General features: G+C 46.2%; 1 protein-coding gene across 2 annotated transcripts; it reads right to left on the minus strand.

Annotated features, from left to right (window-relative positions):
- Positions 1-608: 608 nt before the first annotated feature.
- Positions 609-90285, minus strand: ROBO4 (roundabout guidance receptor 4). Of its 2 annotated transcripts, none has more exons than XM_035139647.2 (20): positions 89843-90285; positions 83089-83412; positions 75140-75297; positions 73342-73462; positions 71562-71700; positions 70360-70487; positions 68487-68617; positions 67223-67442; positions 66075-66196; positions 64007-64178; positions 61691-61885; positions 60010-60052; positions 59410-59549; positions 57018-57353; positions 49656-49772; positions 37961-38105; positions 28165-28404; positions 17794-18197; positions 9778-10047; positions 609-4048 (listed from the first exon to the last, which is right to left on the minus strand). In XM_035139647.2, exons 1-20 carry the CDS (start codon positions 89907-89909, stop codon positions 3882-3884), a joined length of 3639 nt encoding a protein of 1212 aa, XP_034995538.2. In that variant the 5' UTR covers positions 89910-90285; the 3' UTR covers positions 609-3881. The 2 variants fall into 2 exon arrangements, with proteins under 2 accessions (XP_034995538.2, XP_034995537.2); XM_035139646.2 differs by having other exon boundaries at positions 57018-57356; positions 89843-90284.
- Positions 90286-116328: the final 26043 nt, after the last annotated feature.

Consider the following 116328-nt stretch of genomic DNA (forward strand, 5'->3'; position numbering starts at 1 on the left):
CGCGCTGCACCCGCAGCAGCTGCACTGTGCCCGCCAGACAGCCCAGTCGTCCTCCCGCTCGCCCTGCTCCTTGCCTCCCTCCCGCCGCGGGTTCGAGTCCCAGCCTCAGCCTGGCGGGCCGGGTTGGGGGCATGAGGAGGACAAGAGGCCTGGCACTGCACAGCACCGCCCGCCCCCCAGCAGAGGCCTCTGCGTAGGAGGAGGCAGTGCCAGCGCCCCGGAGGACAACCAGGCAGCCCGGCCCACCCTCAGCACCTGGCCCGCCCATGCCATGTCCCTCCTCTGCGTCCGTGGTGAGTTGGGGGGGGCGGCGGTGGAGGGGCCTTTGCGCCACGGCGCTCGATGTGGTTAAGATGGGCCTGAGAAGATAAATAGGTACTGCTGCAGCGGGAAGGTAAATGGTGTTTCTGTGTGCTCTGCTTTCCGTCACAGTGTTCCATTGCGCCAGAAGCGGTTTAGTCATGCTTGCCACATGACCCTGAAAGCTGTCTGTGAACAAACGCTGGCTCCCTTGGCCTGAAAGTGAGATGATCGCTGCAACTCCATAGTCGCCCTTGACTGGACTTAAATGTCCAGGGGTCTTTTACCTTTACCTTTTACCTATTATTATTATTATTATTATTATTATTATTATTATTATTATTCATATACTGCCCTATACCCAGAGGTCTCAGGGCAGTTCACAGAAGAAAATCAAAATATAAAACGACAAAATAAAAAATAAAAAAACAACAACCCAAAAACACCCCCCCCAAAAAACCACACGTTTTAACTTAGGATGTCAATCAAAACAACCAAAGCCTGGTTAAAAAGAAATGTTTTTGCCTGGCGTCTACAGGTGTATAATGAAGGCACCTGGCAAACTTTCCTGGGGAGAGCATTCCACAGAGGGGGAGCCACTGCAGAGAAGACCTGTTCTAGTGTTGCCACCCTCTTGACCTCTCAAGGAGGAGGCACACGAAGAAGGGCCTCAGAAGATGATCTCAGGGTCTGGGTAGGTTCATATGGAAAGAGGCGGTCCTTGAGGTATTACGGTCCTGAGCCAATTAAGGCTTTATAGGTCAAAACCAGCATCTTCAATTGGGCCCAGAATCTAATTGGTAGCCAGTGCAGTCGCACCAGGATTGTTTTAATATGCTCAACCTGCCCTGCCCCAGTGAGCAACCTGGCTGCTGAATTCTGCACTAGCCGAAGTTTCCAAATCATCTTCAGCTTTTGAATGTTCCTCTTCCACCAGGCCTTTGACTGACTAATATTATACAGCCTTTTAAATAAATGTGTTTGTGGGAAGTGAGGGTTATTGTTTTGCTGATTTGTTTTTATTTATTTTCATGTTTTTATCCTGTATTTTATTCTGAGATCTTATGATGAAGGGCGGTAAAATAGTAAAATAAAAGAAAATGTGCATATCCATTTAGTGACATACTAGGTGATATATTTGGTCTCTCTCTTTCTGTGTGTCCACACACACACACACACGCACACATGCATGCATGCAAGAGGCAGAGTTGAAGGACACTTTCTAGTCTGGCAAAGTAGGACTGGGGAGAAGTGTGGCCTGGGGGGAAGTCTAAGGACCAGACAGAAAGCTGCATTTGGCCTCTGTACCTGGGGCATCCAGCCCCTCTACGTAGCTACCATGTCTTCAGGTACACTCCTTGCCGAATTCTATCAGTTGGATGGTCTGGGAAATGGACACCCACATCCTCTGGGGATGACTTGCCCTGAACCAGCTTCTCCCCACCTTTCCCTCACCCCCAACCTGGTCAGTTGTAAATACCTCTTAGGTAAAGGATGTACAGAAGGAAACAACTGGCACATATTATGGCCTCTTTGAAACACTGTGACGCTTCGAAATGGATTGCACCTTTTGGAAACGTTTCAGTTTATTTACACAGTAAGGCCACACACACATGAAAAAGTTAGTAGATGCGCCACATCAAGCACAATTAGTAGACATTCAAAAGGAAGAAAATGTTTGCAGCGACGTAAAAAGTTCTCCTGCAAAAAGGTAAAAACAGAGAAAGCAACAAAGGGCTGCCCAAGTTGAAAATGATTACCAAGTTGCTATTTTCTCCACTTTGAAGATCCTTCCTTCCTTCCTTCCTTCCTTCCTTCCTTCCTTCCTTCCTTCCTTCCTTCCTTTCTTTCTTTCTTTCTTTCTCTCTCTCTCTCTCTAAGAAACCACCACAGGCTGCATGGGGACGATGGTGTTGGGGACCTCAGTCCAAACTTTAAAAATCCACAGCATTGGCGATCAATAGTTAAGTAGGAGATTAGAAAAAGTGCCCCCCTCCCCCGTAGAAATGTCCTTGCAAGTCAGCAACCCAGATGGTGGCAGAGGCTGATGGATCCTGGGAGAGAAGCCAATGATGAAAAGGCCCAGAGGGTTTTTCTTCATTATCCTGACACTGATCTCCACCTCAGAGGCTCCTGCGATGATCAGACTTCTGAAGAGTTGCCAATATGGCCAGGAGAAGAAGGAGAAGAAGAAAACACTGGTCTGGCTTTGCTCTTCTCCCTTTATAGTCCATTTAATATGCAAGAATCAGCAGGTGAAGGTTTTCCTGTTGCAAAGCTAAATACATTCAGCTCAGTGGTGCCATCCAGGTAGGACTTTGGGGGCAGATGTCCAGGGATCCATTCAGCTGCAGGAGCAGGAAGGCTCCTAAGCATAGCTGCCAAGTTTTCCCTTTTCTCGCGAGGAAGCCTATTCAGCATAAGGGAAAATCCCTTTAAAAAAGGGATAACTTGGCAGCTATGCTCCTAAGTGCATCAATCCTACATGCTGGCTTACCACATTTTTAAGTTAAGTAATATATATTGCTGTCTAAAGAGGGGAGGGGTGTTAAGAACACAGTCTAAAATTATGCAATTGCACCACTTTACTCAGAAGGAAGTCTCGCTGTTTTCCATGAGGCTTACTCCCACTTAAGTTTGCACAGGGCTGCATGATGCTCAATAGTCCAAACTAGTCTCAAAGCTAAAAAATTGCGAACACGATATGGGCAGGTTCCTGCTTCCACATATACAGTATTACAAACAATGCTATGGCGGAGGTGGGAAGAGGAGGTTACACAGAATCAGGCCATTGATCCCTCGAACTCAGTGCTGTCATCAGTCCAGGGTTTCAGACAGGGGTTTGTCTCCCCCTGTGAGATGCTGGAATGAGAAGAGACTTTCTGAAATTTTGCAAAGGTGGACAGCATGCAGGCAGAACTGGCTCAAGGACTCTCAAGGAACTTCCATGGAAATCCTCCTTCCCAGGAGAGCTTACAAATAGATATAAGCTTGGACTTGTTGACAAAAGCCAAGATTGGTGAAATCTACTGGCCAAGAAGAGATGTTGATCGGAGCTAGGGAATGAAGGAGCTGTCAATTTTGGTTCCCTCGGTTCCTCATTTCTTCCGGTCTTAAATTCTGTTCTCCACATTTCTCCAGCGATTTGCAAATCCTCGTGAAAATTCACCAACATATGAATTTCTCCTAATAAACACTTTTCGAAATGGCAGTTTTAACTAACGTACATATTTTTTTGCAAGCAATTTCCCCTAATATAATTCTTTTTTGGGGGGTATGTTATTTTCGCTAATGTATTCCTTTTTATGCACCCCCTCCCATAATCTGGCCGTGTTTTGTAAACATTGATTGGAGAAGTGCATTGCAAAATCTGGACAAGGTCAGATTTCAAAGGATGTCTGTCTATCATTTTGAAAAGTGTGAATTTGATTGATCCGCCTCTCAATGCAAACTGAATTGAACGTCTTCCCCATCCTTCTCTGATCCTGGCAGACCCTTTTCCAAAGAAGTGAAGGAGGGGCCTGCCTTGATCTGTTTCAAGGCACCTTTGTCCCCACACTCAGATGTGCTCTCTGGGTGTCTCAGCGACCCCCTTTGTTTGGCATGGCGAGCTTTTCCACAAGCGGTTCCTCTCCTCTCTTGGGAATGGCAAAGGATCCTGACCCAGAGTCCTGGGTGGCTGTCAGAGGAGCCTTGATGGCCCCAGCTTCTCTGTCTGGATAGCTGCTTGAGTCAGACATGCAGGCACCTGAAAAGAAACAGTCTGTTGCTATTACTGTCCTTTGGGGAAGAGGCAGGAGGGGTTGCAGCCCAAGCACAAAAAAGGATATTGTTCCAGGCAATACTGACACACCAGGCAGGGGCACAGAAGATTTGGGCAAAGTCAGAAGCCGTTGCTTTGACAACCAAGGGAAAAATCCTGTGTGCACATACTGGAGCCGGTCAAAAGCGTGTGCCCGACAGGCCTCCCTCTGGCGCAAACAAAGGCACTTTTCCTACGGCAGGGCTTTTGCTCAGCATAGCCTAGGCGAACCATCTCTTTCCCCCCCACATCCCTGAAAAGAAGCAAATATATATATATCCAAACAATGGAACAAACAGACATTGTCCAGATAAAGAGCTTGCTGCCTTTTGACTGGTATAAGCATTTGGGGGGGGGGGGCTTGCATCTTTGCATTTAACAACAACTTATGAAGTTTTTTTCTCCGTGTCAGATAAAAAAACAAATCTAAACTGCAGTATGGCCTGTGAGTTGTTAAAAGCATAGGAGCAGGAGCAGCAAAACAGAAAAAGTTGACAACTCAAGGGCTAACTCCACGGAAATAGCTCATTATTCAAACAACTTCTACTGAGAAGTCTCTGTTTCATTCCTCCTCTGTCTTCTGTGAACCCCAACAAATTTCTGAATAATCTCAGTAAGAGCCTATTAGCTTAGGAAACTGACAGGCAGAATTGGTTCACCTAGCACCATATTGTCTACATCAGGCATCCCCAAACTGCGGCCCTCCAGATGTTTTGGCCTACAACTCCCATGATCCCTAGCTAACAGGACCAGTGGTTGGGGAAGATGGGAATTGTAGTCCAAAACATCTGGAGGGCCTAAGTTTGGGGATGCCTGGTCTACATTGACTGGCAGGGCACTCCAGAGGGGGATCTGTCCCAGTCCTAACTGCAGTGGCAGAGGAAGGAGGGGTGCGGTGGGGGCGGTCTGCCCCAGGTGTCATCCCTGAGGGGGGTGACATTGCCATGCTGCCTCCGGGGTGCTCACCACTTGCTGAGGGTGGCACCCCCCTGGGGCGCTTGCCACTCACTGCGGGCGGCTAGCCCCACCCCCGGGTGCACAGCATGTGCGTCGTTCCGGGTGCCAGAGCAGCTAGCTCCGCCTCTGCCTAACTGGAGATGCCAGAGATTGAACTGGGACCATCTACATCAGGCACGTCCAACAGGTAGATCGTGATCTACCGGTAGATCACTGGACGTCTGTGGTAGATCACTGCCCCCCCAAAGAAGCTCAACAACTTTGGCTCCCCTAAAACATGCTCAACATTTTAGCCTTTCACCCCCCCAAAAAGAGGGCTTTCCTCCCACCTCAGGAAAGCTCAACAGCTCTGACCTGAACCCCTAAAATGGGCCTTCCTCCTTCCTAAAAAATCTCAACAACTTTGACCTGAACCCCTAAAAAACGGGGCTTTCCTCCTCCCTAAAAAAGCTTAACAACTTTGAGCTGAACCCCCCCCCCCAAAGGGGGTAGATCACTGCCAGTTTTTAACTCTATGAGTAGATTGCAGTCTCTTTGGAGTTGGCCACCCCTGATCTACATGAAGAGCAGATGCTCTTCAACCAAGCTATGGCCCCTCAACAGAACTCCTTCCCCCATGCAAAATGTCTGTTTCTGCACCTAAGGGGACACTATTTCATCTGGTCCTCTTGGCAGTGGTGCAGCTGGGTATGGAACTCAGGACTGAACTGCAGGGCCTGAAGGCTTGCAGGGAGTGGGGTAAGGACAACCCAGAGAGTGGCAGTTAATGAGGGCAGCTACAAACATGTGTCAACATCTGTTTAAGCATGTGCATGCCAGAGCCCATGGGCACTAATACTGATTGCATTGTCCAGAGTTTTTCAACATTTTGAGCCCGCAACTCCCTTGACCAACTACATTTTTTTCTGTGGCACCCCTGCGGTGTTTCAAACACCCTCCCTGGGGGAGTGTTCCCTCAGCCTCCTCTCCTCTCCCTCTCCTTGGGTCTCTGGGCAGCCGCTGCTGCTGCCCCCAGTCTCTGAGCTGTCCCCTTTGCCCCAAGGAGAGCTGCCTCCTCACACTGCCCCACAGGGGAAGCTCCCAGCCATAGTGGCGCAACTGAGACTGGCCCAAGATGAACATGAGGCCAGCAGGCGCTGCCGGGCCTGCATGTTGGAGCACTGGGCACTCAGCTCCCAGGCAGGCCTTGCACACAGCAAGCACAAGAAAGGCCAGCATGGTGCCTGCCTGCCTGTCTGCCCAACTTCCCACTAGTATTTCCATTCCCAACAGCAAGGGCTGGTGTACTGGCTGGCTTGACTCCCTCACCCACTTGCTTGCTTACTCCAAGGCAGCCTCAGCTCCTGGCAACCAGCACCCCCTGGCCAGCCCCAGAAGCACCATTCTCTGGGGGAGCTTATCACCAGGGCTGCTGCAACAAACAGCTGTACAATCCATCAGAGGAAAGGAAAGAGGGACAGAGGCCAGGCCCATGGCACCCCTGTCCATCATTCAAGGCACCCCAGGGTGCCACAGCACACTAGCTGAAAAACCACTGGCATTGTCCCTCCAGATGTTGCTGGAGAGCCAGAGGTTGTCCAACCTGGCCTTAATTGGCAGCTGCCTCTGATGAGTGGCTGATCTCCTGCGGTGGTATAGACTGCCAAGAACAAAGGCGGAACAATATAGCACCTGCACTGTCATTACGTATCACTGCAGGTCTCGGCCTTCTTGCCAGAGTACATAGATCACGGTCTGTGACTTAGTTTGTAATATGACACGTGCTCTCTATTGATGATCCAACTATTCTCTGTTCGCCTTCAAGGATGCAAGAGAGGCTCAGTGAACTCTGAATATCAATGGTCTGCTGGAAACAAACAAACAAAAACGAGGACAGGACTCCTGCCATTTTAAAAGTTATGCAGAAGAGGGAGTTTCTGCAGATGTAGCTTGTCATCTGCTCAACTCCCCTATTTGGCTTGATTATTAAAGGTGCAGGAGTTTCCAACAGGCCATGCTAATTAAAGGTACAGCAGATTCCTATCATAGGAATATGGGAAGCTGCCTTAGATTGAGGCAGACCAATTGCCCTCTCTTGCTCAATGTTGTCTATCCTGGCTGGTTTCAGGCAGGCCTCTCTCCCAGCCCTACCTGGAGATGCCAGGGATTAAATCTGGGACCTTCGGCATGCAAGGCAGGTGCTGCAGGACTGAGCTATGAGCCTCATCCGCCTTCCCTCTACAACACAACTCTTGAAGATGCAGGAGCAGCCCTGCCCTGCCCTCTTTTGCATCTGCCTTCCGACCCCTGAATGCCTTTGATGGATGCTTGCTATGATCCACAAGAGGCATTGCTCAGACCTATCTTGGGGAGTGAGGCTGCAGAGTGCCAGAATGTGATCATCTTTTTCTCCCGTGTGAGGCTCTGATCCAAAGTGGATATGGCAGGGGGGGCAAGGTGCATGGGATACTTCCATCACTAATTGAATCTCTCTTCTTTGCTCGCTGAGGCGCAAAGGTGTGGGAGGCCATCAGTCAGTCAGAGCATTGGAAATCAATAGGTCTTCTCTGTGCCCCCCCCCCACCATGGAGCAGTCGTGGGCTGCAGACGCTGGCCCCAATTCACTGCACCTCCGGCAATTTATAAGACACACCTACCCAAAAAGAGAGAAGCCACATAGGCAGCTGAATGGGGGAGGGTCACCCTATTCCTTCAAAAGCAAGTGACTTTCAGCAAAACAAGCAACAAATTTGCTGAAGTACAGGAGTTGCAATGGCCCAAATCGCCATGTGTGATGCTCTTATGTTGGCCCGCAGAGCAACATCTCAGATCTGGGTCAGGCAGGGTGAGCTCTTGCAATTAACACAGACTGTGTATCTTGAGTAGCTGAGGAAGGCAAGGACATTTTGGCAGGTGTGGCGATTTACCAAGTCACAGCGCTGCCAGGGGTTGAAAAGCTCCCTGCTATCCTGGCTGTTTAATCTACCCAACTCGTAAGTGCAAAGGAATCTCTTGTGTCCAAAGGCTAGCCAACCCCGGGCAAGAGAGTTACGTATGTCCTGTTTGCAACGTACAGACAAGGCTGCTGCAAATCAGGAGAACCATTCATTTTTCTTGCTGTTTATTGTCCCCAGCAAACCAGATGACAATGCCCTCCCTATTTAGCTTGAATTTCTTGCCGCATGACTTCCATCAGCTCAGTTCCAGAAGGTCAGGACTTTTAGGGTGCAAATAACATTATTGAGGGTCCAGAGGGCAAAGTCCACCTCCCCACCCTGTCAGCTTGACTTGATGGATTGGGATCTCCTTAGATGAACAATTCCCAGTTGGGAGTCAAGCCTCTGGCACAACCAAGCAGAACACAGAAAATTTATGAACTGTGGTGGCAGCAGTGCTCCGAATGCTCTCAATGTAAGATCGCTCTAAGAAGGGATGGAGACCGGGGGGGGGGCAGGTTTTGCCCTCCAGATGTTGTCAGCCTCCAAATCTCTTCAGCTCCAACCAGCACAGCCAGTGGTCAGGGGTGATGGGAGTAGGTTACCGGGACCCTGCAGCTGCCCAACAATTCCACATCTGGATGCTGGGCCTGTTCCCAGGCTAGCCAGATGCAAAAGGGGAAAGGACATCTGTAGCTTTAGTAGAGGGGTGGGGAGCAATTTTGGCCCAGTGGGCCAGATCTTTATCTCCTGTCATCCCAAAGGCCCAACAGGTGTGGGGGACAGCCCACCTGTCACTCATCCAATGTCATAACGATGTCAGGTGATTTACAGGTGGGTTGATCCACCCACCTGTTAAAATTGGCCTGTGTGGGTGGGGGGAAGATAGTGACCAAGGAGGATTAATCTCCCTGCGCATCAGCTGGTGTATAAGCTGGCTTTTTGCAGGGTAAAGGTAAAAGTAAAGGACCCCTGACAGTTAAGTCCAGTCGCAGATGATTCTGGGGTTGTGGCACTCATCTCGCTTTACTGGCTAAGGGAGCCGACGTTTGTCCGCAGTTTTTCCAGGTCATGTGGCCATTATGACTAAGCCGCTTCTGGCGAAACCAGAGCAACACACGGAAATGCCGTTTACCCTCCCGCCAGAGTGGTACCTATTTATCTACTTGCACTGGCGTGCTTTCGAACTGCTAGGTTGGCAGGAGCTGGGACCGAGCAACGGGAGCTCATCCCGTCGTGGTGCTGACCTTCTGATTGGCAAGCCCAAGAGGCTCAGTGGTTTAGACCACAGTGCAGGGATCACCCCCCCCCATTCATTGTAGTTGTTGGCATCTGTCTTGATAGACAATGGAGGGGATGAAGCCAAACCGCTGTATTAGCAAGACTGAAGTGACCTCCCTGGGGAGCAAGCATGCACAGAGAGTATGGAGGTCCTGGGCTGCCCAGATGATGAGACACACACACACCCCAGCCTCACTGATGTGGTCCAAAGGAAAGCAGAGCATTACATTGGGCACCAGCTTGGCTTCAGGCGTTGCTGGAATTTATTTGATCCAGCTGCATTTCTACCTTGGGTTCTGGAAAACATCCCTTGCAGGAGGACAGACGTCCCTCAGCCTGCTTTGGTACCTGTGTACGAGAGGGTCACCTTGGGAGGTGCAGCTTGTCATGCAAGCAGCATCTAGTGAAATATATTCTTCCATGCAACTGTTAAAGGTGCAGAGAGCCCAGTCCTCTTTTGCCCCTGGACCCCACATCTGATCCACATGCAGGTATTAAGAACATGCAAAAAAACCCACTTGCCCTTTATCCCCTGCAAGGCAGAAGTGTGTGGCTGGGTTTCTCCCAGTGCCGCTACTGCCGCCGCCTTTCCCTTTCCCAACTCCGGGATGGCGTTCCAGTTCTCAGCCTGCTGCGGATACTTGGCTTCCATCTCATCCACCCAATCTGTGCTCCACTCCCACGCAGGAAGGAGCTGCGATCCGGGAGGCTTCTGCTGAGTTTCCTCTGAGCTCTCCAAGGAAGCGTGCGGTTGCAGGAGTCCATTGAGAGGGGGTGCTGAAGGCAAAATGTCTGCAAGGGGAGAAGAGCAGGCAGGTCACCACCCACTCAGGGGAAGCAGTGATTTCATATAAAGACCAACCACAATCTCAGAGCAGGAAGGGACCTCCAAGGGTCAACTAAGTACAACCCCTTTGCTAAAGATTCCCTGGCAGATGGCCCTCCAACCTCTGGTTGGAAACCTCCAATGAAGGAGAGTCCACCACCTTCTGATTTATTGCAGCGCTTACAGCACGGGTGTCAAACACAAGGCCCGGGGGCCAAATCCGGCCCGCCAGACCTCGTCATGTGGCCCGCCGAGCGCCCCAGCCATCGGGACCCAGCAGTGGGACCTTGCTGCTGAAGCGCCGCGCCAACAAAGCGCCGACAAACAGCTGGGGCCGGGGAAATGCTTTTTGCCCCTGGGTCCCTTCGCGCTCTTTTCTGGCGCTGAATCAAGGCGGCGACCCCCCCTTCCCTTTCTTTCTTCCTCTCTCTCATTCTTATTTTTTCTTTCCCTCTCCTTCCTTCCTTCTTTATCTCTGTCTTCTCTCCCTCTTTCTTTTTCTTTCCTTCTTTATTCCTTCTTTCCTACTCTTCTTTCTCTCACCTCTTTCCTTCCTCTCTCCCTCCTGCTCCCTCTTTTCTTTCTTTCTCCCTTCCTTCCTTCCTTCCTTCCTTTCTTCCTTCCTTCCGTCCTTCCCAACTTTCTTCCTCTCCCTCATTCTTATTCTTTCTTTCCCTCTACTTCCTTCCTTCTTTCTCCCTTTCTGTCTTCTCTCCCTCTTTCTTTTTCTTTCCTTCTTTATTCTCTTCCTTATTTCCTACTCTTCTTTCTCTCCCCTCTTTCCTTCCTTCCTTCCTTCCTCTCTCCCTCCCACTCCCTTCTTCCTTCCTTCCTTCCTTCCTTCCTTCCTTCCTTCCTTCCTTCCTTCCTCCCCTCCTCTCCCTCTCCCTCTCCCTCTCCCTCTCCCTCTCCCTCTCCTCAGAAACATAGGATGCTGCTTTATACTTCTGGCCCTTAAACCCTGGAACCAGGAGAGCAGCTTCAGTGAGTCAACCTCAGCTAGTCCCTTTGGTGAAGGGTGGTGGCTCACTGGCAGAACATTTGTCCTGCATGCAGAAGGACCCCAGCTTCTCCAGGTACTAGTAGCTCTGCAAAGGTCCTGCATGAAACCCTAGCGAGCCTCCACCACCCAGTGCAGTTACCAAAAATCATTTTTCAATAAATTGTACAATAATTGTACATTTGAATATCTACTTGCCATTATTCTGACTATGTTTCTGCTTTCAGAGCTAGTTATTACTTACATTATTACAAAAAACAGTAATAATTGAATGCAGTGACAATAATTTATGATAATAAAGAGTGGACACATAGTCCTACAGATACAACCGGCCCTTTGAGGGTGACCAAACTGCTGATGCGGCCCCCGATGAATTTGAGTTTGACACCCCTGGCTTACAGTGTCTGTCCAGGATGTCAGGCAGGGCTCTCACCCAGTCGTACCTGGAAATGTCAGTGACTGAATCTGGAACCACCTACATGCAAAGCAAATGCTCTATCCCTGCCCTATGTCCAGAACCACTTCCAGGGGATCCCATTGAACTGCGAAAATAATGACATGATAGCAACCAGATTCAGTTGCCCTGTCCCTTAGTATCGCTCAGACAAGTCCACAGCAGGTTGTTGGGAGTGCAGAGAAGGGAAAACACCAGAGGTGTTACAGAAAGTGTGTGTGGGGGGAGGCGTGTTAATGCTACAGGCAAAAGCAACGACACCACATTTCAGGGTTTTGCATTAATAAAATTGGGAATAACTCTCCACATTCTCTTGGAATCCCTAATGCAATTTCCAATCCCCTCTTTTGCACCTACAAATATGTGATGAAATGGTGGGGCAATAAATCATTTTATTCCCCCTGACTGTGCCTTTGACAAGGCGGTTTAGGAGCGTTCAAGGGTTTGCAACCTGTGCAAGATTGTTGAATATGTTCCTTTAGAAGTTTGCTCCCCCCCTTTTTTTCCTTGTAGGGTATGTGTGTTATGATGAAGCCAGGTCTAAGCAGGAAAAGGGAAATTAAAATGATCCAGGGTCTGGACCATGAGAATGACTTACAGATTTCTTTTTTAGATTAAGCTGTATATAATTTGTATAAACAAATGAGTAATAAAACAAACAGGCTTTTGGGTGGCTCCTAAGATTAAAAAAAAGACAAGCAATGGAATCCTAGGCATATCTACTCAGAAGTCGATTCTATAGGGGTCCTCTGGAAATTATTCCCATGTAAATGTGTATAGGATTCCAGCCTACAGTGAGTCGGGGCAAAGGGTACGATAGAGGTTTACAAAATTATACCTGCTGTAAAGAAAGAGAGAACTTTCTTTCCCTCTCAGACATGAAGCTGTTCAGGGGCATTACAAAGACACAGGTATACAAATCTGCATAAAACAGGCATATGCTGATTTATATGCATTGGTGCAAATTTTGGCTGAATTTTGCAGGGGTGAAAACAAACTCTGGATCTTGCTGAAAGGGCTTACTCTGAGCTATGGGCCGCTGATAGGATTATCTGAATGCCTTGTATGCAGATGGGGCCCATAATCTATTGGCACAACTTGCTGTGCATGTGCATTTTACAACGAAAACAAGTCCAACATCCAACATTCACGCACAGACATGCACATGCAAATACACACTTATTTTTTTCCTTCTTTGCCCAGCAACTGCATGTACCGGTACTTACAAGGCTCCAGCTACCACTCAATAGCCGAAGAAACTCCCAGCAGTGGACAGCAATGCTCACCTGTCCTCCCAACATCTGAGTCACTGCTGCTTATAAGAGAGGAAATGGGGAGAGGCAAGGCAGTAGAGAAGTCAGTGCAGTGCAAAAGCACTGGGAGAGCTAATTTAGTAAGAGCATTTGCCCCCATGCTGACCTTCTCCCTCCCAGTAAGCAGAAGGGACTCAGCTGTTGGAAGCGCAGACAGCCTATCTTTGGACAGATCTGCACTGAACATTTAAAGCATATCCAGTGCACATTTAAAGCATAGAACTTCTCCCAAAGAATCCCAGTAGTTTGTTAAGGGTGCTGGGAATTTGCATCTCTGTGAGAGGGGAAAACCACAGTTCCCTGAATTCTTTGGGTGAAGCCATGAGCTTTAAATGTGCACTTTTTAATTTTGAATTTTTATACTGTTGTGTCACTGTCCTGGGATCTTATGGAGATGGAGGAGTAAGAAATGTTACTGATGATGGTGGTGGTGATGATGATATCACTACCTTATGATACACAATATCCAGGAAGCCTAAATCCACAGAATCTGTGGCTGGGGTCTCATATTGGCCCTGCACTTTGCCGTTCATTGTAAGCAAAAGTTTTGTTTTTATGTCTTAATCACATATATATTTAACAATTTTAATTTAATTTTTAAATTATATTTTTTAAATATGGGTTGAGGGAGAAGGGGGCGGGAGAACCGAGGCTTGCCAGGAAATACTTGGGGTTTGCTCCCCGCCCCACCCTGGGTCAACCCCCTAACAACTCCCCTGCTGTTGCCAGTCTCCCAACTGGCTTGGAATGGATTGTGCTGCGATGCCAAATGCAGACGTGCCAAAAGGCACGTATGGGGTGGAATCTACACACATATTATTTTTAAAAAATGCTGTGAGATTGCTTTATTTCAAAACGTTTTGAAAAATCCATTGAATTTTGCATAGCTCACTGTCGCCATCTAGTGCCACATTTGCATATTGCATTTTGCAGCACATTTAAAACATTTTAGTTGCAGCTGTGTAGCTGAGTCCAAGGTCAAGCACACTAAGCCTTACCTGACCTCACAATTGAGGCCTGCATGGGGTGGGGGTGGGGACAAAGGCAGGAAGAGTTTCAAAGGCATCAGTTAGGAAGGAGCGAAACCAATCCTCCCTCTGCCTTTGAGGGGAAGGTGAATGGGAGCTGCCTCCTGGCCAGTCGCTCAGGGATTTTCAGCATATTTGTGCCCGGAAGCTCTTTCTCCCTTCTGCCTTCCCTGGCCTCCCTTCTTTTTCGCATGCTCCATCAATCTTGTCATTTACGGCCCTCAAAGTTTGCAATACAGGGAGAAGAACTTGAAACAAAAGCCTCGTTCTAATGGCAAGGGAGAATTACTGCCGCAATAAATCAACCCGCACTTCCCTGGCCGTCTGCCTTATTATGAGGAACAGAGATTGAATGGAAGGGCCCACAACCTGAGCAGGAGATACCGAATAAATCAATGGGGCTGTCAGCTGCACCGGAAAGGCTGGATCACACCCTGCGTGCAACTGAACTCCACGGTCCCAGAGGGTGTCTCCAGGGAGGGCGTGGCTCTGCTCACTCACACTTGTAGAGCTGGCTGTCAGCTGGCTGGGCAAAGCCGGGGGGGGGCTCTCTAGGTTGGTTGCAACACCCCAAAAGAGGGAATGCATCTCAGAAGCAAAGAGCAGACCCCCCAAGTGTCCCTATTTTCCAGGGACAGTCCCGCATTTACAGAAGCCCTCTCAGTTTGTGATATGATCCCAGAATGTCCCACTTTCCCTTAGGACGCCCCCATTTTCACCAGATAAATGTTGGAAGGTATGATGTGATCTCTGAGCCAAGGAGAAAAGTAACTATACAACATTTAGAAGACATCTGAAGGCATCCCTGTACAGGAATGTTTTTAAAAACTGTTTAATGTTTTATTATGTAACAACCCAGTCAGATGGGTGGGGTATAAATATTATTATTACTATAGTTGTACCTTGGTTCTCGAACGCCTTGGTACTTGTACGTTTTGGCTCCTGAATGCCGAAAACCCAGAAATGTTCTGGTTTTCGAATGTTCTTTGGAACCCGAACATCCGGTGCAGCTTCCGCGGCTTCCGATTGAGTGCAGGAAGCTCCTGCAGGCAATCAGAAGCTGCACCTTGGTTTGAACAGACTTCTGGAACGGATTACGTTTGAGAACCAAGGTACAACTGTATTATTATTATTATTATTATTATTATTACTACTACTACTACAGTGGTACGTCGCAAGATGAATGTCCTGCAAGACGAATTTTTCGCAAGACGAATGCATCTTGCGATCTGATGGTGACTCGCAAAACGAATTCATTTTGTGAAAAATTCATCTTGCGAATCACGGTTTCCCATAGGAATGCATTGAAATTTAATTAATGGGTTCCTATGGGCAAAAAAAGAAATTTCATTGCATTCCTATGGGAAACTGTGATTCGCAAGATGAATTTTTCGCAAAGCAAATTGACTCACGGAACGAATTAAATTTGTCTTGCGAGGCACCACTGTATTATTATTGAATAAGATGTCCCTGTTTTCATCAGAGAAATGTTGGAGGGTATGAAAGAGGGCAAAAGAAAACGGTGTTAAATAAATATTCATATGCATACAATGCAAATTTAGCAAAGATATAAAAATAGGTGTAAAAGGGGAACCTGCGCAAACTGTTTCCAGCAAATGATGCAGTCCTGGTTGCTCATTCAGCTAAATTTTACTCAGAGTAAACCTACAGAAATGAATCTGTGGGTTAAACCACTGAGCCTAGGGCTTGCCGATCAGAAGGTTGGCAGTTCGAATCCCTGCGACGGGGTGAGCTCCCGTTACTCGGTCCCAGCTCCTGCCAACCTAGCAGTTCGAAAGCACATCAAAGTGCAAGTAGATAAATAGGTACCGCTCCAGCGGGAAGGTAAACGGCGTTTCCATGCGCTGCTCTGGTTCTCCAGAAGCAGCTTTGTCATGCTGGCCACATGACCTGGAAACTGTACGCCGGCTCCCTCGGCCAATAACGCAAGATGAGCGCCGCAACCCCAGAGTCTAACTTAGTAGTGTTATTTAATTCCCAGGAATCTGCTCTAAGTAAAACTTAGTTGAATACCACCCTTGGTGTTCTTTGTCCTGCCCTTATTTTGATTGGTACTCTCCATTTCTGTGACATTAAACACCTGATAAGAGCAGGATTCAGAAGAAAGCGAGGGGGGGGGGGTATTTCAGAAACCTCTGAACACCAGAGAGAACACACACACACACCCAAAAAATTAGGAGGGGTGGAAGCATACTTGTTTTCCCCCATAATGAGGCACAATTAATATCCTTTTTAAAAGCATTTGTCCTCCACCAAAGATCCGTTTTGCTCTGTGTTTCAATCTGTATCCCTAAACTACAGCACAATCCTATGCATATCTACTCAGAAGTAAGTCCCACTGAGTTCAGTGAGATTTACTTATAGGACGGTAGATGCAGGATTGCAGCCTTTGCTGTGTGTTCCCCTCTCACACACACACCCCTCCAAAACCACACAATTCTCTTTATGTACAGATAAATAAAGAATCAAATAAGACTGAATACATATAATCAGTAGAACTAATACATAATTATACTCCATAAAATGGATGCTATCCAACAAATATTTTATGGCCTCTAGCCCTCATATTTTGCTTTAGCTTTATATTCACATCAGAGCAGCTGGAGAAGGAGGAAGCTGGAACATTTTGCTATCAAAAATTAATTTGTTTTCTTAGTCCTTGGAATAAATATATGTTTTTAGTGATTAACTGCACCCTACCAGGATCCAGAGCTAACTTGTCTAAAATGCCATACAGAGCGTTAAAAAATAGTTTCTCCCTCTGTGTGTGTGAGTGTTCACATGTGTGGATATATATATATATATATATATATATATATATATATATATATATATATATATATATATATATATATATGAGAGAGAGAGACACTCACACCTATTCCTATCTTGTCATAACCTCACTTTCTGTTTTACAGTGACCCCAATAATTCCTATCTTGCTTATTACTCCAAAATGCAATAAAAATGGACCACTCTTCAATAAAGCTTTCTCTCCCCATCTGCCTTAATTATATATTTTTAACAAGCTGCCATTTTGTTAAAATCTGCTTTCCTCCGGTTTGATTCCTATATTGCTTATCCGTTTGTGAATTCATTTTTATTTTTATTCTGTTGATGGACTCCGCTGGTGCCGGATGCATTGGGCACCTTTTATGGAAAGGCAGTGCCTGAAAATTACAAGCAAATAAATAAGCAGAAGGGCGCCAGTTATTTGCTGCAAGGTCTGCTCAAGGAAGGGAAGCAGTGGTATGCAGTCAGTGGATTAGGGGGACTAGGCTAGTCTCCTAAATGTTCCCGGTAAATTAGAGTATTAAAATATTAAAGCGTGCCGCCTCCTTCCCTAAGTCTGGGAAGTTTCTGCCTGGCTTAGGGAGGGAGGCACAGCCCCACATCGCCCTTGCAAGCCTCTGGCCCTAACTTACCTTCCAAGTCCTGGACTGCAGAATCCGGGACCGGCAGCCGTGTGACACCGGAAGTTGCGTCGACGTAACTTCCGGTGTCGCTTTGCCCTTCTATGGGCACCAAAAATGGCCGCCGCCGGCTTCAAAAGTCACTTGTACACATGTCAGGAAGTGTGTCGACGCAACTTCTGGTGTCGCTCCGCCCATCTATGGGCACCAAAAATGGCCGCCGCCGACACCAGAAGTCGCTTCTATGCACTTCCAGACATGCGTAGATGCGACTTTTGAAGCCGGCGGTGGCCATTTTTGGTGCCCATAGAACGGCAAATTGGAAAGAAAAAAAATGGCAGGAGAAAATAATGGAGAAAAAAGATGAAGTGATACCGGGGAGCACCGGGAAAAGGTAAGTAAAAACGGGGGTTTCCCGGGGAAAACGGGGTACTTGGCAGCTATGGGCCCTAACTGTTCCCCTATGAACATTTTCACCTCTTACCTGTCAACGCCTTGTCAATGTCCCTCTGGGTCAGCCCAAAGCAGAAGCTGTCCACCGCCACGGCCAGAGCTTGGGCAAAACTGGCGTCAACAAGGAAGGAGCCATCGGTGGAGCTGACCAGACTGCAGCGCGTGCTGGTGCCGTTGTCCTCCGAAACAGATCCCCACCCGTTGAGCAGGGAGCCTCCCAGCGAGGCATCGTCCTCACTCAGGCTGGACGAGGGGGTCCAGCAGAAACTGCGGAAGAACTTTGTGGAACGGCAGCCACCTTCCTCCTCCATGTTGGGGTCGTCGTCCACGACACTGTTCTCTAGCAGCTCAGAGGCCAGCGGACCACAGATGTAGCCATAGGTATGAGGTGGAGAGAAGACCCGCGGAGGAGCAGAAACGCTGTCGCTCTGTTGCCTTAGGAGAAAAACAATAAAAGTAGGCAATTAAAACCATGTCCAGCAAGGAGAAATGTGCAACATTGGTTCAGCAACATCAGTAGATGTTAAATACACATTAGCATTTCTTAAACAGTACAAGAACTGGAACACAAGAGTCCTTTGAAATTAACACTTCTCCAAATTTTGCTGTGCAGACCTCCAGTCAAGTAATGTCTATAAAAATGCATACGCTGAAATACCGTGAGCCTAAAAATTCACACGTCGGTGAAAATGGCTCCCCGCCTATGGAATGCTCTCCCCATTATACACCTTTAGGCACCAGGCAAAAACATTCCTTTTTAACCAGGCCTTTGTTTATTGACATCCAACACCCTTTTATAATGTTGGTCTTTTTTTGGGGGGGGGTTATGAGTTATTGGTTTTGGTTTGATTTTATATGTTGTGGTCTTGTTTGTGACCGCCCTGAGACCTCCAGGTAGAGGGCGGTGTATAAATTGAATAAATAAAAATAAAAATAAAATAACACCAAAAAATGCACTGCATTAGGGGAAACTTATTTGCACAAAATGCATATATTAGGCAAAGTTGCAAGCAAATATGCCAAATTACAGAAATCACCCCAAATAGTGGTGCATTTGCATCAGGAAATGTGGAGAACTAAACTGAAGATTGGAAAAAATGAGAAATGTAGAGAAGCAAAAGGTGACAGATTTGCCCATCCCTGCTAAGAGGGCTGGTGGTCTCTCCCTCCCTGGAGGACTTCAAGCTGAGGTCAGATAGCCATTGCTTGGGGATGCTCTAGCTCTGGACTGACTTGAGGGAGGTTGGACTGGACCTTTCCACCTGTTTGGTTCAAGGATGCTATGAGCCATCTCTGATATAGACTTTTAAAAAGCCCCAAATGCTTTAGGTTCTGGGAACTGGCGATCCACTGTGGCCTTAGGTCTCATTTCATGCAGTCTCATTTCAGCAAAAGGCTGGTGGTACAGAGAGAAAGAGAGAGGAAAACAAAGAGGGAGAGGGGAGCTATACAGTCCTGTAATGCTGCAAACTCTGCCACTTTTGGTTCTGGTTCTGCCCTCCACCACTCACCATCAGTTGCGACCCCAAATGGACATCTCCCATGCATACCTGCCAAGTCTCAGCCTGAGAAACAAGGGACCGGACCGGAAGTAGCAGGCCGGAAGTAGCGCTGCCGCCATTTTGGAACTGGGTGGAGCATGCTCAGAAGTGACTTTTGATGCTGCTGTGGCCAGTTCCAAAATGGCCGCCACACCAGAAGTCGCGCTGCAGCCATTTTGGAACTGGGCAGAGCAGCATCAAAAGTCGCTTCTGAGCATGCTCCACCCAGTTCCAAAATGGCCGCCGCGCCAGAATAAACCAGGGATAAACAAAAAAATCCGTTTTTTCGGCTGGGGACATCTGGAAAAACGGGGATTTCCCAGGGAATATGGGAGACTTGGCAGCTATGCTCCCATGGCCCAACACCCCCTTCCTAACCTTTTCAGGATGCTCCAACCCCTTCATCATTTCCTTGGCATGTTTCTGTGGGGCATCCAGTCCTGCCAGCAGCCTCCCACCCAAGAAATGACCAAACTGAGGTCTTCTTAAGCTTTGGCAGTGCCACAACATCCAGAATTCTCCAAGTATTACCCGTGTCCATCTGCCTACATTATTCGTTTAAGTGCCCTTCCTTTATTTTTTTTGCTAAACCCGCACAAAATCCCTGACAGAGGCAAATTGCCCATGCTGGAGCTCTGCCAAGGATCTCTTTGGTATTTGGGATGAAGTGGAATGATGCTGCTCATCTTTTAAAGAGCTTTTGGGGGGGGTGGCAGCTGAAACTGCCATCTCTGCCTGAGACAGCCAGAAAAGGAAACCAGCAATCCAGAGGTTTTGATTTAATTAGCAACTTGTTCATGCGACTTCATTTCAGGGATACAGTTAAATTACAAGGTAAATCTCAGCAAAGAACTCTTTAAGAAGGCGAATGCTATTCCAGGCATGGGCTTGTTTCTGTCAACTCCAACCCAACCACTGGCTCAGCTTTTCTGTTCTTCGGTCTATTACAGGGGTGGCCAACTCCCAAGAGACTCTGATCTACTCACAGAGTTAAAAACTGGGAGTGATCTACCCCCTTGGGGAGGGGGGTTCAGGTCAAAGCTGTTGAAATTTTTTTTTTAAGGAAGGGAAGCCCTGTGTTTTTGGGTTTAGGTCAAACTTGTTGAGCTTCTTTTAGGAGGGAGGGAGGCCCATTTTTGTTTAGGGCTTCAGGTCATAGTTCAGCTTTTTTTAGGGAGGAGGAAAATTTTGGGTGAGCTTTTTTTAGAGGTGTCGGTGATCTCGCAGTGATCTACCACAGACATCCAGTGATCTACTGGTAGATCACAATCTACCTGTTGGACGTGCCTGGTCTATTACATTCCGCAGTTGCCCTGTTTACCCTTGCGATGAATTCTTCTGCATTTGGGATGGGCAAATCAGTCGTTTTTGGTTTCTGGCTGGTTCCAATCTAAAAGTTCAGTTCTCAACCTTTCCACATCAGTTTGTGATTTATTTATTTTTAAGTCTTCATGAAAATTCATCAGCAATTTCGCCTCATATAGGCAGTTTTGCAAAGCAGTCCCCACCACCACATAGAATACATTTCTATAGCTAGCTTGTTCCGGTCCATGCATTTCTGTACACATTACCTATGATTTAAGTTACTCCCATTACCTGTGAATCAAGTTACTGGCCTTGGCCCAGTATACCTGAAGGGGTGTCTCCACCCCCATTGTTCAGCCCAGACACTGAGATCCAGTGCCGAGGGCCTTCTGGCGGTTCCCTCCCTGCGAGAAGTGAGGTTACAGGGAACCAGGCAGAGGGCCTTCTCGGTGGTGGCGCTCGCCCTGTTGGACGCCCTCCCATCAGATGTTAAGGAAACAAGCAACTATCTGGTTTTTAGAAGACATTTGAAGGCAGCTCTGTTTAGGGAAGTTTTTAATGCTTGATGATTTATTATGTTTTTAATATTCTGTTGGGAGGTGTCCAGAGTGGTTCGGGAGGCCTGCCCAAAGGGTTGGGGTATAAGTAATAAAATTATTATTATTATTATTATTATTATTATTATTATTATTATTATTATTATCTTTAAATGTGAACTGAATGCCCATTCCTATATGACACACACACCAAGCCCCAGCAGGGCACTTACTCTGCCCTTAAATAGTGTTATTGGGAGGGGAGGGCTCTTTAGGGGAGGACCTCCTCCCCACAGGCTTAATGAAGCCCACAAGGACACCTCCTGTGGCCTCCAAGACCATTTTGGCCTTTACTGTGTGGGTGGTCATGTGAACAACTTTGCTCACTTCAAAATGTGGAAAGCCAGTCTTGGCTGCTCTCAAGGGACTGCCCTACTCATTCCGCTGAGTGGAGCCATGGACATCTGCCCCAAAGTCCTGCCCTGAAGGGACAACTGCACAGCCCTGAAAGCTGCCAACAGTCAACTTCCAGCTGGGATTTTTGAGAGGCATTAGTAGAGCTGATGCCTCTCAAAAATCCCAGCTGAAAGCGGATTTGTCAGCTGTTGATGGAGGGTTTTATTGCCAGCTTGCCGGTGGATCCTTGTGACATTCCAGAGGAACATTCATGTGGCTATGGTGCTCAACCCTTTAGATATCGTTTGTATATAGATGTATGTGTGTGTTTAACTGCAGATTTCTTGTCCCTGCTCCATAACCACAGTGCCATTCTGAGCCTTTCCCGGGGGGCTGGAAAACATTTTGCAGTCAGCCCTGAATGCAACTGACTTGGCATGAAAAGCTGTGGTCAGGCCACATCCTGCCCTAAGGCCCAGAGGCCTCGGAGACGGCAGCCTAGCATGAAAAGGAGGGAGAGGCAAATTGCTCTGTGAAACCCACCACATATTAAGGCATGCTGGGTTGGGGCTCCTCTTCAGAATGAAGGGGATCTCAGCAGGATAGGGCAGAGGGACCCAAAGGCAGCTGGTCCTGCCTACACCAGTTCTTGGAGCCCTGAAATGAACTGCACAAAAAGCCCCTCCAGATTGGGGAGTTATCACGCAGAGAGCCTAACTGCAAGTTAGGAATCCTCTCGTGGGTTTCCCGCCTCAGAATAAATATCAGGTGCTGTGTTAGAGAAGAGGGAGGAGTATCTCATTGGCAGCAACGGGATATTATTTCTGAATGCTAATTTCCATGGCAAGGGGGGTTTTTTACCAAGATGTCAACCAGGGAGGGAAGCCATGAGCTAGTGCTGTGCTGATTCCCACACACCCCATTAAAAAAAATGTGAATCAAGGGGAGAATGGAATGTCTCCATTTCTCTTTCCCCCTTCCACTCACTGTTTTCCCTCCTTCCTTAGAGTTCTCACATTATCACAATAAAGCAGTGCAACCCCTTATTTCCTTCCCTGCCCTCTCCCCTGGCTCCCTTCCCTCCCTCTGTTCTCATTCCCTGTTTGTTGTTGTCGCTGCTGCATTTTCATTTCTGATGTTCAGTCGTTAGCATGTTCTGGAGTGCCCAGGCTCACATGCTCAGATAAAGGACAAATGAGTGTCAATGTGTCGCTTAGCTCTGAGATTAACAACTGTTACGGTGCAGAGGTTTCAGTCTCTGCATTGTGCCTCTCACTTCTTCCGGTTGTGGTGTTATCCAACCAAGCAAAAATATCCAGGAAGGGGCAGAGCAGGACTAGGAAAAGGGGTGTGTGGCCTGTGTGTGGGGGGGAGGAGTCCCGAGGGTCAGATAGAGAGGTCAGGATAGGGAGGTCTGGGCTTCAGACCTGAGGTTCTCCACCATAGTTCAACAGCAGAAAATATGTTGTGCACATAGACAGTCTCAGGTTCAACACCCTGCTTGAAAATCTCAGACAGATGACTGGGCAAGACTGGGCAAGACTCTGGAGATGTGCTCCCAGTTAGAGAAGCCAGGCAATGGAGATGGGGCCAGAGATTTGACCATGTATATAAGGCAACCTCCGTATAGTTGAAGCTATGGTTTTCCCAGTAGTGATGTATGGAAGTGAGAGCTGGACCATAAAGAAGGCTGATCGCCGAAGAATTGATGCTTTTGAATTATGGTGCTGGAGGAGACTCTTGAGAGTCCCATGGACTGCAAGAAGATCAAACCTGTGAGGGACAAGGGGTATCGCGAAGCCCCTCCCCTCCTGAGTTCCAGCCCAGCCCCGAGCGAGGCTGAAAAGAGGGAAAGCTCCAGCTCAAGTGGGGAAACAGGAAGTGGTGTCCAAGGCTCTGGCAGGGTAGAAGAGCCATCGTCCCAGGTGGGACAGGAAGGGGGAAGGAAGGGGGCAGACCCGTCCCCCCAACTCCGGAATTGCGCAGAAAACGTCGGGGGAAGAGGATGGGTCTCCCCAAGTTGTTATGCTGGCGCAAGATGCGCCAAAAGCCACTTGGAGGTTCTGATTCAAGCTGAGCAGATGTGTCTTTGTAAATAGCACTGCCATTAGCACTGTAAATACTCAGCACCAAAAAAAGATAAAATGCAGAGCTGTGTAGAGTCGTTACTCTGAAGTAGCCCACTCCGGCCACCGTGACAAAACCTATCCATTCTGAAGGAAATCAGCCCTGAGTGCACACTGGAAGGAGAGATCGTGAAGCTGAGGCTCCAATACTTTGGCCACCTCATGAGAAGAGAAGAATCCTTGGAAAAGACTCTGATGCTGGGAAAGATGGAGGGCACAAGGAGAAGGGGACGACAGAGGATGAGATGGTTGGACAGTGTTCTCGAAGCCACCAATGAGTTTGACCAAACTGCGGGAGGAAGTGGAAGACAGGAGTGCCTGGCGTGCTCTGGTCCATGGGGTCACGAAGAGTCGGACACGACTGAACGACTAAACAACAACAAATAAGGCAACTTCTTATGCTTTGCACTGCAACAACACCAGACTCTCTGTCATACAAGGGAAGCAGAGTGTATACCCGATTCCCCACCCCTGAAGAGGAGATGTGGCTTGCAGCAGGGAGACCAGGCAGCTGGCAAGCAAGACCGGCTGAGGCTTGTTAAACACGTCTTAAGCTGGCAGGCAGTCGTCCCGCCTAGGCTCCAAATGGAGCTGTAATTATCTGAGTGGGATCAATGAGCTTCCCGTAAAATCAGCAACTCCATGTCCCAGCCCCAATTACAAAAGTGTAAGGAGTCGGTCTTGCGGGGCGAGCCGTCCCCAAACTGCAGAGGCAGCAGTTACAGCGCATTAGCTAATTGCAGCCAGCGAGGCTTTGGCTGGCAGAAGGATGGGGCTGAAGGCTTCCTGTTAAGTGCAATTCCCACAAGGCCAGGGTGGGGAAAGGGGCCGCGTGCCCAGGAGGTCTTCAACCTACCCCGAGGCAAGGGGGAGAGCAGAGCCAGCTTGGGCTGCGTGACACAGACCTTCACGTTGTGAAACAAAGGCATCAAAGCAAATCAGGGAGCATCCATCATATCGGGATGTTGTGCCAAGCAGTGCAATGGGGTAGTAACCCTGCGCAGGGCCAGCCCACCTCTGTAGAACTTGGAGGGGAAATCTCTGAGGGGGCAGTACCAAGTGCAGGAGCCAGTGTGGGCAGGCAAAGTTACTTCCTGTGAATGCTGAATACCCAGGTATTTGGTTAAATTGCAAACTTCAATTATTTGGCTTGTCTTGTAGTGGAACTATTGATTTGCTGTTATTTCCTGGACCTGTTTTTTTTTTAAAAAAAGGATTTTGTATTTTTGTCTACTCCCATATAACCTTATTGCTTTGCTCCATTGTTGCCCACTCTGGGATAAAAAATACTCAATGAAGAGTGGGTTTAAAATACTTCATATCATGGGCCTAGGCAGGGGGCAGGAGGGGGCAGTTGCCCCCCCCTTAGAGGCAGGGCCGCTGGCCAGCCTGCCCTGCTGCCCGCCCGGTGCCGTCTCCCTTCTCCCTGGCTGGCTGTGGAGCGGGTGGAGGGAAAGCCCCAGAGCCGTGCAAAGCGTTTGGCTGGCTTTCCCTCCGCCCACCCCACAGCCAGCAAGGGAGAAGGGAGACGTCCCTTCTCCCTGGCTGGCTGTGGGGCGGGCGGAGGGAAAGCCAGGCAACCGCTTTGCGCGGTTCTGGGGCTTTCCCTCCACCCAGCCCGGCGATCGCAGAGGGGGAGGAGGGGATCGGAGCAGCCCAATTTCAGGCTGATCCTGGCGCCCCCTCGCCCCTGCCAATTGCGGAGGGGGAGGAGGGAGTCGGAGCAGCCCGAATCCCCTCCTCCCCCTCCGCGATCGCCGGGGCGGGTGGAGGGAAAGCTGGCAAGGGAGAAGGGAGCTTTCCTTGCCCCACTGTGGCCCCTCCCCCCGCCCCTTGCCCCCCTAATTTTCATCCTGGCTACACCCCTGCTTCATATGAATAACAACAAATAAAAATACAGTTTTGTGTTTTTGGTCTCCCATCATCAAAGGATGGATGGAAATAGGCAATGGATTTTGCACTAAGAAAGCATTTATTTGCCCAAGTCATTTATGGCAAAGTTCTTTTTTAAGGCTCTGCCATGAATTGGATATTCAAATTACTCCCCCACCTCCTCCAGATACTGTTCCAAAGAACAGAGAGATGCACAAGTCTCTTCCATGTCAGAAGAACATCCGTGCATTGTGGAACTGAGATTTTCTCCTTTGCAGAAAAGCACATGTAGCATACATGAACCACTCATGCAACATCTTTACGCTTTTTCAGGGAATATGCAGGGGGCCACCTCCCTGGGGCTATGAGGCTTGGCTGGAAGACAGAACAGAAACCAACACAGAAGCTGGTTGAAACAAATCAGGATGCAGAGCTAAAGCAGCATATCTGTGCAATAATCCAAGCACTGTGGTTTGAATTGGGGTTTCAGAGACACTGTGCTTTCTTTGAAGGGAGGAGGAGGGAGGGAGAGAAAGAAGAAAAGCAGCAAACCCACCCCTGAACTTTTCTTCCAATTTTGCTGCTCTTCTAAAATCACCCCCCTAGTTTCAGGTTCCATTTTTGCCCTCCATGCCACTCTAAAAGTTCAGGATTTCAAATTTTCAGGCCCTAGAGCAGTTCTCAAACTTTTTTCTCTGGGCCACACTTCCAGAATAAAAGTGTGCTCATGCCACACCAATTTTTAATATATATAAGAAATACATTTGAAAACAAAAATAAACAACTAGCAATGCCTGATTCATAACATAGAACAGAAGCACTTTATAATCTGATCATGGGAACTCTAGAAAGTAAAGCAATGCAGCTACATAAGAACACAAATCATTCCCATACACTTGATGCTGTTGCTCTCATTTTGAAAAGGTATCTATCCATATTCTGCAATATATACTGAAATGTTTAAATGTTTCTTTGAATTTCCTTGAGCCTTCCCATCACAATTGCCATCCTCTCCCGCCACAACAATGTTGCATGCCACAAATTTTGAGAACCAACTTAAGGTGTCTGTATAATTTCTGCCTTGCTTAAAATATGCAAACGAATTGTAAGTGGAGACAAAGAGCAGGCACTGCTACAAGGCAGAAGATTGGCAAGCAATTGGACCAACTCCTCATGATTGCACCCCTCGTTTCAGCTGCCTCTGGGTAACACTCTCATCTCTTTCTCTTTCACATTCCAGTTGCGAACTGCAGCTTCTTACGTACATAACACATCCACCCTCTTCCATTAGCTGCAGGTGTGTCACCTCATTCAAAAACAGAGAGCTATCCCAAACTATCAGGGACCATCTCCAAACCATTAGCTCCCATTCTGGTCTATTAATGCTGGTTAATCCACATAACCAGTGATAGCTAAAGTCACCACTGCACCATCATTGCCATCCTCCTTGTGCTCTGTTTGTGTCCTTCCCAAAGACTTCTGGCTGAGAACTGTGGGAGACAGACTGCTGGATTAGACTGGCCTTTGCTCTGATCCAGAACAGAAAAACTGGCTTAATTGGACATTAGAGCAGGCAAGTTATGCATCCCGAAATCTGATTATGGACATACTATTTCAAAGTGGAGCAGAGAGGTCAACTCTTTAACAGCTCAAACAGCTAATGTAAGTAAAGGAATCAGCCTTTCAAAGTTATTAGCACACAGAGGACCAACAAACAAGAACTATTAACCTTAAAAGTGCACCACTAGGCAGTAACGTATAGTAATAACATAGCTTTCCTTTTGTTTCCAGTGTTTAGGCTCTGAGTGTCATTGCTCGGTGCTCAGTTTAGCTTCTTGAAAACCACAAGATAATGCACAAGATTGTAATAAGAAACAATGTTCCTCATAACATGCCTACCATGTTCTCGCCATGCTCTCTATTTCTGATGTTCAGGGTGTGCGTGCCATTGCTTAGGTAGCCAAACTGGCAGTACCCACACATGGGAGAAAGGGGTCAGTAGTCAGAGGAATCATGAGGTTTGTCGAAGTACAAAAAGTATTTTGAAGAGGAGGGTCTTGGGTGGGGTCTCTCGAAAACAGCCCAATGAGGAGGCCACTGAACATTAACAGGATATTGGAGCAGGAGATGGAAAACCAGATGGAAAAATGGAGTTTCTTGCAACATGGCTATAGTTCTTTCTGAGAATTCACAGTGCTTCCTGGAGATCAACTCCATCACATTCACAATAGCTTGGCAGAGTAGCCCGAAGGAAGAGACCAAGAATTAAGAGACAATGACTTACCAAAGGTCAGTGGATTCATCATGCCTGTGGGGGGATTGACACCTTAGTCAAAACATTACATTACACTGCATTGGTCAGGGACAATGAGGTCAAGGGAAGGAGCCAACGCTTCCTGTCATCAACCGGCAGACTTGGAAAAAAAATCCCACCAAAAGCAAGCGTTTGAGTATGTGTGATGAGGCTGTTAATTTACCTCTTTGGGGTATCCAGAGGGATGCTTGTGTCTCTTGTAACAGCTAATGTCAGGGTAGGAGGAGAGAGGAGAGAACGACGGACTAGGAGCAGAGCCACCATCTACACTGTCCTTGAGACGCTACATTGTGTGGACTGCGTTGCTCTTACCTTTGATGCTCTGCATCCTCGCTAAGCTCTAGGTATTCGGCCACCTCCTCAGGGGTCAGAACCGTCTCCCCATCATCATTGAGAGATACAGAGATCGAGGCTGCAGAAAGACGGCTGTAAGGCAGTGTGGGGAAGGTATGGCTTTCTCCCAGGGACTCGCTGGTTGCCGGCAGGGAATCTTTGTCTTGTTTCGGAAGGACCAAGTCCATGGGAGGATCCCGGTAGCAAGTGCAGGTACACCTGTTCAAGTACAGAAATAATAGCCGGTGTGCTATGAGTGTCTCCAACCAAGAACTTTTCTTTCTCTTGTTTTTAGCCTGGTATAAAAGCTATGGAAAATATCAGAAAACAGCCATCCCTTGACTGCATTCCCATCATGCCCCAGATGCAGGCTTTGGTGCAAATATATGATTATCTGAAGCTATACAATAGTTCATCTTCATCATTGGTCTGACTGCAATATAAGCACACTCTGAGGCAAGAAGCTGGAGGAAAAAGTTATTCGGTTGTGCTGCTTAGAAGAATGGTTCCTGGTTGACCCGCTAAAAAAACCAGAAGTGTCGTCCTTATCCTCCATTCCTGATCCTATTCTAAATCAAGCAGGAGATCACCCTTTCCTGCCCATCACAACATGTGGAGGGACAGAGTTGAAGCAACCTTTTGCAGGTGGATTCAAATTTCTTCTAGCTCTGGTGTTGCACCAAAGGGATATTTGGTGAGGCCCTTTGGCAAATGAGGAGAGAATGGCAAGACTATGAGAGGGACCCAGGTGGCGCTGTGGTTAAACCACTGAGCCTAGGGCTTGCTGATCAGAAGGTCGGCGGTTCGAATCCCTGTGACGGGGTGAGCTCCCGTTGCTTGGTCCCAGCTCCTGCCAACCTAGCAGTTCGAAAGCATGTCAAAATGCAAGTAGATAAATAGGAACCGCTACAGTGGGAAGGTAAATGGCGTTTCCATGTGCTGCTCTGGTTTGCCAGAAGTGGCTTTGTCATGCTGGCCACATGACCTGGAAGCTGTACGCCGGCTCCCTCGGCCAATAATGCGAGATGAGCGCGCAACCCCAGAGTCGGTCACGACTGGACCTAATGGTCAGGGGTCCCTTTACCTTTTACCTTTTGGCAAAGGAGGAGGAGAGAATGGCAAGACTATGTACAGGCAGCATGTTCTGAAACCTGAGAAGTTCGGAAAATATCTTTGAGTTATTTCCCAGGGGAAATCATTGTTTCTCTGGGTTCTTTCCAATCTGCCCTGTCCCACAACCCCAACTTTTACCACTTTATTTGGGCAGAGGTTCTAGACCTGCCTGTCTTCAGCAAGGTCACTGCATTATATGCCCTCTTCAGACTATGCCCCCACACAAAATATGCTGGGTTTTCATGACAATTCCAACATCAGGAACTAGAAGCAAAATCTTAAATGGCCAGTCAATGTGCCACAATGACATCTCCCTTGGAGCAGATGGCTTCTCAACTGCAAGCATGCCTGGCAAAACCAATGGGTTGGGGAAACATCAGGGGTGGGGAGGACAGTTCAGCCAAGCTATGCCAACCTGCCCTGCAACTACGACATCAGGTGTCAGGAGCTGGAATCAGGCATAGGTCAGCAATAAAACAGTAAAGCATCTGATGTCAGTAAAGTTAACTCTTTATTCAAAGAAACAAAAAGGTCTAGAGGTTTAGCTTAGGTATAGAGGTTTAGCAACCCTTCCCAGTAGGTCTTGCCCAACGAGGCAGTTGCAAGGACTGAAGGTCCCCATCTTCCCACTGCTCTCTAAGGCTCCTCCCCAGCAGCCTAAAGCCCTGTTGTCTCTCATTGCTCTACTCTCTTTACCAGGGAGGAGGGAAGCTGGTTTCAGCAGGAGCGGGGGACTCCCTGGCTTCTTCAGCAGCCTGTCTCACCTCTGTCTCCTGCCCCCCCTCCTCTCCTGCCTCTGATTCTGGACTGCTCTCTGCCACAGCCTCTTCCTGCTCACTGAACCCTGTTGCCTCTTCAACATCCAACACCTCCTCCTTCCAGTCTGCTCCCTCTTCTCCCTCTGACCACTCATCCTCCTCCTACCACCAACCACCTGGCTCTGAGCCTTCTTCCCCTGGGGGTTCCCTTGGAGGTTCCCCAGCTGGTGCCTCCCACCACTCCTCTACATCCAGCCAGTCCATGAGATCAGATGTGGGGCAGGTAAAGGTCTGGGTCCATCAAAGGGGGAGTTGCAAGCACTGCTGCCCCATGCAGAGGGATTCGGCTGATCACTGGGTCTTGCCAAGTCCCTTGCAAAGAGCTCCACATGATAGTCGGGTGTCATGGAACATGTTGCAATGGGCTTTGCAGAGCCCAGCGACCAGCTGATTGCCAGGTGTTGTGAAGGTCTTTGCAAAGCATTTTGCAAGAGTATGTGGGCACTTGACATCATTGTGATGTCAGACAACTGGCAGGTGGGCAGCTTGACCCCTGAGGTGTGTAGAGGATAACAGTTTGACCCACTGGTCAGATCCAGGTCCTACCCCTGGGCAATACTGATGGAAACCCGAAACGTTTGCAGGCAAGTGCTGCCCACCTCTGCCCGCATCCCAGTACAGCAGTCTAGATTATGGCTGTTTGCAGTTTGCCCAGCATGCAAAGGCAGGCTATGACTGGGGAGCTTACTCCTCCTTGGTACAGCTCCAGGTTTCTAAGCGACTCTCCGGGTCGTGTCCATCTCTCACACCTCTGCCGCCAGGATGTTGGAGTGGTTTCAGTAAATGAACTGAGCCCATTTCCGTGCAGAGTGCTCCTCCATCACTTACAGAACAATTCCTCAGCCACCCCCGCCTCTGCTCAGCTAGTGACAGCACTCACGTCTTGCATGTAAATGGATGGAGTCTGCCACCTGCCACCTGTGTTTTGGATCCACTTTCTCCTACTTTGACAAGGTGTGAGACAGGAGGAGGCAGTGAAAAGGGGGAGGCAGGAGGAAATTGCTCAGCCTCTGTACGATGTTCCGAGCTACCGCTTGCAAAGGGGTGAACTTGCACACATCTGTATGCCTCTACCACAAATAGGGATGCTGGGGGCGTGGGGGGATCTGTCATCCCCTCCCCCAGTTTTTCTTGGATTCTCCTTTTTCAAATATTAAATTCAGTTTTCCACATTTTTACACCAGTTTGCTTTTTTTATATAAAAAAAAGTCCTCGTGAAAATTCATCAGCATTTTGACATTGAGGGGGCTGAAGACACCTCAGCCCTATAGAGTTGGCGCCTATAGATTGGCCACTGTGGGAATAGGATGCTGGACTAGATGGGCCTTTGGCCTGATCCAGCAACCTGGCTGATACATTGTGAGACATAGTTTATTTAAACATATACAGTGGTACCTCTACTTACGAATTTAATGTGTTCCGAACGCACATTCGTAAGTAGAAAAAAATTGTAAGTCGAATCCCATAGAAATGCATTGGGATAAAAAAATTGTAAGTCAAACAACCCTATCTAAAAATTCGTAAGTAGAAAAAATCCTATCTAAACCACATCCAAGATGGCGGACGGAGCTCCATTCGTAAGTAGAAACATTCGTAAGTAGAGGTACCACTGTATACAGCTTGAGCAACATGTACTGTTTTCCCATCTTATATTTAGGTCAACAGCAGCAGAAGATTCCTGCAGAAGGCAACTCAGCTGTATCTATGTCTTTGCCATTCCTCTCAAAACTGCTGGCTTTCTATCTTTGATTTCTGCTTCTACACACATCTGGTTCCACCCCTTCCCTGTCTAGTGAGAAGGAAAAAGATTGAGAAAGATTGAGTCATCTCTATCCTTCATTACACCTTCTTGAGCCACCTTTGCTCCCACTGTCACATCACCTGAATATTCCAGGCTTTCAACAGTCTTTCGGTGAGTTTTATGGATTCAGGGCAACCCACATTGACAGCTAGGGGTGAGGGAGAAATTTAACCCAATGGTGAATCTATCAACTTCACATTTTCCAAAACATTTTCACAAACCAAAACGCAGCCATCCTCCAAAATTCACACCTATGTGAATTTTGCAATGCAATTGCCCAAACAGTGTTTACAAAAATGCATATACTAGAGGAAAGCATGCATAACAATGCATAGCTTAGTGAAAATGACGTGCATAAGTGCCTTATATCGGAGGAAAATACGTACACATTAGTCAAAACTGCATACAAAAAAAAGTGTTTATCAGGACAAATTCACACTAAAATGCAGGTGGATTTCCATGATAATTTTTTTTAAAATTGCTGCAGAAATGTGGAGAACTGAATTTGAGACTTAGAAAATGAGAACCTGAGAGAAGCAAAATTTACAGCTCCTTCCATCCCCACTGACAGTTCTACTTACAGAATTCTCATTGAAAACCCATAATATCAACATATGTCTCTAACACTCCACTCTAGAGGTTGCTGGACTCCCATTAACCCTGACTGCAGTGAAAGCTGGCCCATTAAGACAGATGGGGCATGCCTCCACCAACCTTGGACTTGATTCCTCCAATGCCCCCTCCCCAACCCCCCTCCCCAACTTCTTACTTACAACTGGCCCTGGCTGTCAGCCTCCTCCGTCTCAATGTGTCCCTTGCAGAACTCAGCAGGGAGCCGGATGGAGACCCGAATGTGTGAGCTCTGCCTGTGGTTGCCTTGACCTTCTGTTGGCTACTGTACCAGTCCTAAAAGGGAACTGGCCACCACTGCCTAGCCTGCTTAGTCAATGATCATGGGTGAAGGGAGCTGGAATTCAACCACACATGGAAGACACCATGTTGCATGGGCGTACCCAGGGGGGCAGGGGGGCAGCTGCCCCCCAGAAGCTAAAAAGGAAGGGGGGGAATATATAAATTTTTCAGTGCAAAAAGTGGCCGGCGGGGAAAAGTGGTTGCGGAGAACCGCGTGACCGCTGCCTCCCCTCCGGGGGGGCATGGACATCATAGGCAGCCAATCGTGCGAGGAGGAGGCACGCATTCCCGCCTCTTTCCCCTCCCACCCGGCTCCTGAGCTGCTTTGGCGGGGAGGGGTGTGTGTGTGCGCGCGCTTCGCCACGGTTGCCTCCACCACAGGATCGGGCTCCGGAGCGACCGCTCCGCGCTGAGGAAGAAGAGGCTAGCTAGAGGAGCCTGCTGCAGCCGCTCCTCTCGCCCTCTTCGCCCTTGTACTTGCGGGCAAGTTCGGCGGCAATCGGTGGTCGCAACTTGGCGTTCGCAGCAGGAGCGGAGTGGAGTGAGTCTGAGGAGCGGTGGCAAGGGCGGGAGAGAAAGCGCTTGAGTTGTGTTGTGTGCGAGGGAGAGAGTGCGCACACGTTTCCTCCTCTCCGCCTCTCTCTCTCGGGGTGACATGGACGTTGACCACGCCTCCTGGGGGGATCCCGGCCACATCATCGCCAGACAGCCAATTGGGTGGCTGGGGGGCGTGGCCGGGCCCCGTGGCTTGCCTGCCCCCCCCAGTTTTGATCCTGGGTATGCCCATGCCATGTTGGCTACCCTTTGGAATAGATACTCAAGCATTTTGGACTAGATAAACCAATGGTCTGATTTAACGTAAGTTGGCTTAATATGCTACTAAGAGTACATTCTGAGAAAGGCAAGAAACATGAAGGAGGACTATCCATGAGGGTATTTCAAACCTCAGTGCCTCTTTGTCAAGGTCAAAGGCACTCTGGCAAGAGGTGCCTCCCTCTCATTGACCAGTCATTGGCTCTTTGTTCAATTCAGCATCTATCTGTTCATTCATTCATACTCATTTTCTCTTCCCTCAGAGCCAGTTACAAGACTTTCAGCTCTGGAAGTCAGAGCACAAAGCTTTGGGGGGATGCAAGAGGCTGTGGCCTGTTTTAAATGCTTAAAAAGGGGAAGAAGATTAACCAATGCTGAATCTGCTTTGGTAGTACTTGCTCCTACGTTAAGTAGTGCATTTGTATGCTATTGGCATGCCAACAGTTCTTTGCAGAAGTTCTTAATCTCCCCACAACTCCCAGAAGCAGAACTCTGGCCAACTGTGTTTCCCCTTTGTACAACAAAGGCTGTCCTCTTAGGAGCCATTTAAGGACTCCTATAAAGCCATTAAGTTGCTCTTTGTTTCATTACGAGAACATCTGAATTAACTGAGCAGCAAGGGAAATGTGGTTACATGCATACATTTCCAACAGGTAGGTTAAAAAACAAACTTGACTCTGCTGTAAGGTGAAATTCGCTTCGAGCAAAGGGTGGATAGCCTTAGGCTGGGATGTGGGGAGCTGAATGAGGCCCCCCAGGCTGCACTGTCTGACCACCAGGGCTCTCATCAGGTCACAGCCCTTGGCCAGGTCTGCTTTGAATCCTCCTTGAGTGCTTTTGCCTGGCTGGCTTGAACTAGACTAATGTCTCCTGCTTGCCTGCTGAGGGTATGGGGTATCTGGATATGGATGCCTCTGAATGTTCACGTGCTTGAGAAGGTAGCCAATCGTACCAAGGTAAGACTTCCATCTGCTGCTCCACCCACTTTTCTCTCTGGCTGTGCCCACCACTGTCATGTGGAGACTAGGAGGTTGTCCACAAAGGAATGTAGTCCGTAGGCTGAACAAAATAGGATGGCCTCATTTTCATTGGGAAAATGTTGGAGGATATGAAATAGGATGTCCCTATTTTCATTGGAGAAACATTGGAGGGTATGGAATAGGATGTCCCTGTTTTCATTGAGGAAATATTGGAGGGCATGGGACAGGATGTCCCTCTTTCATTGGAGAAATAAAGGGTATGGCATAGGACGTCCTTATTTTCATTGGGGAAATGTTGGAGGATATGGAATAGGAGGGCCCTATTTTTATTGGCGAAACGTTGGGGGGTATGGAACAGGATGCCCTCATTTCATTGGAGAAATACTGGAGGATATAGAATAGGATGTCCCTATTTCATTGGGGAAATGTTGGGAGGGTATGGAATAGGATGCCCATATTTTCATTTCAGAAACGTTGGAGGGTATCAAAAATGTTCCCCACCCTGAGTTAAATAAAGGACCAATGCTGATGCCAACCATGAACACTAGCATCTCGTTCTTAACCAGCTACAGAAAACATGGCCTAGAAGCATAAATATCTTCCTCAGCCCCTGATGGCTACTAAATAGTCAAGGATCACCACTAAGAAACCTAGGAAGCTACAGACCATTGGTCCCTCAACCTCAGTATTACATACACTGACTGGCAGCTACTTTCCATGGTTTCAGGAAATGGGGAAATGGGCAAGGTTTCCCAGCCCTGTCCGAAGGCTGCCATTATGGCCCTCCCATCACTAGGAGGAAAAGCATCTATCCGACTTGAGCATGTGGCACATGCCAGTAGTGATATGAGGCAGCGCGGGAAACATATTTGCAGCCTCTTCTCCCTTGCAAAACCTGCCCCGATCTCCTCTGCAACCAAATGTATTTCCAATAGAGCGGCCAATTATGGTGTAATTGCCCATAAATTTAGAATGACACCGATATTAGTTCATGCACAGATCCAAGGACAACGTTTTCTCTTCATAAATGTGGGATTCAGCGGGCAGCGAAAAGGACAGAGTCAGCTGATATTGCCCTAATGGATTGATTTACGTTCCTGGAATGATAATTGTCCATTTACTTAAATAGCTGGGCACTTGTTCAGAGAGGCCCGCTCTGTTAAGTGGGAAACTCTCTCTTCCAGCAAAGCAAGGATTCTCGGCATGATTTGTAGCTTTTTAAGTGCCAAGTAGGTAGAAAGTATGGTTGGAATTCATTCCCACCAGAACCACCAGTAAAGATTATCCATCATATCAGTGCCTGAGGACAGTATGCAAAAGCAGGTAGGCTCCCCTTCTCAGTGCCGGGGGGGGGGGGCACTGGGAAATTTATCTGAAGCACCTCGTGGCACTGGAAGATGAGTCAGCATGGAGCAGATCTTGATACAGCTGAAATGCACTACCCATCAAAAGGTGCGCAGATACAGGAAGGAATTCCTGGAGCCAGGCAGAGCCTGCCCAGGCTCCATCACTACAGTAAGTTGTGAGTCACAGTCTTGTGAGCTCAGGGCATAACTGTACTTGATGCTAATTGCACAGCTTGCTAACATATATTTGACTTTTCTTTATTCAGTTACAGGTAGTGATAACCCCCCCCCTTTTATCAGGACCTTAGTGCACAAGTTTAGGCTCCTCCCCCTTATGCTACAGAGTAGGGTGGGGAGAAGCTCCCATGGGTGCCAATGGGAGCTTTGTCTTTTTTTTTCTAGATTGAACTGCAGCACAGGGGGTCTCTATGGGGGCTGCTACAAGGAAGGATTAAAAGTCCCCTCTTTGCTTTCTGTGGACTTGATAAAATCAACTCCCTCCCCGCACCTGCAATTACAGAAAGAGAAAAGCACTGATGGGATTGCAAGCAATGCAAATGTTACCGTGTGAATTTAGGATCTCAAATAGCAAGTTCTGGACCCCAACAAAACATTATGCAAGTAGCCAGGGCTGCACAGACACCCCCCTCTCTTGTGTATCAGGGAAATAGCAGTCTCCTAACATTTCCATGTTTCCATGTGCTGCTCTGGTTCGCCAGAAGCGGCTTAGTCATGCTGGGCACATGACCCAGAAGCTGTCTGCAGACAAACGCCAGCTCCCTCGGCCTATAGAGCGAGATGAGCGCCGCAACCCCAGAGTCGTCCACGACTGGACCTAATGGGCAGGGGCAGGGGCGTACCCAGGATCAAAACGGGGGGGGCAAGAGAGGGGAAGAGGGAGGGAGGGAGGGAGGGAGGGAGGGAGGGAGGGAGGGAGGGAGGGAAGAGAAGGAAGGAAGGAAGGAAGGAAGGAAGGAAGGAAGGAAGGAAGGAAGGAAGGAAGGAAGGAAGGAAGGAAGGAAGGAGGGAGGGAGGGAGGGAGGGAGGGAGGGAGGGAGGGAGGGAGGGAAGAGAAGGAAGGAAGGAAGGAAGGAAGGAAGGAAGGAAGGAAGGAAGGAAGGAAGGAAGGAAGGAAGGAAGGAAGGAAGGAAGGAAGGAAGGGGTAAGAGAGAGAGAGAGAAGGGAGGGAGAGAGAAAAAGGAAGAAAGAAAGAGGGGGGAAGGAAGGATGGATGGAAGGAAGAATGGAGCTCCCATCCGCGCCCCCCCCCAGCTCAGGCTGCTACTCCCCCCCTCCCACGTTCCTGTCGCTGGCTGCTGCCGTGGAGGGGGTGGAAACAGCCCGATTTCCATAACCCGCAGTGACTTTTCCCCTTCAGTTTTTGGAGGGGAAAAGTGTGGGTTATGGTCTGTAAAATACGGTTTAAAAAATTTGCTTCTGGGGGGGGGGGCAGCTCCTGGCCCTCTCTGGGTACGCCCATGGTCAGGGGTACCTTTACCTTTTTAACAACACCCAGCATCCTTAACATACTACAGTTCCCAGAATTCTTTGGGGGAAGCCACGCGTATTTAATGTATAATGCAGATGGGGGCATGATACTGCTCTAAATGTATAATGCAGATGGGGGCCTTAGCAGTGGGTTTATTCTGCTTTAGGTTGTTCTACTATGCTTCTCCAATGCTAACACGTTGTTGCTGCCAGGGGCAATTAAATAATAATAATAATAATAATAATAATAATAATAATAATAATAACCAGAGCATTTGTGGTACAAAACAGTGCTTCAGCAAGAAGTTACCGGATCTGCACGGATTGGAAGCAAAGCCATGTGGCCTCCTCAAAACCTCTGCAGGCACCATCAGTATCAAAAGCAGAATCACACGCGGCTACCCCAAGAGCACCAAGAGAGCAAACAACCATGTATGCAAAATGAAAAGGGTGTCTGGAGGGACTCTATGATAATTCACAAAGGCATTTCGGACCCGCTCTTACACTGGCTGGGTGCTGTGATCTTGGGGAGCTTGAAAACCCGGAGGGATGGGAGGAGGAGGAGGCAACAAACCGGCACTGTTCTGCGAGGTGCCGCATTTTGAGAACTTTGAGGAGCTGTATGTTTTCAGCACCTTCTTCATCTCCCCTGTGGAGGAACACGAGGAAAAAGAAACAGTTAGTCATTTCTGACTCAGCCCACCACAACCCCCACAACAGTGGAAACCATGATATTGTCACTTCTTCAGCTGAAGTGCCCACCAACCTGCAAATTAAAATCCACTCCCCCCCTGGACAGAGGGTGAAGAAAGAGCTGTAAGTGGAGGGACCCCCCCCCCTCTCCCTATCCCTCAGACCCTCTGGGAAGCCTGCTGAACCTGGAACTGGATATGGAAATTGCAGCTGTGAGGGAGTAACATTCTCCTTGGGCCCGCCCATAAAAAGCAAGTTTAGAGTGAATGACTAGGGCAGAAGTTTTCAACCTTTTTGAGTCCTTGACCAACTACTGTACTGTACATTCTTTCTGCAGCTCCCCTGTGGGGAAACGTGCTTTGAGCCTCAGAAGCCCAGTTGTGCCACCCCTTGCCTGCAGAACTGGCAGTCCCTCACCCCTTTTCGAACACCCTCCTTGTGGAGTGTTCCCTCAGCCTCCTCTCCTCTCCCCTCTCCTTGAGAGTCCTCTGGGCAGCTGCTGCCACTGCCCCTGATCTCTGAGCTGCCCCCCACCCCAAAGACCCCACAGGGGCTTGGGAAGAGGAGTCCCCCAGCCTTAGAGGCCCAATGCAGACTGCCCAAAGGTGAACATGAGGCCAGCATCTTACTCACCTTGGGAGGCAGCAGTGGCGGCTGCGTGAGCTGGAAGCCCCTGCATGGCAGAAAGGCTCCCCTTCAGTGCCAGACACTCAGCTCCCAGGCAGGCATTGCACACAGCAAATACAAGAAAAGCCAAAATGCCCAATATCTCACTTGTCTGTCCATTCCCAACAGCAAGGGCTGGTAGGCTGGCTGACTGGCCTCCCTCACACATTTGCTTGCTTACTTTCAAGCTGCCTCAGCTCCTGGCAACCAGCACCCCCTGGCCAGCACCCGAGGCACCATTCACCTGGGGAGCTTGTAGCCAGGGCTGCTGCAACTTACAGTTGGGAGGCAGAGACATGAGAGAACATCAAAGGAGGGAGGGAAGGAAAGGGGGATAGAGGCCAGTGTTGCCCGCAGCACACCTGACCATCATTCAAAGCACCCCAGGGTGCCACAGCACACTGTTTGAAAACCACTGGACATGGGTGATGTCTGCTTTTTCCAGAACTCTTATTATGGGACTTTTGTGGGGAAGCGGAGAGTTTGTTTGGACCCTGAGGCTGAGAGGGAAAGGGTGTCAGAAGGAAAATGAATTGATATTGATTTGTATACATTGGTAACTTTGCATGAATGCAACATTTCTATATACAACTGTGTGCTTTTGTAATGTATTTTATTACATTGGCTGCCGTTGCTTCAGTTTTCTGTACACTGCGTAGATATATTTTAAATACATTAAGCAGTGTAGAAATTAAATCATCAATCAATAATCAATCACCCACTGGGAAAATAACCTTCTCGGTGGCTAAATTCCTCTTCCTGGCGCTCAAGTGTCGGAAACATATAATCGAATGTCTTGATGTGGGTTACCTGTAGGAGGTTTAGTAGCGCGGTCATACCCCATTTATGTATCCCTCTGATGCCTTCAGTTTTATATTTTTATATTTTTATGTATCCCTCTGATGCCTTCAGTTTTATATGTTTATCTTTGTATTCAGAAATGTTTTTTGTTTCTGACTATCGGTCGAATAAAGTATATTGATTGATTGATTGATAATCAATCACGGGGCACATTCCAAAGCCCATGAGTTGACTGGTCCACTACCACTCCTTGGAGCCAACTGGCCTGCTGCTTCTCTGCCTTTCTTCTGCTGCTAGTTTACCAGATCTCTTCAGGTGAGCAAGCGGCTGGAGGAGCGAGGACACAGAAATCTCTGTCTTCTCTCTCTCATCCACAGGAGAGGGTGCAAACTGGGTTCAGATGGCGACATAGGAAATGGGCGGTAGCAATAGTGGATGAGATGGCTGCACTCAATGGGAGGGGCTTCAACTGAGACCACCTTGCCTAAGAGCCAACCTGGGACTGGCACTGCTGAGGTCCTCTTGCGTAGCCCAGGGCAGGCCAAGCTTTGGCATACTGATGCAAACTGCTGACATCAACAACCCATGTCAGCACACCAGATCAGGGCTTCAAGTATGGCATCTGCTTGGCATCTGCAGAATTGGGAGAGGGTGGGGTTCCCAGACACTTTCCACAGTCTGGTAATTCTCCCCACTCCCTGCCCACCCCTGCTGCCTAAGATCCATGGAGGTAGACTCCTCAATTAGCCAAAACCATGTTTCATCCAGGGGGTTATTAGGTTGTTTTTGTTTTGATTATGTCTTTTGTGTTTTTACATTGTGATTATATCTTGTGAACCACCCTGAGATCCGTTGGTATACGGCAGTATACAAATTTGATAAAATTATTATTATTATTATTATTACTACTACTACTACTACTACAGTGGTGCCTCGCTTAAAAAATGCCCTGCTTAACTAAATTTCTGCTTAACGAAAGGTTTTTTCTAGTGGAGGTTGCCTCGCTAGATGAATTCGTTTTACGAAAAATTCGTCCAGCGAATCGCGGTTTCCCATAAGAATGCATTGAAATTCAATTAATGCGTTCGTATGGGCAAAAAAAAAAATTCAAAAAAAATTCAATGCATTCCTATGGGATTCACTAGATGAATTTTTCGTTATAAGAAAAGACCCGTGGAACAAATTAAATTCGTCTAGCGAGGCACCACTGTACTACTATTATTATTATTTCACCAGCACACCTAATATGAACCATGACAATTCCTCATTTCATGTTTTAAATTAGCACAATTCTCATGGGTTAGGGCAGGGGTGGGTAGTTTTCAGGCTTTGGGGATCTACTTAGCGTTTTACTAGAACCTCAAGATTTACCAACCAAAACCAAGCTCAAAAGACATACTATTAGAATAAAAGAACTGGGTTCCTCTGCACCTAGGAACTGGCTCTTGTCTGGCAATAAATCTAGATCGACCAGATTGATTGCAAACTGGTACCAATGGAGCCGTCCCAGCCCTAATTTGAGCAGAAGTGTGCATTTCGCATTAAGTCATCTTAAAGGTAACGGTAAAGGGACCCCTGACCGTTAAGTCCAGGTGCGGACGGCTCTGGAGTTGTGGCGCTCATCTCACTTTACTGGCTGAGGGAGCTGGCATACAGCTTCCGGGTCATGTGGCCAGCATGACTAAGCCGCTTCTGGCGAACCAGAGCAGTGCACGGAAACGCTGTTTCCCTTCCCGCCAGAGCGGTATCTATTTATCTACTTGCACTTGGACATGCTTTCGAACTGCTAGGTTGGCAGGAGCAGGGACCGAACGACAGGAGCTCACCCTGTCGCAGGGATTTGAACCGCCAACCTTCCGATCGGCAAGCCCTAGACTCTGTGGTATAAGATAGGAGCTATATTATGCCTATATAGGCTCTATGGTACTTGCATTCAATACGGTAAAGAAAAGAGCAATTCCGCCCCCCTCTTTCTCTGGCAGAAGCAAAGCCATCAGCAGAATTGCATCATTGGCCCTCTTATAGGAAACTAGAAATAATGTTCTCCTTGAATGTCTCATTAGGCAGCACCCACCAAACCTTGCATATGACAGCCAGATCCAATTCAGATTAGGGAAAACTTAATGTGTCCATCAGGGGGAAAGGGAAAGGGAAAAAAGACCAAGATAAACATTAACTGCCTGACAGGATCTCTATGGACAAATTGATTTGGCACTTAGTTTCCTGAGCTGCAGGGATGTGGAAAGGAGATTAAAGCAATAATGCTACCCAACGTCTATCACAACCAACAGGAACGTTCCCTCAAATTTCACTGTTTTTTCCCGCAGGTCACAGCAGCAAAGAGGGTGTCCAGGTCGAGATTCGTTTGTGAGTTCTGCTAATGTTATTCATAGACGCATGAGTAGGGCAGGAGAGAGAGAGAGAGAGAGAGAGAGAGAGAGAGAGAGAGAGAGAGAGAGAGAGAGAGAGAGAGAGAGAGAGAGAGAGACCCTGCTACAATTTATTATCCATCACTATTTTCTTGCTTCTCTCTCTCTCTCTCTCTCTCTCTCTCTCTCTCACACACACACACACACACACACACACACACACACACACACACTCCTCAGTCACATCAGTTTCCCACACTACTGACCTCACCTCCAAGACATATCGTGTCAAGAATAAACATTTGCGTTCTGTACAGCACCTAGCACCTAGCTAACTCTAAAAGAAAGGAATCAATGGAGTTTATGGAACTGGCTGAGATGACCGGAAGAATCTGCAACCGGGGAGAGGAAGCGACAGAAGAAGAATGGAAAGATTTTAAGTTATATTTTAAAAAAATATGCAAAAGTGATATATTAAGATCAGAATTAGGTTGTAAATAAACTGTGGAATCTATGAATATGTTAAATGAAAGGAGTAAAATAAGAATATACAAGGTGATTATAATGGTATAGAATTTGCTAAATTATAAATGTGCTAAAGAACCACAGGGGAAGGGATTCCGGAGGGAGTCCCTTTATACAATGTTAACAAACAAAGGAATAAGAATCTTTAATTGTGTGTTTCTCTTCTTTTATTCTTGTCTGTTTTTCATTTTCTTTATTGTATTGTTTCATACCTATTTTTGTATTTTGGAAAATTCTAATAAAAAATATTATAAAAAAAGAGAAAGGAATCAGGTTCCAATTGCTGGGAATCACACACGGGGAAAGTGCTGTTGCAGTCTGGTCCTTCTTATGAGCTTCCCACAGGCATCTGGAACTAGATGGGCCTTTGGTCTCCTCCAGCAGAGCTCATATTATGCTCTTCTCATCTCACGTGTAGTGACTTATGGCCTTTTAGGCCCCAAGCACAGGTGCATTTTAAACACTTTAATTATTGCTCAGAAATAATCTTGGATCAATGTGTTGCCACCACCCACAAGTTGTGCTACCGGTATTCCTCCTTGAATTTCCACAGCACCGCCCTACTCTGGGCAGAAGAGATTCTGCCTCTCCCCTACCTCAGAGGCGGACTCACAGTGTCCTGCAATTCCACAAGAAGCCTCCAGGCTTAACCTGTTATCATTGTCTTTGCTGCCTCCTCACCTGCTCTTCCCAAGGCCTTATCAATTCCACCCGACAGGAGAGGCACTGGATAGCGAAGGAAAACTGCATGGGTTAAACTGACGAGGCTTTCCCACCACATCTCAAGTTGGACAAGAACATAGGAAGTCGCCTTATATTGAATCAAGTCCAAAGCCGGCTCAAGACATTTTCTTGCCTGATGCAAAGGGACAAGAAGATGGTGCCACCTGTTCTATATATGGAAGTCAAACAGATGTTAAATGTTACTTGCACTAGGATGGCATCCTCTGTGGCACCCAAGGGCAGCAGGCTAGTTTAGGAGGTGGTGCAGGTCAATCAGTGGGGCACAAAGAGCTCCGTTCTCCCAGAATCTGCCACCAGAGGAGATTGGCTCACTCTGCCTAATGGTAGAGCCAACTCTATTCAGACCATTTGTCCATCTCTCTCAGCATTGTCAACAATGACTAGCACCAGCTTCAAAGGCGACTGTTTTTTACCCCAACTGGCAGATCCCAGAGATTAAGCTCGGGACCTTTTGCATGCAAAGCAAGGACCCTACTACTGAGTTCAAATTAAACTGTGAAAAAGCTATTTCCAAATCTGTACAACTCTATGGGGAAGAACAGCAGCAGGAGCCGAAAGATGCACATCAGAACAAATTAGTTTACAGGTGACTAACCCTCCCCGCCACCACAAAAAAAAAAAACACCCAAGGAGGTTGAAATGTAATTGAAATAGCCCCATGCCATTAAGCGATCTGAACACTGAAAAGAAACACATTTAAAACCACATTCTTGTCTTTCACACTTGCTCACCAACAGCAGAAGGCAAGCTTTTAAAACCAGGCTTTAAGTGGCATGTATGAACTCATCCTCTTCTCCAGGGGTAGGCAAGCTAAGGCCCGTGGGCCGGATGCGGCCCAATTGTCTTCTCAATCTGGCCTACGAATGGTCTGGGAATCAGTGTGTTTTTACATGAGTAGAATGTGTCATTTTATTTAAAATGCATCTCTGGGTTATTTGTGGGGTCTGCCTGGTGTTTTTACATGAGTAGACTGCGTGCTTTTATTTAAAATGCATCTCTAGGTTATTTGTTGGCCCACATAGGAATTCGTTCATTTTTTTCCCTTCAAAATATAGTCCAGCCCACCACATGGTCTGAGGGATAGTGGAACGGCCCACGGCTGAAAAGGGTTGCTGACCCCTGCTCTTCTCTATGCTGCTAGCAATCAGAGAACTAACTTTTGGCATCTTGCTACATTTCTGTTCTCCCTGGACTGTAATGTTTGGAGGTGCTGCTGGCCGTGATTTGTAGAGTCCAGTGGGGAGATGGGCTTGGGGCAAATTGCATGAATCATATACTTCCTCCACGTAATGTAAAATATTGATCTTGAAAATGGGCGCACTGGGGACAAGGATTCGGTTTAGCTTTCATTCCCAACTTACTACTTTTCTGTGTGTGGGCATCTCTGCCCGCCCCCCACCACTTAGGGAGGGATCTTCAAAACAAGCAAGCTCCCACCTGTAACCTGAAAACTGGTATAATCTATGAGAGGCTTCATCACTGGCAAATTCTAGGGTCCCCAACTACACATACATTTTAAACAGTACCTTACCACTTTAAACAGTCAAGCCACCCCTCCCCCAGGAATCCTGGGAACTGTGGTTTCGTAAGGGAGCTGACAGTTGTTAGGAGAACCCTATTCCCCTTACACAACTACAATTCCCACAGTTCCCCAGGTAAGGAAAAAAAAGGGTAAAGGACTCCAGTCAAAGGCAACTATGGGGCTGTCTGTTTACCTTCCTGCTGCAGTGATGCCTATTGATCTACTTGTGCTGGTATGCTTCAAACTGCTAGGTAGGCAGAAGCTGGGACAGAGCAACGGGAACTCAACCCATTGCAGGGATTGGAACCACCGACCTTCCGATCGGCAAGCCCAAGAGGCTCAGTAGTTTAGACCACAGCGCCACCCACATCCCTAGTTCCCAAGGAAGACTGTTAAACCACTATGACAACTGTAGCTCTCTGAGTGGAATAGGGGTCTTCCAAACAACTCTTGGTGCTCATATCAAACTACAGTACCCAGTATCCTTTGGGGGGAACCCACGACGGTTTAAAGTGGTATGGTACTGCTTTGAATGTATAATGCAGCAGGGCCTGAGCTGAAGATATAGGTTGGCCGTACACAGTTCAGGACCTCAATACCTCCAGGATCGCATCTCCCCATACGAACCAACCTGGACCCTGCGCTTGTCATGTGAGGCCCTTCTTTATGTCCCCCATCCCAGACAGGTTTGGAGGGTGGCAACCAGAGAACAGGCCTTTTCTGTGGTGGCCCCTCAATTGTGGAATGCCCTTCCAATAATCTATGGCCTGTGAAAGTGGGGGGGTGGAGAGGACTGTTTTTAATAATAATAATAATAATAATAATAATAATAATAATAATAATAATAATTTTATTATTTATACTCCACCTATCTGGCTGGGTTTCCCCAGCCACTCTGGGCGGCTTGTAGTGATGATTTTATCATTAGGCTGTCAGTATACTTATTATTATGTTTTTATCATTGATGTCCTGTACAATAATGTGTTTTTAATGTTGTATGCTGCCCTGGGATCTTTTGATAAAGGGTGGTATATAAAGTGAAATAATAATAATAATAATAATAATAATAATAATAATAATAATAATAATAATAATGGCTTCCAGGCCAGGCAACTGTTCATGCAACAAAAAAAACCCTGTCATAATCCATACTTAGACAGAAACCCTCCAATTCCTCTCTTGTCCCCCCCCCCTCCACAATGTCCAATTTACCCACATAACCTCTTCCTTGCAGACCCTGCCTCATGAATAACTGAGAAGGATTTATGGGCATGGGGCACCAGGGAGAGGGTGCGGTGGAGGCCGAGCGCACAGTTTGCAAAGAGAGGCATCCTCAGCAGTCCCGCTGCCTCATTAAGCCTTTGAAAGGGGCTTCAAAGAAGAAGTCTCTGTCCTCGAGAGCCAGCTTGCCGGCTGGAGGCTCATCTGGCAACGAGGCTCCCTTAATAAAAACAATGCAAGCAAAGCTCAGGCGCACATCCGGGAGAGAGCAGAGATTTACCACCAGAGCCGGCCATAAACACACAGTTCAGGCTCAGACTAATAGTCTTATCTCTAGCTCTGGGAGCCCTCGAAAACCAAACATCTTGGAACGGGCGAGCATCCCCTAAGGAGGTGCGGGCAATTGCTAGGCGATGTGTTCAAGCTCAGTCCCTCATGCTTCCCGCTCCTGACTTTATTTATTTAGACGATTTCAAGGCCACTGTTCAGCGAGGATCAAAGGAGAGAGAAACTGTGGCTCAGAGCTCCTCGTACATGCTTGGCGCATGGAGCTGGCCCAGCAGAGGGCACCATGGCAGGGGGCGAGGGAGGAGTAGATGACTGGTGCCCAAATGGTGCAACAAGGCTTTTTAAAGGGTTAGGAACATGGGAAGCTGCCTTTATAGCAAGTCAGAGTATCGCTCAGATCTTGCTCAGTATAATAAGTGGCTCTCCAGGGTTTCAGACAGGGAATGTTTCGAGCCCTACCTGAAGATACTCGGGATTGAACCAGGGACCTTCAGAATGCAAGGCAGAAGCTATGCCACTGGGTTGTGGCTCTCCCCGTATGTGTTGGTTCCTAGCAGACCCAGGTCCCTAACAGACCCTCCGTCAGGTCTGGGTCCATGGGCCAGGACTTTTTCTAAGCTGGAACTCAGTTCTGGCACCTTTTAGGTGGGTCCCATTGCCGTTATAAAGAGAACAGGGGAGGTGTTCATGGGGAGTTCCATAACCTCTTCTTCTAGAAAAAATATCACTGTATGGAACATAGGGGACACCCCTCTTTTGAATGCCCCCTCCCCCAGGGCCAAACTACATGCAGTGCGAAATGCGTCATAGCAGGCATGGGTCCTTTTCATTCATAAGGGATGGTCCTTTTCATTCATAAGGGAGGAGAGGCTTAACCATTTCCATTCTGAGCTGTGGTGCCATTAAAAACCACACACAAACACACGCTTATTAGCGTTAAAGGAAAATCTCCCATTGGCACAAGCAACCAGGGTCATGCAATGACGCATCTGTTCAAAACTATAGCACTGCCCTTTGAAATTAGCCTGCCCAAAGGTCCCAGGATGGCAGAATATGAGCATCACGTTATAAAGGATGCAAGGTTCTACAGGCCGAAGCACAAGGAGACCTCAGGCCTGAAATGAGAGCTGGGCACCAGAATGCAAAAGCATTAGCAATACCAACTGTTCTCCAAAGGAAAGCTCCATAACTCCAGAGCTAACATGAAGCTCTGCTGCCCTCTCCTGGGATGTTAAGAGAGATGCTATGCAATCTGAAGTAGAGGCTTAAACAGGAACGTCCATGGTATTGCCCACCTCTGCCAGGAAGAGCCTTATGCTCATGAGGGATTTCTCAGCGCGTAGTTAAACTATGAAATTCCCCTCTGCAAGGTGTGGTGATGGCTTTAAAGGGAGAATAGGCCAATTCAGGGAGGATATGTTTTATCAATGACTTATGGGTCGTGGGTACCATGCCACTGAATTGCAGCTGCTGGGGAACAGGAGTGGGAGAGGGCTTCTCGGAGGCCCATAGGTTGCCGCTGTGAGAAACAGGATGATGGTGGGTCTTTGGTTTCACCCAGCAGTGTTCATCTGGGCAATCTTTTGAGGGTCACGTGCGAGAGGCAAAACTATATGTGTCAGTCTGTCTTTGTACATTAAGCTGGTTTTTACACTCACACACAAACTATCCTCCAACCAAACAAGCAAAAGTTCACAGACACATTCCAGCTGGCAAAATCACCAAAGATGTGAGAAGTAGGGCCCCTGAAGGATTTGGCCAGGAAGGGCCAGATAGAAAGCCCTGGAGGGGCACCTTTACCCTAGCCCTGAGGCTGGGCCTGAGATTCCCCGCCTCCTCCCAGTCTTCCATAGTCTTCCATTTCCATTACACCCACTCATGAGATCCCACTACATGGGAAATTGATGTAGATTAACCCATCCAGGCACAGTTACTGTGGACAGCTTTCAGGAAATGGGAGCTTTGAACTGGAGCAATATTGACTTTGTGGTGTTCCACCTTTCAGGACTGCATCCTGAAAAACTACATCCTTAAAAACCAAGGGCTATTCCAAACTCAAAACTATGTTTTTAAAGTGCAGTTGTTTTCTAAATAACTTTCCCATATTTTCGACAGAACTACATCTCGAGGTCAGGTGGACAGATTTCGAGTGTGTCGGATCTGCTATAACCCCGAGATCTATCAACCAGAACCAGAACCAACCAGAACCAAAGACAAAAAGCATCCTGTTAGAATTAAGGAAGTGAGCACATTCCGAACCTAGGAATTTATTTTTCAGTTCCAGAACTGAACTGAGCTTACAGTCCAGTTCACTACCGATTTTAGCTTTCTTCATTTCAACAGCCCAATTTTGGTTGGAAAAGTCATTTTGTTGTTACTATTGTTAAGGGAGTCAGAAACCACTGCCAATCTACAGCAAATCACCCTGGGATCTGCCAGTAGATTCTGATCTACTTTCTATGCAACTGTTCCCAAAGTAATAGGTGCATCATGGGAGAAGGGTTTTCAGCTACCTCGTCCCCTGGCTTTGGAACCCTTTTAAGAAGCTGCTTCAGAAGAGGGACTGTAAGCAACACTATGGGAGGGTGTTTCTAGGACCAAGGGAAACCTGCTAAGCTCCTTTGTTATTTTTGTCACTACCAGGAAGTGCAAAGTTGTTATTATAATCTTGTTATATTTATAGAACTGAAAAGTTGTTTCTTTATACATTGTTATATTTGCTATTATGTTGTCATTTTGTTATGTTATTAAGAAATGGTCTTCCAATGGTTGGTGTTGAGATGTCTCCATGTTTCGTTTGTCGTAAGCCATATTGAACATGGTTCTTTTTATAAATGTATAAGATGTTGATAAACTAGAAGTTGAGGAATGAGGAAATTAAAGGTGTTATGAGAAAATGGAACCAAGACCTAGGTTATATGATTGAATTTAAGTATCTGTTTGTAAAATATTAGTCTAACAATGAGTGATTTGCTGTTATCCTACACACACACACACATTCTTTTTTTCTCCTTTTCTTCTCTTTCACACTTATCCTTTCTTTTTACTTCTATATTATAATTTTACTTTTCCTTATTAATTTTTGATTTTTTTAATTTACTTAATCTGTTTTACAGCTGTAAGTTTTGTTCTAATTGTTTGTGTATGCAACATAATTCAATAAAAAAGAAAGAAAGAACATGGTTCTTTTTGTATGAAAATGAAAGAATGAAGGAAGGGTAGCAGCCTAAGCTCATCCTACTGAACTCACTAAGTGAGCATGCAAAAGGACTGCACTGTTAGTCTGGATCCAACCCTAGGTTTCTAAGAACATTGCCTGTATTTGAGTTTCTTCCTGATGCTCTGTTTTGCCCCTTGCTGCTTCTCCTACCATGAGTTCTCCGGTGCTTCCCAGAGCTGATACGAGAGCTTGTCTGGCTGCCCTGGCTGCTCCAGTCTGCCGAAAAGCTAGATGGCTGCGTGGGCGTGCTGTGTGCTTGTTGTAGCTCTGGAAGAGATAAAGACATTGACATGTGCAAGTCAGATCAGCCTTGATTCTCATTACAACTAACAAAGGAGATAATTGTGACACACTATATAGTCTTCTTTCCCAATAAGAAATGCCACTTTCATATTTTTAAAATTGTTTTAGGAAACTGAGCCTGTAGTATTTCCCATCCAACATTTTCTTTCAATCCTTTTGTTAGTGCATTTGTATTGTTGCAATGACTGGACAACCATCTTTCACTATGAAGATTGCATGTTAATGGATCAAAATGGCTGGTTGATTATTTATCGTGGGGGCTAATAGTTGGGAGATCTTTGTGTGTGGGAAAAACTGCATTTTTACTGAAGACTTGAGGTGGTTTCAGAAGTGTGGTGTGTGTGTTTTTAACTTATTACCAGTGCTTTTTGAAAGGAAGGAAGGAAGGAAGGAAGGAAGGTGCAGGTACCTTGAAGTTGCTACAGTAAGTGTCACACTTTTACCCCCCAGAAGAAGAAGAAACACTGCTTATTACAAAAAAGAGGATATGTGTTTGCATAAAATTGGCATATGCCAATTTAATATGTATAGAAGCAAATTTAGAAATAGCAACTGTCAGTCGCCTGCCCAGGAGCTACCCGATGACAGGCACTTTTGAGGCCCCTGCTATCTCTTATTACAGTGGTACCTCTACTTGCGAATTTAATGCGTTCCGAACGCACATTCATAAGTAGAAAAAAATTGTAAGTCGAATCCCATAGAAATGCATTGGGAGAAAAAATTCGTAAGTCAAAGCAACCCTATCTAAAAATTCGTAAGTAGAAAAAAATCCTATCTAAACCGCATCCAAGATGGCGGACGGAGCTCCATTCGTTAGCGGAAACATTCGTAAGTAGAGTTATTCGTAAGTAGAGGTACAACTGTATAGCTCTTTATCTCAGAAAACCTTTCTAAGAGAGAAGAGATGGGGAGCCTGTGGTCTACAACTCCCATCATCCACCATGACCATTGGCCATACTGGCTGGGGCTGATGGGAATCGGAGTCCCACGACACCTGGAGGGCCCAAGGTTCCCCATCTTTTTAACAGAGGATGTAGGAACAGATGGCAGGGCCGGCCCAGGAAATTTTGCTGCTTGCGGCAAAAGAGAAAATGCTGCCCACCCCCAGCTGCCAGTGGTCCTCCACCCTAGTGCCCCCCTGATGTTGCCACTGACGACACAATGACTCCTCCGCTGTGCCCTGCCCCCACCAATTCTGCTACCTGAGGTGGCCCAGGGGTGCCCCAGCATGCTGAAGGTAGCAAGGGAGAAAAAAGGGGGGGCTGGAGAGGAGGCCAGTTGAGGGACCAGTGATGTAGGAGGAAGGGGCCTTCAGTGCACATTAAAACCTTCCAGGGAACTAGAGAGGTTTTTTCACAATTGGTTCTGGAGGCACAAGGCCTGATTTGAATGCTAAGGCCAAAGTTGTGGAGGACCACATGGATACCGAGTGAAGCGATGGAGGTGCCCCCCCCCCGGAGCTGCCAGGCTTGTTTCCCAGCAACCCCACCCGCCTCGTCCTCAGCAGAGAAGGCCACCGTCTATGCATCGCTCCCGGCAATTAGCAGCTTCAGCAAGCAAATTAGGTTTTCTATTAGATTCTGCGAAAGTCGCGGCATTCAATTTGTACCTGAACTTTGCAGATGATTCAATTAGGGCCTCCTGAGAACCTCAGCATCCCTGGAGGGCAGGGAGGGAGGGCAGGGAGATGCCGGCATCATGCAGAGGAGGGGCTGAGCTAAGGCTGTTCCCCCACTCCCAGGAATCCGTGTGACATTTAGAGGTGGACAAATCCCTTATCTCAAGACTCAGGACATTGGAAGCTGCCTTATTCTGACGTTTGGTCTCTCTAGCCAGGGATGGGGAATCTGTGGTCCTCCAGATGTCATTGGATTCCTACTCCCATCATCCTTGACCATTGGCCATGCTGGCTGGAGATAATGGGAGCTGGAGTCCAAAACTTCTGGAGGGGCCCAGATTGGGAAGATCTGTTCTGTGGCATTACTCTGGATGCGTATGATTGTGGCTACCATTGTCAAATCAGGGTGTTACCACGAGGAGTAGCCCTATGCAATTCTAGGCATGTCCGCTCAGATGTGACCCGCATGGAATTCAGTGGATTCAGGGAGTCTATATAGGATGGCAGCCTAAGTTCTAAGGCTGAGATGGGGAACAACAATCAGGGTGGGGGTGGGAATTATACTCCAACAGCATTGTCAGGGTGGAAGACAAGTTCTCCTTCCCCGGGCTCAACTGAGAAACATTAACAAATTGTAGAGTGGGAAGAATGTGGAGTGGGTCAATATGCAAAATTCAGAAAGGCGTCAGCATGCCAGGGGACTGGTGGTGGTGGGCTTAAATACACACCTTTTCCCCTCTCCGCAGTTCAGGCACCACACATTCACAAAGCCCAGCCTTACACCTTTAAAACTATCATCTTCACTATTTATTTGATTCATATACTTCCCTTGACCAAAAGATCCCAGGGCAGTGTACAACATTAAGAACACATTTTCAACTGCATTTTCAATTGTGTGTGTGTTTTAAAAAAAGTGTTTTAACTGTTTTTATGTGTTTTGGTGGTGGTGGTATTTGGCTACGTCTGTTTATATTTTGATGATGTATTTTGTGTTTTTATGTTGCCATTTTATCTTGTGAACCACCCTGAGATCTGTGGATATAGGGCAGTATATTATTATTATTATTGTTATTATTATTATTATTATTCAGTGCTTTTTTCTTTAAAAATATTTAGGGGTACTCTCATTTTCCTACTCATATTGAAATACTTCCCCTCAATGAGGCCAAACTTAGATTCACAAAATGTTTAGGGGTATGCGGACCCCAGACAAAAACACTAATAATAATAATAATAATAATAATAATAATAATAATAATAATAATAATATGGAGCACCGATAATAAAAATGTAATATAAACATAATAAAAAGTATAATGGCAGTACCCTGCACTAACTAAACAGATTGTGACCTACGCTTTTGTGCACCAGAATCCACTTGAGATGCATGCTGTGATCTATAATAGATGTAATAGAATATCTGGAAACCAAGATTGATAAGCCAGCGGTGTTAATGTTTGTGGATGCAGAAAAAGCTTTTGACAACATATCTTGGCAGTTTATGAAGAAGAATCTGGAAATGATGGGAGTAGAGGGATCTTTTCTGAACGGAATCGAAGCGATATATTCGGAGCAAAGAGCAAAATTGATAATAAATAACACATTAACAGAATATTTCGACATCACAAAAGGTACAAGACAAGGATGTCCATTATCGCCATTATTATTCATCATGGTCCTGGAGGTATTATTGAATAGATTAAGAGAGGTCTCACTGATTAGAGGAATTAAAGTTGGTGCCAAACAATTTAAATTGAAAGCTTTCGCAGATTATTTAGTTTTGACATTGGAAAACCCCAACGAAAGTGTTGCAGAAGCTATAGAGGAAATTGATAAATTTGGACAGTTGGCTGGATTTAAGCTGAATAGACAGAAAACAAAAATAATGGTGATGAATATGACGACTGAGGAAAGGGAAGAAATCCAACAGAAATATGGAATCATTGTGGTGAAGAAAGTACAATACCTGGGTATATGGATGACAACAAAGAATATCAACTTATACAATGATAATTATGAACTAGTATGGAAAGAGGTAAAGAGAGACATGGAAAGATGGACTAGAATGAAGCTGTCATTCCTGGGAAGAATTGCAGCAATTAAGATGAACGTGCAACCCAAGATGTTATTCCTATTTCAGACTATACCTATAATAAAAGGCACAGGACAAGTTAAAAAATGGCAAAAAACCCTGATGAGATTCGTCTGGCAAGGGAAGAAACCAAGAATAAAATATAAAATTATGGTGGACAAAAAAGAGAGAGGTGGCTTCTCTATGCCAGATTTGAGATTATATTATGAGGCGTCTTGTCTGTGTTGGTTAAAATAATGGATAACACTGAGTAATACTGACTTGTTAGAAGGATTTAATAACAGATTTGGGTGGCATGCATACCTCTGGTATGATAAAAAGAGAGCCCACAAAGGATTTACAAACCATGTGATAAGAAGGTCTTTATATGAAGTGTGGGAAAGAAATAAGATGCTGCTGGAAACTAAAACTCCATGGTGGATCTCACCAGTAGAGGTATTGACGGTTAAAAAAGTGAATATGGAAGGGAGGAGGGCCACATATGAAGAGATTCTGATCAAAACAGAGAAGGGTTGGAGGTTGAAACCTTATGAGGAGATTAAAGAGGTGTTGACGGGATGGATACAATATCACCAAGTAAATGATGTACTTAAGGATGATAAAAAAATAGGTTTTGAGGACAAAAGGTCCAAATTTCAAATAGAATTGTTGGAAGGCAGAGCTAAACTATTGTCGAAAATGTACGATCTGTTGTTAGAATGGTATACAAAAGATGAACTGACAAAAGATGCTATGATTAAATGGGCAAAAGATTTTGGGCATAATATTGAATATGATGCGTGGTTGAAATTGTGGAATCAAGTTTACAGCATGTACCGCCTTGAAAGAGAATGTTTTGAAGATTATGTATAGATGGTATTTAACACCAGTAAAATTGGCTAAGATGTATAGAATGAGTAGTAAAACTTGCTGGAAATGTAAAGAAAAAGATGGTGAATTTTATCATATGTGGTGGACATGTGACAGAGTTAAAAGATTTGGGGAAATGATATATAATGAATTGAAAAAGATTTTTAAATACACCTTTCCCAAAAAACCAGAGGCATTTTTGTTAGGAATTATGGGAGGGGAGATTTTGAAAGAAGACCAAATACTGTTTATGTATGCGACAACCGCGGCCAGGACTTTGTTGGCCCAAAAATGGAAAAATCAGGAAATACCAACGATTGATGAGTGGCAGATGAAAATGATAGACTATGCTGAATCAGCAAAACTGACATGCAGGATCCGAAACCAGGGAGAGACAAAGTTCTGAAAAGACTGGAGTAAATTTGTGGATTATATGGAGAAGAACTGTAGAAGTTTAAAAACACTTGCAGGATTGAAATAAATCCTACGAATTGACTGAAGTGAGGACAATAGTAAACTGCGAGACAGGAGTAAATAAGAAAACCGCTGGAAGGGAAGGAGGGAAGTCAAAGCTTGGCAGAGCAAATTGAGATGGGTGAATCTAAGATGAATTGTGTCAAAAATGTTGTTTTGTTTGTTTTATTTGTTAATTTGGAAAAACTGAATAAAAGCTATTATAAAAAAATAAAAAAAGAAAAAAAGAGATGCATGCTGTGATCAGGGCCGGCCCTACAGCAAGGCTGGGGGGCGCAGGGCGCCAGGGGGGCGTCGTGCTGCGTGCAGTGCCCGACAGTCAGCCGCGCTGGGAAACGGGGCGGGGGGGGGGCGCCGGAGGGATAGTCGCACCACAGCCCCAGGGCGCCCGATATGCTTAAGACGGCCCTGGCTGTGATCATCAGCTTCCAGATATCCATCTATCTACATCTAGGATGTAAAGAGCAGGGTGTCCAAAAGGGGATGAGATGCAAAGAGAGACATTGTTAACACTCCACAGACCCAGTAACACTTTGTGCACAGTGCAGTCGGCTCAAGTTCCATCAAAATTCTGCTCCTAATAAAGACTAATGATCTTTAAGGTGCCACAACTCATTTTCACATTTGCTGCCATAGAGCTCCCCCTCTGGAGCGAAAATATTGATAGCTAGAGACCTACTGTTGGTGGTTATTTAAAGCCACTGTCTCAGATTCAGCCCTCCTTACATCTCTGTACCTTTCGGGTTTCCCGCTGCCGTGGATGTGATGCCTTTCTCTATGTCATCCCTGCCTCTTCTACCTAAATAATCTTATAGCCTCCACCAGACACCCCCTCCGCAGGGAAATTTGTTTCAGGCAGTAAACCTGAAATTAACATTAGCGGAACAGCTTTGCAGTAAAATAAACTGCCGAGAGAACTTGTAGTTTTCCGCTACGGCTCCGTAGGAGACCATTACCCTTGAATGTAGAAGGTCCCTAGTTCAACCCCTCACATCTCCAAACAGCTCTGGGAGAGATACCTGTCTGAAATCCTAGAGAGCTGCTGCCAATCAGTGTCTAACCTGCCATTCTCCAGAAGTCATTGGAATCCAACTTTCATTAATGCCAGCCAGCCCAGCCAATGGTTTAAGACAGGCATAGGCAACCTCGGCCCTCCAGATGTTTTTGGACTACAACTCCCATGATCCCTAGCTAACAGGACCAGTGGTCAGGGATTGTGGGAATTGTAGTCCCAAAACATTTGGAGGGCCAAGGTTGCCTGTGCCTGGTTTAGGAGGATGGGAGCTGTTATCCAACAAATTGTACAGACTCATAGGTTAGCTGTCTCTGGTGTAGACAACAGCGAAGAGGATGGCTCAATGGTCAGACTCAGTATGTGGTCTAAGACTTCCTCCAGAACCAGGGGTCCAGTTAAGTAACCTACTGCTTCTTTTTCACCCAGAAAGAGACTTGCAACTTTTAACAGCTGCACGACACAATCAATCAGGCAAAGCTGTCAGGTGCAGTGAAGGCCCTCCTTTATGTGCCTCCTCCTCGAGAGGTCCGGAGGGTGGCAACACGAGAACGGCCCTTCTCTGCAGTGGCTCCCTGTCTGTGGAATGCTCTCTCCAGGGAAAGCTTCGCCTGGCACCTTCATTAAACACCCTTTAGGCGCCATGCAAAAACGTTCCTTTTTAACCAGGCCTTTGGTTGATCTGTTTGACATCCTATACCCTTTTAAAATGTGGCTCTTTTCGAGGGTGGGAGGGGGGTTATTTCATTGTTGGTTTTATTCTGATTATATATGTTGTGATCTTTTCTGTGAATTGCCCTGAGATCTCTGGGTATAGGGTGGTATATGAAGAAGAAGAAGAAGAAGAAGAAGAAGAAGAAGAAGAAGAAGAAGAAGAAGAAGAAGAAGAAGAAGAAGAAGAAGAAGAAGAAGAAGAAGAAGAAGAAGAATGGGAAGAAACATCATCTGCCAAACTACTAATGGTGATGCAGCTGTTCTGCCAATCTTACTTTCTGGCAATCTTACTTTCACAACTCTTTATATATTATGGTGTCATAGGAGAGAGAGAGAGAGAGAGAGAGAGAGAGAGAGAGAGAGAGAGAGAGAGAGAGAGAGAGAGAGAGAGAGAGAGAGATGATGATGATGATGATGATGATGATGATGATGATGATGATGATGTCTTACCTTTCTTGCTATTTTTATTCCAGGATCCCTGAGGTATAAGATTTGGAGATAGGGAGCCCTTTGCCTTCCGTGGCCCTTGATGTGCTGCTCCGCTAGTACTGGCAAGCCAGGGGTTCGGACTGTAGTGGGGCATAAACATCTGGTCACCATTTTGCACCAGTTCCACGGCATGCAGGCTGGGGCTGGAAAGGCGAGGCGGTGGGGCATTGTAGAAAGTTTTCAGGTCCTTCACGGGAAGATCTACATAAAGTGCCCCATATAGGCTGCTGCTCCTGCTATCAGGCACCATAGGAACAGTTTGGATGTGGGAACCTTGGCTCTGCCTGTCGAAGGATGCTGCTGTGGGGAGGGGGGAAGGAAAATGCAAAAAGGAGGGGTCAGTCAGGGATGGAGCAACCTACTTAGTTCATAGCCATTTTGCATGTGTTGATTCACAACTCCATTTTGCCCTGTTACTGCAATAATCCGTTTTTTTTTAAAAAAAAGGAATCTACAAAAAGATCCTATTTAAATATGTATACGTAAATGTCCTTAAATGCATTTTTAAATTTCTCTCATAGTATGCATTTCCAAGAGTATATTTTATCCTTACAGTACACATTTTACTGTATTGTCTTGAATATAAGCCGCACCTGCAAATAAGCCACACCTTTAAAATTCAAGGGGGGTGGGGTAGAATATAAGCCGCTCCCTTGAAATTGGGTTACAGGATGAAAGCACTGGGGTTGGTAGAATTGTAACTCCGAGCCCATTTATGCCTTGCAAGCCCACAAAAGTTACTGTACAAACGCTAAAACTGCAAATTGCTATTCAATCGCTACAATTCTGCAGGCGCTCACACCCGTAAATGACAAATGAACAGTCTCAAGCTCGCAAATCGGCAATAAAACATATTTTGTTCCGTTTAACCGTATGTCTGTTTCAGCAGCGATACTGTAAAAGCCCATTTTTGTAAGGTTGCGAATTTAAGCCCCACTTTAACTTTTCGCGGTCGGAATTTGGGGGGGGGGAAGTGAGGCTTATAATCGGGCCAATAACGGTATATGCATTTTGATACCTCAAAATTCAGAGACGTGCAAAATCCAAATAACTCTAGAATGCATGGATGGGCAGGTTCCCGGAGACAAGATTGCAGCTACCTTGGGCTCCTTCTCCAGCCCTGATGCTTCCAATATGGCTGCTGAACTAAGCCATGGTTTGGCTCGTGTGCCATCCAAATCAGGGATCATGGTTTGTTGCACTCCAGAAAAACCATAGGCTGTAACCATGCCTTGTTCCTGGGTTTACAATCCATGGTTTGTCTGGAGTGAGATCCTTAGTTCAGACAACATGCTAAGCCAAACCATGGTTAAGCGCAGCAGTAGTGCAGCAGGAAGAGGATCAGGGGAGGAACCAACTCCAGGAACCCTTGCATTCACATGTCTGCACTAAGCTCACATTGCATGAAAAGCAGCTCACTGGAAGAATGAAATAATACTGTCAGCGGATGAAGGTGGCAATGAGCTAAGAGTGGAGGTTTGCAAGGACCAGGGTCCAACCCCTCTGCATCTTTCAACAATAATATAATTCCTTATTATGGCTGCAGATCAATAAAATTAAGTACAGAAATAAAACATGCAACTTGTTAAAACAATTGGAAACAGATGGGATACTATTATACGTTCCCTCCATCCCTCAAGCCAACAGACGATTTCTCCTGATCTGTATTGAAGTCAGTTGGGTTTTTTTTACAACCTTCCCAGTAGCATACGAGTGAGCATCCCTTAAGCAGATGGAAGCCAGATCTTCCGATCTTCCTGGGAGAGTGCTTAATAAAAGGAGAATCATCCGCTCTCTCTATACTCACTATACAGATTGCAGCACAGAAGAACAGGGTCAACAGGTCCTATTGCACCAACTCTACACAAATGCAACCGTTCATAAACCCAAGTCTTGGTGAATCGTCCACTTAAAAGTGCAAAAGGCAACATGCTGAAATGAGCAAGGATAAATGCTCCCCTATATTTGAGCAACAACCATATCGTAATAAACAATATTAAAACCAGATGCACAGTTCCACCCAAAATTCTCCACCCTACTCGCAAGCAACAATATTCTCAGGCTATCTTGCCAAATGTTCTCCAGGGTGGCCAATGTGTGAAATTCTCTAACAATTTCCTCAGAAAATGGATCAGATTGTAAATTTCAGAGAAATTCAGCAAGCTCTAAGCCAAGCTTCCTCAAACTCGGCCCTCCAGATGTTTTTGGCCTACAACTCCCATGATCCCTCGCTAGCAGGACCAGTGGTCAGGGATGATGGGAATTGTAGTCTCAAAACATCTGGAGGGCCAAGTTTCAGGAAGCCTGCTCTAAGCAAAACTAAACCACCTGCTCTTTCGCAAGGGGCACTTACTAGATTTGTGGGATTCCTGGTTATCTTTGGGTTCGGTCCACAAGAGCTGACTGCTCAAGCTGCTGCTGGTGCTGTAGTTCTTGGAGCCTGAAGTTGACTTCCATGTGTTTGAAAGCCAGGGAGAATCACTACAGTCTACCCTACAGCCAAAGGGGAAACAGGCACACTTTCATAGATGCAAATCTCGGTGGAGTGGCAGACAGACTCACTGACTAAACAGACAGACAGAAGACTGTGAAATCAGAGAAGGACACGGCACAACTCTATTGGTAGCTTGGGCATTCAAGCCAGGCAGGTGTCTTCATTTGCACACACAGGACTAGAAAGCTGCAGAAATATATACCTCAGCCCCCACCCCCTTACAAGAAGACTAGACATGTATAAAGAACTGTAGTGATTTTGTTCAGGTTTTGCATGACAAGGACAGGACATGAAGAAGTGAAATTGCTATTTAATTCTGGGTCACAGTGGTGGTGGGTGATAACTTGCCCCCTGATTGCCACCAAACATTCCACGGCATTTAACTATTTTGCTGGAGCTGTCTTGCCCAGATAGAAATATGCATGCATCCTGAGAGAGAGAGGAGGAACGGCAGCATACCTGTGTTTGATGATGGTGTCATCACTGGCGTTTCTATACAAACCTGGAGAGAGTGAGGTGCATGGCAAAAGAGCATTAGGCAGGCAAACTTGTCTTCACGGACAATTCATTTTATGATTCCTCACTGCAGCTGGCAGCAGCACTCCCTGCCACACTGCATAGTAAGACCACAACTTAACTCCTGACCTGGGATCAAGCGACCTCTTGGTGTGCTTAATGTATTCAGTTGCTGGGGGGGCGGTGTTCAAGGAAGCAATGCCCCCCCATACAATCACATGCAATGCACATGCTGTGACAATCCCCCCCCCCCACATGCATGCTTAGAATAGAGCAGGGTTCCCGACACCTCCCCAGCAATTTCTGTATAACTCTTGGAAATCTTCCCAGGCCAAAACACTTCTCCCCAGGCTACATCCCTGCTCCGCCCCCTCCTTGAGTGTTTTTGACCCGCTGGGATACATTCCTTGGACTTTGATAACACCTATTGCTTGCCAGGACGGATGATATAATAATAATAATAATAATAATAATAATAATAATAATAATAATAATAATAATAATAATAATAATATATTTATACCCCGCCCATCTGGCTGGGTTTCCCCAGCCACTCTGGGCGGCTTCCAACAGAAAAATGCAATAAAATAATATATTAAACATTAAAAGCCTGCCTAAACAGGGCTGCCTTCAGATGTCTTCTAAAAATCTGGTAGCTGTTTTTCTCTTTGACATCTGATGGGAGGGCGTTCCACAGGGTGGGCGCCACCACCGAGAAGGCCCTCTGCCTGGTTCCCTGCAACTTGGCTTCTTGCAACGAGGGAACCGCCAGAAGGCCCTCGGTCCTGGACCTCAGTGTCCGGGCAGAATGATGGGGGTGGAGACGCTCCTTCAGGTAGGAGGATAGGAGAGGGTTGTGTTGACTGTATGTAGAAACCAGTCTATTGTACAATGGTAAAGGGACTGCCTCTCCTGGTATGCCCCGCAGAGGACATTAAGGCCCACAAATAATAACATACTGGAGATCCCGAGTCACAAGGTGGTTAGACTGGCCTCGACCAGGACCAGGGCCTTCTCAGTACTAGCCCTGACCTGGTGGAACGCTCTCTCTCACGAGACTAGGGCCCAGCGGGAGTTGTCATCTTTTCGTAGGGCCTGCAAGACGGAGCTGTTCCGCTTGGCCTTTGGACTGACTCAGTTTGACCCCGGTGTTACCCTCCCCTAAGGCTTTATCCTACAGATATTTAAATGAGGTTGCACTTGTAGATCCCTAATTTTAAAATTGAATCTTAACATTGTATTTAATCTGCATTTTAATTGAATTGTTTCTTTTATGCTTGCTTTGATATTCTTGTTGTTAGCCGCCCTGAGCCCGGTCTTGACTGGGAAGGGCGGGGTATAAATAATAATAATAATAATAATAATAATAATAATAATAATAATAATAATAATAATAATTGCTGCACCCACTTTCGTCTCCGGCTCTGCCTGTCACTGAAACGTCGCCCTCAGAAGATTGCCCAGAAGGAAATGGGGACCTCAGACTGAAAAAGGTTTCCCACCACTGGCAGAGTGTCCTATTCAGACTGAGACCCTACACTGAGCCCATTTACCCACCAGTGCAATGAGTCAGAACGCTGCCCTTTCCATAAGCCGAAGGCCAGACTCTATCTGCCTCCCTTACCTTCACCTAGAGCATATGGATGTCTCCGGCCATACTGCCTGGCTTGCTGCTGGCAAACGTAAACCGTGAAAGCCATCAGCATGACCCAGAGGGCCGAGCCCACACTGGCAATGAAGACAGGTTGGCGCACCACTTCCAGGATGTAGTTGGCGGAATGGAAGTCCGGGGTCTTGGCCATCTTCTCGACTATCGGCTCTGGAAAGGAACGAGGTGTGATGGTGAACTTAAGCCACAGAAGAATGAAGAAGGTTTGGACTGTGTGTACACACAGTAGATGAGCCCTGGCCTCAGGGACAATATATTCAGTGGGAGGCGTGGCTACAGCTGAGTGGCGGGGCACATGCTGGAGATCACAGCAGTGATGCCAGATGCCCATGGCAGCTGGAGGGGAAGAGGACCAACAGCAGGTGGAGCCAGAGCCAATGAGAGGCAGAGCCTGTGAGGAGTAACAAGTAACCGAAGGGGTTAACTGTGTACTGTGTAGCACCTGACCACTGAGGAAGATATCATGTTACAGAATGTGCTAGAAGTGTTTCTGTGTGTATCAGTTGGTTTCGTTTTGCCTGGGAGACGGTCGCAAGATGTCTGCGCTCTCACCAGGTTGTTTGTTATTTTCTCTTTAAAATAAACTCCAGTAGTTATTAGAACACCTTGGACTCTGTGTGTTCTTAAGAGGCTTTTTATCCAACGGCTATACAAGTTTCCGCTGTGTGTGAGAAGAAGAAGAACTCTGCTGTGTGTTTTACTGCCAGCCCGGGTCTACGGAGCAGAGGCGCTAGAGAAAGCGTGCCGGGCGGTAATCAGTGGCTCCTAATTGAGTCATAAACAACTCAAAGGAGTCCTATACCCGTCACAGAGCCAACTCATCCCAGTTTTGCTCCCCATCCTCCTCCCTACAATGACAACACAGAGACTAAGGAGGAGGAAGCTACCACCCTGTTAAGTATCATTGTTTAATGTACATTGAAATGGGAAATAAATCTATAATGTGCCAGGATTGTACTGTGAAGCATGGCTGGAAATTTCCATTGAAGCTGAGGAAGAGCCTAACAGGTCAACCATTAAGTGGGGCTGTATCTCTGCTGGCTCAGTCACAAGGTGTTTAGCTCAGAATCATATGAAAAGGACTGTAGTACATATGTTAATCTGGAGGCATTCAACTTGGGTGAGGTGCTCTCTTTGTTGTTGTTGTTGTGTAGCCTTGTTTGTAAACTGCCCTATCCTGGTAGATCTCAGGGCGGTTAATGACAAAGAATTGCAATATTAAAAAACACATAATACCAGTGCTTTTGGGGAGGGGGTGTTAGGGGTACGCATACCCCTGAACATTTGTGAATCTAAATTCGGCCTCATTGAGGGGCAGTATTTCAATATGAGTAGGAAAAAAAGAGCATCATCATCATCATAGACAAGCCAATAATCCCTCCTTCCGCAGTCCATTTAAAAGGGCATCAGATGTCAGTTGGCCAAAGGCCTGGTTAAAGTGGGATGTTTTCACCTGGAGCCTAAAGGTGTATAATGAAGGTGCCAGGCAAGCCTCCCTGGGGAGAGCATTCCACAAACGTGGAGCCACTGCAGTAAAGCCCGTTCTCATGTTGCCACCCTCCAGACCTCTCATGGAGGAGGCACACAAAGAAAGGCCTCGGAGGATGATTTCAGGGTCCGAGTACTGTAGGTTCATATGGGGAGAGGCGGTATTGCAGTTGTGTGAATCTCTGTCTCCAGTAAAACAGCCTGAGGCTAATGGAGGCTGCAATGGTTAAGAGACAGAGCTTTGGTTTTTAGCTCAGACTGCAATATACAGTATTTATAATCTAAGATATTATGCCTTATGCTGGGATCAGTATATGAAATTATGCAACTAAGTGGATGTAACTTTTATTTGTTCTAAGTTGTTTTGAAGTTAAGTTCTGTAAGGCCCAATTTAGACGCATCAAAGAAGCATTTCAGCTAAACACATTGTAAATTTCATAAAGGGAAATCACGTTGACAAAAGACTGGTCTCCACAGCGCCATCTGGTGTCACAGTGTTATAACGCATATAAAACTGGTTTGTTTGTTTTTTACTAACGTAAGTAAAGCTTTTGAACCATATTTTTGGACTGATATTCTATGAATTGGCACAATCCTCTTTTAAAGCCATCCTCTTTTGGGGGCCATCCCTGGCCCTGCTACAAGATGCTACAAGTCCCATCTACCGAAGCCAGCATAGTAAATGGTCAGGAATGATGGGAGTTGTAGTCCAACAGCATCTACATTGCCACAGGTGTCCCCACCCCTGTACTAAGGGATCAACTACAAAATAGCACCTCTGACCTACAGCACTGCATACAGGATTACTGGGCACTCCAATTCCAGCTCCATTGACTGCTGCTACCTGGACACAGAATTTTTGCCCATTAGCCAGGCCTGTCACTTCTAGGCTGTGTGTTTCTCCACCCACTGTTCTGTTGGAGCCTGAGGAAGTTTCATTGCCCAAGAACCAGACCTACAAACACAAGGCGAGAGAAGAAAAACGTCAGCCTGTCTCACACAGAGCGGCACAAGACGGCAATTTCTGCAGAACAGAAGCACACATGAGAGGAACCAAATATATCCTGCACAGAGTCACACATCTAGCAAAGCAGTGAGAGACAGATGCAATGTTGGGGAAAGACGCCAAATAACGGGGTGGCTAAGGCTAAGTTTTGTTTTTCTCAGTCTGTGGGCTGCATTTCTGGGGTGGTGGGGCACATGCCAGTAGTGTGTGAAGCCAGAGGAATTGATTGATTGAGTGATTAATTAGTTTTATTATTTATACCCCACTCATCTGTCTGGGTTGCCCCAGCCACTCTGGGCAGCTTCCAGCAAAATATAAAAACATAACAAAACATCAAACATTAAAACTTCCCAATACAGGACTGCCTTCAGATGTCTTCTAAAAGTTGTATTGTTATTTATCTCCTTGACATCTGATGGGAGGGTGTTCCACAGGGAGGGTGCCACTGCTGAGAAGGCCCTCTGCCTGATTCCCTGTAGCTTCACTTCTCGCAGGGAGGGAACTGCCAGAAGGCCCTTGGACCTAGACCTCAGTGTCTGGACTGGACAATGGGGGTGGAAACACTCCTTCAGGTATACAGGGCCGAGGCCGTTTAGGGCTTGAAAGGTCAGCACCAACACTTTGAACTGAGACAAGAGATGAGGCAGTCTGCTGGAGAATCCAGGGAGTTTCAGCATAAACAGATCTAGCTCTGAAGAGTTCTGTGTATTATACAGAAACTCAGAACTCCACCTTTTGTTTTTAAGTCCCCAAATTAGAAAGAGGATAAATTCCAGTTCCCCTGAAATGATTTATGACTCACAGGGGTAAAAAAGGCAGGCTGGTTGCACAGCCTCGCAGCTCGGCCATGGCTGTGCAGACACAGTTTTCTAAGCAGGGAAGCGTTTCTCCAACTGAGTCCTTCTCCATACTTTCTAACTAAAGAGCATACTGTGTGTCTGTCCTTTAGTTAGAAAGTATGGCGAGGGACTTGGTCATGGAAGAAGGGCTGGGTTTAAGAATGGGGGAAGGCAAGGACTGGAAGGCAAGCACTTTGAATTGTGCTTGGAAATTTACTGGGAGCCAGTGAAGATCCCAGTGTAGGAAAAAGTGGGCAGGGCAAGGAATGTAAAGTTTTATCTCTGTAAAGTAGGCTAGTTTCTACAAACACACACAGGCCCCTCCCTTGCCTCCATCCAGACAAGCAAGAAGCAACATCAGAATTCAAGGACACATTCTAGCCAAGTAACGACATTTGAGGGGTAAAGCAGTACCAGTGAGGGGTGTGGCCTGCTGAGAATTCTGAGGGCCAGGTTGATATGTCAGGAGGGCCACATTTGACCCCCCCCCCAGGCTTGAGATTCCCTGCCATACATGCACCTGCCATACATGTATAATATACAAGGAGCATGACAGCAGGCAAAAGAGGAAACAAGCCTTGAAATGACAAAGTAAGAACCAGGTGAGGTGTGGGTAGCCTCTGGCCCTTCAAATACTGCTGAACTTCAACTTCCACCATCCCCGTCCATTGACCATACTTCCTGGGGCTGGTGGGAGCTGTAGTTCAGCAACATCTGGAGGGCCAGAGATTCCTCATGCCTGTAATTATTACAGGAAACATAAAGAAATGTAACTGCATGCCACTCAAGCACATATCTAGTTCCCCCAGTTTCCCCAAGTAGAACAGCTGGATAACGCTGAAAGGTTGCAACCACAGTTTTAGTTTGATCCTCCCCCATGAAATGCTCTATTCCACCAGACCTTGGTGGAATACCACTTAATCGTCCTCCCTCCAGATTCCTTCTATCCATCACCATCAACCAGATATTGTGGTACCCAAATGCCACCAATTCCATGCCTCCTTACCTGGTAACCTTTGATGATACCATTGTGCATGTCTTGTGGAGGGGCCTCCCAGTGGATGATCACAGTGCCATTCACATCTTGAAATGTGGTGATGCTGATGCTCTCAGGGGAAGCACCAGGCACTGGGAAGAAAGTATAGGGTTGTTGAGATACATTTTAGGAAAAGGAGGAGCAACAGGCCTCCAACTACATGCTATTATCTACTCTTCCACCTCCTGCCTCCTCCATACAACTCAACAGCTAAAGATCTGTTTAGGGAGATCCCTCAGCTAAAGACTGAGGGAAGGGATCCCAATCCTTTGCATGCCTGGTGGATCCCAAAGAGTTCTCGGGGGGGGGGTGGAGGTGGCAAAATTAGCCCTGGGCTGGCACAATCAGCAGAAGACTAGAGAGCGCAGGATGGGGAAAGGTCCACCTTTGAATGATGTACTCTTAATTTCATTTCATGGCGACAAGGCAGGGCTCATAACCTGCCGCTAGTGCTCAGTGCTGCCTGGGTTTTGCAAAGGTGCAAGAGCACAGAAGAAGCCTACTGGCCTCCAAGGGCTAGGTCAAAGCTCAGCCACATGCTTTGTAGACAGAAGGTCCTGGGTGGGTTCAGTCTTCAGTTAATGGAGCCTCGGGTGTCACAGCTAGGAAAAGTCCTGTGCCTGGCACCTTAGAGAACTGTGTCCAACCAGGTGAGACAATAATGGGGGGGGGGAATGGATCAATGGCCAGGGGGAACTGTGGCCCTCCAAATGTTAGATTCTAACTCCCATCACCCCAGATCATTGGCCATGCTGGCTGGGGCAGTTGGAGTCTAAAAACATCCCCTATGCCCAATATAACTCATTTCTTTATGTTCACATGCACCCCACTGCCTAAGGAAGGTAAAGTGCTGGACACAGATCTCACCACATCACTGCCTCTAGAGCAGGAACGAGGAACCTGTAGCTCTCTACAGGCCCTGAAGGACTGCAATTAGGTGTATCCCTGCTCTGGATGCATCTCTGCTCGACTACAACCTCCATTGTCCCCAGCCATTAGGATGTGGTGACTGGGACTGATGGGAGTTGGAGTCCAACAACGTATGGATGGCCACTGGTTCTCCACCCATGTTCCAGAATATTTAGTGTTCAAAAAGAGGAAGTGCTGAAGTGTCGTACCTTCTTCTGGGATCCAGAGATCCCTTACGTTGCTGTCCAAGCCATAAACCTTCCCTGAATATGGTTGCACCTTGAACTCATACTTATAACCTCTCTCAAGCCCTGGGATGATGGTACGGTGGTTGCTTTGGGCATGCCATTCAGCCCAGTGTGTGGTCACAGGCAACAGGGAGCGGTAGAACACCACATAGCCATCTATGCGCTGAGAAGAGGAGACAACCTTCAAGGCAATAGGTGGGAAATCTGGGTTAACCTCTAGTTCGGAGTAGGAATGGAGAAAATTTGCCAGTTTAAGCTTCTCTCCATTTCTCGTTCTTCCAACCTTAAATTCACTTTCCCTGACTTCCTCGTCTTGCAATTTCTTCCTTTAAAAACATCTACACAAAACTGCACACAATGCATTTAGTTATGCAGTTTTGGCTAATATATACATTTTTGCAAGCATTTCCCTCCAATGTAATGTCACCTTCTTCGATATCATGCCTTTTCATGCACAATTTTTGGCTGGAGAATGGTGTCATAGAATTTGGAGGCGCGCGTGGGTTTTGAAGGATGGCTACCTTTCAGTTGACTTGTTGGTTCACAACAAGCAGGCTTGCCTTAACATGCAACGTGGCTAGATTTCTCCCCCAAGCTAAATCAGAGAGAACTGTGATATCTGCAGAAACCACAGCATTGTTTGGGTCAAGCGACTCTTGGAGATATAGATGAGGTCCCTGAGGAACACAAAAGCTATGGAACAAAGTGGGAATAGACAAGAGCCAAACAGAATCTTCACTCCAAATTAAATTAAATTAAAATTCTGCAAGCTTTTGCAATTCAACTCTGAACAGCCAGCTCAATTCAGCTCAAAATTTGGATTTTGAACAACATTCATGAACAGATTTAAACGGCAGTGTTCAATAAATACCTGCATTTTGTAACTACTTTCTCCCCTTCATCCCTACCTCTGCCACTGCAGGAAGTGGGAGAAAGATGTCTGCATTTTACAGGCTTCCTTTGGCTGTGTGCGCCTGTTCCCTGAACAGAATTTAACTCCCACCTGTCAGCTGATGAGTTAAATCCTGGGTTAAATCCTCCTGGGAACAGGCACCCACATCTAATGCAGAACCAAAACCCATCTTGCTTAAGTCACGTCAGCTGATTGAGAGGTGGGCATGATTTGGGGAAATCACCTTGTGGGCCCAATTGGAATGGCCCGTGGGTTTAGACCATGCTGCCCCTATCTGTGTGCTCTGTTACACCTTTGCTATATCTAATTCACCTTCCAGTGCAGGTGGGCTGCTGGCGTGGAGGGGACAGCAGTGACGTTTGCCAGGTAAACCTTTGCATCCATCGGCTCCTTCAATGCATCTTTTGGCCTGTCCTGCTTGCTCTGGCTAGTGTCCAGGGGATCTAGAAGCCAAAAAACAGACTCAAGGGTGTATCCTTGGAGAACATGGACTTTACCCTAATTGAGAGATGATAAGGTCAGTCCCTTTGAAGCCACCCTTCCTTTGCATTATGCTCAAGTTTGTGCTGCTTTCCTACAGGATATGGTAGCCAACGCAGCTCACAATAAATGAAGGCTGGCAACATCAATCCTGCCATTGTGGGATTCACTTGCAGGAGACCCCAGTGCCTGGAAACAGAAAGTCTGGTTGTGCATCCATAGCAGTGACCAGAGGAGGAATGACCACTGGGAGGAGCTCAGAGAGAAGAAACTGATTGGTGCATCTGCAGCAACATAACCGGATGCCTTCATCCAGAGCTGCCATCTACGGAGGGCCATGGGGGCCAGGGACCCTCCAATATTTTCAAGAAGGGGACCGCCCACCCCTAATTTCGTGGCTATCCTCAAAGGACATGCCAGGATGAAGATGCTTGGCTCTGCCTTGTCCTTTTGAGGATTGGCAGGGCCACGGCAGGGCGTCCCTTTCACAAAGGTAAGGTGGCTGGCGGTGGGATAGTGGGCTGAGTTGGCCTGCCCATGTTGGGGGGGGCATTGCATATTGACTTCATGCACAATCGAAGGGCCAACCCAATGCTGGTCGCAACTCAGTGCCTATGCCTTCATCTGTCCCAGCTGCAACAAAACATGTCTCTCCAGCCACACCTTCCAACAGTTTTTCACCCTCAAAGTGAAGGTTCACTCCTCCATAATCTCCCAAGGCAGGGCGATGCCAGCAGCAACAATTATCAAAATACATCATTGTGGTGTGACGTGGCTTTCCTCCATGGCCTTCCCCAACCTGGTGCCCTCCTAGTTATTGTTAGGCTACAGCAAAAAGGTGAGGAACCTTTTTCAGACAGATGCACATCTTCCAACAGTGGGCAACCTGTTGAAGATCTCACGCCAGCAGTGTGTAGAGCCAAAGGTAAGAACTGTGGCCAGAGGCAAAAAGTCAACAGTTCCAAAAGCGGAGGTGGCAAAACAACAGGTGTAATTCTCATCCCACTATGGTAGGCTACCTTCCTGTCACACAGAAGCCAGAGGTTTCTACACACAGGACTGATCACAGGGGAGGGGGGGCATTTGTCCCAGGGCTTCGCACCCAAGTAACCATTACTTGGTGTTTTTTTGGCATTTAGTTAATTCCCCAACTTGTTTTTTTATGCACATTGAAGCAACTTGTGACACCCTCTCTCAGCTTGGAGCTGCAAAATTTAAGAAAGAAATGTGATTTGGCAAAAGACATAAATGTTCTTGTTAACTGATTTTGTCTCATACTTAACATCAACCCCCCCAATTCTTCTGTGCATTTCACAGAAAAGGAGTAGAAAAAACATTTTTTAAATTTTTAAAAAATCAACCTCTCACTTTTTCTCTTCTTTCCAGAGGTGGGCATGGGCTTCTATTTTGTTTTCATGTGCTGTCCTTTCTTCACAGCTGCATAATGTTATGAGTTGGGGGTGGGGGACTAGGCTGTATGCTGAGACCCTTTGAATGCCTGGCTGTCCCCCCCCCCTCTAATTCTTGAAATAGCCAGGCTAGCTTCCGGGTGAGGACATTCTTCCTTCAGGCAAACCAGAGCCATTGTCATAGCTGGCCAGGTCAAGCCCTCGAGGAACATGCCTGGTCACAGGGGGAGTGGCTTGGGAAGTGGGTGTGGCCTGGACAGGGTCCCAAGTGGCCTGATATTGATTGAGCTGTTTACCTTGCACTGTTAAAGATGCTTTGGCAGTGATGGTTCCCACCTGGTTGCGAGCAGAACAGACATATTTCCCGGCATCGTTCATTGTCAAGTGCTGAATCTGTAGGACGTTTTCTCTGTTTACTTCATACCTGTGGGGAGCAACGGTACAGAACCCACAGTCAGTGACTGAGGCTTTGTTCGCAAATGCATGTTCATCCCTAAACATAGCTTCAATGTCCGGAATAGGAGCTGCATGTGTGAAAGAGCCATCACAAGTCCGCTCACCCCTTTTAGGTGTGGTGGCGTTGCAGGCTAGCGGAGGCTCCTCCAAGGCCCCAACGAGGGGGTAGCATCATCACAGCCCCATACGGATAGGGGGCATGGGCATAAGCCCGTGCCTCCTATCAGAGGCCGGATCCTAGCCTGCATCCCAGATTGGCAAATGGGGATGCAGGCTAGGACACAGGCTGGACCGTGGGTTCTTCTTAAGTTCTGCCTTTGTTCCTCTGCATACCTGCCAAGTTGCTGTCGGAGAAATAAGGGACTGGGCCGAAAGTAGCAGACCGGAAGTAGCGCTGCCGCCATTTTGGAACTGGGCGGAGCATGCTCAGAAGTGACTTTTGATGCTGCTTTGCCCAGTTCCAAAATGGCCGTCGCGCCAGAAGTCGCACTGCAGCCATTTTGGAACTGGGCAGAGCCGCATCAAAAGTCGCTTCTGAGCATGCTCCGCCCAGTTCCAAAATGGCCGCCATGCCAGAATAAACCGGGGGGGGGGACCCGTTTTTTCAGCTAGGAACAGCTGGAAAAACGGGGATTTCCCAGGGAATACGGGAGACTTGGCAGCTATGTTCCTCTGAACTGTCTGGCAATAGCTACGTGACTTAAAAGCAAAACCTGAGGAATAAATCTACAGTTGGAGCAGCATCAACCCTTTGATGTGCTTCCTATGAACACCAACTTCGAGACCTATTCTGACCTTTGAATGGCATATATTAATCTGCAAGTGTAATTTAAGATGGATGTTTATTGTATTGTGAATGTGGGGGTGAAACTTTTCTGTTGTTGTTTTTTCCCCTGCCTCTTTTTTCTTCTTCTGTCTTTAATAAATTTACAATTAAAAAATCAAAATAAAACACACACAATTTGATCCTCCTTTCACAAGCTGCAGTGCCATGGCCAAGTAACAGTGAGAGAAATCCTCTGAATTTAACAGGTATCCTCACCTTCCGGAGGGAAGCTCTCCCATTTCCTTGTGCCACTGGATGGTGGGTATTGGGTCTCCGTGGACTCCACACATGAACAGGACGGTGCTGCCAAGCTTGGCCACGACATCATTAGGCCGCCGAGTGAATACTGGCTTTTCTTGGATAGGAGAAGCAGACAATCTAATCAAACCGAATAGTCCCTTAGGGTTATGGAAGCTCTCACTAGCAGAGTGGATTTTATGGGGTCAGCGCCCACCAACGTCTACTCAGAGTAGACCCCTCGAAAGTAATGGGTCTAAACTGGCCATGTCTCTTAATTTCAAGGGATCTACTCTGAGTAGGACAAACACTGAATACGGCACACGGAGTCCAGCCATCGAAAGACATAGCTGCTTTTCAGACAGATGACCCACCTCTCTGTCCATCCATGCTTTCATATTAATGCTCTTTCCCACACTTCCTGGTGATGGAACCAGTAAAAAGGAACTCATAGGAACATAGGAAGCTGCTTTATACCAATTCAAACCATTGGTCCATCTAGCTCAGTATTATCTGCCAGTGGATACTGACTCTCCAGAGTTTCAAACATGGGACATACCCAGTCCTACCTTATGTCAGGCTTCAGGGAATTGGCTCCCCCCCCCCGGCCTGGCAGTAGATAAGCAGAACAAAGGAAGGGAGTATTCTTACCAGTTAGAAATTTTAATGATCACAGTGAGAGAACAAAGAATCCCTGTCCTAGGAATGGTGGTGCTCCCAATTAAGGGTTCCACCCTCTTCCTCCCTAGTCACCCACATCATACTGTGTCTTGTACCCTGATCTTGCAACCACTGTGCTTTCTGTGCTGGCACCTTATCAGCTCTTCTTGACCTTGGGGTGAGCGGGTGAATGCTTTCCAGAGACAATGAATCTTTTAACTGCACCCAGTGTATCTTCTCCTAGCTGTTCCCCAGCCAGTATTTCCCAGCTTCTGCCTCCTGCCCTCTACAAACCACCATTCCAAATCTATACTGTCCTCCTGCTCCTGGGAAGAGTCAGGATCCTGATCAGGAGCAGGGGGAGGGGGAGGGGGAAGCTCCCACCATTCCTTCTCAGTACAGCCCTCCTCAGCATGGTCCCTGACACCTGGGGACTGAACCTGGGACCTTCTGCTTGCAAGTGGTGTTCTGCCACTGAATTATGGTCCTTCATATTCAGTTCATATTCTGGATCTGAATACACTAAATGATCCAGCTGCTTATAATGATGCCACATCCCCAAAGAAAGTGTTGCGCATCATCTCATTCTTTATTATTATTATTAAGAATAATAATACCCACCCATTTGGCTGGGTTTCCCCAGCCACTCTGGGCAGCTTCCAACAAAATATTAAAATACAATAGTCTGTCAAACATTAAAAGCTTCCTTAAAGAGGACTGCCTTCAGATATCTTCAGAATCCCTTCCCCTTTCAAAAATTGACTTTCTAATATATTTCCCATTGGCTAAGTAAATACCTTTGTCCTGCCAGCTTCAGTACAATGCACAAATTCAATACCTGATGGTGGTGGAAATGATAGGAAACAGATACCACGATAATTCAACAGTTATGGTTGGACGGTGCTCTCGTTCTCCCCATAAGCACTTCTGTGCTCTGCGCAGTTAGGTGAAGCTCATGTCTATACATTTTGCCAGTCAGCCCCAGTGTGGCACTTATCTGTGGTGTAGAGATTCTCACCAGCTGATGGGGCACCCACCAAGGGCATAGCTCAACTTGGTGCGGAAAGATGGGAGGAGCAATCCCTGTTGCCTTCCTTACCCAAAACGGAGACCAAGGCAGCTCTGCTTGCTCGCTCTCCTACTTGGTTGGTGGCCATGCAGACATATGCTCCTGCATCGCTCTTCAAAGCATGGGCTACCAAAAGCTTTGTGTTGGTCACCTGTCGAAATGGGATGAGATAGGGGAGAAAGAATATGTTGGAGCTCTACGAGTACAGTGGTACCTCTACTCACGAATGTTTCTACTTATGAATGGAGCTCCACCCGCCATCTTGGATGCGGTTTAGATAGGATTTCTTCTACTTACGAATTTTTAGATAGGGTTGCTTCTACTTATGAATTTTTCCTCCCAATGCATTCCTATGGAATTTGACTTACATTTTTTTTCGACTTACGAATGTGTGTTCGGAACGCATTAAATTCGTAAGTAGAGATACCACTGTATTTACTTGTCCATTTTGATGTGTGGCATAATGGTTAGGGTGTTGGACTATGCCCTGGGAGACCAGAGTTCAAATCCCCACTCAACCATGAAGCTCAGTCGCCTTGAGCCAGTCACCAGCTCTTAGCCTAACCTTCCTCACAGGGTTGTTGTGAGGATGAAATGGGGAAGATGAGAATTGTGTACCCCGCTTTGAGTTCCTTGGAAGAAGGTGATATATAAATTATTAATATATATATAATTTTGTCATATTGTCTGGGAGTCTGTGAAGTGCCTTTTCTCTGGACAAAAGGAGGACAGTTGGCTTAGCAAGATGGCTTAGCAACTTCTCTACATATTCTTCAAAGCATAATACACACACACACACACACACACACACACACACACTGGACATCACAACATCACACAATACATAATTGTGCAAAATAACTTCAACATAGCAATGATAACACAGTGCACAGTCCAATTCCCAAGCCCACTAAATACATCCACTTAGTGGATTTATTTTCAGAGAAAATATAGCTAAGTTCCTCACTGTAGCCAGCCATCAAAACTAGGAAACTGGGATACAACTGTTAAAGAGAAGATGAATTCCAAGCCAAAGTTGTCTGTAGTTTAAAATTAGTTTTGATAATGGGGTTGTTGTTGTTTTGTTAAAAATAAAAGGCAGAATCTGTGTGTATGTATATTGCCTTTTTATCCTCTCTACTGTGGTTGTTGTGGCTACATTCCCATCTTAAAGCACATGGCTTCCACCCCCAAATCCTGGCAACAGTAGTTCTCAGAGCTACAATTCCTGGCACCCTTAAAAAAACTATAGTTCCCAGGATTCTTTGGGGGGGAGCCACGTGCTTTAAAATATGTGGTGCAATTGTGACCTTGATAACTATACACTGTATCTGATATGGGCTGCATTGATTGATTGATTGATTGATTGATTGATTGATTGACAGATATCATTTATATCCAACCCTCTTCTCCAAAGAGTTCAAGGTGGCACACATGGTTCTCCCCCATCTCATTTAACGCCCACAACAGCCCTGTGAGGTCGGCTAGGCTGAGAGATCGTGACCGTCCCAAGGTCACCCAGTGAGCTTCATGGCTGAGTGAATACAGTGGTACCTCGGTTTACAAACACAATTGGTTCTGGAAGTCTATACTTAACTTGAAGCAGCGTACTTAACCTGAAGCAAACTTTCCCATTGAAAGTAATGGAAAGTGGATTAATCTGTTCCAGACAGGTCCGCGGAGTACTTAAACTGAAAATACTCAAACCGAGGCGTACTTAAACCGAGGTATGACTGTATTTGAACCTTGATCTCCCAGCCACTACACCACAGCGGCTCTTTAAAAACCCACAAAAAGCATTACTACTAGATGTATAATTTTTGATTACCTCATAATGACCATTTTCCTCATTTATGGGGACGCCGTTCTTTTTCCACGAAATGGTAGGCTCAGGGTGTCCTCTAGGGGGCAAGCATTCCAGCGCCAATTGTTCTCCAGCTGTCACCACCAAGTTGCTGGGATGAAGCCGAAACTCTTCTTGCAGAGCTACGAGAAAACACAAATATATCCTAAATAAAATTCCCATATGGGGTAAGCAACAGTTCCCAATATTCTTTGGGGGAAGCCATTTGCTTTAACTGCACATATGTCACAGTGACCTACGATTTTGCAACTGAATTTTTCAGTATGGGTTTGAATCCCACCTGAAAACAACAACAGTCTAGAACAGTGGTGTCCAAAATTTTTCAAAAAGGGGCAATGAAGTGAAGGGCCATGAGGACTGACCAAAGGGCCAACCAAAGTTGTTAACCTTTTCTAAGGATTGAAGTTTTTGAGCTTTTTTATGATCTTACAAAAGGGACCCAGGTGGCGCTGTGGGTTAAAGCACTGAGCCTAGGGCTTGCTGATCAGAAGGTCAGCGGTTCGAATCCCTGTGACGGGGTGAGCTCCCGTTGCTTGGTCCCAGCTCCTGCCAACCTAGCAGTTTGAAAGCACATCAAAGTGCAAGTAGATAAATAGGTACCGCTACAGCGGGAAGGTAAACAGTGTTTCCGTGTGCTGCTCTGGTTTGCCAGAAGCAGCTTTGTCATGCTGGCCACATGACCTGGAAGCTATACGCCGGCTCCCTCGGCCAATAATGCGAGATGAGCGCGCAACCCCAGAGTCGGTCACAACTGGACCTAATGGTCAGGGGTCCCTTTACCTTTACCTTTACCTTATTTTAGGATTTTTAGGATTTGGGGCATGCGCGGTTTAGAAACACCCTAAATTAGCCGCACCAGTATTGGGTAGCCCTGCACTGGACTACCGATCACGTAATAAGAAAAAAATAGAAGTTTAAGGTGCAAAAAGCTGTTCATTGTAGATTAAGCAGCAAAGGGGGATAAGGGTAAGAACCCTTCTTTTGCCCCCTGGTGTTGACTGTGTTTATGCAAAGGAGCAGGACATGCAATGTGGTTTTTAATTACTCAGTCATTTCCAGAGGTTGCATTTCGTAAGCAGAATCAAGCACTGATCCAGCTGCCTTCCTGCTCCACCTGGCAAAATTAATCAGTTCGATTTGGAAGCGAAACTTTCATGCTCTAACACCAAGGAAGGATGATGCAGTTAAAAGGATCGCTCCTTGAGCGGTTTAATTCCTTACAAATTAAGGGCAAGAGCCAATAATCGATAAACGTGCTAAAAACAACAACTTTGGTAAGGAAACTATCAATAGGGCAGGGGGGAAATCCAACCACAAAGTCATTGGATGTTGTGAGGGGTAGGGATACTTAAAACAGTAAAAGCTGAACCAGCGAAATCAATCATAAACCATACTAAATTTAAAAGTGAGTTTATGTGGTGCAGTCACTCTATTATGACGGCAATAAAGCACATCCCATCGATTTCAATTAGTGTGTTAAGCACATGTTTAACTCTCTCCCATCAACGTCAATACTGCTTACTTCACTTGCGCTCCATGATTGTACCCTAAGATTTTTACCGCTCTTCAAAGGCTTTGATTTGCCTTTCACATGTTTATTGCATCAAGAGAGCACGGCAGTATAAATTCCTTAATTCTGGTTTGTATTTTACCATTACTTTGTGGATTCTAAAATACAGGCACACCCATAAATCCAGTTAATGTGTTTTTAATCGTTTTCAATGATGGAGTGTAGCTACATAAGCAGAAGAGATGGAGCTTAAACAGGTGTCCAAGTCAATGACGATGATGATGATGATGATGATGATGATGATGATGATGATGAAAGGAATTCAATTAACATTGTCATCCTGGGTGTGCCTAGTCAGGGAAGCCATACCGAGTAGGGTTGCCATATCTTGAAGAGCAAAAAAGAGGACAGCCCGAGCTGCTGCCAGCCCACGTGTCTGGAAATTTCCTTTAAAATGTAAAAATCCCCCCGGATGGGCATGTTGGCCTCCCAAAAGAGGAAATGTCCTGGATTTCCCGGACGTATGGCAACCCAAATGCTGAGCTCAGTGGGACTTCTTCCCAGGAACATGTGCATTGAATTGCAGCATCTATTGCCTGCAAGTGTGTAGTGTGGAACTAATGCCCACTTTCAACCATGGTACGAGGCCTTGCAGTTGAGAAAACTCTGCAACACACGCACATACTATTCCACAACAGTTGCTAGCCCAGAAAAATATACTAGCTCACATGGTCAGGTGCACGAAAGGCAGGAGTGGGGAGTCTTTGGTCCTTCGGATGTTGCTGAACTACTACTCATCAATCCACCCTAGGAACCATGCTTCCTCGCCCTCACTTTTTGGACCAAGAAAACAAGAAAGAAAGAAACCTATTTGGAAACAAGATGCTGGGCTAGATGGGCCTTTGGATGCTTCTCAAAATTATCATTTTTCCAAGTGTCAGTCTGCTGAACTGTACAAGTAACCATTTAATGTCATCTGTTGTCCCACTTCACTCAAAGCGCCATCAGCTGCTGCTCTTTTGAACAATACAAAAGAGGCCATCAAAAAGAGGCCTGTTGACCAAAAGCCCCCCCCCCCACTTCAACACTGCAGGTTGCATGTAATGCTGATGCTACTCAGAGCAGATTCATAGAAATGAATGAACCTAAGGGAATCACGTCCGTTAACTTCAGGGTGCCTGCTCTGAGTAGGAAACTTGCATTGCATATGCCTCCATTTCCCAAAGAGGCCAGCCACAACAGCGGATGTAGGGCAACGTCACCAGTTCTGCCACACTGGATACTGAGCCTAGAGGGTGCCACAGGGCACTGCAACTATGACGTAATGAATTGAACAGAACAGAAGGGGAGAGGCAGGGATGCTGAATTTTGGGCTCACACAGGGTGCTGCTGAACATTGAAAGACCAAAGTCCACCACTGCCAGGCAGATACCTTCAAGAAACCCACAAGTGGAACATGAAGGAAGTATCAGTTCTCATTTCTTAGTACAGAAAGTATTGATCTGATGTGTAGAGATCTTTTCTATTCTACTTAGTTCAAGAGGGTTCTGGAAAGTTTTCTTTCCATATGAAAGAAACAGGCAGAAGGTTCATGTTTGGGTTATTTCTTCTGAGAAGCTGAGTACAGCTGGCTTAAACTGGTTCTCTTATCTTTCTGTCAAGGTCATGCTGACTATAATAATAAGGCCGGAAGGAGCCTGGGCTCTGAGCTTACTCTTTCTTTCTCTTTGTTCTGGTGTCTGTATGCTACTAAGGTTTAGTCGTATTATAAGTTTTTTAGTTTTTTAGTCGTATTATAAGTTTTTTTGTAAGTGCTGCAACCATGCCAATCCTGAATGTACTGTCATACCTTGGTTCTCGAACACCTTGGTACTCGGACGTTTTGGCTTCTGAACTCCGCAAACCAGAAGTGAGTGTTCCGGTTTGCGAACGTTTTTCACCCAACGCAACTTCCGTAACTTCCGATTGAGTGCAGGAAGCTCCTGCAGCCAATCGGAAGCCGTGCCTTGGTTGTCGAACAGACTCCCAGAACAGATTAAGTTCGACAACCAAGGTATGACTGTATTGGATTTGTGACCATTGTGCTCATTTGCCTTTAGTAAAGCTAAACAATGCCACTGAACCTGGAGTTTCCATTTAGCCATCAACGCTAATAGCCATTGATGGGCTTATCCTCCATATATTTGTCCAATCTCCTTTTGAAACCATCTAAGCTAGCAACCATCACCCCATCCTGTGGCAACAAAATGAGAACTAGCGTGGCTATTTATGGGAAGCTGTCTTCCTGCAGCTTCTTCTGCTTCAAATATAACAATTGCCTTGACAACCTGAGCTGGGAACACAATCAGAAGGGAGAAACCCACAGAGAGGGAGGGAGGCAGCCTTTTCCCCTTGCCTTCCAGTCTTCTGCCTGCTTCCTGCATTCATCCCTCCTGGAGGATGTGACTCCTTTGTAATATAATCAAAAGTCCAGGAGATGAGCCAACTTCTTACAAGCAGCAACCTGCAGAGACCGTACCTTAGGATGTTATTGCTAGATATTTTTAGAAGGTTAAACAAAATAATCATTAATTGTTTCCAAAAGTCTCCCACCCCATGTTTCCCAGCACAGACCAAGAGAAAAGATGAGGCTGCATTGCAGCGACTGCGCTGTAACAAAGAAATAGGTCAATTCTACTGCCAAAGAAGGATGGTAGAGGACTACGGATGGAGGAGAAATTTGGTTGATCTCCATTTAAATCTGAGCCCACCTAACTGATTCTTCTCAATGCAATCTGCTAACCAAAAGGCAGCCATTCTTGAAAATTCACACTTTCCTGAATTTTGCATTGGAATTCTCCAAACAAATAATGCACCAAAAAAAGATGTCTATTGGGGAAAGTGTGTTCAAAAATATGCACATTAGTGAAGACATAAAATGAATTCATATTAGGAAATAATCAGGAACTATGGGGAAATTGTGCATGAGAATGTGCATATTATGTGAAAATTGCTCTAAAATACTACTTAAAAATAAAATCACAAACTGATGCAGAAATGTAGAGACCTGAACTTGCAACTGGAAAAAATGAGAAATTGAGAGAAACCAAAATTAACAGATGTGCCCATTCCTATACAGGACTAATGGAAGGGGTTATATTTGCTGTAGAAATGAGGAAAGGATCTCAACATCTGGGAGGGAGGAAAATGTAGCTGCCCCTGACCATATGGGAATGTAAATATGACTTCCTAGTGCATAAGACAATGGCTGGGGCACAGTATAAATATTTTACAGGGAGTTTGGATCCACAACTGCCCTTTAAGCTAGTAAACTCAGAAGGAGGATGATCGAAAATCTGTTACAAAACGTCCCAGTGTGGAGTGCTTCCTGTTTAGGGATTCAGTCAACTAGCCATGCCAGCTTCCAAGATTCTCCACCCCATTTCTCCTCCATCCAAGTTTTCCATTATTCCCTTTCAACAGTTACGGTAGCATTTCATGGCCATAGACTGTCTTCAGCCCCCAATGGGACGTTTATGGTGCTTCCCCAGCCCCACCTTTTAGATTTTGTCCCCTAAGCAGCGCATGCACACTGTAGTGGTGGCGGCCGTCGGAGGTGGTCAGCCCTGTCCAGCCTGCTGCCCCCCGCCCATCCTGCTGCCCGGGGCAGGGCGCCCCCACCCACCCCCAATTACTACACCACTGACCACTGGGCTGTGCATTGATTTTAATCAATTCAAAATGTTTCGGTCAGCTAAAATGTTACCCCCTTTTAAAAGAAATGTGTTGGTTCGTTAAATGGTATGAAACCCACAGACTTGCTATTTGACATGGAACAGCTGAGCATTTTACCTCCTCGCTTTGCATGATGGGCTGATCTGAAACGAAGCAAAAACGCCAAAACAACACCAGCCTCCCACTGACTTTTCAGAGACCCACACAGAGGCAGTTGGGGGGCAGGGAGCAGAGGAAAAACGGGGAGCATGTCTGGAATTGGCACATGTTTTGCATCGCTCCACGGCAATGCAAGACCCGATGCACATCTGAGGAGGGGAACTATTTGCGTGCACGTACTTGAACAGTGAGTCCATGTGGCGCACTTAATTTAGTGTTGCTAACAGAAGCATCTCCCAAACCATCCTTGCCTGCATGAATATTTATAGCTGCCAAACACCACTGCGAACCTTCACACTGGGCCACGAGAGCCGGATGGAGCCTGATCGTTAATGAAGTGTTAATTGGAGGGTCTCCCAGCCTGAATAATAAAGAGGGTTTTTAATTGTGCCAATAATTAGTGCTGCAAAATCCTGCAAGAGAGACATTGCGGGCTTAAAGGTGGGGAAGCTGGTGTGGTCCAGGGGCATGCCTGAGATGGGGCATTTGATATCTCTGTACTACCCTGGGGATGCAGAACATGGAATATTGGAGTAATGAGAGCAGCCAGAAAGTCAAAAGTATTTATAAACACAAAACACACACACACACGGCAGAACTTTTCTTAATTGTTGCTCTCAGTGTGCATATATTTCATTGTATTTATTTATTTATTTATGGATGAATGGCACTATTAATCTCTGCTTCCTGAATACGAGAGGCAAAATGTCGTCCCCTGATCCCCAGTCCTAGTTCAGCACACTAAACACTAGTGTATCTAATTGGATGGGATCAACAGCATTGAATTCACTGGGTGACATTGAACCAGCCCTTTTCTCTCAGTTTTCTCATCTGTAAAATGGGAGCAGTTGAGGCCTTGGCTCAAGACTGCTGGGAGAGAGAAATGTGAGGCAATGAGCACTGGAAGTGATATTAGCATGAGTTTAACAACGCGGGCATTCACTGCTAGCTGTTTGGCAATAATTTAGTGGCTGATCTCCAATGACAACAATAAAGATTGGTTGGTAGGTAGGTAGGTAGTTATCAAAGAACTAATTCAAACAAACAGTCCTCCAGGGACTGTTGATCATTTCATTTTGTAGGTGGGAGGTGTATATTTGAATGTTCTCCCATATTTAAAGCTCCCTGCATGTGAAAATCGAGTACAGGAGGAAAAGATTGTCCTGAGGACTTTTCTCTTACATGGTAGCTTTCCATGCACACAGGGGCGTAGGAAGATAGGGGCGGTCGGGGCAGTGCTCCCCGAGCGACGCGATCCCAGGGGCGCCATCTCCGCTGCCCAACCCACCCTCAAAACGCGCCCCCCGCCCCTGCGTGCAGCGCGCCCTGCCCCAAAACGCACGCCCCGCCACTGTGCACGGCACGCCCCCCAAACACGTGCCACATCACTGCGCATGGCGCCCCCCGCCCCCAGAACACACGCCACGTCACTGGGGGCAGCTGCCTGCTCTCCGCCCCCGGTGGCGGAGCATGAAGCTCCGTGGCTGCATGCACAGGTAAAGGTTTGCTTGTAAGAACATAAGAACACAACAATAACTTGCTAGATCTGGCCAGTGGCACGCCTAGTTGAGCACCCTGTACTCACAGTGGCCAACAAGATGCCTCTTTTAAGTTGCTTGCCATCATTGCCTCCTGTGGGAGCCAATCCCACAGTTTAACTAGGCACTGTGTGAAGTTCTTTTCTTTTGTCGGCCCTGTTTCTTAAGGTAAAAGCGTTTAAACAGTCTTTACAAATAATGCACACCTGCAGTCGGTGGCATAGTCTAGGGAAAAAGTCCATAGGCTCAAAGAAACAAGATCTCACTGGGGCGGGGTGGGGGTGGGGTATTGGATTTAGTTCACATTTAAAGGTAAATCTACCTGCCTTGTGCTTTCCAAAACAATATACAAAATGAAGACATGCTTCAAAATGTGCACTTCTCCAAATTTTGCAGTGCCGTTTTCCAACCAAGCAACATGTACAAAAAATGCATCTACTGAGATAAAGCATGCATAGAAGTGCATACTATTAGTGTAAATAACATACAAGAATGAATTACGTTGTGGGAAGCTGCCTTGCCAAAAAAAAAAAAAAAGACTGCCTATTTGGCAAAGTTAGATAGAAAAATGTGCATACAAGGAGAAATTTGCACTCAAATCTGAAGAAATCTTCAGGAGGACTTTATTCCACCACCACCATTCATCAGACAATGTGGAGAATTGAACTTAATATTGGACAAATGAGAAAATCAAGAGAAATGACAATGGACAGATTTGGCAGTCCCTCAAGGGTGGATCTATACTGGGGGGGTTGCTATAAATAAGCCATGAATTAAATTGGTTTAACCAAAGGGGGGGACTCTGTGTAAAATCGCATAGAAAGGTTTTCTGCTCTACAGCACCATCTGATGTTGCATGTTTATAACGCATTTAACATGCTGTTTTTGATTAATGTAGGTGTGTCCCTAGTCCTAGCCAGACAGCCCCACCATGCTGCAATAAAAGTGGTTTGCCCAGTATGGAACTCTCTGAGCTGATCCCAATGCCTTACCTTCCACATAAAGAGAAGCATTCTTGCTAACGGCTGCACCCAGGTGGTTTCTGGCCACGCAGTTGTATACGCCCTCGTCCGATTTTCCCTTCCTCTGGCTGAGGCGTAAGAAGAAGAGGGACCCACCCGGCAGGAGGGTGCGTTGGGAGGGACCATCGTCTTTGTTTGTCTTCACATACTCGCCATTGCGATACCACTCAATGGTGGGTGTCGGGTTCCCAGCCGCACGGCAGTTCAAGGTCGCAGCCTGGTCCCAGCGTACCACAAGGTCAGAGGGGTGATCGATGATATATGGTACAACCTCCTCTGTAAGAGACTTCGAACCTGGGAGAATAAGAAATGGGGAGGGAGGGACAGAAAATAATAAACTTCATTCTCCCCCATCAAACACATTTTTGTCTTTTTATTCCTTTACTGGACTGCTTGCCACCTACAGTAACCTAGCATTGGGTTGGCTCAAAAGTTGCAAACAAACAAATAAATCAGTAGCAAAGAAACCTATGTCATATTTTTGCACCTGCATCCTGCCAGTGCTATGCAGAATCCATACAGTTGGAGGGGAATTTATTCCATATGTGGTGGACATGTACTAAGGTTAAAGCCTACTGGGATATGATATATAATGAATTGAAAAAGGGTTTTAAAAATACCTTTATTTAAAAAAACCAGAGGCGTTTTTGTTGGTATAATTGGGGAAGAAATTCCCAAAAAAGTTATAAATTTATTTATGTATGCTACCACAGCTGCGAGGATACTTTTAGCCCAGAAATGGAAGCAGTAGGAACTTCCAACATTGGAAGAATGGCAGACTAAAATGATGGAATATGCAGAACTGGCCAAGCTGACGGGGAAGATCCAAAACCAGCGTGACGAGCTGTTTGAAAAGGACTGGAGTAAATTTATACAATATATGAGAGAACATTGTAAACATTGAAAACGTTTGCAGGTTTGATTTAAAATATTTTGTAATGTTAATTTTTGGAACTTCTTTACAATTATTAAGATAGATTTTATAAGCATGAAAGAAGGTAAATAGGTGGATATAGAAATGCTAAGTTGTAAGTGAATATTTAAGAAAGCCAAGAAGGGGGAGGGGGGAAGTCGAGGCTCAGTTTGAGCAAGGCTATAGGTGATGTTATGATTTTAATGGATTGTGATTGTGGTTGAAATAATGTAAACTCAATAAAATTATTATTTAAAAAGAGAGAGAGAGAGAGAGAACAAGGGAGGAAGAAGAAGAAGAAGAAGAAGAAGAAGAAGAAGAAGAAGAAGAAGAAGAAGAAGAAGAAGAAGAAGAAGAAGAAGAAGAAGAAGAAGAGAACATGAATGTGCCTTGGACATTTTAATGCTCTAAATAACATCACTATTAGAATCAACAACATAAATTGGTCCTCTTAGACGGCAAACCTATACATATTCTTGGGAATACTCCCTTTAGACTGGGTAGACAAGTACAGTATGACACGGTTGTTCTCCTTATCTCAGTGCCTGTTAGTAACCGCTGTCCATTTTCTAGCTTCTCTGTTTAATGTGAGGTACAAATTTCCCAGCCTTTCAAACTTCTAAATTTTAATGAGAGATGGAGAAAGCCCTGGCCCTTGATTTAATCTTTCTGTAGAATGGCACTCTGCTGATCCACAGCCTCCGAGAAGCAAAGTCAATTTTATTGTGGCAATACATAGTAATCCCCTCAGAGCTTCCTGTGCAGAATTTCCTGGCATTGTCCCCTCGGAAGCAGCAGAAAGTCAAGGACCTTCAGCCACAAAGAATGGACCGGTGGGCCTCTAGGCACCCTCTGAGATACAATAACCCTTCTCCTCCCCTTTTTTCCCAGTCAAAACCTCTGCTTTCTGCAACCTGCCTCATGCGAATCTCCAGGTCAAGTCTTTTCTAGGTTTGATCCCCAAATCCACCCCCTGCAACTATAATCATGCAACCCCTATTCTCCACACAGAGCTACAATTCCCAGACTTCCCTGGGAAGAGAGGTTGATTGTTAAACCACTCCAGGAATTGTAGTTCTGTGAGGGGAATGGGGGTCTCCTAACCAGCGGCGTTGTGTGAGTTCACAGCTCCTGGAGTAGGTGCATGCATGCTGGGGGGGGGGCAGAGGCACGGAGAGCGAAGGAGCCGGATACAGCACCCCAGCTCTCGCTACCGACACCAGCGGAGTGGCTCTGCCCTGCACTGGAGCCAAGCAGGGCTACACTGCTCCACCTGCCTGCCCATGCCGAGAGGGGGAGCCTAGCCAAACAACATGGCACTTGGTGGTCCCAACCAGGTGCCCCCAAGCCGGAACCCCAAGCACAGCGCTGCCCTCTGCTCCTCTCAATGAGCCTTGGTTCCTCCAGCGCCAGATGGGGAGCACCTCAAGGGGGGGCTTCACATCCCCTCAAAAATCCATGCCCAGGTCCATGGCTCCTCTGGCACATCCCGCGCCACACCCCTGCTTCTAACAACACTCAGTGCCCTTAGCAAACTACAATTCCCAAGATTATTTGGCGGAACCAATCACTGCTTAAAGTGCTATGATACTGCCTTAAATGTTTAGTGCAGGCAGAGACCGAGAAAAATATTTCTTTATTCCTTAGGTTCATAAATTTTTGAGATTTGATATATATTCTTGTATATATATATTCTTGTTTATATGATTCGTTACTATCTTTTATATGATATATATGGGCAAATTGTTCATATGTATTTTTAATTGCAATACCTAATAAAGATCTATTAATTAAAAAAAAGAAAGAAAAATATTTTAATTCCCCCTCTTCCGCTCCCCTCCCCCCGGGTCTTTTGTTGCTGGACTTGGCTACTTGAAGTAAAGGGACTTTTCCCAAGTTCAACCCACCCTTTCTTTGTATCCCTGCAAAAATGTCCACCCCACCCCACCCCTGCAAAAATGTCCACCCCACCCCACTGAACCTTCCTGATTCCCCATCTTTCCCACATTTGCCGAGCATGACGACGAGCCGGTGTGTAACATTTCAGGAATTTCCTGCTTTTCAATATTTGTTTCCAAAGAAACATCTAAGCATTCCCCCCACCTCCGCCACCACTTTTTCATCTTAACCCATTCAGATTCTGTATTACCATCCCAACAAGTGGCAGAAAATGAGAGAACTGGGCGACAGGATTTGGGCTAGGTGGAGGAAAAGAGAGGGACGGGAAGTATTCATCACTTGGTACAGTGGCTGCAGATTTTGACCCCTGGAGTGAATCAACACATCTGGGGGGGGCGCCCTTTCTTCAAAAGGGCATGTGCATTAGCAACTACTTTGTAAGAGTGGCAGTATTGCTCCCTTTTAGAGTTCTAAAACCAAAGCCCCCGTCATCACACTGCAAAGCTTTTCAAAATAAGAAAAAAAAATGTTTCATCATTTCCATGAAATAAACACAAAGAAGGGAGCAGGCAGCACCTAAAATAAACAGCTCTCCCATTATTGCTGATCATCTGAGCAAACTAATGTGAATTAGTAAGAAAAGCAATGGTTGTTTTTGACCTATCCAGTTCAGGACCCCTAGATCGAAAGGGCCGCCATTCTCTATATGAACCTGCCCAGACCCTGAGATCATCATCTGAGGCCCTGCTGTGCAAGCCTCCTTCGTGGAAGGTCTGGAAGGTGCCAACAAGAGAATGGGCCTTTTCTGTAGTAGCGCCCTGCCTACGGGATGCTCTGCCCAAGAAGGTTGGCCTGCCACAAAAGTTGGAATTGTTTTGAAGCCAGAGACGTCTTTGTTTTCCCAGGCATTCGGGCAATGGCAACAACTGAATGTTTGTTTTGGTGCTCATTTGAAGCTGGGTGGAGTGGATCTCATGGAGATGGACCATTTTATGACACTGCGATCTATTAGGGATGGGGAAATCTGTTCAGTTTCTCATTTTTCTAGTCCTAAGTTTGGTTCTCCACATTTCCACATCACTTTGCAATTTATTTTTTTAAGCCCTCATGAAAAATCATCAGCATTTGAGTGCCAATGCATTCATTTATCACATAGAATTTTGCCTAATATACAGACGACGACCGGGGAGTTCCATGTGCATCGGCGAGTATGTATTTGTGTGCCTCACCCTGTTACGCTCCATTGTGCCCTGCCCTGCCCCCATTCTGCCCCAATCCACCCTCTTTCAAATCCTAAAGGTCAGCGACCATGCATCATTTGGACACACCTAAAAGAGTCGCTGCCTATACACAATCTGGCAAAGCAGATTTCCCTAATATAATTAATTTTTCTATGTTATTTTCATAAACACTTGCATTTTAATGCATATGTTATACAGTATGTGCATTTTCCCACACATTGGTTTCCTGCATTGCAAAATCTGGAGAAGTGTGAATTTCAAAGGATGTGTGTGTCAACATCCTATGCCCTTTTGAAATGTGTTTTTTTGGGGGGGAGGGGTTGTTGGGTTGTTTTTGTTTTGATTGTGTATTTTGTGGTTATATGCAGTGGTACCTCGGGTTACAAACACCTCGGGTTACAGACTCCGCTAACCCGGAAGTAGAACTTTGCTTCAGGATGAGAACAAAAATCGCGCGCCGGCGGCAGCGGGAGGCCCAATTAGCTAAAGTGGTACCTCAGGTTAAGAACGGTTTCAGGTTAAGAATGGACCTCTGGAACTAATTAAGTTCTTAACCAGAGGTACCACTGTATTTTGATTTTATTCTGTGAACCGCCCTGAAACGTGCGGGTATAGGGCAGTATATAAATTCAACAAATAATAATAATATTGCTTCAGAAATAATAATAATAGTAGTATTTCTTCAGAAAGTGTGAATTAGGTTCACCTTTAAATGTAAACTGAACTGAAATTTTCTCCTGTCACTGATTCTATGTTTTCAACATGCTTATGTGATTCTCACTATTGCATTTTTACTTGGCAAATTGCTTTGGGAATTTTTGTAATGGAAAGCAATATATCAATTTTATAAACCTTACCTTACCTAACACCTTGAAGTGCTACAGTTCGCTTGTCCATCTAAGGTCAGAAACAAAAACCACCCAGGTGACTACAAGTGGTATTTGCTATCATTGTTTTTTAGTCTGCAAATGTTACATGAATAAGTGTGCTGTTTTATGCATTGTTTCAACATTTCTTTCCATTGAAATGCATGGAAGTTAATTACATAATTATTGGCATAATTATATTAGTTTCGGCCACAGCACATAGTAAAATAGCAGAAGCTGAACTGTAGCAGAACAGAAACAGTGCTGATTGTGATGGGTTTAGGACAGGATGGGAATCACTGCCTCCTTACATTCTTAGTCTCCAAATATCCCAGAACGCCAAACAAAGCAAATCCAGATCAAAAGATCACATGTTCTTAGACCCCACTGTGTACCAATGGCAAATTAAATATTTTGTTTGGAGCTCCAGCTGCGCACTAATATTAAGCATATCATGGGATAGAATTCTGAAGGCAAAGTTAGGAAGAAAGACAGGTGTTTTTATCACAGCTCCTGGGGGATAACCTAGCAACCCAAAATTCCCTAAATCAAGTCAATAGTGCTCAGGGGAAAGTTAGGATTCAATGGGTTCACTTTATATTTGCCTAACCTAGGGTACAATTTTAAGCTAATTTATTCAAAATTCGGAAGGAAGCCCCAGTATGTCCAGTGTGGCTTATTTCTGACTTACAAGTTAAGCCCTGTTTAGGGAAGTTTTTCATGATTGATGTTTTGATGTATTTTTAACCTTCTGTTGGAAATAAATTATTATTATTATTATTTCTGTTGGAAATTTATTATTATTATTATTATTATTATTATTATTATTATTATTATTATGTGTGTTAGGACCACAGCCGTAGCAGGAAGGGCCATTGAACACAGTGAAACTTGCACAATTACCTAGGACAAGCCCCACTGAAAACTCGCATAGGGACTGACTTCTGACTCAAGTAAATATGCCAACGTTTTCACTGTGAGTGAACTATGAGTGAGTGAATGGCAGTGCATTCCATTCCAGGTTTTTAAAATGCAGAGATTTCTTTTTACTCAGTTTGATGATAGGTTTTTGTTTTGCAAAACGACAGGAAACGAGAGGAACACGACCCAGGATCCAGATGACATTTGCAAAACATCTCACATTTTACAGCAGGGGTGCCCAACATGAAAAAAAATGTCAGGAGGGAGGCCCAGGTAAGCCCAGCCCTGCATAATTGATCACATGATGTGGTGCATGCACACCACTGAATGGTGATGTGCATCAACTGGGGGGGGCTGTCCCCTTAAATATTTTATTGGGAGGCTGAATCGTGTTACTGGGAAATTTGTGGTTCTTTCTCCTATAAATTCAGGGGGTTGTTGCAGCAATGGCGAGTGTTGGGGAAGCGAGCCCCCCTCTTTCAGGCTAGTCTTACAGGGCAATCCAAAACATGTTAACTGAAAAGCACAGCCTTCTTGTTTCAATAGACCAGGCATCCCCAAACTGCGGCCCTCCAGATGTTTTGGCCTACAACTCCCATGATCCCTAGCTAACAGGACCAGTGGTTGTGGAAGATGGGAATTGTAGTTCAAAACATCTGGAGGGCCGAAGTTTGGGGATGCCTGCAATAGACCTTACTCCCACATAAGCAGGACCACAGCCTTCATCATAGTTTTCCAAGTTAAGTATGCTCAGGAAGTCAATCAAAGCTTCTCTCCTTTCCATTGTGCTGGGAAGTGGGGTGGAGATCCGCCCTCAGATTCTAAATCCCTTTGACTGCATAAGTAAAAGCTTCCCCTAGTCCGAACGGATCCTGATCACTCACCTTGCATCAGCAGAAATGCTGCCCAAACTATGAGCTTCTGTAGCGCAGGGCACAACCCTCCTGCCATGCTTGTCTAGTTGTAGAAATTCTTCTTGATGGAACTTGGCAGCCAAGGAGACTGGCTGGACCCTGCAATCACTTGCCTCCTTTTCTGCTGGTCAGAGCCACTGGGGGCTTTTGTTGTCTCTCTGCTCCAAGACTCACAAGCATAGGGACGCTGGCACAAACAAGTTTGTCAGCTCCAAATGTTTTCATCAAGCCACTTCCTCCCCTCTTGTTGTCAGTGAGTATTTTCCCGGACTGTTCACAGGGTACCGGAAGGGGTGGGTGTGAATTCCACTGCCTCCTCTCCTCCAGCTTTTTGTTGAAATTACAACTGCTGGAAGACTCCACACCAGAAAAGGGAGTGTTTGCACCAACATTCCTATTCCCCCCCCCCCTGTAGGATCTGGAATCTGCTCGCTCCTAAGTCAAGGAATTGCGCTCTCTCTCTCTCTCTCTCTCTCTCTTTCTCTCTCTGTTTAAAAAGTTTCCCTCCCCTCCTCTCCCCTCCCCACCTCTTTTCCTTCAATTATATCTACTTCAGCCTTCCTTGTGCATAGACAATGCTCTGGAAATATGAAGGTTTTCCCAGAATGGGAGCGAAGCCAATGGGTTTTATTTATCTATCCAACAAGCAATGAATTTATAAGTGAATAATAACAACAACAACAACAATAATAAAAATCTAAGAAAGGGTTGGCCAAACTATTATGGCATACATTTCAAAAACTGGCAGAGGTGGAAAAACAACCTTCCCTCACATTCTTGCTTTACAATAAGAAAGGATCCCAACTCCCAAGGAGTCAACAAAATATGAAAACCACTTACAAAAATGCATATGATATTTGAAAGCTTTGTTTCGAATATTCCACTTTCTTGTTCTTAAGCAGACTCTTCTATTCCAGCAACACTTGATCAAATTGTCCATGTATTCTTCTGATGGATTCTTGTGAGAATCCCTAATTGTCTTAGCAACAACTTTCTCGGCCTTGAGAAAGCTTTGTATCAAAATATAATTCCCCTCCAATTAAAAACAAATGGTACATTTTAAGCAGCATAAATGTGCACTATTTGTAGCAAAGTTTCATAGAGTTGGAAGGGACCCTGAGGATTATCTAGTCCAACCCCCTGCAATGCAGGAATATGCAGCTGTCCCATATTGGAATCAAACATGCAACCTTGGCATTATCAGCACCATGCTCTAACCAACTGAGCTTGCTGTGCAACATTTCACTCTTCATGTATTAAATTTTATCACATTTCAAAATTCCATGCATACTAACATAGAAGAATAACCTGCTTCCTATGTAAGATATTTCATTTCGTTCCTGGTCCCAGCTTTCTGGACTTCCCCCATCCCAAGTGTCAGCACTCCATGCCCACTGAGCTGACCCAGTCCTTATGGGGCTGGTTTTCGGTTTACCCCTCTTTTAGGTTTTTTTTCTTTTTATCTAAAGTTCTTTTGTGGGTTAGTTCTGCCAACCATGGGTTTTCTCAATGCCTGCTGTTTGGGCTATTTTGGATGCAGGTGGCGCTGTGGTCTAAACCACTGCGCCTCTGGGGCTTGCTGATCGGAAGGTCAGCAGTTCCCATTGTGAGCTCCCGTTGCTCTGTCCCAGCTCCTGCCAACCTAGCAGTTCAAAAGCACACCAGCCCAAGTAGATAAATAGCTATTGCTGTGGTGGGAAGGTAAACGGCATTTCCATGCACTCTGGCTTCTGCCATGGTGTTCTGTTGCGCCAAAAGTGGTTTCGTCCTGCTGGCCACATGACCCAGAAAGCTGTCTGTGGACAAACACCAGCTCCCTTGACCTGAAAGCAAAATGAACCCCACAACCCCATAGTCACCTTTGACTGGACTTAACTGTCCGGGGGTCCTTTACCTGCTACCTTTTTACATAAGAATCGGTGTTCAGAGAACGAGCTCGCTTTTAGCACGGGTGGTGTGACTTTCCAGTGTATGCACCCAATTTCCCCAGAACTTTGAGTGTTATTTCTAATCAACGTGATAGGATCTCTGTACCAAAGAGCTATGGCGATGTTTCCTAAACTTGGGTCTCCTGCTGTTTTTGGACTACAACTCCCATCAGCCCTAGCTAGCAGGACCAGTGGTCAGGGATGATAGGAATTGTAGTCCGAAAACAACTGGAGACCCAAGTTTGGGGAACACCGGGCTATGGCATATCAACTGTGAGTTTGAGATATATATTTTTTTCAGCAGCAGTTGCTCATGGCACAGGACACACACACACAAAAAAACAAAAAAACCCACGGCTTTTAGATGTCCTTTCGATTCCAACAGCTGTTCGCCGCCTAACACATGGGGCTGCTGTTAGAGAATCACTTGTCCATGCTCTACCCACCCTGCTTTAGGATGGGACCCACCCTGCTTCTGTGGTCCTCAGAAGAAAGTCACTGTGGTGTGGTGCTTAGGGTGTCAGCTTTGGGGCTGGAAGAGCAAGGATTCAAATCCCCACTTGACCATGAAGCTCACTGGGCAGTCACTGATAGACTTGTTGTGAACATAATATGGAGAGGGGGAGAACCCAAGCTAATTGCATTAAGCTGCTAAGAAGAAAGGTGGGGAGGTAGAAGCAACACATCCCTATTCATAGATTGTGCACCATATTGTCATATAAAATCTGGAATTTGCCAAGGTCCTCTGAACAGACAATGGCAGGATGTTGCAAGCAAGTGGCAGGAAGTGTTATGAATGATATACCTAAATAATAATAATAATAATGATGATGATGATGATAGTAACATGTTTAAGGAGAAGCAAATTGAGTCACAAAAGGCCAGAATCATAAGAGCATGAGGACAAAGGTCGGAAGTCTGCATTAATCACCATAGCTGCCAAGTTTTCCCTTTTCTCGCGAGGAAGCCTATTCAGCATAAGGGAAAATCCCTGTAAAAAAGGGATAACTTGGCAGCTATGTTAATCACATAAAATGTGTGCTCCCTCCTGCAATGGGGGGGGGGACAGCCAATGCAATCTGATACACCTTACTAACTTAGCACTGTTTTGTAAATCTGGAGGCAAAATCTAGGCAGGTGTGACCAAATAACAAGCACTTATCTTATTCCAACTTGGCTTTGGCTCAAGGTCATTCACCCTGCCCCTGAAATGAAGAGCAGTAACTAGAAATGAGTAGACCTGGCAATTTCTGCTTCTCATTTCCCCAATCTTAAGTCCGGTTCTCCATATTTCAACATCTGTTGGTGATTTCCTTTTTAATAATAATAAAAAAGCCCTCCTGAAAATTCATCGGGATTTCAGTACGAACTTCTCCTGAAATAAACATTTTTGTATGCCATTTTGCCTAATTTCTGCAAAGTGTATTTTCCCTAGCATAATGCTTTTTTAAAATGTTTCCCCATCCTTTAATATATGCATTTCTATGCACAGTTTGCCCCAATAACTTTACTTGGCTGGAAAACTGCATTGCAAAATTCGGAGAACTACAAATTTTGAAGGGTGTCTGTGTTTTGGTTCTTGTATTGCTTCAGAAAGTGTGAATTAGGTAGGTTGGCCTTTAAATGCAAACTGACACACATGGGGGCCAGGAACGGGACTCCCACACAAAATGGCCATTGCCTGTACTTTCGATGAAGAAGAGATAATCCCATCTCCAATATAGGCTGCTGCTGCTGCACTGTCAAAGAATTTTGACTGTTAGGACGTTTCTTCCCTGCGATTTCCAGTCATTGATTATACTCCTGCCCTATGGTGAGAACAAGTCTCCTTTATCTTCTGCACAACAGCCCTTCAGATATCTGAAGGCAGGCGCTTTTTTTGTCAGCTGACCTGGTGTTAGGAATTCCTATTTGGTTTTTGTTGTCTTTCTTCCTGTTTTGTTTTTAATGTTCCATAATGTAAGCTTATTGGGACAGCCTAAACCAGAAGTCCCCAGACTATGGCCTGAGGGCCAGATACGGCCTGAAGGCTTCTTTTATCTGGACCGCAACGACCACCACCACCCGCTCTTAGCGGTGCAGCTGCCCACTTCCAGGTCGGAAGAGGCCCGTGCACATGCGCACAAGCTTTTTCCGGAGCTCCTTCCACCCGGAAGTGTGCCAGAAATAGCATGTGCACACGTGTATGGGCGCACGCTCATGTGCGCTCCCCCCCCCTCTGGCCTGCCAAGCGATCGGAGCAGCAGGCACCGGCCTGAAGCCGGGTAAGTTTGGGGACCCCTGGTCTAAACTGTTATAAATACATACACAAAATCCTGGAAATAATGGCTTGTTAAGGATGCTGAGAGTAGTTAGGAAAACCTTATTCCCATCAGAAAGTTACAATTTCCGGAATGGTTTAACAATCAATCTCTCTTCCTAGGGAACTCAGAAAATTGTATATTGTGTGCCACCATTGGGTTGTATCCCGTGCTAGTCCTTCTCATTGATGTTAGTGGGACTAAGGTGAGAGTATGAAATTAAAAATAATAATAATTGCAGTGCAGAGTGCTTCTACTTAAGGTTCCAGGGAGTTTGCCACACACTTTTCTGGACCCCGCCATTCCATTCCCTCAATTTTCCATTTCCTCTTTCAATAAAAACTCGGTGTTTCATAGCCAGTGAGCATCCTGGCTATGAAAGGACCATAAGAAGGGAGATAATATGGGCAGCAGGTCACATGACCAGAGCAATCCTCCCCACTGTGGTGAGATGGCTGGAATTTCTGCTTAAATTGTGTGTGCATTTATTTAAATGATGGACTGCTTCCCACAAAACATCCCGAAGCAATTTAACAAGGAATACATCATCAGGAAAAACAACAGCAACCCTATAATGAAAACAATTCCGGGTCTAATACAGTACAGGCACAGACTGGGAGGAATATTAGTAATTGTTTCTAAATGTGTATCTATAGATATAAATTAGCATGTACAAAAGTTATGCTGATTGGTGGTATACAAATGACTTCTCCCCCTCCCGCACAATGAGATAAGTGCTTTGCATGCAGAAGGACCCATGTTTAATCGCTAGCATCTCCAGGTAGAGCAAACTAAGGTAGGAGGGTCAAGTGCCTGGTACTCTGGAGCAGGCATCCCCAAACTTCGGCCCTCCAGTTGTTTTGGACTACAATTTCCATCTTCCCCAACCACTGGTCCTGTTAGCTAAGGATCATGGGAGTTGTAGGCCAAAACATCTGGAGGGCCACAGTTTGGGGGTGCCTGCTCTGGAGAGTTTCTGCTAACTGTAGTCCAGCCTTATCCAAGCTGCTGTCCTCCAGATGTTGTTGGCCACATCTTGCATCAGCACCATCCAGCATGGCCACTGACTGGGGATGCTGAGAGTTATGGTCCAAAACCTCTGGAGATCCACAAATAGACCAAGGGTCTGTCTCAGTATAAGGCAGGCACCCCCAAACTGCGGCCCTCCAGATGTTTTGGCCTACAACTCCCATGATCCCTAGCTAACAGGACCAGTGCTCAGGGATGATGGGAATTGTAGTCCAAAACATCTGGAGGGCCGAAGTTTGGGGATGCCTGGTATAAGGCATGTTCACCTATGCTTTCAACTGCAGCACTTTCAAGTCATTAAAGAGGGAGCCCACATTACAGGGAGACATCCCGTCCCCCCCCCATTTTTTTAAAATAATATCCCATATAAATCCCTGGAAAGAGGGATTGTTGTCTAACCACTCTGAGAACTGTAGGAACAGGGGTCTCATAACAACCCTCAGCACCCTAAACAGCCATGGCTTCCCTCAAAGAAACATGGGGAATGTAGTTTGTTAAAGTTCCTGAGAGTTGCTAGGTGATCCCTAATCTCCTCCCAAAGCTACAATCCTCAGAGTGGTTTAACAACAATCCCTTTTCCCAGGGAAATCTGGGATTTGTAGTTCTGGGAGGAGATCAGAGATCTCCTAGCAACTCTCAGGAACTACACTTCCCATTTTGCTTTGAGGGATGCCATGGCTGTTTAGAGTGGCAGAATGCGGCTATAAATGGGGCCTAGCTTAGTTTCACTAACTTCAATAAGTCTATGAGGAGGACTAATGTTGGATACAACCCAAGATTGGTGACTCAATATTCAATTTCCCCAAGTTCTCTGGGAAGAGAGATTGATGGTTAAACCATTCTCAAAACTGTAGTTCACCGGGGAGGGGGTCTCCTAACCACTATCAGCACCCTTTAATAAATACTGTTCCTGTGATCCTTGGGAGAAACCATGGCTGTGGTATAATGAATGAAATGCACAGTGCAGGATTTTTTTTACTGTTATTGAGACATGGGCTCTTCCAGGCTGCAGTTTGTCCAGAGATCCATTAGATGGCACTTTGAAATTAGCCCAGAAACTACTGCAGCCCCTTCATATGATCCTGGAAACATATCCTAAAGATGCCTCCTGTCTACATACCTGGTAATAATGTGACCTGCCTGCTTCCAAAGGCTACAAGGGAGAGTAAAATATAGGAAGAAGAAGAAGAAGAGTTTGGATTTGATATCCCGCTTTATCACTACCCGAAGGAGTCTCAAAGCGGCTAACATTCTCCTTTCCCTTCCTCCCCCACAACAAACACTCTGTGAGGTGAGTGGGGATGAGAGACTTCAGAGAAGTGTGACTAGCCCAAGGTCACCCAGCAGCTACTTGTGGAGGAGCAGGGATGCGAACCCAGTTCACCAGATTACGAGTCTACCGCTCTTAACCACTACACCACACTGGCATGTGTGAGCCAGACCCAGAGCATGCATATACTTGCTATGCATTGCGCAAATTCCCACAGTTAATATAACTACAAAATTATCATCCTGGCCCAAAAATACTGAGGTGACCAACTGAAAGCAGATCATGCATCTTAAATTTAAAAGCCTCAGTCAGCTTTCACATGGTCACTCATAATAATAATAATATAATAATAATAATTTATTATTTATACCCCGCCCATCTGGCCGGGTTCCCCCAGCCACTCTGGGCGGCTTCCAACAAAACAGAAATTCTAAAATACAGAGATCCATCAAACATTAAAATACAGAAATACATCAAACATTAAAAGCTTCCCTAAACAGGGCTGCCTTGAGATGCCTTCATAGACTTTCAGTTGCTTTGGGGTAGCAGTTGCCATTTAATGATGCATGTTGACATGTACTGCTGTATACACATTACACCTTCTTTCCCTCAAAGAATTCTGGGCCCTCTAGTTTGCTAACCCATAATTCTTTGAGGGTTGCATGCATCCTATACCTTTAAAGCACATTCAAATCATGTTTTTTTTAATAAAAAAAATATATTTATTAGCATTTTCAACTTAAGATTCCATTCACATCATCATATTACATCATAATATCCTATAAAAAAAAGCATAAGAAAAACCAAAAAAGAGATAAAAAAGAAAATTACAAAAAGAAAAACAAAAAGCAAAAAACCAATCTTATATTAATAACTCTGTCATAACTTCGACTTCCCCGTTCCTCCCTTCCCGAGTCTAATTATATCCCATATTAGCAATTTTCATAATTAAATGATTCCAAAACCATCAATTTAAATCTTACAAAAAACAAAATACCTTATGTAAAATTCTTTAAACCACATAATATACTACTTATTCCTCTAATTATACCCTTTAGCCTATTAAATTTCACTAAAAATATTCTAACTTATACACTCTAGCAATTCTAACATCTCACCTTTATCAAATTAAATACTAAATCCCCTCTCCTCAACCGTGTGACATTCCCCTGGATGTCCCAACCAGCTCCTGTATACAGTCCAGTTTCAAACCATTTAATACGTCCCTTAATTATACTAAATCTCAACCCACTCCATCTCTCGACCACTCCAGCCCTGCTTCTTCTCTCCAACAGCCCCTCTGTCGACCCCACTCCAGTTTCCTCTTTTTCTTGTCCCCCCAGTTAACATGTCCTTCGCCTGGTTCTTGCCTCCTTTCTCTCACTAAGGAGGTTCGAATCCAGACCACCTCTTTGATTCTTGACACAGCTTGGTTGTTTTTGCCAAGAACCTGCTCTCCCTCTCTCACTGGGAGAAGCATTTCTTGGAAGTCTCTACACAATGCAGCTCTTTTGTTATAACACATGTCCTGTGCAACCTCTCTCACCGGTTGCACTTCGTTCAAAGTCTGGAGCTCCTCTTGGTCAAAGCACATTCAAATCATGTTTTCTCCTCTCAAAGAATTCTGGGCACTGTAGTTTACCACTCACAGAGTTACAATTCCCAGCAACGCTTAACAAACTACAGTGCCCAGAATTCCTTGGTGCAGAGAAATCTGTATTGAAGGGGCTTTGAAGGTATAGAGTGTGTTCAGCTGTATGTTAGCCTTGGAAGGTGCATGCATACAGAAACATGAGACCCCTCTGAGGAAACACAGGCTAGCTGTGAAGTGGTTAGACACTGTAAATCACCCAAACTTTGTTCCGCCAAGCTGAGATGCAGCTAATCCATAGCTGCCAAGTTTTCCCTTTTCTCGCGAGGAAGCCTATTCAGCATAAGGGAAAATCCCTTAAAAAAAGGGATAACTTGGCAGCTATGAGGTAATCCTACAATCCCTTGTGCATTGGAATGGCCTCTTTCCCATATATTAGGTTTGCAAATTAAGGCCCCTGCACTCTATAAGCAATGCTCTGGGCTTTGTTGTATTCTGTTATCGAACACCGGCACAATGGCCTAGTATCTGCAGCAAAGTGCTACATGAGGCACAGGGCATAGCGTGCATTGCAATGGCACATTGCGATGGTCTGTGACCCTCGATACACGTGACACAACAACCTCCCATTGATTCCAGAAGAAGTCAAATGTGAGAGAATCAGATTTCTTCTCCGAAAGTCACGTGATCACTCCATTGAGGCGGTTCCATTCCAACCTGTACTTTGCAAAGGGCAATTCTTGTATTCAGACGATTAGGGGTGAGGGGAGAAATATGGCTCGATTCACATTTAAAAGCAAACCAACCTTATTCACACTTTCTGAAACAAAAACAGAGCCATCCTTCGAAATGTGCATTTCTCTGAATTTTGCAATGCAGGTCACTGGCCAAGGAATGCGTACAGAAATGCATATAAAAGAGTAGTGTGCATGAAGTTGCATATATTAGTGACAATAACAGACAGAGATGCATTTTATCAAGGATCATATAATTCATAATTTCACCAAATTAATGAATTAATATATTGCTATAAACTCTGGTGAAACTTTTGTTATTACAAGATTTCAAAGTATCATCAAAGTTTTGTGCATGAATATCACTCAGTGCACCTTGGGAACATGGTGCGTATCATACAGCGATTGCAACACATCCTTCTCTGATTAACAATTATCACATCTGCTAGAGCCAAACTTTTACACAGATTCGTTCCATTGGGGGTAAAATCAATAAAGCAGCCTTCCCCATCCTAGTGAACCCCTAAATGATTTGAAGTGCAACTCCCCTCATTCATACCCAGCAGGTGTTGGCCATGGTGCCTGGGACTGATGTGTGTTGCAATCCAAAACATCTGGGGGAGCTCAGGATGGGGGAAGGCTGAACATAAAATGGAAATAAATGAAGCACTCCATACATTTCCTTTGGAAACTAAAGTGTTATGGCAGCCAGGGGCATCACTTGGGGGGTGGGCTGCCCCGGGTACTGCCCTGGAGGGGGTGACACTCGCCGGGCCCCCACCCCCGCGATCGACAACTCAGCCGATCCCAAAACCTTGCTCAGCATGTGGCAGCGGCTGGCTTGTGCTTTCTCTCTCTGTCTCTCGCTCTGCCACTGCCGGCTCATGCTTTCCCCCTCTTTTTGGGGGGCCCTGGGGTGGGCCCTGGGTGGAGCCACTGCGGAGCCATGTCACACCAGCCTCGAGCATGATGCCTTGCTGGCATGCCCCTCACCTCCACACGTGGCTCCACCCAGGGCCCATCCCAGCCGGGGGGGGGGAGGAAAGTGTGAGCCGGCAGCGGCAGAGCGAGAGAGCAAGTACAAGCCAGCCGCTGCGCACTGAGCAAGTTTTTTGCCGGGCGGCGGGCTGGGCTCGGCTTGCTCCCTCGGCCGGCGCACGCTCTCCCTTCCTGCTGCAGTGCACGTTCTCCCTGGGCGGAGTCGAGGGGCGAGCCAGCAAGGCGTCGTCACGCATGTGGGTGGCGTGATGCCCCTCGCTGGCCTACCCTGTGGCTCCAAGGCAGAAGAAAAGCATGTGCCAGCGAGAGGGCAGAGCCCCGTCGCCCGGCAAAAACATCGCTAGGAGCGGCAGGGCTTGCTCAGCCAATGCGTGCTCTCCTTTCCTGCTGTGGCACACGCTCTCCCTGGGTGGAGTTGAGGGGCGGGCCAGCGAGGCAACGCTTGTGACATCCCTCGCTGACCCGCCTCTCGACTCCGCCCAGAGAGAGCACGTGTTGGCTGAGCAAGTCCTGCAGCGCCTAGTAAGGTTTTTGCTGGGCAGCTGCTGGGACCGGCTTGCTCCCTCTTGGCCAGCGCACACTTTTCTTCTCCCTTGGAGCCACGGCGGAGGCAAGGGGCAGGCTAGCGAGGGGCGTCACGCCACCCACAAGCATGATGTCACAATGCTGCGGAGTGGCGCCCCGCCCCGGGGGGTGCCTCCGCGTTTGACGCCCCGGGTGACAAGGCTGCTAGCAATGCCCCTGATGGCAGCAATTGAGTATGCACAGAGATGGTGGTGTTTGACTGTTTACTCATGCCAACTCATGCCTCTTAATATAAAAATATTCTCTAAGCAGTGAACAACTATCATCATTCACACAAAGAGTTCAGCACTTCATCTTGCTTATCATGTTCAGCCTACATTCAGATTGTTTTAGCCTCAGTGTAATTTGCAGCACCATTAAAACACACGGGTTATTTTTCTTTCTTTCTTCTAATCATAGGGTTGGATCCAGACTATGTTAGCTGAACTTAGTTCTGATTGAAACCAGTTAGCCTTGGCTTATGATAAGTCCCATTTATTGCAATGGGAACTACGTTCAACAAACCTAGTTGGGATGCATCCCACAGTTTTCAGGGGCTTCCAGGATAGGAATAAACAATGGCAAAAAGAAAAGAAATCAGTTCATTTAAGAGTTCAGCATCAATGTCCAAAGACAACAGAGAAATGCAACTGTCTCTTCACTGACTTTCAGAGCAGAGTCATGACCTCTGTGTTACTGAATAGTGAATACAAGGTCCTCCCTCTCTCCCTGCAAAAAGTCTTCCCAAGACCAAAAACATAGGTCCAGTTCCATGGCTGTGCTACTGAGAAATCCTTTTTAAAATATATTTAAAAGTAGTATGACACTTTTGTAAAACTGCACTGAAGTTTGAAATGCAGCCAGAAGTGTTCACATTTGGTCTTTTGCCCAGGCAGGTAAGAAGCAGTTAAGAGAATATTGGGTTTTCTGCAACAACAACAAAATCATAATGACAAACACTATATCAAAAGCCCTTATGAGCTGGGAGTCAACACAAATATTTCAGAGGATTTATCTATCCCTATCCCATCACATGGCATAAATCCCACTGGGCTGGGCACCATTTCACTGGGAAAATCTCCTCCACAAAACTCCACGGAAACTAATAGGGAGCTGAACAAGAGCTCTTCCAACTGCTTCCCACAGGAGAGCTTTCTGCTGGTTTCCCAATATTTCACCGTTCTTCCTTTGCATGCTTCCCCCCATCTCTTTCCCTGTTTCCCCATCTTATTCCCTTGGTCTCTGCCCCAAAGGCCTTATAATCCATCCCAAACGATGCAGGAAATGGGGGGACACAGCCATAGGTGACATAATAAAAGAAAAACACCACCTTCTCCTCCTCCAGTCATCTTTGGCAGCTCTCTCTCATATAAAGCATTTCCTTTGCATTCTGGTCTTCCTCAGGTTTTGATACAAAACTGCTTGTGTGCTCCGAAAGCACATGGGGTCCCCTTTCGCAAGTGTGCACATCCGTGGCGCTGCGATAGCCTGCTCACCAACCATGCCACCGTTTCCAGCGACCACGGGTTTGACTGACGTCTATTGCAGCAACCCTGCAGCTGTCATTATTTCCCAATGGTGCGTTTCCTAGGAGGCTCTGAAGTTGCCCCAGATCGCCAGCCCCAGAGCTGAACTCAAACAGGTGGTCCACAGGGGGGGGGGTCTAATGCCCGGTGGCAAGTCAGTGCAGGCCAATAATCTATAACTTGGGGTGGGGTGTTTCCCCCAAAAAAGAAAGGTGGGGAGGGGTGTTCTCTTACCTCTTAGCCTGTGCCTCCGCCTAGGCTGGCGGCTGTGGCGAAGCTGCCGCGTCTGCCTGCTGGGCACCTGCTGGGCCTTCCTTGCTTGCTCTGCCAGGCAGGTGCGCCGGCATTGGCATGCCTGAGCCCCCCAAAGACAGGGGAGGAAGGCGAAACCCAGCAGGAGAACCTCGGGCAGCATCCTGCAGAGGAAAGGGGACCAGGGGGGGAAGATGCTGGCTCCAGGGGGGGAAACAAACTCCCCTCTAGTAGCATGCAAGGAATCCAAAGAAACTCTTGTCTAGATGCCCAGGAAGCCTTGGGGGCAGGTTTTGCCCCCCTCCTTCTCTCTCTCTCTCTCTCTCTCTCTCTCTCTCTCTCTCTCTGCTTGTGGCTGCGCAGCTTTCCCTTCTGCTTAGCCTGAGCCCTCTGTTTGGGAAATTATTTGGAATTAGTTATTAAGCATGTTTTCCAACTGCTTTTGTATTTCCCCCCTTCTTTTTTAACTGGGGGAACAATGGGGGAAGGAAAGCATATAGGCACCATGCTGTGAGCGGGCTGGTCCCCTGCACCATCTGTGACATCAGAAAGCGGGGAGGGGGCATCTCCATTGGGATCTCTCTCTCTCTCACTTTTCTCTTGCCCCCCCCCTACACACAATATTGTGAAGAACTAAATTAAATGATCAGTGAAGAAAAGGGGAACATTCTTTGTGGCTTCCTTCTTGAAGGCCAGGCATTTCTCATTTAAAAGAAAAAACCCATCTCCAACCTTCCTTCCTTTCCTCCCTCTTTTTTTAAAAAAAACCTCCGTGCAAAATGCCTTCTATCTCCCACCCCCCACCCCCCCTTTGGGGAGAAGGCAAGGAAAAGTTGAGTTCCAGCCATCCTGGCGAGGGGAGATTGACTACATAAAAGAAGGCTCAGTGCTTTGTCTGGGGGTGTGGGTGGAAGGAGTGTTTTCAAACAAAATTGACCATCCTCTGATAGATTTAACCGCTTGTCGGCTGCTCCTTTGTCAACCTGGCTGGGGAACTGGGCGTCCTGAAGGGAGCCTGAAACATTTTCATTTGTCACAAGAGGCACAACACGCCTGAGACAGTTACAATTACATTTATTGCACCAGGGCCAATTATTTCATCGTTCCATTGCTGAGAATCCAAACATCTCAATTGTTATCACCATTGCTGATGTTGCACCCTTCTCCTTTAAAAAAAAAATCAACAACAACCACTTGTTTCCTGGGAGGTTCTGTTGTTGTTTTTTAATGGACTCTAACACATTCAACAAACTAAATCAGCCTAAAGAAATTAATACCCATTTAACTCCCAAATGCACAAACCATCCATCACTCTTACTCTTACTCCATATTAACACCCGCCCCACGCTCAACTTAGCACCTCCCAATTGAGGAAGGTCTTTCTCTCCCACCCCTGGCCGAGCTACCAACACACCAATCATAGCTGCCAAGTTTTCCCTTTTCTCGCGAGGAAGCCTATTCAGCATAAGGGAAAATCCCTTTAAAAAGGGGATAACTTGGCAGCTATGACACCAATCCAAGCTGCTTATGGTTGACTAGATGGTCAGTGGGCTGGCTATTATATCTTAGGCATATATCTAAAATGGGTTGAATCCAATGCTAGTCCTACATAGATTAGAGCCATTGAAATCAATAGACATGGCTTACTTAGGTCCATTAATTTCAGTGGATCTACTCTAAGTAGACGTTAGTTGGATATGACTTAATAATAATAATAATAATAATAATAATAATAATAATAATAATAACAATAACAATAATTTGTAAAGAAGCCCTTAGAAGTAAGAGAGCACCTGTCTTTCTGTCCTCTCCTGTGGAAGTTTCTTCAAGCCAATTACAGGTGATCACCACCAATCACAAGAGTCACGTTTCTGATGAGATAAACCACCACCAACAAAGTGAAGCATGGGTTCTCATTGGTGGACAAGGTTGTTGTGTAGCCCTGCTGCCATGTCTTTACAGACTACATGTGCTCAAATCCAAGGCCTTGCTCTCTCCTTACAGACTCCGGCTGCCTGATAGATGTGGGAACTGGGATTGCGGTCTTAGACATGAGATGACCTCAGCGCTTTCCTTGTGCACAACACCTCCCTAGGCCAGCTGGGGGGTGTCAAGTAGAAAGGTCAACACAAAGGGCAAGTTTCAGTGGCTCCTGGTCATCCCAGGATGCAGGCATTTCAAAGAGGCACCCATAAACCCCAATAAAGATTAAGTGCTTTAGCCCTTGTGTTCCTAGGGGTTGTGTCGAGGTCAGTGTAACAGCAGCAAGAGAGAGATGCCTTAGTCTAGATTTTCTTAATGGATGCCTTTGCAGATTTCCCCTTTAAGCACAATGTCGAGGCTAGCCCAGATAAGGTGTAGGTAGCAAGGCAGGGACTTGGCTGGGGATTAAGGCAAAATTCATTTTGCTTTGCATTGAAAGGCGAACTTGCCTAATTCACCCTGTCCAAAACAATATGGTAACTGAAACACAGAGATCCTAGAAATCTGCCCTTCTCTGAATCCCGCAGGGCTGTTCTCCTGCCAAGTGGTGCATACAAAAATGTCTATATTTGAGTAAACTGTGCATAGGAATGCATATATTTCTGGAAACATTTTTTAAAGATGCATTATATTTAGGGGGAAATGTTTTTGCAAATATGTGTATTTTTAAACTGTGGGGGTGGTCGTTATTTTTTATTAACATTGTACATTTTTCTGCTGTAAACCACCCCGTGATCCTCAGATGAAGGGCAGTATATATATTTAATAAATAATAATAAAATAAGTAGGCAAAATGGCATACAAGCCCAGCTGCATGTTAGGAGGGATTTGCAGGTCAATGAATTTTCATGAGGACTTTTTAAAAACAATATTCACAAACTTGTGTGGAAATGTGGAGAAGTAATCATAAGGTTGAGAAGCTAAGTGGTACGGAAATCATTTTCCCCTGCCAACCTGGTGGGGCCTGTGGGAAATTGGCACTGTCACAGAAACCCAAGGCCCCTCAGCCGAATTTTCAGCTCTAATTTAAAGCAATCTCCGGATCCCTTTATTGGTGACAACAGAAGAAAAGGCAGGCATGTAACGTTTTATGCAACTGCTCAGTAAGAAGTGCTGCTCATCAGAAAAGTATTTAAATGTTGACAGTTGTTTTGAGGTAAGAGAAGTTTTGTGAGAAAGTCTCTTCCTCCCTGCTACCCAGATCCCTCAGTTTTATTTGCTGCTGTTGCTACTGCTGCTTCGTTGTGTAGCATTCTTCCAGTGTCCAGGCCAATGGATACAAAGGCCAATGGTAGCAAACCCTTGAGGCACTGACTTTGAAACTTTATTAAACTGCTGTGTTCCACCTATTGAATGAAATTGAGACTGCGATAATCCGCGAGTATACTTGGGAGCAACTCTGTTGAAGCCAGTGGGAGTGCTTCCGAGGAAACTCCCATGCGCCGTAAGAATTCATCCACCCTTCATTCACAGCATTTTGCCACAGAGGAAATTAAATTCTTCTCCCAGCTTTATTGCATCAAATGCACTCGTGGAATAACCCTCATTTGGAGGGTCACAATCATACCGGCGGTACAATTTGGTGCACTTCAATAAAAGTCTTGTTTTCTGCTTGGGAAAATTCACCAGAAGGCACTCGTGAGGCCGCAAGCGATAAAATGCTCTGGTCCGAGGCCAGATCCCACAGCCTGGCAGGCCCTGCTCAATGGCGGTCACACCGCACTCTGCTACTGGGTCCTTTCACTGCCACAAGGGAGAAGGAGGCGGCGACAGCAGGAGCAAAGGAGCAGGCAAGTGAGTTCCCAGTGTGTGAGGTGATAAGGGAAGAGGAGCACAGGAGTAGGCAGCTCTCTTACCTATTTGCGCATGCCCCTCCTTGCTATTGCTTAGTCTCCTCCTCCTCCTGCTGTTGCTGCTACTACTGGAACACAAAGCGCCCTCCATTGGCAACCTCCTCCTCTGCTTTGCTCCTCAACGGGAGGAGAGTTGGGAGAAGGCCGTGGCAACAAACCAGCCAGCCGATGGCTGTGTTGGATTGGCTGTTAGGCTACATGCACATTAACAAGAAAGCTTAAAGCTCGTTCCTCGTGGCGTGGGGGCCTCTGTGGGGTGGGAGCCCACTTTCCAGTCCTTGGCAAAATATCTGAGGCAATATTTTCAGGGGGCAGGAGGCGAACGCGGCTTAGTTAGTTTTGCTCCTGCTCAGTTTTGCCAAGTGTCCTGAAGCTCACAAAAGTTCTGTTCCTTCGCCCAATGCAGGGCCTCTTTTAATAATGCACAATACGGCCATTTTCTGTAGCAAAAAGAGGTCAGTCCCCTGAAGGATTTATAGTCCTTTGTGGGAGTTTTCCTGCTTTTGCACAAAATCATTTACATTTCTTTGGCCTCCAATTTGGTACTGGGCTGTTCCTTATATTTGTTTTCTTTTTTTGAAATCCACAGACTCTTCCTCCCCACCCCACCCCCTTTTTTAGCTTACTTCCTCACAGTCTCACTGCTAGACATTTTGCATTTCTCCCCCCCCCCCCCGGCTGATTCAACACAAGCATCACCTCAGCACGTTCAATTTCTTCTCAACGTTTGACAGAAATACTCTTGTTGCTTACATTATGCGAGCACAAGAGTAGCTATTCCTAAACCTGCCATTTCCATGGCATGTTTTGCCAAAGAACTTCTGTATTCTTTCTCTCAAACTGTGTATTTCCTTGCAAGACAGAAAGCACATTTTCAGATTCAGAATGTCAGAAACAGCACATGTACAAATTCAATACATCCTAGGGTGGGGCAGGCAGAATGAGACAAGCGGGAGTACGTATTTATACACCTGGACAAAAGCTTCAGCATACATTCAACAAGCAGTGCTTTACCAATAGGGATGGGTGACTCTCACAATTTCTGTTTCTTGTGGCGTCTCATTTTTCCAATCTTCCACATCAATTTGCATTTTTGCTAAAGTCCTCATGACAATGCATTAGCATTTTATTGCAGATTTCTCCTATATGCATTTGCACACAATTTTGCCTAATATACACAATTTTGCAAAGCAATTTGCCATAGCATAATGCAGTTTTGTATGACGCTTTCACTGAGAATATACATTTAATGTACTCTCGTATATGAATTTTTGTTCAGCGGCATGTCAATTTCTCCGAACACACACACATTTTTATGCAATTTTGCCTATCTAATGCATTGTTAATTGTTGCTTTTATAAATATATGTATCCGTATGCACACTTTACTGAAGTATATGAATTTTTGTACACACCACTCGGCTGGAGTAACTGCATTGCAAAATTCAGAGAAGTGCAAAATTCAAAAGATGGCTGAGTTTTGGTCCACGTATTGGTAGGCTTGCCTTTAAATGCAAACTGAGTTGACTTTCTTCCCCCACCCCTATTTACCAGTAGCAGGCACAGGAATTTGCCTTGAAAAATTCTGCCTTGCAAAACTGGAGCAGAGCCTTTCGGGAAGCCAGTTCCCGACCTTCCTGGTGCCTTTCCTGTGGTCGTGTGCAATGGTTTTTGCTTGCCTCTCTCCCCCCCCCTTTGCTTTTCACCTGTGAACCCGCAGCCCAGTGGGGGCTACGGAGACACACTCCTGCCTAGCAGGCAGGTAGCCTTGACACAACCGCGAGCAGCGTGGGCCTTTTTTCTCCCAAAGTGACCTTTAAATTGGTCCCTAATCATCCCAACAGGAGGACGGGGCTTTTTAAATGCCTCCTGAGGAGAAGCCATTCCCCACCCACCCCTCTCCGCCACGGAGACCTTTGTCTTCGGGCCTGGTTTGCATTCCGAGAGGCTCCGAAGCCAACAAAGTGGGAAGCGGAGCACATCAAGGTCTGTCTCCAAAGGGGGTGAAAAGAAAAGAGAAAGAAGGCCTCGGGTCCCTTGTGCCCCTGCCCACCCACCCCCCACCTCCTCCCTGCAGGTGAGCAGTGTCGAGAAAGGCCTGGCATTCTCTGGGACCTGGTGGTCCCCCCACCGCACCTCTTGGCAGCCTGCACACCATCCCTATAGCAACCGCTTCCCCGTCGCCCCCTGGCTACCCCTGTTCCTCCTCCGGCTTCCTCAACCTCTTGGCTGCCAAGCCCTAACCCTCTGAAAAGAAAGATAGAGTCTGCGAATGTTTCCCTGAGTTAGTTAAAGCAGAAAGTACATCTCATTTGCAGGGCAGGCCCAATAAAAGGGAAACGCGTCTAAGGAGAAAGCCAGCCTGGGGAGGAGGTTTTTGTTGTGCTGCATTGTGGGGAGCAGGGGGGGGATGAGGGGAGGGGGAGAAGAAAAGAAAAGTGCTGAGGACAGAGCCGGCTTCTGCTTGACTGCCGCTCAATGGAGGTGGCCCAGGCTATGAGGGGAAGGGGCTTCTGTTTTGTGACTCATTCCCAGCTGGCACTGAACAAAAGGGGGGCAGCTCAGAACCCCAGGTCTAATACTGATCCAGCTCTGCTTTGTTCCAGTTATTTTCCCACTCTGTGAGGAATGGTTTTTTGGGGGGGGAGGGGGGATGATAGAGAAAAGGGAGGGACAGCCGAAGGCTGCTTTTCAGCACATTCGGAGGAAGAAGTAGCAGGCATTAGCAAGGGGCTCAAGGTGGCCCTGGCCACAAGGTATCTGGATGACCGAAAGGAAACCAAAGTTATCCTGCTTTTTGCTAATCCAGCCCTCAAGATGTGAAAGCAGCAGAGGAAATGGTACCAGCACCATTTGCGTAGTTCGAGCTACGCGGAAGCCTCCCCACTTTCAGAGATGTGCTGTGCGACCCTAAAGCCTGCTGTGTTGTTGATGATGATGGTAGTGATTATTAAATTTGTACACTGTCCTTCATCTGTAGATATCAGGGCAGTTCACAAAATAAAATTGCAGCACAAAACACTCAAAATATATAATAAAAATATGAACAAACACAAACCAATAAACCCTCCCTCCCACAAGATATTTAAAAAGCCACAAAATATTAATCAGCCCAAAGCCTGGTTGAACATGTTTTCGCCTGGTGCCTAAAAGTGTATAGTGAAGGCACCAGGCGAACCTTCCAGGGGAGAGCATTCTACAAATGGGGAGCCACCACAGAAAAGGCCCGTTCTCATGTTGCTACCCTTCGGACCTCTTATGGAGGAGGCAGATGAAGAAGGACCTCAGACGATGATCTCAGGGTCCGGGTAGGTTTCCTATGGAGAGAGGTGATCTCCTTTACACTTGAACAGGAAGTACCGGTATATTTGAAACCCTTTCAGGTCCATGTAACCTTTATATGCACCATCCCGATTAGGATCTGCTCCGGGTTTGTGGAGTTGCCTCCTACATCGGTGGGCTCCAGGTATGGGCTTAGTAATGGGTCCAGACATCAGGCAGTGGCAAGTGGCTAAGGGCCACCATTTTGAATTTCCCTTCATCGATGGTGCACCTAAGTAAATGGATATAATGCTGGATGTAATGCTGGGCTTCAGCTGGCTATGTGTAAGAATGTCAGCAGAGCCCCACTGAATCAGGCCAAAGGCCCATTGAGTCCAATCTTCTGTCCTCAGAGCAACCAAGTAGATGCCTATGGGAAGCCCATAAGTAGTGCCTGAGTGAAGCAGCACTTACCTCACTTAACGTTTCCAGCAATGGATGGGGGACAAATTCTCCACATTTCCAGCAGTGGAAGGAGAGCATTACCATTGTGACTAGCGACCGCTGACAATCATACCCTCCACGAATTGGTCTAGAAATTGAGAATTGTATGCAATGATGATCCTACCCAGAATAGAGTCATTGAAATGAACAGGTCCAAAAATTTCACTGGGTCTACTCTAAAGATGAGACCAATGGAAATTGAAAGATTTGTCCATTTCTCCTGTCAACATGCACTATGCTTCTATTATTTCTCTGTGGCCCGGTTGTCCCAATCCAGTGATATTTTGTGGCTACAGGAGCTGCCACACAGACATTCTTTGGGCGGTGTCAGAGTTTTGTTGCCAACAGACGTGCCTCTCCTAGCCAGATCCCAGGGGGTGGGTGAGGGGACATGTGCCTGTGAGATTGGACATGGCTGTCTTTTCCTATCACCACTGCAGTTAAATACGACTCCAGTGAATGTTCCTCTTGGCATCCTTGATCAGACCACCCAGCTGTCATGGAAATTTATTGCTCTTTGCATATAAAAAGCTGGGCAGCAACATCCCAAGATTCTTTGGGATTTCTCCAGAGGGAAGAAGGGCGATCCCATTAAGTTTAGCTAACTTAGCCTGGATCTAGCCCAAAGATCAGACAAATTCCATTGTCTTCCAGGATTTTGCTTCCACAAGCAGCACCTGCAACAAAATGTTGCAGCACAAGGTGCATCTGTTTTGGTTTCCAGCCACTCTGGCGGGGTGTGTGTGTGTGTGCCATTTTGTGGTTTGCCTCGGGTACCAAAGTGTCCTAGGTCAGCCTAGGGCGAGAGAAGTTCTCCATCTTTGCTCTCTTGCTAGGAATGACCAGAGAATACTGAAGAAAACAGAAATGGGAGCAGAACTTGCTAATTTTGGCAGAATATGAACTGCAGCAGAATTGAAACAATGCTGCATGCAGGGTGGGACAGGGGAAAACGTTTTCTTACGTCCTTGTTTCTTGCTATCTCTTGGGCAGATGAAAGCAAACAGAAAGAGTTAGGAGAAGCAGCAGGAAGGAAGCCAGGGAGTTCCAGGAGGGGCAATGGGTCTCTTGCTGAAGCACAAACCTTGGCAGGTTTGCTAACCCCTGTTCCTGAACCCCAGTGTAGAGATATTCCTCAGCAAACAAATAACGGCGATAAAGATTCCATGAGGACAAGAAGCTTGGAATTCACCATGCTGCAGCACCGAGAGCATGGGAAACTGCTGTCTTGGTGTGATTTAAAGCAGGGGTGGCTAATCCTTTTCAGATAGGTAGCCCATATTGCCATTTTGCAACCCCTCCTGGGGCTGTCTGCTAGTGGTGGGCGATCACCCTACACTCTCTTGCACATACGGACACAAACCAACATCAAACACACACCTTGAAGCCAGGATGGAGAAACTGTGGCTCTCCAGAAGTTGCTGGAGAATAACACCCATCCTTTCTGACTACAGGCCAGGGTGGCTGGAGCTGATGGGAGCTGGAGCCCAGCAACAAATGGAGGGCCAGAGGTTCCCTCCCTCTGGTCCAAAGCAAAATAGGGGCGTTGGAGAGGAATGTGAGTTGTCAAAGGCCACTCATCAACTCAGTGTCAGAGAACAGGACCAACGCCTTGCTTAGTGGATCATGTTGCCTTTCCAGCGCACGGCAGTGAGCAACAGCTCAGCTCCGTCGGCCCCTGCCCCCCCCCACTCCTCTGCAGCGCTGGTAAAGGCCTCCTCCTCTCCTCCATCCCTCCGTCTCTACCTCAAAGCCATACAGGCCGGAACTAATAGGATTGACTCTGTTTCATTAATTTCCTTTCATGTGGTCTGGTTGGATTTCCACCACACGTAACACCATCTTTCCCAACATTTATCATGGATTAAGAAATGCAATGAGCTAATGTGAATAGCAATACACTCCTCAAGCTGAGGCACAGGAAAGGAGGCACTTAAGTTTGCAGAGGGTTTTTTTGGTTGTTTTTTAAGGAAAAGATTAAATACCGCAATCCCCTCCTTTCCCCCTTCCACCCTGATACACCCCCTTCTCTCACACAACAGCCTTTTCATATGTAGTCTTAAAATCCTTTTGTTGTCCACGCTCTTCACAGCGAAACATTTTGTAAGGCAGGCAGGAAATTCTAATGAGACGAACAGCAGGTGAGGTGTTGGCTGCGGAGCTGAGCATCTACACAAAGCAAAACTGAGCTGTTGGAAACCTCCCCATCTACTACCAGGGTGGAACTGAAACAGATTTGTTCCCCAAAAATCCCCTCCATAAATGTGGATAGACAATGTCCACCTGGTATTTGCTAAAAAAGAAACTCCATCATTTGCTCTAGAAATTATCTGTCTCTAATATCTAATGATATTTAAGTTCAAGATCTAAAGGTAGTTTCATAGCTGCACTGGCATGGGATGCCGTATTCGATTATTAGAATTTAATGTAAATAGTCAAATATTATTGGCATGCAATGGTGTTTTGTTTCTGACAGACGGTGTGCAATGGTATGCATTTTTTGACATTGTTCGACATCTGAAAGCCTATGCCAATTCATACTTTATGCTTTCCAAATTCAAAATGTGAAAGGAGAAGTATTTACAGGAAAGTCTAAAAAGTCTAAAAACATTTGCAAATATCCATTTCAGGTTTGTATGGTCTCAAACGTTTCTCTGGAAGAATGTGAATGAGTTTCTGGAATTGCTTTGGATAAACATTTGTGGAATTGTCCATAGATTTTGTGAATCATTAACAAATGTCTCAGTGGCCAATGCAAGTTTTAGTGGATTTTACTGGTAGATGAGGCATTCGCCATTATGGTAAATGTACAAACTTTTTTCTTATTTGGCCTGCACTTTCTTGTTTGTCATAGATTTGATCAGCCAAATGGTGAAATTATCTTCTTAAGCATCTGTGCTCTCCATTCTTTAGGTGCTATAAGGAAGTTGTCCCCTCCCTTTGGGCTTTGAATGGCATTAGATCTGCCTTTCAGAACATTTGCTCCTGTTTCTGGGTTTGAGTTTTTTACTGCCTCCTGGTTTGTTTGTTTTATTCTGTTGCCTTCAGAAACTGCATCGTATTGATCTGTCTGCGCTTTGTGGTGGCCCATCTAGGTCAGGATCTATCTACCATTAAACACAAAAATAAGGAACCCGCTACAGTGGAACCTCGGTTTATGAACACCTCGGTTTATGAATTTTCGGTTTATGAACGCCGCGGACCCATCTGGAACGGATTAATTCACTTTCCATTACTTTTAATGGGAAAGTTCGCTTCAGTTTATGAACGCTTCAGTTTATGAACAGACTTCCGGAACCAATTACACCCATGTTTCAGTTTATGAACACTTCAGTTTAAGTACTTCGCGGACCCGTCTGGAACGGATTAATCCACTTTCCATTACTTTCAATGGAAAAGTTCGCTTCAGTTTATGAACGGTTACTCCGCGGACCGTCTGGAACGGATTAATCCACTTTCCATTACTTTCAGTGGGAAGGTTCGCTTCAGTTTATGAACGCTTCAGTTTATGAACAGACTTCCGGAACCAATTGTGTTCATAAACCGAGGTACCACTGTATATAAAAACATACACAAATAAAAAAACGGGGGGTTCAGGCCAGCATGCAAAGACACAAAATATGGCAAGCAAAGCACAATGAATTGTATTCGTCACAATCTACCCGCTATTAGAAGGCATGCAGTACATACAAGCGGTACTCCAGAATAATCAAAATAAGTACAATTACAATTAATGATCTGTTTTCATTATCTCTGATGCAAGAAAATTCTTGGAAGCGGCAGAGCTGCAGTAGCAAACTGGACTGGAGCCCGGTGAACCCAATTTCAAAGAGAAACTCCTTTTTCAGTTGATGATATAAAAGAAAATGGTAGCAACACAAGCCAAGCAATATAATGTAATGTAAACTTTTCCAGACCGTGAGCAGGGCTGACTCACCCTGTGAAGTTAACAAGGTCCCACATCGGGTACCAATTGAGGTACCTGCTGCAAGCTGGCTAGCAGAGTACAGAGGAAGCCCACTAGTGGACATTTATGATAAGAGAATGTAAAACACCAAAAGTTTCTTAAAGAGGTATTACAAGAAACAGCCCAAATCCCAAGGTGTATTCAACCCATGCGGTGTAATTCTATTGAGAAGATGAATCTTAATTTCTTGTCTCAAGAGCAGCTTCTCAGATCCATACAACAGAATTAACACTGAGAAGAAATTGGGCTGTTTCTTATAATTGTGATGGATACAATTCATTGTACTTTGCTTGCCATATATTGAGTCTTTGTATGCTGGCCTGAACCCCTGTTCCCCCCCCCCTATTTGTGCATATATCCACCATTCAAGACAGGGTGCCCTAAGGCTTCAGACAGAGGTCTTCCTGCCCTACTTTGAGATGGCCGAATTTGAACCCGGGATCTTCTACACACAAAAGCCTGCCCTCTGTCACTGAGCTTTGCCTCTTCCATTTATTTTATTGTGCGGTTTTGTTTTGTTTTATTATTATCCATCTTGAATGTGCTAAAAAAAAGAGCCACGGTTTAAATCCATAAATAAAATAAGTAACAGGTGTATTTATTTGTTTCTTCTCTCTCTATTGTGCATTAGCATGGATTGCAAATTATCTTGATCCTAATTCAAGGATGCTAATAAAAGCAACAAGACTTGCACTGTGCATGGTAACAATACCAACATCTTGTTTTGGGCTGGGGGGGGGGAGAAGGGTGTCCTTTAAACAACTGTGAAAACATTTGCACAACTATATAACTATATAACATTTCAGAAAATGCAAATTAGGTAGGTTTGCATTAAAATCCTAACAACCTAATTTATCCTCCATCCCTAACATGTGATGCCGTGCAAGCTACGGTAGATTTGCACTTCTGAATGCTTTGGGCTTGATATGTGCAAGGCACAGCTTGGCAAAAAAGCTTTGACACCCCCTGGCCCATCTGCTCCTATAACTGTGAGCTGCTGATTCGTGGCAAGTGCCATGAATTTAGCACATAAGAAACGTCCACATATTGCACAGTCAGGCGGAGTCCCCCAAAACCCCGGGCAGCCCCCGAGCGGAATAATGACACAAGACCACGTTTTGATGGGATTAAAATTGGCCACAACTTTATTAAGAATTCAGCTGCTTCCCGAGAATGGCTCACCTTCCACCGTGTGCAAAGTAAGGTTACCTGTTCCTACATGGCCAATCCCCCCGGCACGCCTCCTCCCTGAGCTGGATTGGACGGCTAACTGAGTGGGCGGATCACCAGGATCCAGCCCAGGTAGGCAGTGCCAGCTTCCAAACTTCCAGGACTGCCTCAGGGATCCCAGGGGGGCTGCGCGCGACTGCACAAAATGCGCCTCCCCTTTATGTGGGGAATGGTCATTCCAGCATCTAGTTTCCCAGAGGACAATCGGATGCCTCCTGGGAAGCCTGCAGCAACTAGTATTCAGAAGCATGCTGCCTCCATCCCTAGAGGTTGGACAGCATTGCCCATTAATTCGTGCAACATTGCCACCTACTGTTGACCAGTGATGACTGTGGTGAATGGGCAAGTGTGTGTGCGTTCCGAGTGGAGAGAAATCAAGTGCTGCACAAACACACATATATAGTGAATGGGGGATAATATTTAATGCACCTGATAAAGAAGACTCGGGTTCACAAAACGGTTACGCCACAATACATCCGTTCACTTCTAAGGTGCCACAAGACCCTTAAAAGGTACCTATCTCCACAGTCTGAGGCAGCGATGCTTCGGGATACTAGTGGCTGGAAACTGCAGGAGGAGAGAGTGTTATTGTGCGCAAATCTTGCTTGCAGGTTTCCCACGGTCATCTGGTTGGCCACTGTGAGAACAGGATGCAGGAACAGATGGGCCATTGGCCTGATTCAGCAGGCTGTTCTTGTGTTCCTGCTCTTCATGCAGCAGATGGCTACCACTTGGGGATTTGGCACTTATTGCCAAGGCTCACTAGCAGAGCAATCCCTCAAACAAGGCAAAGGGAATCGCTTGACCTTTTCATTACATGCTGAAGTCAACACAGATCCAATCAACCTACAGTCTCGATGCACCAACTACGTCATAAGGATACACTAGAGCCTTTTGCACCACAGGTCTGAATTGGGCAATTTTCAGTGGGAAGATATGGACAATGGGGACAGGGTTAAGCATCTCCCTCTCTCCTCTGCTGCTTTTACACTCCTGGTAGTCGCCTCCCAAGGTTACTTTTCAATTTTAATAAGTTTCTCAAGCCACATCACACCATAGCTGCCAAGTTACCCCTTTTTTACAGGGATTTTCCCTTATGCTGAATAGGCTTCCTCGCGAGAAAAGGGAAAACTTGGCAGCTATGCATCACACCAAGACAACTTAAGGATGGATAAACTGGAACATGTGCAGAGAAGGAGGACCAATATGATCAAAGACGCAGAAACAAAGCCTTATGAGGAACGATTGAGGGAATTGAGTATGTTTAGCCTGGAAATGAGCAGAGTGAGAGCAGATACTATAGCCATCTTCAAGTATCTCACTCAAGGGCTGTCACATGGAAGATGAAGCAAGCTTGTTTTCTCCTGCTCTGGAGGTTAGGGCCCATACCAATGGATTCAAGTTCCAAGAAAGGAGTTTCTGACTTAACATGAGGAAGAACTTTCTGACAGTAAGAGCTGCTCGAC

This window comes from Zootoca vivipara, chromosome 15 (genome assembly GCF_963506605.1).
Source record: "Zootoca vivipara chromosome 15, rZooViv1.1, whole genome shotgun sequence".
In the NCBI taxonomy this organism is placed as follows: domain Eukaryota; kingdom Metazoa; phylum Chordata; class Lepidosauria; order Squamata; family Lacertidae; genus Zootoca; species Zootoca vivipara.

Excerpts from the sequence above, each read along its gene's own strand:
- ROBO4 (XM_035139646.2), bottom strand. The coding sequence starts at position 89,909 with ATGGCAGGAGGGTTGTGCCCTGCGCTACAGAAGCTCATAGTTTGGGCA. Across the intron at positions 61,886-64,006 it reads TCCTGTATGCAGTGCTGTAG|AGCCGATAGTCGAGAAGATG; the intron begins GTCAGAGGTGCT and ends GTTCCTTTCCAG. Across the intron at positions 60,053-61,690 it reads TCCATATGCTCTAGGTGAAG|GTTTGTATAGAAACGCCAGT; the intron begins GTAAGGGAGGCA and ends CACTCTCTCCAG.